General features: G+C 42.7%; 5 protein-coding genes and 1 long non-coding RNA gene across 12 annotated transcripts in view; 1 reads left to right on the top strand and 5 right to left on the bottom strand.

The window, feature by feature from the left end:
- Positions 1-44,518: 44,518 nt before the first annotated feature.
- On the bottom strand, positions 44,519-67,851 carry LOC121688499. The gene is made up of 2 exons (XR_006024609.1): positions 67,457-67,851; positions 44,519-45,088 (listed from the first exon to the last, which is right to left on the bottom strand). It is a non-coding gene; the product is annotated as an uncharacterized LOC121688499 (long non-coding RNA).
- Positions 67,852-68,738: 887 nt separating this feature from the next.
- On the bottom strand, positions 68,739-71,790 carry myca (MYC proto-oncogene, bHLH transcription factor a). Its single transcript, XM_042068123.1, has 3 exons — positions 71,586-71,790; positions 70,394-71,024; positions 68,739-69,746 (listed from the first exon to the last, which is right to left on the bottom strand). The coding sequence occupies exons 2-3, from the start codon at positions 71,013-71,015 to the stop codon at positions 69,139-69,141; spliced, it is 1,230 nt and encodes a 409-aa protein (XP_041924057.1). The 5' UTR covers positions 71,016-71,024; positions 71,586-71,790; the 3' UTR covers positions 68,739-69,138.
- A 9,564-nt stretch (positions 71,791-81,354) lies between these two features.
- ankha (ANKH inorganic pyrophosphate transport regulator a) lies at positions 81,355-103,079 on the top strand. The gene is made up of 12 exons (XM_042068335.1): positions 81,355-81,875; positions 88,262-88,478; positions 89,082-89,200; positions 89,427-89,510; positions 89,631-89,801; positions 90,061-90,195; positions 90,316-90,408; positions 91,000-91,092; positions 95,294-95,423; positions 95,577-95,700; positions 101,039-101,138; positions 101,390-103,079. The coding sequence occupies exons 1-12, from the start codon at positions 81,780-81,782 to the stop codon at positions 101,510-101,512; spliced, it is 1,485 nt and encodes a 494-aa protein (XP_041924269.1). The 5' UTR covers positions 81,355-81,779; the 3' UTR covers positions 101,513-103,079.
- On the bottom strand, positions 103,017-113,034 carry LOC121688618 (flocculation protein FLO11). Of its 6 annotated transcripts, none has more exons than XM_042068324.1 (11): positions 112,549-113,034; positions 111,303-111,545; positions 109,734-111,116; positions 109,357-109,488; positions 108,264-108,503; positions 107,697-107,770; positions 107,492-107,598; positions 107,078-107,221; positions 106,574-106,705; positions 105,683-105,952; positions 103,017-104,267 (listed from the first exon to the last, which is right to left on the bottom strand). In XM_042068324.1, exons 2-11 carry the CDS (start codon positions 111,452-111,454, stop codon positions 104,052-104,054), a joined length of 2,850 nt encoding a protein of 949 aa, XP_041924258.1. In that variant the 5' UTR covers positions 111,455-111,545; positions 112,549-113,034; the 3' UTR covers positions 103,017-104,051. The 6 variants fall into 6 exon arrangements, with proteins under 6 accessions (XP_041924258.1, XP_041924264.1, XP_041924259.1 ...); XM_042068330.1 differs by having other exon boundaries at positions 106,574-106,702; XM_042068325.1 differs by having other exon boundaries at positions 111,303-111,540.
- Positions 113,035-113,139: 105 nt separating this feature from the next.
- Positions 113,140-114,976, bottom strand: otulina (OTU deubiquitinase with linear linkage specificity a). The gene is made up of 3 exons (XM_042068337.1): positions 114,698-114,976; positions 114,430-114,551; positions 113,140-113,995 (listed from the first exon to the last, which is right to left on the bottom strand). The coding sequence occupies exons 1-3, from the start codon at positions 114,809-114,811 to the stop codon at positions 113,587-113,589; spliced, it is 645 nt and encodes a 214-aa protein (XP_041924271.1). The 5' UTR covers positions 114,812-114,976; the 3' UTR covers positions 113,140-113,586.
- A 10,337-nt stretch (positions 114,977-125,313) lies between these two features.
- Positions 125,314-144,179, bottom strand: part of pou6f2 (POU class 6 homeobox 2) — a 105,118-nt gene continuing 86,252 nt past the window's right edge. Inside the window, exons 9-12 of one of the 2 annotated variants that reach the window (XM_042068332.1) lie at positions 138,182-138,391; positions 134,929-135,082; positions 132,131-132,299; positions 125,314-125,936 (exon numbers count right to left, since the gene is read on the bottom strand). In XM_042068332.1, the coding sequence (XP_041924266.1) occupies positions 125,429-125,936; positions 132,131-132,299; positions 134,929-135,082; positions 138,182-138,391 (1,041 nt within the window). In that variant the 3' untranslated portion in view covers positions 125,314-125,428. Of the gene's footprint in view, positions 126,036-132,130; positions 132,300-134,928; positions 135,083-138,181; positions 138,392-144,179 lie in introns of both variants that reach the window. The other variant, XM_042068333.1, reaches the window with a different exon arrangement.

Here is a 144,179-nt window from a genome sequence, read left to right as displayed (position 1 = left end):
AGCTTTCCCAAGATAACACAATGCTTCTACGGATTTATTTTGAAATAAACACAAATCAGTCCCTCACTCAAACAGAGAGAGGAGAGAAAGAGAGAGAGAGGGAGAGAGAGAGAGAAAGAGAGAGAGGAAGAAAGAGAGATTCCCACACACACAGCCGTAGGCATACACACACAGGCCCACACATTTACTCTCACTGTGCATAATCACCAAACGATGGCACTTGACCAAATATTTGTTGCTCCGTGACCCTGGCAGAGCGTGGCATTGGTTGTTTGCTCTGGGCTGGCCTCGACTGGCGTCAGAGGAGGCCGCCTGCACGTGTGGCCCTGGCTGCCCAGGGCCGGTGATTGGCCAATATCAAGACAGGGGCCTTGTGGGATAAGAGACGAGGGTGAAGGATGGAACAAACAGCCGCTGCACTCTCACACACACACACACACACACACACTCTCTCTCTCTCTCTCTCACACACACACACACTCACACATACACTCACACACACACTCTCTCTCTTACTCTCTCTCTTTCTCTCTCTATCACACACATACACACACACACACACACACACACACACAAACACGCACTGGTATTTATACATGCAGTAACTCATACTCACACAACATTACACTCACATAATAATACTTTAGACAAACACACAGAAACAGAAGCATACTTGAACACACACACACACAAAGCCACACACATCTGAACACCACTGACCTATTTCTCACATTTTGCCCTGTAGTAAGAAATAACATTCTGTCAGGGTGGTCCTATCTACGTATTTGCAACATTTTACACTTAAGCACCATTTACGTTTCGCTTTTATTTTCTGTGATCTCTGGTGTCTAGGAAATACACTACTTTGTAACTACATCATAAGAAATGAATGAAACATAATTCATGGATGCTCCCTGGCAAGAGAACATGGATCTCGATTCCATACATTTACATATAAACACATATAAATCCTGAGATGTGTCTCATGATCCAGCAAACCAGTGAAGCTAGTGGGATAACAGATTCATAAAGATGTAAAATAAAAATGATCATTTCTGCTTGTATTGGTTTATGTTTGTGGTCATGTTTGTTTATGTTGTTTGAGAGCAAGAGAGTGTGTTAGCATGTGTCAGTATGCAAACACTTGCCGGCTCTGGCTCAAGGTCTCGCCAGGGCTTTTACCGGACAGGCGCAAGTGGTTGTGAGGAGTCGACTGGTCAGTGTGTGGATTAGGGGCTGGGAGACCAACCGGACTTCACTGGCTGCCTGGTGCGCCAGGAACCACACGGGGCACTCCTCTCCTCTTCTCCTTTCCTCTCCTTCTCTTCTCTTCCCCTCTTCTCTCCTTTCCTCACTCTTCTCCTTTCCTCCTCTTCTCTTCTCTCAGACCTCCTCTTCCTCTCTCCTCTTCTCTCTTTTCCTTTTCTTTCTGCACTTCTCCCCTCTCCTCCTCTCCTATTCTTCATTTCTCTGAACGCCGCTCGGGTGTTTGTGAAATGTGCCATGGCGGCCTTGAAATCGCCGCTGTGAGAAAGCAAGCAGCTGCAGCGGAGCCCTGACCTTCTCCCCCAGCCGGCCGGCCTCAAGCACGCACAATCTCCCCATTCTATAAGAGAGAGAGAGAGAGAGAGAGAGAGAGAGAGAGAGAGGGACAGAGAGAGAGTGGAGAGACAAGGCGAGAGATTGAGAGAGAGGAGAGAGATTGAGAGAGATTTGATCTAAGATGGAGAGGGAGGGAGACACAAAGATGGAGATCAAAAGTGTGAGAGAGTAACGAAGAAAGAGAGAGAGAGAGAGAGAGAGAGAGACAGAGAGAGACAGAGAGAGAGGAGGGAGATGAGGCGGTGGGGGACTTGTTCGAAAGGGTGCTAAAGCATCTTATGGATTGTGAGGCCGCAAGGAAGCACTGTAATGTGATGTGTCATCCCTCTTGCTGGTCACCCATAATCCTTTGGGAAAGGGTGCAAGCTGCTCTCTCTGACACGGTGCACTCGCATTTTCGCATGTGCGGCAGAACAGGCATGGAGGGGGTTTAGGGGAATTGGTGTGTGTGAGTGTGTAAGAGTGTGAGTGTATGAAGGACAGAGGGAGAGAGAGAGAGAGGGAGGATGTTTGGGCCACATGTCTGGCATGTTTGTTACTACTGTATGTTGACATGCTACCATATGTTACTGTAGCCTCGCTATCCCGATTCACTGGATCTTGGTTCAGCTCTTTTCATTGACGTCATCTGATCTACAATTTCATTAATTCAGCAATTCATTTAATTATAAATAAAATATTGAAAGAATTTCTATATTGTTATTGTGTGCCTTGTACACAATCAATGGTCAAGTGATGCAGAAATGTCTTTGTTCTCTCTGACACTGATTTGAGACCTCTTAGAATGATGTAACACCACCACGTCAGAATCTTTGTCTGAGATATCACGTTAGCTGTCTGGTGGCACATATGGCTGCTCTGACACCGGGCTCCCTGCACAGACGAATAATGTAATACAAATTGCTTTACATGGCACTTCTAATATCACTGAGCACAACAGAGACTCGTAAAACACACGGCCATAAACAGCACATATCTCGTGTCAAGAATGAAACTACAAAAGGGACCCCCCACCCCACCCCCCCACAATACCTATTTCCTCAGAGACAAGCGTGGCACATATGGCCAGTGCTGCACGTCCTGTAATAATTCATGTTCGATATGGCATTTTTCTTCTTCTCCTGTCCACCCTGCCGAGGTGATCATAAAAGTGACAGCTGTTGCCGCCCGTTAAACAGGAGTTGTAAAAACTGAACAAAGCATAGTGCTGGCCTGCTGACTGTCCCACTGCCCGCCCCCGGTCTTCCACTTTCATGCTGGGGTGGTGTGTGTGTGTGTGTGTGTATGTGTGTGTGTGTGTGTGTGTGTGTGGGAGGGGGGACACACACCAAAGAGCTTGTCTCCTTGTGCCCAACACATCCGGTGTGAATAAAAAAGGGGGGGTCCAGCGAGCGGGTGAGTGTGCAGTGGCAGTGTGGAGGGAAGTCAGGGGAGTGCTGGGGCAGCTAGCCCGTGCCTAAGAGGATTACAATAGATCCTCTGATGTCACCGTCTGACCATCAAGGCTTCACCTGGCCGTGACCCCCCCCCCCCCCCCCCTTCCTCACCCTCTCCCCCATCCTCCATGTGTGTGTGTGAGTGACAATGACAGAGTGGGCTTGTGTGTTTGTGGACGCTGTGGCTGCATTAAGCAGGGGCCGAGGGTACAGGGTGTACTCCAGCCCCGTGGCAGGCCTCAGGGGGGATTACAGAGGAAGCCAGTCCCCTGCCCTTGTCCTGAGGTGCCTATACTACCACAGCCAAAATGGCCCTCCAACACCTCATCATTTCAGCCAAAGTCACTGTCACCAATTTTATTTTGCACTACACTTAATAGTAATACATGAAACTATATCTGCCGTATCTGGCCAGACATGGTCATTTACTGCAAAGCTAAAACGTCATCTGACTGCTATTGTGTTTGTAGTTGTCATATAAAACCTTCTCTTCCTTCCTTTGCCCCATTCTGCCATGGCCCCAGCACCCAGGAGAAGAATAGGGCGCCATATGGAATGGGCTAAGGTGGCACGTGAGGCAGTGACGCCATTTGTTCACCAAGGGGGGAGAGTGGCAGATGGCACACGCTCTCCGCTCCTCTGCGCTCCTCTCCTCTCCTCTCCTGGCTGTAAAGTGAGGGCATCTTGAATGGCTTTCACGCCCTCCACACAAGCCATTGTCACGATCAGCTGCTCAGCGGGGGCAGCAGGGGCTTGGGTAAGCTGCACCGCGGCGGTGAGTTATGGTCCCCAAACTTGGCGAACTCGGGGTCCAGGTTTAGCTGACATCATCGACCTTCAGCTCCCAGCTGGTGAATTGTACTTGCGCTCGTTATCAAGTTTTTTTGGTCTGGAAGCAAAATGACAAATATGTGAAATATGTCTGACCTTGAGATACGCTGTTTTTCAAAATGAGAGCTGAATGTAAAATGCCTCTCTAATTAAAAGTCACGTGTCCTTAAGTATGCACATATATTGTAGATTATTTCAACATGAAGATGGTCATGTGAAATGACCTTTTCCAACACAACACAACACAACACAGCAACACAACACAGCAACAAAACAACACAACAACATAGTTTATTTACTGCAAGACTAATCAAACCAGGAGAGACACATTAACACAGTGCCGCACGCTCTGCATGCACAGCACGCTCCAGAGCTACAGAGGCTCATAAAAGCAGCAGCGGCACATTCCTACAGACGTCCATTTCATGGACTAATGCCCACGGGGAGCTCCAGGAACAAAGGAAGTGGAATTTTCCCAGCGATGGGTCGCCGCGGCCTGCGCACGCACGCACACACCCGTGCCGCAAATGGCTTTTTGAATCAGGCTAATTGAAGGTTGCCTCTCGCCGGTCGCGGTTCTATGTCCGCCCCTCTCACCTGGGATTAACCCCCATTAGTTAATAACCTCACGTTAAACCCGAATGTAAGCCCCCCCTGCACACCCACAAAAGAAGAACATCCACAGGGGCAATCAAGTGTTGTTGTGGCTGGTGGCGGGTACAGCGCCTGGTTTGGGCGAATCCCATTTGGTTATTGCCACGAGTGTGTGCCCCCAGCATCTGCTGTACTCAAATCTGGGAGTCAGGATTAAGTGTTTACAGATGGCTTTCATTCTACACACATAAACTCAACATATTGCCCATTGTTAGAGGGGGAGGGGGGGTGGAGGTCTTTGCTCTTCGCTGAATCACCTCAGCATTTTGTCACCGCGCCAGCCCTTTTTAAAGTCCCCAAAACAGCTTGATCACAGAGGTTAAAGAGTGTACTTCCGAGAGACAAGCTTAAGTATATTGCAAAAACAAACACAGGACTCAATGTTTTTTTTAGAAGGGGGGGGGGGGGGGGTGAAAAAACTTGGCTCGAGATAACCAGGCAACCTGCACACTAAGCACCCACCCCGTCTCCCAATCTCTGTGCGTGGCGCTGGGTCACCCTGACCACTATGAGTCTACAGAGTTCAAAGGAGAAGGTAAAGAGGGTGGGGGTTGTTGACCCTGCACTGCTGCAGCTGATGTGGACAATGTAGAGGAGGAGAATGGCGGCAGCAGCGATAGGGCAGGGACCCTTTTTTCCTAAAATGAACTGATCGATAGCCATGTGTCTAAAGTCACTCATCAATCATTCCTAGAAACATGTTAGGATAACATGGCACAAACTCAAGGGCACAGACCATTGGGAACAAGCTGTAGCAAAACAACAATTCCCATCCATTATAGGTGTGTGAAAAGGTAGCCCCTCCTTTTCCCCAATCCGCCTGACCCTTTCCGCAGTCATGTAAACTGACTACTTCTCCTACATACAAACACACACAATTTCACTCCCTGCAATTGGGTAATTATACTCTCTGATTGGGACAGGAGAATGTGTGTGATTGTGCAGGGGTGCTTTTCATTACCGTTTTAAATAATTGTTTGTATTATAGTTCTTATGTTATTATTTAATTAGGAATATATGTTATGTAATTAGTAGGGACCGGTCTGTTACATTTTATGTTCCAATGTCTGTCTGCAATTGTCAAAGTATGTACTGTCCATGCTCCCCCCTCCCCCAGTCTTAATGGTATGCCCCAATTCAGTTAATTGGTTGGCTTTTATACATTTTTGAATCAATCAATCTATCAATAAATGCATTCATATTAATTTGTTTGTTTATTAATTGTATAAGTACATAAAACAATGCTCCATTCAAAGGGTTGCATCACTGTAGCATTGCCTTTCATTTTACCGCATGATAATATGACCCAACGGTAGAATTTTACCATCACCCCATAACAGAGGGAAGCCTCTCCAACTGATTCATTTCCTCCCCCTTATTTTCATGTCATGGGCACATCCTTCCCTTCCACAGCTTGTTTTATTAATTCCTGTGGTCCGACATACCAGCGGAACAGTTTTAAAACAACATGTAAAATGATTATTATGACAGGTTCTGTGTAAGCATCTTTTAATGGGATTAACTTGTGATTGTTTGAATTGTTCTGTGATGTCTTGGAATTGTTTGGGGGAGTTTTCATGGAGATTATTTTACCACTTGAAGTGCATGTGACATCTTCATCTTCTTTTCAGACAAACAGCTGCTTCATTTTTAACTGACATGCGGGTCCTCCAAACTGACATAAATTTCCACTAAGCATACATACTGGTTGTGAGGGTTGTGTAATTCTATAGCTGACATCAGGTGCGGCGACTTGTTTTGGGTTGCCTTGAAATGTCACAGGCAACCTGAGACCAAAGAAGGCATAATGCAGAGCTGCAAGAGGTGTTAAAGAAATGTAATATTACATTACATTACATTTGGCTGACGCATTTTTAGCCAAAGCGACTTACATCAATATGATACATGATGGAAAAATGGAAATTTGTGATCAATCCTTTTGATCATTGTTTTATCTGAAAAAGTAGATGCCGACCATAACTCTGACAGAGTGAGAAAAGTGAAAAAAAGCAAGCGACAGAATGACCGGGGAAGAGAGAGAGAGAAAGAGAGAGAGAGATTTGCTAACTGTTCTCAGTGGAACCATTCATAGCCTTAAACCCCTGGAAATGACTGTGTGGAATTCTTGGAATGTGCCATCTCTCTTTTTTTCTTTCTTTCTCTCTCTCTCTCTCTGTCTGTCTGTCTTCCTTCATGCATTTATCTCACCCCCCCCCCTCTCACACACTCTCTGTGCAGATCAAAAGGGTTGAACATTAACTTGGCTGAACTCGCAGACCCAGAGGCCTCGCTCTCAGAGGCTGATTTTCAAGTTCAAGAGTCCTTGTGAACGCAGCGTGTCAACAAAAAGGGCTCTCATGGAGCAGGTACATGTGAAGGCAAGGGTCGTAGGTCACCAAAGACGCCATACGTCTCCCAAATGGTCTCCCAAATGGACGGAAGGGTGGTCACAGGAACACACCAGCGTGTAAATTCGAGGCATTAATGCTAATTAACGTCAATCAACTTGTAAGTGAGTTTCAGCTGCCAGCCTGTCATCTTTTCTACGGATGTCAGTTTTGGTGAACCAGCATACCTGGAAGGAACATATCTTACCTATCCAAAAGGTTATCACAATTGGAGTGACACCAAGTGCAGCAAGAGTTATTGTTTGCAATAGTCGTTGCAAAAGTTAACATTTCACAACAGGTGGCCTCGTCGAAGACGCAATTTTCTGGATTTCACCACATCTCAGAGTGGCTGAGCGAGATAACGTAGCAGAGCATAAATCAGCACGACCTAGAACACTCTGCTCCGAATTAAAATGACTCCTCAGCCTGGAGATGATATATGTGTCAATTTAATTAAACCAGGCCAGCTCATCCCCATCTCGCAGTAATACAATGCACATCCAGACAACCTCCACTGCGTTATCTACATTCACACCATTCGGGATCCCAATTGCATGATTAACACTGATAGTGGCACTACATCAGGACATGCTCAAATGTTTTTTTTTGTTGTTTTTTTTCCGACTGGTACACTGGGAAAAGAAAAGATGGTTGTCATTCCTCAGTTGCTTTATAGTGGGACAGTCTTGAACTTTATAAACTCGTCATGCTCTGTTGGATCAGTGGACCCATTCACACTCCTGTCCGCATTCGTCCTCCACGCGTCATTCCTCTGGACGGCGAGTTTCAATCGGTTTCTCACGGTGTGGCCGGTGCTAAGTCCAGCCAGTAACGCTGAGACAGTGCCCTCAGTATCGCACGGGAGCAAAATAGGCTTTTCTCGGCGCCCATAAAACGCAGATAAACAATGGGCCCCGCTTAGCTCCTCCGCGTGTCGAGCGCGTCGTAAAAGAAAACTTTGCACTGCCGAGCCAGTGCAGACCTTTTGATCTGTCGCCGCCTCAGCCAGCGCCTCAATCACACAAAACTCAGGGCCAAGCCTCGTGCATGTTGCTCACAGGCAGGCAGGCAGGCAGCACCCCACTGTCCCACAGCCGTACACACAGACACCCAGCCACATAAAAATCTGGCCGGCATCCATCAAATATGATTAGTCTGGCACCATCTCAGGAAATGAGTGATTTCCGATTCTCGTCCTCACAGCACCAGGGAAGTGGATTATAGATCGATTAAAGGAGTGGTTCTGGGTGAAGCCTTGGAAGAAATAAAGTTAAATGGAAGGGAGGCTTGTGCATAAATGATCTCCTGAAGACACATGTCAGATTGATCAACTCATGTGAATGATATTTCAGTAGGAATAGTATATTATATAGTATACTATACGCGCTCACTGTAGACACACTGCAACACTTAAAACTATACCGTATGTTCCAAGTAGTTTCAATCATCTAAAGAGGCAACATCCATGAATACATGCTCTTTACTTAAAGGGACACCAGGCAACGTTTTCGTGTTAATTACTCATCTTTGTAAGTCGGTATATGGTTAAATGACTCATTACAGGGCGAATGAAGACTCTCTCGCCCGCCCCTACTGCCTGTAGGAAGAATATCCCGCTTGCAAGTTCAGTGTATCGTACCCGCCGAGTGAAGCAGGATCAGTTTACATCCTGCATCCACAGCACAGAGGCAGGCTAAAGAAACGCTAGCGATTGTTGCAAACGTGTGTATAATGGCAGAGCCGGCGAAGAAGCAGCGAAAACCCTTGATGGAAGATGCAAAGAAAAGGAAAAGAGCTTCAGACCGAGCGAGGGGGAGTTTCGTAGAGAAAAAGCATCAGGCTTGCCTGGTGTCCCTTTAATATGGCAAGCTCTTGGTCATATCATCGTTATCTAAGCAAACACATCACCACCAACTTGGATCAGATGTGCTGTGATTACCACTCTTCTTTCACACAAACACACGGGCATTTGTGGGCGTTTGAGGGCGTTTTTGGGAGGTAACCAGGTACGCCATGCTTTTGGAGGTGCAAACAAACTCTACATTGCCATTGAGATCACGTAGTAAAGGGCCAAAAATCTGATTGTTAGCACCTCCAAATGGGCGGTGACGTACGTATATGGCGCGAGTTTGAGTGAAAGAATATGACCATAAACATGCCAAACGCTCTGCACCCACAGCAGACTGCACCTCATGCCTTCTCTGTGGGGTAGCAGGTTTTGGGGAGTGATGATGCAGTCAGCGTTGAACAGGGAACCGGTGTGGGGTGCTCAGCACTGATGATGGAGGTGGTGGGGATGGTGGGTGGTGTTGGGTGGTGGGGGAGCGCGGATGAGTCGCTGAGCGTTGAATAAAGAGGCTACTGAGCCTGGCAGGAGACTGGCGGTTGTCCAGGCGCGGACACTGAGCGATGGGGACCACCGTGCAGCAGCTGTGGCCCTCCGTCACAGGCGCTTTCTCGGGCCGAGGCAGGGGTGGGAGCCAGCTTCCTGCAGGGGAGCGCGACAGATTTACTACACCGCCGTGGCAGGATGTCCTGAAGAGCCGGAAGCCTGTGTTAAGTGTGTGTGTGTGTGTGTGTGTGTGTATGTGTGTATGGGTATTGTGTGTGATGTGTGTCAGTGGATGTCATCAACCTACTGCTACCCACACAAGGATGTATAGTGTGTCTCTACTTGCCTGTGTGTGTGTGTGTGTGTGTATGTGGATGTTTCCAACCAACTGCAGCCCACAAAGAGATGTATAGTGTGTGTTTGCATATGTGTGTGTGTGTGTGTGTGTACTTGTGCTACTTCTTGCCCTGCTGCCTCCTCCACAATGATGTCATTACAAGACTGCCTCTGTTTCCTTAATGGGGGACTCTAAGGAGGGGAAACAAGAGAGGGCTTCAGACCGCTCACTGACATCAGTGCTCACAGATGAAAGCTCTGCGCACAGGCCGATTTCCTCCCCGGCACAATGGACAATCGCACTGTCACACTCACTGCCAATTCTCACCCTGCCCCCCCGCGCCCCACACTTCTTTTCTCCTCTTCAAGTTTTTAAAGCCTTATATGAAGACTGGCCTTCGTTACTGTTTCCATTCGTGACTCACACGCTAAACTGTCTGCGCTAGGGAGATGTGGCACCAAAAAGGAGACCTGACAACCACTCTTTACCACCATAACTGTCGCCTTCGATTTAAAAAAAAAAAAAAAACGGACGGGAGTTAACAGCACTTCGAAAGGCCACAGCAACGCTTAAATATCACGTCAGTAACAACGGGCTGATTCTTCCTCTGCCCAGCCAGACCACAAATCTGACAGGTCTCTCTCTTGTGACATTTGGATGTGATGTCAGCTGTGGCATACACCGAACTCGGGGGTTGTTGAGGGACTGGGGGTTAGCGTTAGCGTCAAGGCGGTTGCGCAACGTTTCCACATAGCGTGGGCCTCTGACGAAGCAGGGGCCCAGTGTCGACGTTGGCCTCAATGACAGCATCCACCCATCAGTCTGTCTGAGAGGAGCGTGGGCCCGCTGCAGGCTACTGTTCTCCCCGCAGCCCCTGGAGGGAAGCTATTTAAGGCCGGACCTGGAGGGGAGCTATTTAAAGGCTGGACTGGAGTGGTGAAGGCGGGAGATGGGAGAGGGTGGAGGAGGAGGTGGAGGAGGAGTGGGAGGAGGGTGCAGACGCCTGGCGGCTCAGCTGAGCGACGCCACCGCACAGAGGAACCCCTCTTGTGGACGAGCTCCTGTCCTCCCCGACTCTCTCCTCTGTCACTCCTCCTCGAGTTCTTTTCCCCTCTCCTCTCTTCACAGAGCAGAGCATTCACGGCTAAGAGAGCTGCTCCATTGACTCGGCTGGTGTGGGGAGTGGGGCATCTGTGTGTGTGGGTGTGTTTGTGTGGGTGGACGATGTGGTTTGCGCGTGATGTGTGTGCCCGCCACACTACTTAATAGCAAACTCGTGGCACAGCCAAAACGCACGTTCACCCTCGGCAGTCCGGCACACAAAAGAAGAACACAATCAGTCTGTGTATCTGTTTTGTTATTCACAACCCCCCCCCCCCACACACACACACACACATACATACACACAACCCCCCCCCCCCCCCCCCATTCCCTTGCGCAGATTGAATTGTGACTGAGTTGTTTCATACACACGCGCGGAGAAGAGTGACTCATTCAGTCGTTGCTCGTCAAGACAGGATGTGACTGCGTAGCTGTACGCTGCAGATTGCTACTGAAGGTTTCACGTTATGATAAAGAGAGCTTTAAAAGGAGGGGGAGGGGAGGAGAGGAGTGCTTCAGAGGAGGATGCCAGCTAATTCACCAGTCCCCTGGTGACCATTTAACAGAGAACAACAAGTGAGCGGGCTAGTGTGTGTGTGTGTGTGTTGAGAGAAGTGGCAGCGTAGACAACAGAGCGAGAGCTCAGATGCACATCCTGTGAAACGCGCCGCAGAAGTGTGAATGCACTCACTGACCCCAGCCAGACATTTGAGTGACGTATACACGTGTGTGTACATGTGGTGTGTGCGTATGACGTGTGTGTGTGTGCACGTGGGCACGAGTGTCTGTGTATGTGTGTGGGTGCACATTATAGTCGTGGTAAGTGCACATGTGGTGAGATTGTGTGTATCCGTATCTGTGTGTGTGTGTGTGTGTGTGTTTATATTCATATTCTTTTTATAAACCGACTATCATTCATAGTGTTACAGACTTTGGACTCTCTGTCGGGCCTTGTCATCCCAAAAGCCAGCACTCTGGAGCAGACGGGGAGGGGAAAAAATGGCTGCACCACACCAACGCTTGACAAAATTATAGGGCTTTGAAGCACTGAGGCTTCACTCTATCTTTCAGGGGAGAGGGAAAACATGAGGCTGCAGCACGAGCGTCAGCAGACCTCCCCCTGGATGACAGCTCCACCACAGCTATGCAGCCCGGCCACAAGGAGAAGTGAGGGCCTGCACGCTGAATACACACACACACACACACACAGATATATACACACACATGCTGGCTCCAATATGTCGAGGATTCATGAAAAAATTGTCCTCCTAATGTGTATAAATGTGTGTGTGTGTGTGTGTGTGTGTGTGTGTGTGTGTGTGTGTGTGTGTGTGTGATAAAGGGACATGCAACATTTGTGTCATTTATGTATCAAGCACCAGCTGAGCAACCTCATTACTGTAAGTAGTAGACATTGAGTACACAAAGACAGACAAACACACACACACACACACACACACACACGCACACACGCACACAAGGCTACATCCCCACCTATTACTCCAGTATTAATGGAATTTAGCGGTACCTCAAATCAATTCAGGAAAGCAACCACAGCAACTAGCCAAAGCAGAGCACAAATGGTCGTCAAATTGAAAAGGGATATCATGACTCTTAATTCAATTGGATCATTGGGACCAATGGGACCTGCAGGGTCATCACATCAGTTAAGGTGGTTAGTGGACCACTAATGCATCATTACGGACTTCATGACATCACATGGTTCTCAGCGCTCAGCACAAAAAAACAGTCCTTCAGCAGTATTGATTGGATAACAGACAGAGAGAGAGAGAGCGAGAGAGAGCGCTGCCAGATTACGCTGTCAATGAGACTATGGGCTGAAGAAAGCTACGCTTTCAATTACAGAAGCTGTAGTAGCAAATGCTCTTCCACAGCAGCACGGCTTATTGCTGTCGCCTCGAAGAAGGACATCTGAGCCAAGCTGACAGCTCTTTAATTGCTGTTCGACACTGGACCACGTGGTAGAATCGACCCAGAGAGAGGCTTCTTTTGAAGTGAGTGAATGAACACAGACACACAGACACACACACACATACAGACACACACACGTACACACACACACACACACACACAGACATGAATACATACAGAGAGGAGAGGGAGAGAGAGAGAGAGAGATACACACATCAGATCTTCATGACAAGGAGAATACCCACTAATCCGCATCCACTCCATCCCCCTGTGGTCCAAAGCCTTTTGGAGGACTCAGCGGACCTCAAACGGTTTGGACATTAGCCATTCTGATTGGGATGTCTTGGCGCGCCGCATTTACAATTAAAATGAGGAGAGAGGTGCAAACAGAAGCAGCGAGCAGCAGGAGAAAAGGAAGGGTTCCCACCCACCATCTCCTCCCACACATGCACACACACACACACACACACACACACACACACACACACAGATAAACACACACACACACATACACATTCACACACACACACACACACACACAGATAAACACACACATACACATTCACACACACACACACACACACACACATACACAGATACACACTAACACACACACACACACACACACACACACACATCACTCCCTCCCACCATGTTCTCTCACACTCACCAAACGCCCCCAGTCCTCCTTCCCAAAATCCACCCTGATCATTTCCAAATCGCTGAAACTCCCCAGCAGCATCCCCACATGGGCTCCTAACACAGCCAAAAGCACAGGGAGACGGGAGGGGGGGGGGGGGGGGTACTGTATCTGACATATATCTGTGAAAGACAGACAAGAGAAAGAGAGATGTTCTGCGCATCTGTTATCTATCTGTAAATGCAAGAGAGAGAGAAAAAGAAGAGACAGTGTTTTGTATGTTTGTGATGTATGTAAGAAGAGACAGAGAGGGGAGGGAGGGGTGTCAGAGTTGAAAGTTGGAAGAGGGGGTTGTGGGAGCAGACAAGAAATGTGGTCATAAATGTGAAAAATTATTTCCACAGAAAATCCTCACTACAACCACCTCTCCTGATCTGATGTCAACACACTCAACACACTGAACACTCATCACCTTAGTATTGGTCTCTTGCAATCACTTTGACTTCCTGCGAGAGATGCAAGTTCACACATTCTACCAATCATTTGGTACTTGCTTGTGCTACTGCATCCTCCCAAACACAGAGAGATAAGTAAGAAGTTCAGCTGAAGTGAGAAGTGCAACCGAAGTCACAAAAAAATTGCTTGACATATGACAACTTGACATTACCAAAAAATCACATAGCTGGACAAGCTCTGCATTTCACTGAAGACAATATTTGTAAATACTTTGTTAAAATTTGGAAATACTGCGAAAGCATCTCATGGAGGAAGTGTAGGGGTGGAAACAAGTATATTTAGCTCAGTTGAACCATGCGGAAAGCCTGGCCAAAAAAAAAATGGCATTACAGCAAAATGGTCCTTGTGCCATATTTCAAAGGAATTCCTCTTCATGAATGCTATAAGTTGTGTTCCTCTTCTTTTGTTTGTGTCATGTCAAACATGTCAAACTGAGATTTTCCTGCTGGCGCTCAATGTTTTTCACACTCAGACAAAAATTTCCCCCATGTGCCTACAGTGACTCACCCTCCCACTACACACACACACTTACCTCAGACGGTATATTCACTTAGATGTTTATAGATGCAAATAAAAGGACACTTGCAAATTATTCTTCACAGGGACAGTCCCTTCACCCACACTGTCAAGAATCTTTGCAAGGAAATTTTGGACCAAAGAATTCAGATCACTGTAGGAAGCTTGTAGTTCTTTTAAACCCGATGTTCGGTAGAGTCGGCACAATTACAGTCTTGATTATGGTGAAACTGAATTCTATGATGTAGGTGTGGCTATTATAATAATAAAAAATGAGTACATGAGTTAAATGAGTACAAAAGTGTTCTTGGATTGAATTACCATCAGCCTCATGATCTAATAGCCACACCTCTTATGTTGATAATACAAGACAGAGACAGTGAATGTTAACTGTTGTTGTCTGCAATTCTTTGGTCATTGCTCATTATGAGCAATATAAGCATATAGGTTTATATCATTACATGTGTATTAATAAGTTTATGGGTCATACCTGTAGTTCTACAATGCAAGACAAGCCTGAACAACCATAATGTGTATATACACAGACACATCAAATTAAATCAGTTTTAATGTTATATGTAGCCATAAAACAACATACTGCATAATACTACTTGACATGTTGTTATGATACATTCTATTACACTGTATACAGACGTATACAGATTTAAAAAAATATATATGTTAAAAAAGTACATCCTCTCAGAGCTGATATGATTTAATGTTTCAGGTTTATCAGTCATAGAATATAGTTTATGGTCCGCTTTACTATGTCTTGGTATAATGGCTGGTAATGTAGCCTTTTGAAGCCAAAGACCTGTTGTCAAAATCCCACTGCATCATTTCAAAGCTTAAAGTAGTACTCGCTTTAGATTAGAGGAGGCTGCAAAACAACTTTAACAACTTAGGTGAAATAAATATGTTAGTTGATCAGCAATATGTCAATTATCCTTCTAAATAATGAACTTTATGTTTATAAGTTTACATGGGGATTTTGTAAGTGACATGTAAGTTGTGCACAAATTAAACATTGTATATAATATGTTTGTGTTATCTAATGGGTAATAAATACATAACTAACCATTTAAAAGGTATTATAAAACTATGCAAACATTATGGGATACATTATGACGGATTACTCATAGTTCCTAAAATCTATTTCAGTCCAACATCAAAACTGTTATACTGACTTATATATGTCTCATATGAACACTAATATGAGAGATATCCTCTTCCTGCCCTGCTTAATTTAACCATTAGCATCCCACTGCAAACACATCTAATACAAATACTAAAATAAGAAAAAGCATCGGCTTCTATGGCTGCCTCATACAAAAAATGGTGATGGGCTTGGTGATTAGTTGATTAGTGACAGATCAGTTGAAGCGATGAAGATCACAACAAATTGTACAGAGAGGTGAAGAAGAATCCATCTTAAGCTGGGCATACATTGTGTAGCGATGTTTTAATGTTATATGTAGCCATTAAACAACATACTACATAATACTACTTGATATGTTGTTATGATACATTCTATTACACTGTATACAGACATATACAGATTTTTTTTTAATATGTTAAAAAAGTACATCCTTTCAGAGCTGATATGATACATTTAATGTTTCAGGTTTATCAGTCATAGAATATAAAGTTTATGGTCCGCATTACTATATCTTGGTATAATGGGCTAGTAATGTAGCCTTTTGAAGCCTCAAAATCGCTCAGTGTATGCCCAGCTTAAAATACAACAAACGTGTGTTCCATCTATAGTTAGGATCAAAAAAGAGTTTTTCTATGGTATCAGCTGTGGTTTACCTAGATTATGGTTTGCACTTCAGTTTTACTATCAAACTTCACTTCTATTAGCTCAAGTGTATGTGTGTGTGTGTGTGTGTGTGTGTGCGTGTGTGTGTGTGTGTGTGTGGCCGCCTTTAAGATATGCACATCTATAACAGGTAAGAACAAGGAGTTAAAAAGCATTCTGAGGAAATTGCGGCTCTATTTTAAGAGCTGCTAGCAGCGCGAGAACGATTCTTAGAAATGCCTCTGTGGCAAGAGAGCTGTAAAGAGACCAATGGGGCTCAGCAAAGGCAAACGTACTAGGCTCCAGCGGCAGCAGTGGTGGCTACAACCTCTGCCTGCGTCAGAACCACACACTGAGACGGGGAGGAAGAGACGTGACGAGACGAGACTAGACGTGGCCCCTCACAGTGCTGAGCTGAGCAGCAGTCAGACACAATGGCACGGCCTCCTCGGGCTTTGTCATCTCCCCATCTCCCATCTTTTCTCATCTGTCTGGTCTGGAGAGCCTCTGCACAGCCTCTGCAACCTTCTGTCAAGTGAGCTGAAGCCACTGTGGTTCTGTGTGACAGACGAGGCAGCCAGTGATGAAAGACTTCTCTTTCTTTCTTTTTTCTCTCTCTGTCTTGTCAGGCCTCTGTTTCTCTCTTTCATTTTGGTTGGCTTCATTGAAATCAAGGTCAGGAAAGGAGGTACTAAATTTAGCCTCAGCATTGCTGTCAAAGTATCCGTAACAATAATAGTATGGCTTACACTGACATTATAATAACGTCTATCCACAACAATTTAACAATTCTAGACATGTATTTTTAAGTAACAACAAACACCTGTTGTTTACAATTTCAACAATGGCTACGTAAATTCCAGTGTGGGTGATTTTGACACCATAACCCACTTGACACTTCGACGGACTGAGTTGTCACCTCTCCATGCTACTTTGTGATTCACCCAAGGCAACCTGAACCTCACACTGGAGACACAGCATTTTACGCCAGATAACCATGCCTCTCTCAGTGGACTTCACCATTTAATGGCAACACATGAGTGAAGCAACAGTTTGTCATGAAAATCACTTAGCTGTATCACTGACACATTCCTTTAACAACAAATCTGGATTAAAACCTCCAGAAAAGTCTGAAGACAATGACAATGAAAACAATGAACACAATAATTAAAAATGGCACAGAACAACAAGACACAAGCTTTCAATGTGTGTGTGTGTGTGTGTGTGTGTGTTTTAACATTAGATGTAAAGAATTTCTGATTGTCAAGCTCAGAGGCACTTTAGCAGTTATTCCCTCCACCATTTGCAAAAGAATTCAGCCTGAATGCCTCTTCCAGTTTATATGTTCCAGGCCAATGAGTACAGTAAGAGGAGTGATATGTTTGTGTGTTTGTGTTTATGTTTGTGTTGGTGTGTTTGTGATTTACTTAAGCCTGGTTCACACAGGTGACAGTCACGCTCCTTCTGTTGATACTAGTGAGAGGCTGCATGGACACAATGTCATCAACAAGCGACAAAAGTTTGCAGACGAGATTAACAGCCGCCTGAACACACTTGAAGTGTGTTCAAGTCTTCTTTGGGGGGAAAGAAGACTTGAACACACTTCAAGTGTGTTCAGGCGGCTGTTAATCTCGTCTGCAAACTTTTGTCGCTTGTTGATGACATTGTGTCCATGCAGCCTCCCCCCCAAAAACAAGCACACATACTCACATACACACACACATATAGGCCCCACACACACACACACACACACACACACACACACACACACACACATACATACACACACACACACACACACACACATACACACACACACACATACACACACACAACAACATACATTCACATGAAATGACATGCGCTGTGTCAAACATATCTCTGTGTGTGGTGTTTGTTTATCTTCCCACCTCATCTGCCCTTCTTTCTCTTTCCTCCCTCTCTCTCTCTCTCCCCCTCTCTCTCCTTTGCCTCCCCTCTTCTGTGTGCATGACGGCATCTGTGTCAACAGTCAGGTAGTCAGACTATAAACATCCGCTCTGTCATGCTCCTTTTCCCATCTACACACACAGACATACACAAACACACACACACACACACACACACAAACATGCACCCCCTGCATCCAGCAGACAGTGGGGGGTTGAGTCTCTGGGTGCAAGAGGTTGAGGTTAGCGGAGCAGTGATGCCTGCCTTAAGCAAAAGCCTTCATTTCATATCATTGTGTTGATTTGAGGGCGGGGGTTGCCATTCATAGACGAATAGTTGTGAAAACAGAACCGTAAGCACCTGTTTTGTGTCTTCCTTCTTTTCTTTACAAAGAAGTGAAAAACAGCGGCCCTTCATTAGCTAGAACCTAAAGAACCTGTGTGGAGTTATCCGTTTATTCTAATCTGCTGAAGTATGCTAAACGATATGTGGGCGCTTCTGAGCCACCCTCATTGACATTCATGGGTTCTTCTTAAATTGTAAAAAAAAATGAGTCATAATATCGCTGAATACAGAAATGGCCCAGCGGCTGATTTCATACTGAGCAGAGGATTGCGAAGCACCACAGGTGGTGGCACCAGGGAAATCCACAATAAAGAAAAAGACAGAAAATGGGGGAGAAAGGACAAGGTTTTCTGTGTTTTTGTTCTTTTACCATTGTGTCATTCTTTGAATCATCTCTTCTATTATCATATCATAGGAATGCCCCAGCACTTCTTAGTCTTACGGTGGCGTTGACACAGAAAAGTCCCCTGGTTGGTGGTTGAGAACAAGCGTGGTATTTTTAAATGTATATCATTCAGAGAGAGTAAGATTTCAGGTGTACAAATGTTTTTCTTAGCAATCTGTCACAACAATCTTCCCTTCATCATCTTGCCAACAGGATGGACATATTTAAAGATCAAAAGACTACGGTAATCAGAAAACACAACAGGAGAGAGGTTTGCGTCTGTAGACATAGGTAAGCTAGCTAAAGCTGCATGATCTGTTTTCATCTGATAGCATTGTGCTTCACAATCAGGTTATAAAAGGTTATAATCTCACACAGATTTAGAAGGACATGCTGTTTGATTAGCATGAACAAGTCAACACATTACGTTTTAGAGTTGTTCTTTTAAGTCCTTTGAAGTTAGTTTGTCTATTCAGAACCAAAGGAAAAGGGCTTTTAAAATTGTATAATAAAGTCTTGTTTGCATTTAATACTACTCCACTGTATATTGTGTGGGGATTATCCACCACCATCTCACCCGTGTATTTTCTTACTTTCTATCATGGTCTGTATCTCCTTCCTATTTTGTTGGAACTTGTTCTGTTCCTGTGAAACCATTTAAACTAATACCAAACGGCCTTCATTTGTAAGAGTTTCATTGAGAGTCTCTAGTAATTTTCTTTCTAAGGGAAGCTGGATATGTCTGCGCAAGCATGTTATGTAATACTCATGGCAAAAAAAGGGGACAAAACAACCTACTCAGCATTCTGTGCAGGAATGAACAACACAGCTGATTGTGTGTATGAGGAAAAGTCAGGCAGGAAACCTTTTCCTTTAATAGTGCTAAAGCGTTTATAAAGCAGTTCATGTCGCCATTATTTAGTAAGTCCATTTGCACAAAGCCTTTATGGCATAGGGCCCTAATATAGAGATGATGGATATGGTTTGACACAGAGGGAGGGGGGGGGGGGGGGGGCGGCTAGCGGAGCGTGGATAAAAGGCAGGAGTGTTTCCCCCCGCATGAGGATCAGCGGAAGACGGGAGCAGGTAGTGGCTTGTGCGCAGGACGCCCTGGGAGTCAACCAGGAGTCGAGAATCTCTCGGAGCACGGCTCCTGCCAAAAAACGCCGGAATCTTGGCGACCGCACACAACAGCTGTCGCTCACACAAGACCTGAGTTCACCAGGGTCAAACCTGACGTGGGGGAGGAGGGGGGGGGGGGTAATCGCCACTGACAAAAATGCCATCAGCTCACAGTAGCAGCTCATAGAAGTTAAAGGCTATATGTTATCTGTGTGCTAAAACACACACAAACGTACACCTACAGTACATAAAACACGGAAGTAAATAATGCAGGCACACACAAATGCATAGTCTACCACTCAAAGCCTAACAAGGTGGCTAGGATGTAGCCCAACAGATAATGAGATTAAATGAGTGATAGTCTCCCTTGACATTTATAATTGACGATTAGCTGATTAAGATATATTACGGCTTAATGGGGCCAGGGCTATTTATATCTCACTACTACTGCTGGGTTTGGGCCATGTGGAGCCTTAATGCACCTCGTGAACCCTTCTCTTGTTTGCATTGCACTGTTCAACGAGCGTCCAAACTCTGGTGATGAGTGTTGTGACAGATGGGTGGCAAACTCAAAGTCCCAGCGCTTCAAATTATCATTTCAAAAAAGAGAAAAAGACACATTGTGTCAACATGGAATTCACTCACCACTTCTGAACGGAAAAGCATAATATTAAAGGTGCTCTAAGTGATGCTGGGTAACGTCACTTCTGTTGACTTTCAAACAAAACAGAGAGCTAGCTCGCTACTTCCTCCCCCTCTCTCCTGTGCTGCTCCCATGCAATTGAAACTCTCCTAAACGCGCATCTCGTCTGTGATTTGCTGGAACAGTTTGTTATGTGTTTATGGGCTAGGTTTGCCCAGGTTGTTTTTGCCGTTTTTGGAGCCTGGGCTGTCCACAGAGATCGTGTTTTTTTACAGTGTATTCAGGCGACAGACAGCTAGCGGTCGGTTAGGAGATGTTTGCAGTAAGTGACATAAAATGTTTTAGCCTAAAAAACGTGTGGCATCGCTTAGAGCACCTTTAAATATACCAAGGTCAGAAGCATCTACAATGGCTGTCAAGCATTTCAAATTTGTATCAGATGTATTTGGAGAAACACATGCTATACTGTACCTAGAGTTTTGTTGATTTATATGTTAAAATACAGTTTATTTATATATAAAATGACCGTGTATTTTATATATTTTATATTATAAAATGCAGTTATATGAACCATGAAATGTACAGGGGTTGTGATCCACTGGAAAATGAATGATATTAGGCATCATCAAAGTGGCCTGATTAAAAGGGAGCTTGTGCTGAAGTCTGTGAGCACTATGTATGGAAAGGCCCCAAGCTACAGGATCCCTGGTGCCTTTCGCCCTACATTTTGATAGCTGAAGTCATGACTTGATTTAGGTTGAGCGGCTAACACTGGGACCAGTTACTCAACCTTGGCCCCAAACTAGGTCTACAAGCTCGTTGGCTGGGGGATTAGAGGATACTATTTTTGGTGTTCAGGGGCATTTCAGGTCGCAGCCATCGAAAGATATGCATCCTTGTCCACAAGCGGAAATTGTCCAAGATGTGTTTTGTGCTTTGGTGCGGCAAAAGCAGTTAGCAGTATACCATAAGCTTCGTATTCAATACACGAGACTCAAGTGTGGTGTTGAAGTGTTGAAAAAAACAAACTTCTCGGTAGGTTTTCCCTAAACTCTCATCGTCACATTTTGAGTCACATGAGGCCTCAGTAACCACTTGTCAAACCGATACTACTGTTATGAGTGTACGCCGCGTCGCTGTGCTCTAGATGCGTGCACACTGTCCATTCAGAACGTGAACTCTTGAATGCCTCATCCCCATATAGCCTTTACCACACTAACAGACAGCAGACAGTCATTAAGAAAGTAGGGACCTTGAGGGGAAAAGAGTGATTTTTTTCCACAAACTTCATAATCCATAAGGAACCAGTCTGCATGGAGTCTAATCCTTATTATGACTTCATAAAATGTATAGCCCCACTTTGCTGCACAGACTACACTCTGTTCCATAAACAGACGGCAACTCACCCCACCCCACCCCACCCCACCCCCAGCCCAGCCTCACTCTTGCTGGGCAGACAGGGCTAGTGTCATCACAAAGGCCTCTTTATGATGATAAATTATGATTAGTCACAAGTCCAGAAAGACTAACCAGAGGGTCTTGGCAAGAGGCGCAGCAGCCAAGCAGCCTCTGTATAGCAGTCCGGCTCCTCTCCCCGAGAGCAATTTGTGAATGAAGTTCTCTTCCTTTTATGGCATGTGTGAGGTTTAATTTGTCTCACTGTAAGGAGGAACAGCAGTAGCCTACTTCTTCAATGTGTGTGAGGGAGTTTCAGTGCAAAGTTGTCTTGAGCTGTTTTAAAAGAAAACGTGGTGAAAGTTTCTTTTAGCTTCTCCTGGGGTAGTTCATGTTTCTTTGACTGGAGTTTGGTTTATTATGCTCACTGCAGGATCCGTTTCATCAGCTTTCATTACTGCATATTACAGAAAATAGTCTCATATAAATACTTTCATTATTATTATAAGTCTAGTTCATTTAACCTGCATAACAACATTGTGATGAATTCAGAATAACCTGATACTGAGGTTGAAATAGCATAAAACTGTTTAAAAACGCGGGTTAGTTCCCTCTCTGACACACGCCACATCATTTCTTCCCTTGTGGTGCAGTTTAATAAAGAAAGGCTCATGCATGCATGAAATAGTTTTCTGCTGCAGATATGGGGAACTGACAAGAGAGCATCAGGGGTCGTTAAATGACATGTAAGCAAGCTGCAGACTCTTCTACAGGAAAACTCTTTTATTGTCACCCTTTTGTCTTCATGTTGTGTTCCGGTCAAAAATGGCCACTTAGTTTTTCAAGTCAGCCTTTAAAAATCTTTTCTGTCATCATGAGGATTCGATATCTTTTCCTCTACCTACTTGAATGGATAAAATAAATGATAGTAAGATTCACAAACTTTTTTTAAAATAATTTAACATTCTTAAATGTGTGTCTCCAGTCATGAATAGCCAGCCTTTAAAATGAAAGTCTACGACAATAGTAATGTGAGAATAAGTGTTAAAGTCACACTTAATGCAGTCATTTGGCATTTGAGGTTGGTGTGCCTTTGTCACACTCCAGTATAGCAGTATCTTGTTAGTTCTTAAATACATTGTTAAATACACAGACTAATGATCTTGAGATTTAGATATACACAAGTTGCATTTGACAGCCTATTTTTGTGAATGTCCCTTATTATGAATAAAAATGAATGGTAGGCTACAAAAATGGTTAAAAATGAGGCTTCAAACCAGAAGTAATGATTTATTACCAAATATGGTAAAAAGATTATTTGTGGACAAATTAAGACATACCACATTCATTAAAAATCAGTCAGTGACAATATAGCTTTAACAGTGTCTTTAGGGAATACTTTTTGAGCTATTTCTTTGCTGTTAGCATTACAAACATCAACAATGTTAAAAGTGATTCCACTAATTATTTGTCTTGTATTATAGGGGTCACAATTGGAAAATAAATGTCATACTAAAATAATGGTTGACTTATCTTTTTTTTAATTATTCCATTTAATATTTTCTGCAAATGGTACAATGCTTATCTCCTTAATTATTGTGCAAGACTGATACTGTTTATTGTTGTTTTTGTATTGTATTTGAACCACCTTGATGTATGAAGAAGACTAAATAATATTATTGAGGGTAGCACTCCAATCACTCAGTTCTTGCTTTGCCCTTTCAATAGAAAACGCTTCAACTTTGAGCTGAAATTTGGCTCAAGTTTTGTTTAAAACTTTTTCCTACAAATCCATCTTTATGGCCAATTTTTGAGTTTCAATTTGGACTTGACTGACTTTAATATAATGTTTTATACAGTTCAATTAATACATTTGTTCAGAATTTTTCATTTAGAATGTGTGCTGACCTTTCAATAATGATTCCCACTCTCTAGACCTTAGACCTATATTAATTTTCACAAAAATGTCACTTGCTTGATATATTCAAATGTTTTTCCCATTTCAACTTTAAGACAAGATAGATAGATAGATAGATAGATAGATACTTTATTGATCCCCAAGAGGAAATTCAAGGAATACTTGCCATGTTCATTGTAATTTTTGTAATTTTTTGGAATCATATTTCAGGTTTAAATAGGACATTTTATTTTGCTAACACTTTATAATAACTACGCACAATTAATTATTTATTAAGCCTATGTTACTTATTAGTTAATGGTTTGTTCATCATTAGTAATTTATTGTTCATAGATCATTTATCATCAGTAAAGCATATGTTCACACAGTTTTGAATGGTTTGTTCATAGTAAATAAGCCTATATCTGAAATATGTTCATACATTATTATTAATACTTAATAAATGATGCAATAATATGTTTTTGATGAAGTAATAGTTCCATTATTTAAAGCGATGGTTCGGAGTAATTTCACCCTAGGGTCCTTTGCACCTTTTTTCCCTTGGTCGAACCCTGGTCGAGTAGCGCTGTCAGAAACGAATGACGTTCTGCAGTCGTGATGGAACCAACTTCTATCTCGTAAATTACCCCATTAATAATGCCCTGAATGGTACGAAACTTCTGCAGTAGTACAACTATGACCTTTAGTCCAATAACGAGGCATTAGAAAATTTGTAAGTGCACCAGGAGTTTATTTAAATAAGACTTGCCTGATTATCTGCTACTATACCACTGCGTCGACATTTCTTCCGTGATTTGGGAAAAGCCCGTAAAAGTCCTGGCAGGAACCAGGGTTCGACCAAGGGAAAAAAGGTTCTGGGAGGGTGTTTGGCTCGAGGTCATGGTGCAAAGGACCCTAGGGTGAAATTACTCCGAACCATCGCTTTAACCGTTGTTACATACACATGCACTAATGATTAGTTAGGGTGAGGAAACATATTTTATAAACCACTTCCTAATACTTTAATTCATGATTAACTCAGGAGTTACAGTACAAGTGGTTAGTTAATGATATTTTGTGAGCTCATCTAAAGTGAGGACGTTTTATGCCTTGCAACAAATGAGTTATAAAGTTTACATTTGCATTATAAGTGATTATTTATTAAGTATAAATCATGTACTTACAAACATATTTTTTGGATAGGCTTATATACTATGAACAAACCATTTATAACTGTGTTAACAAATGCTTTACTGATGATAAATTATGTATGAACAAGAAAGTACTAATGATGAACAAACCATTAACTAATAAGTAACAAAGGCTTAATAAATGATGAATTGTGTGTAGTTATTATAAAGTGTTACCTTAATTTTTAATACATTCTATTCATTCTATTTTGCTTAAAATGATTCTATCAATGATAATAAATCGAAACAGTGTATCACTCATTAGCCTACGTAATTTCTAAAGGCCTTACAGTTTCTAATGCTGCAGTGACTCAGACAGACATGCACCGCTTCCCAAGTCTGACACCATGGAGTGGATATTTAGTTAGGTACAAAGAGCTCAGAAAGGGAGAGAAAGTGAGCAGAAAGCAGAAATTCCAAACAATCAAGATTGTCACCCTTCTCTATTGTATACATACATCACACTTGTGACTTGTGTCAATAAAACTGCTTTCATGACAAGCAGTTTTGAGAGTTTGCCCTATACGACAGGCAGTAGGTCATTTTAGCTTTGATAGCATGATAAATGTTTGTATTCATAGTGACTGTTGTTCAAAGACTTGAAAGCTACCTTCATTGATTTTGGAGAAACCTTTAACTCTCTAAATATTTAAGTTTCAATTAACATGCTGCCATGTTGTCTGGGGTCATTATCAGCTCCTGAGAGTGCAGCCCCAGCCCTTTCCAAACCAAACGACACTGACTCATGGCAGATAAGGAAAACTCTTTTGTCACTTTGTCCATTATGTCTACTTTTATAAATTCCTTTCAGACTTGCACTTCCAATGCATTGACACTGGCATGGTGGATTTTTGTAAAATGGTAATGTTAAAAAAAAAAACATTACCATATCACATTACTGTTCACAATTACTCTGTTCGGTTGTTAATTCAACCCAGCATCCACTGAAATATCCTATAGCCTTGCTGCAATACAGAATTTCCCCCTGACACATTGAAAGTCATCATTTAACTTCTATACACACCAAAAGATGTTATTCTTGCAAAACCATACCCGAACACAAACCTCATTCACATACCTCCTCAGCTCAGACTGCTTGGAGTTTATATTAAGTTCTTCTTATGCCACCAGGGGAGTTGGGCACAGACATGATGAATGAGCCTGCTTAGACCAAACGATCCAGCCTTTCTGTGGGAAGGCCCACACGGTCACACTGTATCAAAAGCTATAGGGATCGGTAATAAGAATTATGCACCCTCGTCCTACAGGATCAAAGTGTGCAGGTGATAGACTGCCAGGGGATATCCCTCTGGTTGTTTTAGATATACTTCAGCCCTTAAGCAAATACTTCTCAGGCCCCACGCTAAATCAAAGCTTTGTTCGGGCCGATATTTGACTTGGTGATAACACTAGACCAGTTGAGAAGTCGTCGGGGGCGAAGTCCTGTGCTATGGCTGCATGTTTCATGTAGCCAGACGGTTTGTGTGGCCCTGACTCCCAGTAAAACGTTAAGCTTGTTGCAATCCTCATCGCACCTCCCGCCCCCTCCATCCCCAACCTCCAAGGCCACGCATGGGAATGAGGCCAGGAGGCCCAGTCCACTGACCACACCCTCCCAGCACCATCCTGATGCGGCCTCTCCTAACTAATCCTTATGCTATCAGAGAACAGGAAGGAGGGATATGGAGGGAGAAGGAGAGAGAGAGAGAGAGAGGGAGGGTGGGTGGGAGAGAGGGATAATGAGAGAAAAACAAAGAGAGAGGTGAGGAAAAGCTTGAGGAGAAGAAAGAGAGAGATGGAAGATATAAGTGAGAGAGAAACTGAGGAGGAGGAGGAGGAGGAGGAGGGAAAATGACAAAGAAAAATGAGAAAGGGGAGGCAGAGGTAACGCAAGAAAGCGTGAAAAAGAGAGGGGGAGAGAGAGAGAGAGAGAGAGAGAGAGACAGAGAGAGACAGAGAGAGACAGAGAGAGAGGTTGCTCTGTGTGGATAAACAGACATGAGGTGATGGTATGAGGGGGAGAGACTGGAGAGGGAGTGGGGGTGTTGTGCAGCCAGACAGGTGGAGGGGAGGGAGTGAGAGAGGGCTGCCGGACGCTGACACCTGTTTCATGTCACCGCACCGCCCGCGCCTGCTCTTGGAAGGGAAGTGGAAATGAAGGAGGATTTTCAATTTCCTGTGACCTGGGCGATTTCCTGTGACCTGGGGCCTCTGTGGCGGATGTGAGAGAGAGCGAGGGTGTGGAGTGGTGGAACATCCTCCGTCACACACGTCCAGGCCTCAGTCGGTCATCCTCCATCAATGCTTCGCTCTTCCCTCCCTTTTCTCTCCTCCCTCTCTCCTTTTCTCTCCTCCCTCTCTCCTTTTCTCTCCACTATTTGACTGTCTGTCTGCCACATCATGACAAATGAGGCCTCAATGCCATAAACACCAGTACCCACCTGGCTGTGGTTTTTTAAAGGGGCACGTTTATGCACACACATTACGCCTAGGGGCACGTCACACATTACGCCTTTAAGCACTGCTGTTAAAGTTCTGAGAGCCTGCTGACAACAGGTGGCTAATTTGAAGTGTGGGTGAGCTTTGCTGAATCTCCTCGTGATTTTGGTGTCCATGCGTGTGTCTGTGTGCGCATGTCTGTGTGTGCGAGAGAGAGACAGTGAGCATGCATCTGTTCAATCACACATGTACTCCATGACCCTAACTTTGAACCTAGCAGTACTCGGTCCAGTTGATAGCTGACCACCTGTAACTGGCAGGAGAGGCCATGTTGGCTTACCAGACAGGCCATTTCCTCTGTTTTTCCACTCTGATGGCTTTATAAGGGGAAACGAGAGATACAAGGAGGAGCTGTGTTGACAGAGCAGGGGAGCTGTATCACATCCGCTGTGGATTGTGTGCTTGCATTTGTGGTTTCTGTACAGGTAATGATGTTGCTTCTCATGAAAGGTCTTCAAAGAATAATGGGTGTGAACTCCTGTGTATTTCTAAGGTGTGAACAGAAAGAGAGAGAGAGAGAGAGAGAGAGAGAGAGAAAGAGAGAGAGAGCAAATTGATAACTTCTTTATAGGTTAATGAAGAACAGCAACCAAGCTGCTCCAGCATAAATAAAAAAAGACATTTTTGTACAACTGATCTATCTTGGAACTAGATGTACCGCATAGCGGTACAAAATATGACCGCCGCTCAGTCCTGTACATCCGTTCCGCGGAAATAAATCACACTTCAATTTGTCTCCATATTTTACTCCATCCCCCACTCTTGAAACTTTTGTGTATGCTTGTTTGGCATGCCTGAGTGTGTGTGTGCGGCTGCACAGAAAGTAGCCTACTGGTGCTGAAAAGGTGAATAGATTGTAGAATAGCCAAAGAAGATGTAGCATTGTTATAATACCTTTAAAATCTCTAAACAATCACAAGTAGGGCAGTTCATCACAGTTCATCCATTGCAACTGGATTGATGAAAGGTCATTTACACCTGTAGGCTACATTGTATTTGGGAAAAGCAAAAGGTATCAGCATAATGTTATTTATTTTTTTTAATTTTTTTTATGTATTTATAAACAAAAACATCTCTGTCAGTTCCATGCCGTTTTCAACAGCTATCAAAAACAAAGGTCATTTTTGGATGGATGGATTTTTTGTGAATGTTTCTTCTTCTACATAAGATTTTAGTCATCTTTAGTTCATGTAATACTTATTTGTCAATGCACAAATTAAGTAACAGTAGTCTGAAACGTTATTGTTAATGCACAAATTAAGTAACAGTAGTCTGAAACGAAATGCTGTTTTACATCTAACCAGTGGTGCAAATAACTGACATGTCCAAATGGGCCTTGATGAAATGCGTCGCTAGACTGTTCATACACATTTTAACGGGCCAAAGTTGAAGAGCTTTTGTCCATTATTGTTCGTGCAAATATAGGCTGATTCATGTTCCCTTGCATTGTGTAACTGATGTCCATGGCTAGTCTGGCTTTCATCAGACCAAGCTCAATCTTTTAAGAAATCAAAAAATAAATAGTGGGCAGATCAGGCTGGGTTCACCCAGCCTAGTCCATAGGCACCCGATATTGTTTAATTTTCCGATTGAGATATATACACGCTCTGGCTATTCTAAATGCAAAAATGCATCAGGGAGTTATGACAAAACGGTAACTAACAAACTAGATCCTAATAGAAAGCTACAGGTAAACTAGATCCTACTTCCCTAAGCTACAGGTAGGATTATAAGGTAGGCCTATTTACAACATAAATTGTCAATAGGCTATGCTGGCGACACAAATAAAATCTCCTTTGGAAACCAATGGCTTACGCCTTACAGTATCAAGCGGACTTAAACTGCCATATCGTGGCGAAAAGTTGTAATAACATTCACGCAGCTCCATGAGTCAAGGAAAGCGCGAATGAAGTAGCCACTACTAAATGGGACCCACTACACAGTAGCTTAAGGTGTGTTGCTAAAGCAGCCATAATGAAATGAAGGTGTCATTGTTTGGATACTTCACACACACGTGCTTTTTAATTTCACAGACTACAACTACCAAGCTGGAATCAAAGCACATCGATTCCCCTCTCACACCCTGCACGCACTTAAAACAAAATAAACAGGCGTCTCAGTCTCACGCATGTATAGCAAAACTGTATCAGACCGGTGTAACGTTGGTAAATCTTCCATTGCACAGAATGATTTTGTAGCACGTGCAATAAATGACAGTCGAAAGATACAAACAGTGCTGCTATCAATTTGCTTGGTATAACCGCATTTATAGTTTTCTACAAATGCAATCAATCAAATGGGCCTCCATCACTCAACCAATGCTAACGGTAACATTACCTAGGTCCTTATTGATATTACAAGATTAACGTACCTGCAGTAAAAACCAAGCATGTCCGATAAACATCCTCAGATTTATTTCGGCTTCAAGAAGAAATGGGAATTACACTTCATGTGAACATCGTCCTATCCTTATTAGATGTTCGCTGCGGTAAATTACAGTCCTTGTAGGAAGCGTCCATCGTTTTTCCAACCCACTTTTAACTTCCAACAAAATTACGTCTCACTGCAACGATAAGCCATCTAGTGGACAAACGACTACTTATCGCCAATACTGAAAATGCAGCCATGATGATGATGATGATGATGAATATTTATTTTGGCTTTCTTTTAATCCTACTGAATTTGAAATTATGTATCGGCCGTTCTAATACCGATAGTATGTGGGTGCCTGTGTGTGTGCATGTGTATATGTGTTCACCGCCATTTACAGGCCAATGAGTGTACAGTCACTAAATGTACACATAACCTAATGTTTTTAGACCACCCCTATGGATGAAATTCTATGAAACGTGGCATACCCCCAGAGAATGCCAGGTCAATCATACACATAAAAATTGGTGCAGTTCTGAACATCTTAACTGAAGATAGGGGCGATTAAAGCAGAATAATATTGCATTTTCATTTTTTACCGGGGGGGTGGGGGTGCAAATCACAAATGAGTGATTATGAGCCAGGTTGATATGGGCCCTTGAGACCAACATACCATAAAAGATTCTTCATCCTCAGTGCCACGGTTCAGGTAGTTATTTAGGAAAAACTGTTTTTTTTGCGGTTCGGGGGGCCCAGCACGGGGGGGGGGGGGGTTGGTTGAAATGAAATTTTTCCGTAAAAGTCTAGTGGGGCTACATACCCACCAAATTTCATGTACCCCGGTGGTTCGGTGTCCCGGGTATCAATGACCAAAAATTCAGGAAGTAGATGACGGGAAAAATTCTTGAATTGTGTGCATGTGTGCGTGTACAAGTTTATGTTTATGTGTGTGGGTGTGTGTGTGTGTGTATGTGCGTGCTTGTGTGTTTGCCTGCGTATGTGTGTTTGTGCATGTGCATGCATGCGTACATATGTCTACTGTGTGAGTATGTGTCATACTTATGATTACTGTAAATGTATGTGTGTGCGTGTGTATCTGTTTATGCACATGTGTGCACATTGAATGGGTTAACATGACCCCTGGAGGCAAACATACGGAAAAAAAAATGTCATCCTTGGCCCTACAGTTCTCAAGATATTCACAGAGAACTGTGTCTGCCCTACCCTCCTTTCAGGGGGTCCAGTCCAGCAGGGGGGCTACAGATCAAAACGAAAAACGATGGTTCCATGCTATCCATGTGGGGTTACATGCCCACCAAGTTTCGTGTACCCCGGTCTTTCAGTGTCCCGGGAATCCTTGTTGGTGTACATCACTAAATGTACACATAAATTATTTTATTGTAAGGCCCCCCATGAACGAAAGTACACAAAACTTGACATGCATTCGGAGGGTGTCATAATGATCCTACACTTTTAATTTCGTGCAGTTTTGACCTTGTCAGCCAGAGATATTGTGATGAAAACACCTAATATTTGGCTTTTTAATTTTTAACTAGGTGGCGCTATACATGAAATAAGTGGTAATGGGATGGGTTGACATGCCCCCTTAAGACCAACATACATAAAAAGGTGGACCTCCTAGGCCCTACGGTTCTCGAGATATTCACAGAAAACTGTCTCCGGCCACCTACAGGCCAGTTGGTGTATAGTAACATAAATTAATTTATTGTGTGGCTCCCCATGAACGGAATTCCACAAAACTTGGCGTGCATACAGAGGGTGTCATAATGATCCTACACTTCCAATTTCGTGCAGTTTTGACTATGTTAGGTCACAGATACCTTCAATTACAACACCTATTTTTTACTTTTTTGTGTTTAACTAGGTGGGGCTATACATGAAATGAGTGGTTATGGAATGGGTTGACATGGCCCCTTGAGATCAACATGCAAAAAAAAAATGGTCCTCCTAAACCCTACGGTTTTCGAGATATTCACAGAAAACTGTGTCTGCCCTACCCTCCTTTCGGGGGGTCCAGTCCAGCGGGGGGGCTACAGATCAAAACGAAAAACAATGGTTCCATGCTATCCATGTGGGGTTACATGCCCACCAAGTTTCGTGTACCCCGGTCTTTCAGTGTCCCGGGAATCATTGACGGAAATTTGGGTATGCGAAAAAGAAAAAAAAAAAAGAAAAGAAAAAAAAATCTGACTAAACCTATATGACCGCCGCTTCACTGCGCGGCGGTCATAATAATTCTGAAACCCTGTTAATAAAGTTCTGGTGTATGTTAGGTGCTAACATAGCGCTCCATGAATTTGATGGGAATTCCAAAGACAAACCATTTAATAAGACTTTCCTTATGGATGCTCTCTTGCCTCATTCTTGTCAGTTGCTGGCATGGTACAGCATGTTCCACCAAAACGAGTTTGACAAGTGGGGCATGACTCAACCCAAACATGGGCCTCCGAACTCAAACTGTCAACCAGACAGGAAACCCAAGTGAGATAAACCTCTCTGCATCATAGCCAGTTTAGTGTTTTGTTAACACCATCAGCTGCACCTTACCCATCCATACACACAAACACATATAAAGGCGCACAGACATACACACACACAGGCACACACACACACACACATAGGCAAACACATACACACACACACATACTGTAGGCACACACACACACACACCTTACCCTCCCACACACACACGCACACTTCGATCTCTATCAGATGTTCTCAAGGAAGTAAATAGACACCCACACATCTGGCCTTATCTCCTTGTTCGTTTGTTTACATAACTCCAGCCATTCTTTGTGCCCTGCTCCGCATATCAGAAGGTGATCATCTGCTCATCACTCCTTTTCGTCAAGGGGAGGATTTTCAGGACAGCTCTGTGAGAAACAGGAAACGGCCAATTTTTGTGCCAATCAATATAGAGCCTGTGCTGGAAAACCGCTGGCATGTCTAATGATTGAGACTTAAGGAAAGTCTGTAGCGTCACGTCATGACTGGAAAAATATGTGAGAAGGCTTACAGTAAGTCTGAAACCCCCCCTTCTAGTACCCCACCCAAAAAAAGCAAAAGCGAAAAAAGGAAAAAAAAAACCTAATGACAATCATATACGTCTAGTTTCACTTTCATCAGTGTTCTAACTGTTGGGGACAACCCCGCTCTCTGACCAGAAGTGCTCCGCCTGGTCAGAGCTTTCAATTAATTTGAATACTCAGTGATGGTATAGAGGAAGAGCTGAAGGGAGGATCCCCGTGACTAAAAGCTGCCTGTTATGCACAGTTGAACCTCAGAACAAGAGTAAGCTGTGGGTTTAACAGACATCTTATCTGGACTATGTGATTAAAAGAACAAGAATGTGCTTGTGCCTTGAGAGTACATCTCCAAGGCTGTGCTTATGTATACTGTCTACAAGTGGTGTGTGTGTACTGAAACCACTGATGATATACAGTATGTATGTAAAAATGTGTGTGTGTTTGTCTTTTGGTAAGTGTGTGTTCATGTATGTGCATGTCCGTGAGTGTGTGTGTGTAACTGTATACTTTAAAGCAGATGCCACGTTAGTGTGTCATACATATTTGAAACACTCCTTCCTGCACACGACCACACACCGCCCTCACCATGCAGGCACTTAAGGAGGACGTGGAGTCTCAACACCTCCAGTTGACCAGAGCAGCGGAGGTACTGTATGCGCGGCAGCGGCCGGCCTCTGTAGGGAAAGCCCGTCACCCACTTTTCCCAGTATGAGTATCAGGTGGCGGGCCCTCCGATGCCCACGCGGCCCCAGGGAGGATGGGTGTAGGATGGGTGTCGCTCATTGAGAAAATCACTCAGCACCCTCCGGGGCCCCCGCCTCCCCTCCAGCACCGCCGGCCGCCTCGCACAGGGTGTGGGAACGTCAGCAGGGAATTCCTGAGCACTCCAGGAGGGAGCGGAGGAGGAGAAGCTGTTGTTACAAGACCTGCCCGTTGTTTATTTAAGTGTTAATGGGCCCAGTAGATGAGGGCGGCAGAGAGACAGAGAAAGAGAGAGATAGAGAGAAACAGAGAGATAGAGAAAGAGAAAGAGAGCGAGCAAAGGACAGAATTAAGGTATGTGTGTGGCTGTGTGTGTTTGTGTTTGCTTGTGTGTGCATGTGAAAACTGAAGAGAGAAGGCAGGCTGATGGAGAGATAGAGTGACGGTATAGATCAGCACAGATAACAACAGCGACGCTGAGGAAAAAGTTAATAAGACAAGACAAAAAAAATCTGATGTATCGGGTTGAGTAAGCGAACACGGCCCTGGTGAGCACAAGCTGAAAGTGAAAACCGTGTGTGGTTAGTGGCATGATTCACTCATAACCATACTGATGGATAGCCTCCGTGCTGCTAGCACAGGCTCCTGCCACCGCTGTAGAAATGCATGTGTAACAAGCCCTCTTGAGAATGCGGTGATGGTGTGTGTATACTATACTCATGTGTGTGATGTGAGTGAAAGTGAACACGAGTTAAAATTCACTTGTCAAAGTCCAAAAATCCTTATTCACTAATAAAATGTGAGCATCAACATGCATTTGTTTTTGTGCACCAGTAAATAATTGCAAGTAGACCTCCATTCATATGCACCCATTTTTGGGTAAGTAGCTTATTTGTGTGTGTGTGTGTGTGTGTGTGTGTGTGTGTGTGTGTGTGCGTACATTAATGTGTTTCTTTGTGTCACTGTGTGTGAATGAGGGTGTGCATGCTTGCCTGCCAGCATGTGTGTGTGTGATGTCCTGTTCTGCCTGGCAGCTAGTGAGAGTAGAAGAGTGGTAATGAATAAGCTCAGACTGCCCGCAGCAGCAGCAGCAGTAAGAAGCACGCAAGTAAATGATAAGCGTGACAGAGGATTTACTTGAGTGCTCTGTGTGAGAGTATGCATGCATGCATGTGACATGGAGAGAGAGGGGGGGGGGCATTTACCCAGACTCCAAGTGTGTGTATGTTTGAAGATGTGAGACAGACAGATCAAGTGGGTAGACTGATATGTGTCGGGGATGCATACGTGAATGACAGATGAAGTTTTGTGTGTGAGTGTGTTCCACAATGTACTGACAGTCATGGCTATCTGCATTTCATGTGCAGCACAAGGGCACGTGCTGACAGATGAGTTCGGACAGCCACTGAGACAGACACAGGAATGCATGGCGTCCCAGACATTTCCATGAGAAAAAGGAGAATGTCAAGGGCAGAAGCTTTATCTTTTTTTTTGTGAGACCGCACACTGATCTATTCACATATGTATGAATGTGAACACAAACATTTACATATGTGTGTACGCATACTGTATGGGCATGTATATCTAAATAAAAACAAACACACAAAAAATCTGAAAGGTCATCATTTGTTCTCATTTGTTGCTTCACAATACATCCCCTTTTTACATCCTGAAAATGCGTTTTCCTGAAAGCTCTAGTTACTCTTTACTGGAAGATTCCGCTTTGCTTCTAGCAAACTTGGACAATATCACGCAATACTGCCTGATCTAAACAATAAACATTGCCATTGCGCAATCTTAGCCTAGCAAAATGCATTAGACTGCATGGAAATGCATATATCACATACGGTATGTCAGCAAACTGAATATATATATATATATATATATATATATATATATATATATATATATATATATAGAGAGAGAGAGAGAGAGAGTATAGTATTCCTGGTAAGCAATCTAAATGTGGTGATAAAAAAACACATTGTGGTCACACAAGAGGTTATTATCATGTTCCATGGAAGAAGCAAGAACTCTAACAGCAAAGATAAATGATTATCACATTACCATGACAGATTCTCATAGTGATTACAGATCTATGTGATGGCTTTAGCTGTTACTTAACTACACATTATTAGTCATAGCTTTCGCACGGCCATTATGAATGACAGGTAACAAATCTCACTGTCACTACATCCACATTGAGGCCTGGGGGCCACAATTAAGATACTGAAGACAGGCATGGCGGTTATATGTTTGAAGACATGTAAGTGTGTGGCGGATTAATTCAATGCAAATGTCAGCCTCCCTGTGACTTATATGCAAAACAGTCTCCTAAACTGCTCACGTTTAAACAGAAAAGAAAAAATAACATGGGAAAGAGGGACAGTAGCTCCTTTCCCACCATCATAGGTTGTTATGCAGAGGATGGTAAGGACCTGTGGCTTCTTGTCTACATGGCCTCTGTGGGTACAGAGTGTCTCTGCTCTTGGCTGCCGTTATTTGGGTTCTACCAAGCGGTCCAGACAACACAAGCAGTCAGTGAGTCAGACTTCCTTTCCACATCTCTTCCCTTTATTCAGATACACAATGTTTTGTAGTTTCATTGCCAAAGGAATTTAAACAACATTCTCTTGGGGCTTCTAGTAAGCCACATTGACACCACACAAAAATTAAACAACACATTTAAAACATATTAACACACTGTCAAAATGTTCTCAGTGGTATGATTTAGTTAACCACCTCAGAAGCACTCAGAAGCAAAAAAGTAATATATAATCGATTCAGTGCATTTGTAAGTTAGCACATATGAATTCCTGAATGTGTCACAGTAAGTTTAATCATACTCAGAGTTTTACTCAGAGTTTCATGTCTTGTGACCACTCGGCAGAAGCCAATGTGGATGAATACCTCAGTAGAAATGTTACTATTCTGATGACCTCCAGTTGAATTGCACCAAAAAAGTCTGAAAAAATGCAGGAGACCACAATATCAATGTTGCACAGGGCCAACTTTCTGAAACCATAATTGTTCAGCCTAACTGACGTCTTTTCATTCTGAATCACAGCTGAGGACATTTTCTTTGGCCGCACGCTCCAAGGAACGTTATGACGAGCGTGGCAGGAAGTGGGAATGTATCATCCCCAGAACCAGTGTTTCTACCATCTGTTTTCACTGCCTCTGCAGGACATCTGAAAGACCGCTTGGATACTAACTTATATAATTCCAGATCCCGATTTGGTTTCTCAGCGGAAGAATGTACACTTTGGATAAATACTACTACGGAGCCCTTGAGGGGGGAGGCCAGAAGTTCTTTCGAATAGGTCTCGGAACCAGCGAGTACATTTCAGTTCTGACATATGATGAAGATGGGAGGCCATGATGGAGTGTTTCCATAAGCCCTGTCTGCCTGTGCTCACCATTAGCATTCCCTAGCTGTGACGCGCTCTACTTAAAGAGGTGTCCTTACAGCCTGCTGCTGCTCAGGAGCTCTCCCTTTCACTTCATACCATTATCTTCCGTTTGACCAGATGGCCCTGTGACAGACACACCACATCGCCTACTGCTATGTCCTTTCGCCTGAACAGCTGCTCAGCTGAGTGTTGTGGATATGATTGTAGCATTTTAAAACCACAGCAAAAAAAAAATAAAAAATAGGTTCATAGTGTACGGTACAGATGGGGCCCTCCTGTCCGGGGTGGGTCTAAGCATCAACCACAGGATTGAAAAAGAAAGGAGGAACTAGACAGAGTGTGAAACTAGAGCTCTGAAAAAAAAAAAAAAAAAACAGTTGTCGCTCACTAAAAACAAGTACTGCCAGGCCAAGAGGAGACTACACCAGCCTGCTCATTAACTCATTAGCAGCCTGTGTTCCTCTGCTGCTATGTTCCACTCTACCTGCAGACACACTCAATGTAGATTTGGTGGGATCAACAGTTTGTGGTCCATTACTTAGTCATTATAAAATAGCGGCACACCAACGTCTAGACTTAATCTAAGCCAAGTCAGTATTATGTTGACAGAGTAAAGTGTGGGGCGGTGGTAGGTTGGTGGCTATCACTGCAAACTTTTCAAGACAGGATTTCCTGTCAAAGAAAACATCAACAGATAAAATTTGCAGTAAATCCGTGTTGTGTATCATATATCCTTTATGGAGGAAATCACTCTGCAGAAAAGTGTGATAATCACTTTCACTTTTGATTTCACCCCCAGGTTTTCTAGCATCTGTCTGACCAAGTCAACTCGAATATTTAGATTAAGAATATTTCATTAAGAAACAAATTTAGGAAAAGGATTTCTCTCACTCTAATGCACCATCTTTACTTTTATTGATGTTACGAATGCACAGCCTTTACTTTTGTTGATGTTATTTTTGTAAATCAAAATAAAGAATGTGCTCCTGAGCTTACTTTGCCACATGATTGACAATGTAGAGCTCAACCTGCCCACTTTCTGGTATGAAATATTCTGTGGTATGAATACAATCTGCTCTTTTTGTCAGAGCAGCTAATTGTGTTTTAAAAAGGATGGGTTCCCATGGTATGCCACAAGCTCACTTAATTGCTACCTAGGGTGGCCTTGTCACCTGTCAAGAAGGGAACAAGTGTTTGTTAATGAAAGCTCTGGATAATTGTGTTTTATGTGCGTTGTATACACACACGCTGCACACAATAACATCATTCTCCCTTTGGTCATAGTGGCTGAGACTGAGTCCAGTTTGGTTTGTCCTTTCCTGTCCTTGCATGGTCTTCAATTGGCACTCTCCTGTCTGTCAAAACTCAGCAGGAGGTGCTCAGGTGCTCAGCGATCCACCTGAAACAAATCACAGAAGAGGACCGAAACATAAGCAAGCATACGAGCGTAGCAGTGCAATAAAAACACATCCAAAGCCGACATTACTGGGGTTTTTCATTTGAAATGAGTTCAGAAGAGGACAGAGAGCGCGTAGGAGATGCTTTATGATGCGTCACGCCTCACCCTTTCTTCTTTAATTGAGCACTAAAATGTCTCACGGGGGCTGAGGCAGAACCGAGCGTGTCATGTCACGATAGAGCGATACAGAACTGCTTCAACGGGTTCTAAAGAGAACAAGATTATCAAACAGTTGAGTTTGTAACTTTCTCTCTATGCTCAAATAATACAGCACAGAAAGGGAAGAAGGAGCTAAATAGGAAAGGAATTAAATGTGAATCCCAACATTGCATCCTTTTGTAGCAAAACTATCCCTGGGTTTTGTTGGACTGCAGCCAATGCCTCAGAGGCCGGAATCTTTCTCAAACATTCCCGTGAGGTGAGCTCATTCTCCCACCAAGTTCCGATCATCGTGAGCCTTTAAGGACTAAATGCCAGAAGCACATTTCTGTTCTGTGACTGAGACACGTCTCTGAAGATTTGGTAATGATAAAAGAATGAAAACGTGGACAAAGTCTCCAAATCAATGAAGATGTTTGAATTACAAACGCAAATCATGTTTCTAAAAAAGACCAGCAATATGGAAGTCTAAATGAAGGACTACAGCAAAAAGGTCATGACCTTTCAGCACCTGGAGTCCTTTAATGAATAAATGCACATGATTCATAAATGCCGAATTACTCTCTTCTTTGGAATTCATTACCAATGTACATTTTGGAGCTTGCATCGTTTACCATTTTCGAAAACAAATTGGCCATTGTTATAAATTGCTTCACATTCTTTTTCCTTTCCCTCTTGTGTGGGAGGTATTCAAAGGCGATTGAAGCTCACTCATTGAAAAGAGTATTTTCTCACCTCCTACACGCTGAACGGATTCAGCAGGCTAATCAGTGAAAAGCGAGGGTGAAAGAAATTTTGTGTGAATGTCCGTGCCCTTACAAAAATCACTCTTGCATTCTGCATTCCGCATCAACCAAAGACCCGGCCTCTTTTCTCAGTCAGCTGAAACTGTTGTAAGCCTTTGGGGCTGGCATAAATACTCTTAATGTGAATGCCACTCAGACTTGACTCCGCGACTCCCACTACTCCGTAAAACCTTCTTTTCAACAGGCCGGGGTCAGATAGCTTCTATCGGAGGCTTAAGACCGCATTATTCCAGTGAATACCGTACACTCTGTTCGGTTCACACCCTGGATGTAAGAGAGGCTGTTCAGTTGCAAATGCTCCCGAAGAAAAGGACTACGCTCTCTCATGGTTTTGCTGGGGTCTCAACTACGCACTGCATGCTCTGACTACATGCATTACTTTCACAACACTGCATGTAGTACTCAACACTAAGAGGAACACATCCTGTTTTTTTACAGGTTCCATACTGTTTGACAGGATTGGTCTATTATTCTGCAAAAATGGGAAAGAGAATGGAACTTAACCAGTGGGGGAACTACACATTGGTGGGCTAAGCCTACTGTACCACATTCCTGCTGACGTATTACTGGACGTGGACTAGAGCCACACCACACGTGTTGGGCCCTGGGGCCCTGGGGCCGACTGCCACAGTCACAAACGCGCCTGCGGGGCTATTCGGGTGGATGACAGGGTTTAGCACTAAGTGTGAGAAGGGGAGAGGCAACGGTTTTTTAAAAAAGGAGAAAGGACTCAAGGCTCTATTTCTGGGCGTGGGTCGGCATTTGAACGTCGTGCACAAGTTCACACAGCTGCCTCCATGTGTGTGTGACACTCATGTCAAGATTCTATGGCTTTTATCTTTTTTTCTTTGAGGAAACTAGGGGGTGTTTCTTGAGCGCTAAAAATATATACCTGACACAAAAGGGGATATTTAATCTATTCAGACGAAAAGTAGCACTTGTATTGTTCAAGAGGGTTTCGCCCCAAAAATGTGTTTTCCATCCCCAACCCTTTGGTCTTTAATGAGTGACACAGTCTTCACGGTTGATTGAGAATGGGGAATCCCGCAGTGTATGATGTTGTTTCACAGTATGTGGGCCTACGCTCCCTGGGGAGTAAAAATACTGAGATTGAAATAAAAATATGACAGTGTACTGACGGAGACAAGAGTGCAGACAGCACAGCAGACAGCATGATACAAAGCACGTAACTCAGGACACTTCCTTCCATGAGAGATGATTTCAGACACCAGTTTAAGCCACAGGTTTGTTTTGACCAATTTACTATGCAACGAATCAAAATAAACTCTCCCATTTTAGTGTCTGACATAAGCCTCGGTTTGACAATCATGAGCATGCAGTTTAATTACACGTCTGCTTTCACACATGATTTGGCTTAAGATTTGTTTGTATCCAATATGTTTATGCCTAGCCTTTTTCCCCTAGCTTAACAACTCCTCAATAGGTTTCAAATCCTTGCCACTCTGGGCAGTTTATTTTCCCGTTTCATGTTTCATATTTCTCTGGGCTGAAAACCTGGGCTTTCAAAGAACATATGATTGCCAGAGTGGTGAACAGTAGTGTATGGGGTTGAATTCTGTTTCGATAATGACATATATGACAGTTTAAGTCCGCAATTACACCTGGATATTTGAATTGTAATTTTTCAACCTGTTACAATATCCTTGACCTTGAAAGTTTACCTTGCATAACCTTGCATTACCTTGCATATTTTGTTTAGGTTGCATAAAATACAGGTCACTTGCTAGACCACATGCTAGAACCACATTGGTCAAGTCCAACCCATATGTGGCTATTCCAAGCCTGCCCTTACGAGGGCAGTCCAGTCCAGTCAGGTCCAAGTTAGCTTGGTTGGGGGTGGGGGTCTAGTGGGTAGTGGGTTCATAACTCTCTGGGATGTTCCAGAAGGGGTAGGAAGTCTCACTGATCTGGTTGCAGCCCGTTTGCTGAGAGCCGTGTCAGCTCCCCGTGACGTGTTGTTACTAAACCCATTGAACGCCTGGTGCCTCCGCACAGAAACGTGATACGGGAGGAATGTCCCCGCCTCTCCGCTCCAATGGAGGGCTGAACGGCTGTAACGGAGCACCATCAATGATCTGCAGACTCTCATTCATTGACAACTGACATGACGGGGCTGTTTAACAACCCCAAGCTCAGGCCATTAGGGAAACGATAATCCCATCACAGGTCATGCCACACAGGAGATTTCACAAATTTGCAAACCCTTTTACACAAGCCAAAATCATCAATTTAGGTGACACAAAGTGACAAGCTCCAATATGAATGAAATGTATGCCAACTACAGCATTCACAGCTCAAAAATATAAAACCATAAATTTGACATCTGATCTGACTGATCTGTCATTAGTCCACACACAAAGTCCATATGAGTCCAGGGTAAAATATGGGTCATAAGCCAGGTGAGGGAGATATTCTAGTGGAGAGTTTAGTTTATTTTTAAATAGAGTCTGCCTTTCTCCCAGTAACTGGGACACTGGGTTAGCAGACCTGGCAGATACTCAAAGCAGTCCATCCTTCTGCGGAGGTCTGACGAGATCTCGGCCACACACACACACACACACACACACACTTACTCTCACACACTCACACATCCTAGTCAACCTACCCACCCACCCACCTTAAAACTGTTGCTCCTGCCTCGGGGTCACAGCCTGACCCTATTTCACTCAGAGGCAACAGGGCGATGCCATCACTTCACACTGAAGCAGAGCTGGCCTTTGAAGCCAGTGGCCTGGGCCGTCTCCAGGGGACAGCTCTTTCCTGGAGAGGCCAGCGATCATTAGCGGCGCTGGCTCACTGACAAGCTGCCGGCAGCTGCTGCAGGAGCCGTGTTGAGTGCCATAGGGGCCAGAGGGGAGCATGATGATGGAGGACTCCTGAAAGCCAGTCAGAGGACCTCCACCCTGCCACCCTGAAGCAACCTCACTAAAGCACAGCTCAGTGGCTTACAGCTGTTCTCTGGGACTTACAGCATGGAATGAGAGAGCAGATCTGGCCCTAGGTTACAATAACTGTAAAAAGACAGCGGAGCATCACAGACTCAAATACAAAAAAAAAAAAATATCTGCAAAATTACAGACAAAGCATGTCAGATCAGATCAGATTCGTGCATCTGGCATTTTGTTAATGTAATTTGTGAGGACAGATCTGACATGAGGCAATGTTAGTCAAAAGTGGTAAAAGAGAGGTCTGCCTCCATAAGTTCATGACTGCTGGTTTGGCCCTCTTGACACTTCCTTTGCTGGTCACTGAGAGGTAGGTGGTCAGGGCAACCTATTATTTTGATAATTGTGCTATGTCAGACAATGGTGAGTATAAATAATTTGGAGAATGGTTATTAGAGGGTAAAAGACAATTGAGTAGGTTGTCCTTGCAAAAAAAAAAAGCATTAGAAGGCAACACAGTGTAGCTGGAGGTAGCTGGTCTGAGTGTGAGGAGCTACACAGTGAGGAGCTACACAGCTACTCTGCCATTTACCTTCTGCTTCCAGAACATCTGCAATGAGAACGCACACTCAGCAAATGTCCTCTGTGCTCCTGGCCCCATGCTCTGGCATGGTGACTTTTTTTACCATCACACTGCCATTTACACACGATGGCATTACTGACCAGGAACCCTTGGGTTTACTGCTCCTACAAGGGTCGACCTGGTTTAGCCATTAGCATACTGCGACTAAACCTTTCACTGCTGCTGATACTTTCTGTGAGCCACACTGGTTGGACTGTCACTGGCCAGACCAGGACTGCACAGCTGCTACGGCTGCAGCACGGTTCACGCATGCAGCTGCAGCTAATAAATCAGTGACGTGGAGCTTTGACGGACAGCCGCTGAGCTCCACAGGTGCTGGGTTTGAATGGTGATGGAAGGGGGAGGGTGCCTGGTCTTGGCTTACGAATGAGGAAAAAGGGAAAGATGTGATGTGGTTGCATGGTCACTTTGCGTTTTAAATGGTAAGAAATTAGAGGAACGAATTACTACGGCTGGTATGATGTGTGTGTGTGTGTGTGTGTATGTATACATGTGTGTATGCGTCACGTGTGTGTGATAACATACAAACATGATAACATACACTCTTATCACTAGTGGTTGATACTCCATAAGGGGTGTTTAGCTCTGTGTTAGTGACATACAAATGAGTGAATTGTAACTTGGATAAACTGTAACATGTAGTAGTAATAAGCCCCTGATTACCCAAGGCCACTAATGGCATATGAGTGTATAAAGCTTTTTGGTATATTCTGTGTGCAAAAGCACATTTGAAATGCAGAGTAGGATGCTGAACCATGTATCTGCTAAATAGTTTGTAATAATAATAATACAAATAAATAATTTGCAAGAGTATTGTATTGTCTTTTAGGCTTCAGAACATTGTTGTTGCTTATTCAGTCTTAATTGTAATTATTGCATTGTAAATGCAATTTGTAATTTCTTAAACTGGCGTGTAGGCCTAACCTTCATGCACCTGTTCGATGTATTTTAAACGTTTTTTAATAAAAAAATGCAGTGTGTTTATGACTGAAAGAAGGAACAAACGACTGAGTACATCAGTCTCAATGTGCTTCAAAACTGGCAGGTATAGCCAAGAAACGCCTTGCTGTCCTTAAATGAGTCAACTTCCACTACAGTTTCTCTATATTCAAATGTGAAAGGGGATTTACAAAAAATGAAGAAGAAAAAAAAACCTGACAGCACATCACAACCAATAATCAGTGGGCTATGTGTAATACAACTATGAGTGACTTAATTACATTGAAATTCCACTAAAACACAAACGGCCTTCTCAAACGGTTTCCTGTAACTAAAACGACTCAGGCTCATCAAATTGAATCAGTATATGACTGGAAAAGAACAAATCCTTATTGTTGCAGTTCCCGCAATTCTGCAGGTTTTAATCACAATATCTAATAGCCCTTGGGAGTCTTGTAAATAACAGGTAAGTTTGAAAATTGGTCCTGGCAGCCAGTAACATATTCAATTCAATATATAGTTTGATTACTGCCTATTCAAGATACCAAACCAAAACAATGACAAAACCAAATATGACTGAATTCAGTCAGGTGTATAAGTCTTTAATGGGTGGGTTTGATCACATATTATGGCTTATGACAGATATGCATGGACTAAGGGTGTTAAAGCAAACAGCAACTTAATCTGTTGAACTGGATTTAATTAAACAAGCCCTTTGGATGTCATGCCCATTTTTAAGGGATATCGTAAAACGTTCAAATAGAATAATGCATAAAACATCTGAGCAGAGAATCTGAACTGACAAGACAAACTCTTTCATTCATCTGACTGAACCCACACTCTACTCCAGCCTCTGTGGATCCTGGCTGCACTAACAGACACTGAGCGGTCCAGGCTACCACATCCCCCTCAGTGGTATGAATGAGGAAGTGATCACGCAGATCTCATGATGTCGCCCCGGAGGGAGATGATCTCACAGGCCCACGCTGTCCACCGCTCACAAATACTTGTCCAGTGATTCAGGAGCCAAAGGCAACACTGAGGCCACTCGTGCACTCCCCCGTAGCCGACCCTCTCCATGAGGGAGGCCTCTCTCTCTCTCGCTCGCTCTGTCTCATCTCATCCTCATGTCCGGCCATTAAGTGCATGTCCTGCGTAGATGCAATAAACACATGACATTGCTTTGCGTCGGCATGTGGCCTCTGGTATTCATTCCGCTGAAGGCCACCATTGTTGCTTCAACAGATTAGGAGACAGAAAAAATGTACTTTTCCAATTTTGCACTTCGAACTGGACTGGAAATATACTGCAATTACCCTTTGGGGGGTTAATAAAGTTATCCATCTATCTACAGTAGCTGTCTGTGTACTCTATATATCTATCTTTATCTTTCTATCTGCAAGAGGAAGAGATGTTCATATCCACCAGTGGTAAATGACTTCAGTACTATTCATGCTTCATCCAATTCAGTGTGGAATTCACAAATAATGAGAGCACATCAGGAGCATATTACTGACAAAAATCTAAGAAACGTTCAACCCCCTGCCATAGGCGAAACATTATGCCATATGATAAAGTCACACTTCACATAATATATCTGCTCTCTCATATCGCCATGTGTAATACATAACTGAATGGCTTGCCTTATGCTATCTCTCAAAGTGTTTCATATATTCGTTATTGCAGTCCAACAGAACAGCATGTGATTCAATAATGATGAAGGGGAAAAAACACTGAACAGTTTTCCCATAAAGATACTGTACATGCTGAACTGGGTGTTAGGCAATCTATGCATGTCTTTCCAGAATGTTTCTTGGCACAGTGAGATGTGGTTTATCAAACAATGCAGATCAGCCTGAGGGTTCCTATGAGCCGATATGACTTTCCAGAGAACTGCTCTTCTGACAGACAGTATGGTTGGTCAATAAACCATCTGCCACTCCAGATAATATGAGCATCTTTCAGTATTCGCCTCACTTTGGCGGTTTCCTTGAAGTCTCCCAAAGCTTTCTGATGGCCTGTTTCAAACCACCAGCGAGAGCAGAATAATATAAACAATGAAAATGCTCATGTCTGTTCTTGTGAATACATCTGCTGCATATTTCTCTGTTCATTCATTTCTGCAAAGAAACCTGAGGAGAGCATTCCAGAAATGACTCAGCAGAGCAACTGGTTCAAAACCTATGCATATCATCTGCCCTCTCAAAAGACACGGCTATGGAAAAGAAACTATGAACAATGGCCCACACATACATTTGTAAATATCCGCATGAATGGAATTAACAGTCTAGTTCTATATAGCGTTCAAGCTGTCAGGGGGGCAGTAGGAGTATAAATACCCAAAGCCCCCGCAAGGTTCCACAGGAACGTCTACAGGTGGTCTTCCATGTGAAGTGGCATAGCAAGCATCTTAATAAACAACCTCCCACACTAGAAAAGGGTGGCAGACCACAGGTGAAGTTATTTTCCTATCTGCTCTCTCTGTGTAGGTGTGTCTGTGGACGTGAACAAAAAGTGGACAAATGACCATATAGATAGATAGATAGATAGATACTTTATTGATCCTCCAGGGGAAATTCAAGATTACATATAACTTAGGAAATTATATTACATATAACTTACATAAAACTAGGGGTGTAAGAATCGATGCACTTGAGTACTGCAATATTTCACTTGCAAAACATTTTGGATTTTGGTCTTTTTGTTTGCACCCACACCTCTTTCTTAAGAGCAAGGACTTTCTTAAGAGCAAGGACTGATGACTGTTCAGAATGGTGTTTAAGGTCTGAGGGTCAGAATATCAAAGCCGGTGCTCAGCGCAGTCTGGCCGCCCACATTCTTCTCTGTGACCTTCAGTAGACGATACAGAGCTCCGGTCATCCCACAAACATCTGAAGTCAAAGTGGTTTATGTTATGAGACACTTTTACACTTCACACTTTTCTGGCCCACAGGCGAAGGGCTCATTTTCCCTCCCTGTGACCTGGACGTCCGGGTGAAAGTCCAGCTGTGTTAAATGGTCTGCCCTCTCTCCTCCCCCCCGGTCCCCACGCTGAGGCGTTTCACTCAGGCTGCTCAGGGAGATGTCTCCATGTGGGAAGTTTGTTTGCTGTGAGCTCAGCGCAGCCTCCACTGAAGCCTCATGCCGTCCATTGTTTGAGGGATTTCAGGAGTTGACAGAGACACACTGGCTGACTGAAATCATGTCATTCATCCGTAATGGCAGGGTTCAACCTTTTTCTTGACACAACCTGTTCTTTCACTGGGGCGGCTCTGCTTGAGTTATCCCATGAGGCGGTGGCTATTACTTGAAAGAGAGAGTTAAAGAGAGAGAAAGAGAGAGTTAAAGAGAGAGAAAGGGAGGAATAAAAAAGTACGAGCGAGAGCACAAGGTTCGCCGCAGTGCAGTGCACAGCTTTGTTTATATCAAGGGCTGTGGGAAATGTATTTAGTCCCCACAGCGGGCCTTCTCGCTCCGAGGTCATTTATCTCCACCCATCCTTTGGGTTTGAGCGCTCGCCTGAAGCCGCCTCTACTCAGAGGTGACCCGGCCTATGCGGGTCCCCTCATTCATTTTCCGCAGACGCCTTTGAACGCTCCAAAGCCGAGCGCCAAATATTTACACGGGGTGCTGGTGTTTGTTTAAAAAGTGGGATGAGCACGGGGCTGTGGCGCGGACGCCGGGTGCGCTGAGTGAACGTCTGAGACAAAACACCTCCCCCGAGGCGCTGTGACGACTGCCAGACCACCGCGTCTCACGCCTTCGCTCCTCTCCACCACTTCAACCTTCCTTTTCAGGACAAAGGGAGCTGGGAGCTGTCTGGCTTGGGGGCATTAGCCAAAGACTCTGGATCATAAAATGCTCATGAGGCCCTAGCATACACAGCACCCTGTGCGGGCATTAAAAAGCGAAGATCAGTGCCTTCAAAGTGACGGGCTGATATCAATCTGATTGAAGATAGTTGTTGCAGTAGTGACATGAATTATGTAATTAATTTTCTAATTAAGAACCTCTGGGATAAAACAAGCAAGCTTGCTCAAACACTGAAGCTGACTGATATGATAACAAAAGATTTGGTTGTTTGGAGTTTATTGTGGCTGTTGCCAGAGAGAGAGATAGATAAAAAGAGGAAAAGGAGGGAGTGAGAAAGCCATGAAATGGCATGGCTACAGAGAGAGCCTGTTAGTAAAGACTGCTGCCACAGTGACTTGCTGTAAATCCTTAATCAGTTTAAACACACTTATAGCGCTGGCTTATTCCCCCCTGTGCAATCCTGTCTCTCATTCAACATGAATGGGGATCAGGCCTCTTGTGTGTGTGAGTGTGTGTGGGTATGTGTATGTGTTTCAGCCTGTGCATATTAGCAGTAAGACAAACGCTTTAACAATTTTTCATCAGCTTTCCATGATCCGCTCAATCATACACAATAAAGTTCAGATTGAGAAGTCACATGCTACAAAGCAAACTTAGGAAATACTTTAACACTCCTCACCCCTTACTCCCTCTCAATCTCTCAACCCCTGTATGACACAGAGGTCACGTTTCCTGTCCATGTGTCCGTTGTGCTAACCAGTGATTATCGGCCATCCCTTGTGTTACTGTCTTTTACAGTTAGGCCAGACTGAGACCACCATAACATCACCGCACCAACCATACAAACTGTAATCTGACAACAGCAGCACAGAGACTGCTTGGAGTGACTCAGCATTAACTGAATGCTGATCCTTTGCTGGTCTTCCTGATATAGAAGTAAAACGGCCAAAAAAACAGTAAAAGGAATGAGAGGTTCTCTAGTAAAAACCTGTCCAAGCTTGACAAGATTTTGACAATCGACAATACCATTGCTTAGTACAGTTAATGAGACATCTCAGTATTGAATCTGTACTGGTGTGTTCACCATAGCATCTGATAAATATAACTTATTATAATAAAAATAACTAAAAGGATGAACATTATAGGTTGAATTCAAGAGAATAGTTTGAATTGATGCTTCTCTGAAATAGAGCCTAACAAGCGCACACACATGGGAGGCTGACACGTCTCACACACAATAGAAAATTGCATGATGGACCAAAACCTCATGGTAGCTAACACAAAATAATAAAGGGCTATCTACCCTCTAGCATGCAAGCAAAGAGAGCCTGTTCTACTTGGTCATCACTTGATTAGACTAGACTAGATTAGATTAAGAAAGGGCAATTTCTAAAGAATTCCTGCAAATAATACCCTAGTGTGCCAGGATGATACAGTAATTTAACAGCATAATCATTCCTATGTGACTCATCCATCTTGAACAGTTATGTCAAAGAACCTTCAGGGCAAATTGACTGAGCTCCAAGCCTCTCCAGCCACTCGTTGACAGAACAATAGACCCCGACAGGTCTCAACAAGGCCCAAGAACCACGTTGTGGCAAGCTGTCAAGTTATTGTGCCATAGCATTTGTAAAAATACCAGCACCTACTTCTGTTGGAAAAGACATGACACATGACTCTCTTGATCTCACTCTCTGTTCCTTCACTTTTCCCATCGTTCGTTTTTGAGTTTACCCCCTGCAGTTCTTTTTTCATCCATGCTGACACCTCTCTCTGAGAAGACCTTCTGAGACTGAAGCCCATCCCTCAGATCCTGACCCTGGGATTCGCCCCTGCTGAGTAACCTTTAAGCTTTGACTTGTGGCTTTCTATCATCTGAGGTAAAAAAAAAAAGACTTTAAGGGGCAGGGTCATTTTATTCTCAAATAAGGGAAACATTATGTATCATTTTGATTAAAAATAGCCACCACATAAGACACTTGAAACCAGCTTCACCCAAATGGATTCTAGAGCTCAAAGCCAAAAGCAAACGAATAAAAGCAATTAGTCTTGGTCAGTTTTAGCAGCTCTGAAAGCTGAAAAGTGATGAGCCTGATTTGGATGACTTATGTCAGCAGATGGAAAGGTTAAGACAGTACAAATGAGGAGTGATGGAGGGTCACCACAGAGAGAAGATTTCAAGTGAGATGTCCTGAGGGTGAGTCCAGCAGACATTCCAATAAATCTTCTCCAAACACTCTACCTCACCTGAGGGGAATACCTGGTCAGCCCCTACCCTGGTGCACTGAATTAGGGTCAGCTTACAAAGACCTGAAGATCTTACCTTGAGGACCAGTGAAGCCCATGTAGACAAAGCTGAATCTAGCCCTAGTGGCGTCAAGAGTCGTTAAAGGTTGTTAAAATGCTAATTCAGCCTGACCCCTTTTACAGCAGATGGTGGGGGTAGGGGTTTTGCTGTGTAGCTGTAAGTGCCTGCCCTTGTAGTTCTGTTATTCCAGTTATGCTCCTTTTGACTGTTTTCACAACTGTCGTCTACACAAGTTGTGCTGAGAGGATTTACGAAGGCAGAAGAGAGAAAGAAGGTGATTTACACTGTGATCTAGCCCTCAGGGTCAATATTTGCTTGAGGTTTGGCAATTGAAGGTTAGGCCCATGAGTTTGCTGAGCAGAGTAAACATGTTGGCAGTGGTCAAAATATTTTGAGCAATTTTTCATGAAGGCTAGAATCTGGTGGAGTGATTTTTCCCACCATGATCAGAGCCACCCACAGCCTCAATTAACTAGTATAATGAAAAGTATGACCTGTTTATACTCGTAATCCTTCTTTTAAAGAGACACAGATCATTTAACTCAAGTGAGTTGCGTTGCAAATTGGGCAAGATTTAGTAAGTGACAACAAGTTCAATTTGGTTGCAACACAGCCACATCCATGAAGGGAAATTTGCTGCAATCGAAACGAGGTGTTGGGGTGGGGATGCAGGAAAATATGTGAGTAAGTAGACATCAATCATGCTCAACCTCTCAAACAGTTGCAGAAAGTGGAGCTAAAAAGATTTCAGTGCCAGCTATGATGAGTTTAGTGGAAAAGGTGGGTATCCACCATGGAAGTACAGGATTCACAAGCGGATAGACAGACACCTCATTTCAACAGAGAAAAAAGACAGAAAGTTAGCTGGAGAAAAAGAGAGACACATGGGGGGTGGGGGGTGAACTGGAGCCATATGAATCAGCAGAGGTCCTATCGGTTTTTCCAGATGGCAGGCAATCTCCGATTGCTTTACACTGGGGGCCATCAAACTGAGCTGAATGTGAGTGAGAGGAACAGAGAGGGGGGGTTAGATCACAGCATCACCCTTCAAAGCCGACAGGACACTAATGCACTAAGTCCATTTCGCCCCCACAAAAGTGTTAGTCCCAAAGGAGATGGCAGGCATCCTGTTCCCTTTTGCTTCCAGCTTACCCACGGGCGTCTGCTGAGTGCGAGAGACTTGAGGGAACTGGCTGAACTGGCCTCAAGTCTTGCTGGTTTTTAAGCCACACTTTGGTATCTACAGTGGTATCTACAGCTACTTTCTTGAGATCCTATGGTGTGTGGGGGCTGAGGATCTCTGACTCCTAATCCACTTTGTCCCTTTTTTATCTGGGTGTGCGGAGTAGTGCTTTGCCATATGTAAGTGTTTACCCAATAAATCATCCTATGGACATTTGCGCTCTCATGATAGATGATCCCACTGCACTGTGTTTGAAGAGAGATATTACTCTGCCCACTTCTGAACTATAGCCCTGTTGTGTGACTTAAAGACATAATAGTTGTAATATTACTCATCCTCATTTACTAATGATGCCAAAACATCCCGTTCCATTTCGCAATTCATTCAAGCTCAATATAAACCGGTGGCATAAAAAAACGGCATTGCTCTTGGTGTTTGGAGTAGCTGCTGATGGATTCTACACTCTGGGCCCTCTTCTGAAGATGCGCACTGGGGCACACAGGGTGGTGAACAGACAGAAATCAAGCCTCACCTCTACCGACAAGCACAGCTGGAAGGGGGTTGTGAGATGGATGGGGGGTGTTGGTGAGCTGTGGGCCAAGGCTCCGGCATGGCCCACAGTTGGCAAGAGTGGCCAGGTTCAGGTGTGAAAGGCTGTCAACGAGGTGGCTCCCCCGACACTTGCCTGGTGTCCTGTCTGACACCATTTGACAGTGGAACAGCCTCTAATGCCAATTGCTGTCACACTTGGTCCAAAGCCCTTTAAAATAGGCCTCAATGTATCCACACCAGATGGAAACGAAGAGAGAACGGGGAGGGTGGGATAGTGAAAGTGTGCACAGGGATCTCAGTGGAAGAGAGAAGCAAAAGCTGAATGAGAGAAAGAAGACGAGATAGAGAGAGAGAGAGCGCCTGTCACCTCTCAGCTGTGGCAATGCCAAAAACTGGGCTGGGTTCCCATCTTTATCTGCTTTTAGACTCCCTGTCCAGTTTCAGGTAAAAGTGACTTCTCTCTCCACTCACTCTGTCACAACCATGCAATTTAAAGAAAGAAAGAAAGAAAGAAAGAAAGAAAACCTTTCAAAACCTCTTTAAAGTGCGAGTTGAGGAGGTATGTAATTGAATGAATCCAGAACAAAGGAGGTTTTATTATGACCGCCGCAAAGCGGTCATATAGGGATTGCAAAATGAAAATGCAATATCATTCTGCTTTAATCGCCCCTCTCTTCAGTTAAGATGTTCAGAACTGCACCAACTTTTATGTGTATGATTAACCTGACATTCTCTGGGGGTATGCCAAGTTTCGTAGAATTTTATCCATGGGGGGGTCTAAAAAAATTAAGTTATGTATACCTTTAGTGACTGTACACTCATTGGCCTGTAGATGGTGGTGCACACATATACACACGCACACACAGGCACGCACATACCATCAGTATCGGCAATTACAACGGCCGATACATAATTACAAATTCAGTAGGATTAAAGGAAAACCAAATATTCATCATAATAATTTGGCTGCATTTCCAGTATTGGAGTCACGTAGTCGTTTGTCCACCAGATGGCGCATCGTTGCAGTGAGACGTAATTTTGTTGGAAGTTAATCTAAAGTGGGTTGGAAAGACACTACTCTTCCTACAAGGACAAGACTGTAGTTTACCGCAGGGAACGTCTAATAAGGGTAGGATGATTTCTGCATGACATGTAATTCCCATTTCTTCTTGAAGCCGAAACAAATCTGAGAATGTTTGTCGGACATGCTTGGTTTTTACTGCAGGTAGGCTACGTTAATCTTAAATTATATCAATAGCCTAGAGTAGGTAAAATAATGTTACCGTTAGCATTGGTTGAGTGATGGAGGCCAATTTGATTATTGATGTATTTGTAGAAAACCATAAATGCGGTTATAGGCTACCAAGACAATTGATAACACCACAAATTGCATCTTTCGACTGTCATCTCATTTGCTTATGACCATAACCTAGGCTACTAACAGGAGCTAAGTGAGTTAGCCACAACACGTTCGCTATGTGATGGTTTTCTAATGTATAGGCTACCTGAAAGATAACCTGTCTATGATGCATCCTAAACACCGGGCTGGGACATTTATCTCAAAGTCTCAAAAAGCATCTGAGTCAACGTTCATTCCCAAACACCCATATAGGCTACTTCAATCCTCTATTTTCAAAGGTGATTCAAGTAAAGAAGAGCATGGCTCAAAGTAAAGTAACTAGGACTGAAACTACATAAATTCGTCAAAGTGAATAATTTGTGTCAACTCGCTGCAATGTAGATTTATTAACGCATCCGTGATCTACATCTCCATTTAAACCAAATGTTTTAGAGCACACATTGAGAGATGTATCCAGGGCAGGGCTGTACCTACACATATTTGTTCCACGTGCTACAAAAATCATTCTTTGCGATGGATGATTTAGTACCAACATTACACCGGTCCAATACAGTTTTGCCTATGGCTATACTGTGAGACTGAGACGTTTTTTGTTTGTTCGAAGTGCGAGTTTAGGGTGTGAGAGGGGAGTCGATGTGCTTTGATTCCAGCTTGGTAGTAGTTGTCTATGCGATTAAAAAACATGTGTGTGTGAAGTATCCAAACAATGATAAAGCTTTCATTATAGTTATGGTTTTTTATTTTACCTTGTCTACATTATACTTTACTGTCCTATTTGTCCATATTATTTATGCTGGTCTCTAGACCTTACTCTTGCACTGTTGCACTGTTGGACTAATGTTGGACTACTTTTTGCACCTTCACCATGACACTCACTCTCTTGAGCACCTTGCCATGCACACATAACTAAAGGACTATGGTTGGACTACTTTTGCACCTTCACCATGACACTCACTCCCTTTAGCACCTTACCAGTCCCTGCCCTGTCACTACAAGCAACTACCGCAGCTACCATCACCCTCAAGCACATTGGACTTTCTTAATTTAATTTATATAGTGTATTTAGTATTTAGTTTTGTTAGTTTTCTTATCTTTCTTATCTTCTACTGTCTTTATTGTACAGTGGAGTTTAGTTATATGTTTATACTTATACTTATGTTTACATTTCTGCTGTAAGTGCATGTTGTGTGTGATGTCTGTATGCTACTGAGACCCTTGAATTTCCCCATTGGGATCAATAAAGTATCTATCTATCTATCTATCTATCTATCTAATGGCTGCTTTAGCCACAGACCTTGAGCTACTGTACAGTGGGTTGGGTTCCATTTAGAAGTGTCGCTTTCCGTGATTCACACAGCTGCGTGAAATGTATTACTACTTATATTAACTTTTCGCCAAGAGGTGACAGCTTAAGTCCGCTTGATACTGTAAGCCATTGGTTCCCAAAGGAGATTTTATTTGGGTCGCCAGCATAGCCTAGTGACAATTTATGTTGTGTAGTAGGCCTAGCATAGGGCCTACCTTATATAGCTTATAGTTTTTTAACAGTCACGGTTTTGTCATAACTCCCTCTATGCATTTTTGCATTTAGAATAGCTCTGAAACCGGGGGCGAACACGTCGCAGGGGGGGCGCCAGTGCGTGGAAAATTAAACAATATTTATATCGGGCGCCTACCATGGACAAGGCTGGGTGAACTCAGTCTGAATTGCCGGCGATTCCTTTTCGATTTCTTAAACGATTGAGCTTGGTCTGACGAAACCTCATTGTTGCAAAATGCAAAGGAACATGAATCAGCATATTATTTTCACAAACAATAACGGACAGTAGTTCTTCAACTTGGCCCGTTAAAATGTGTATGAACAGTCTAGTTCATACACATTTCTAATGGACTGTGATGAACTGCCCTACTTGTGATTGTTTAGATATTTTTTTAGGTTTTAGCATTGTAAGGTTTTATAACAATGCTACAATTTTTTTGGCAAGTGCTACAAATCTATTCACCTTTGCAGCGCCAGTAGGCTACTTTGTGTGCGGCCCGCAAACACACATTCCAAACAAGCATACACAAAAGTTTCAAGAATGGGGGATGGAGTAGAAGATGGAGACAAATTCATTAATATGATTTATTTTCGCGGAATGGATGTACAGGACTGAGCGGCGGTCATATTTTGTACCACTATGCGGTACATCTAGTTTTACAAGACGCCTCCACATTTGAATACCTCTAAGATCCAACCCACCTATTAGGGCATGGGCACAGCAAGACAGCTACTCTAAAGGCTTCTACATACCTGACGCACCCGACCGGTAGCGCGACAATGTGACATCAAAATGACGTAGATCTCTCTGGCGCGCCAGGGTTTTGGCCGGGTAGCACACGGTAGAGCACCACTCATTTTTTTTCAGACGAGCGCGACAAGGCGGAAACAGGAAGATGGACTAGATAGACTGGTTCAAGGGCAAGCGAGAGTTGCAGTGTTTTGTTACAGTCGTGAATTTTTAATAGTTTGCTGGATAAGTTAACAAAGTTACCAGTGAGAGTTGCAACACATGGAATTAAGAGGAAAGAATAGAAACGATTTATTTTCAAACAAAGGATATCTATTTCTATTTCTAACGATATCTAATCTCTTTCCACTTCAGGAAATTACACAAACTCAGCCAGCTGCTAGCTAGCTAGCCAGCTAACTAAACTGTTTAAATTATTAAAATTTCCCTTGGGATGACTAAAGTATCTATCTATATATCCATCTATCTATCTATCTATCTATCTATCTATCTATCTATCTACCTGTGCACACACCTTGGAAACTAGATGATAATGATGATGGTAGTTGTGAATAGTAGCAACCAAAGTCTGAAGTACCATCACAGAGGCTAGCTACTAGCAGAGCCCGTCTACGGAGAGCCTCCCCACTCTCTATTAATCCCATACAAACCGAATTTGGCTGCAGTTCACCAGAGTTAACCTAGATGGCGATCACGGGCGAGTCCAAAATACATGGGGTCCTATGGAGCTACATGGCTACATTTATTGTTTTCACCTATTTAACAACTGAAACCCTCAGATTTTAAAATGGATATGGATTATCAATCAAAAGTGAAATAATCCGGGAGTCATGTCCTTTCGTTTTCTTACAGGTTGGGTCGTTGCTGCCCATAACACGCTAGCATTGATGCTATGCTATGCTATGATCATGCTAATGAATGACGTCATTGACACGTTTGAAAGGCTTTTTAGAACAATTAAGTGACTTTAAAAAATATAATACTCAACCAAGTGTATTGTCTTTACCTCCCCTTTCGAATACAATATTCAAATTACTTGAAAAAAAATTATATCCAGAGAAAAGTGGATTTTGAGGGGTACAGCTCGATAGACCTCCATTCATTCTGGACTCGCCCGCGAGCGCCCCTAGATGCAGTACCACACCGGAAGAGTTCCGAGAGTGAAGGTTCTCCCCTTATTAGGCATTCTCTGCTACTAGTGTTTCTTACTGCAGCTTCTTCTGCTGTGTAACGTAGTTAGCGTTAGTCTTTTCACAACAGCGACACCTCTGTTCAGGAGAATATTGCAACTAGTGTCGCGACCACCACGCGCGAGTATAAATGGTTACGGCGCTTCTGTGACGTCACATTGTCGCGCTACTGGTCGGGTGCGTTGAGTATGTGGGACGTTTAAGACTACGGCCACAGCGACATCTACTTGCCTGGCATATGCACTACAGCATTTTTGCCCGTTTTCACCTCTTCGCGAGGACGCAATAACTTTTTCAAAGGGGTTGTGAAAGGTGTGAAGACGGTAAGAAACAATAACGCTGTATTGAAACAATAACACAACAACGGCAGCGTTATGGCAGCGTTATTGTTTCTTACCGTCTTCACACCTTTCACAACCCCTTTGAAAAAGTTCTTGCGTCCTCGCGAAGAGGTGAAAACGGGCAAAAATGCTGTAGTGCATATGCCAGGCAAGTAGATGTCGCTGTGGCGGTGCATATGTTTCACGATTCACTATTTTATAGAATATAGAATTCTCTAAGTTATTTCAGTCTATGCATTCTCCAAAGCAGTCGCGTGAATAAAGCATTTCTGAGCACAATTCAGTTTTCGACTGTAAAACTAATAAAGTTCATGTTTACGGTTTGTAAAGGGTGCAGTCCAGTCTATTGGTGAACGCAGACAAATAATATAATTTGCTTCCTTTGGTCCGCGATTCACATTGTTGTCACTGCAAGTACATAGGCTAGGCTACTAAATGCTAGTAGGCATACCCAAGTTCTAAGCTATTCCGTCGCCACATTTGTAATATTGCTATAATGCCATTTAGCCTGCCTTCGTTACTAACAGTCGATACTTTTTGCCTGCATCAAATTGCGCATTCGCAACTTCACTTTCTGACTTCACTAGACTATGTATGCATTTATTTATGTTGTAAGACGTGAAAGAAATTAATGACGCCGGCACTACGCACAAATTCATTTAAACTTCCATAATAACATCTGACTCGCATCAATCACTGATAGTAGCATGTATCGAGAAAACACATAGGGAAAAAACTGTTCACCAAGTCATGATAAGCTATTGGCTCTGCGCAGCACCCGTCTGTAATGTTTACTGTGTAATCGTAGGTAATGTCAGGCATGAAAACTAGTATTGCTAGACAATGCTATAATGACTGTCAAGTCGAGTGTGGCAGCTGGGTTTAAGTGTCAAATGTTGTGTGGGCCTATGTCGTCACTAAAACGCCGTTTTGGGGTGGTCACAAGGCACGACGAAAAGAGGGTTTTCAAATCCCACCTTGGAACCAGTTTTCAAAAGTTACCGATTTTGGTCAACTAAAACACCGTCGTCGTGTGGAAGCAAGGCCAAAACTGTAACAAAAGTCACAGTTTTTACGAAAACCGTCATTGTGTTAACTTGGCTAGATTGTGAAGTACAAAATGCAAATAAAAAACAGAATGTGATAATATACAAGTCCCGTAAACCCATATTCAGCAGGAAAAAAGGACATAAACAACATATCAAATGTCATAGATGTTGGGTTTCGAACTGAGCACTAAAACAAGTTGGATAGGTTGGATACTTAGATAGGCCCTCTCTTCTTTCGCCCAGATGAGTCCATGATTTCCAAAAAGAATGGCAAATTTTGATTGGTCTAACCACAGGACTTTTTCCCATGATACCTCAGTGAATTTTAAACAAGCTCAGGCCCAGATAAGATGGTGGTATTTTCTGTATCATGTCTCAATACATTTTTGGGTGTTATAATAAGTTATAATCAAACTGTGCACATAGACAATGGTTATCAGAGGTTTTCCTAAGCCCATCCAATGACAGATCTGGAAACAGGTCTGGTTTTGATGCAGTGCCATCGGAGGTCCAAAAGACCACGACCATCCAATGTTGTTTTTCAGCTCTATCCCTTGTTTGCAAAAAATCTCCCCAAATACTTTACAATTCCCGTTAAAAAGCATTACAATTAGATGGTTTCATAATTTGTGCACACAGGTTTACACAGAGTGATGAATACCCCTACATCTTTACTTCTAAGACACCCTGCCTCTCTGGAATGCCAATCGTGCGACCAGTTACCCTTATTAGTTGTGAAACATTCCTTCTTGTCTTCTTTTCCAGCATCTTGTTACCCCCGTCCCAACTTTTTTTGAAACATGGTGCTTGTATCAAATTCAAAATTAACATGTTCCATGAAATAGTCAAATTTGTCATTTTCAACATTTGATATGTTGTCTGTGTCCTTGCAACTAATTTTTTTGATTATTACCAGATTAAATTAGCAGATTATGACCTTCTTTTTTTAATTCACATTTTATACAACGTACCAACTTTTTCTGATTTGGGGTTGTAGTAATTTCCCTAGTTGTAGTGATTACCCCTTAATAATCATGTGGCAGCATGGCCCATTGAAACTCATTGAAGTGCAGCTTCAAATTTATTTTTTTCAGTGCAGAAAAGCTAAACTTGCTTGCTTTAAATGCTTTACAAACCTAATTTCCATAGAAGCTCAGAGTCTCTGGTGAGGTATTTATTGTAAATAATTGTAAAGTGTGTGTGTATTTAAGATGTTTTAGATGTCAAGCGGGGGAATCTAGCAAGCTAGCTTTCAAGCTGTGTAAAGTGGCAACTAGACAATGAGAATGTTGTTTAGCCTATCTGATTTTTAAGTAATTTGATGGTTTTCCTTACAAAAGACTTTGAATAAAACAACAAGGCAGATCAATGCCAAGGCCAGATTCAGTTCAAGTTTAAAAGTCACAGAGAAATTACCCAGACAATTAGGCAATCAAATAACCGTTCTTTTCAACTTCCCTGTTGAGCAGGCTGACTGGAAGTGCTGTGATTATGTAGCTGACTGTTGGCCATGTCTGTAGGTTTAAACTGGGTTTGGGAGATCTGGGTAACATTAGCCCACATGGTAGCCTAATAATACTAATGAATAATTAACTGATTTTATGACAGCTTCCCCTATTTCAAAGAGCAACATCCGCCACTGCATTGAGTTACTGAAGCTGGCTGTTAATCAGCCCAATTAACCCAGGGTTAGAGAGAGGGGGAGGGAGAGAGAGAGAGAGAGCAAGGGACAGGGAGGTAACCTCCGACATCTAATCCAAAAGTGAAGGAGAAAGCGGTTGCCCCCCTTGCTCGTATTACTCTAAAGGAGGAATGTTAATATTTCATTGTTGTGATGGATCATTCTCTCCAGGAGAAAACAAACAAATGAATGCCCTGTGTGTCATTACCTGAGGATGAATGAATTGCATGCTGACACGGTGGGAAGTTTAATTTCCCATGGTGTTTTTTTTAAGCAAAGGATAATTAATAACAAAAATAATTAACAGAATCAGTATCAGCGATAACTACAGGGGCCTGAAAGAAGGTCGCGGGCAGGAGAGAAAGTCAAGCGTGTCTTATGTTGTCATCTTTTACTTATAATCTTTTCACTAATGAACCACACAGATTACCAAAACAGTTATTTTCCCTGTCACAATCTGCATTTGCCAGAGAGGCCTCAAGCAAATCTTAAATTACTCCTCAGTTGGTTGACTCCACATGAGAGACTGCTTATGTGTGTGTGTGTGTGTGTGTGTTTGTAAAAAGTCACTTATTCACAAACTTGTTGATCTTTCAATTAAACAATCCGGCCCTTGTCATTCTTCCAAAACATTCAACGGCAGCTTTGTTTGTGGTTTGAAAAGTGGCTCAGTCCTGGGGCACCTTGTGCACAGTCATCGGTCATACTACGCTCAAAGGTCATCTGTGCTGCCTCTAATCTCAGTCATGGGACCCAAGGGATTGTTTCCTTTTAAACATCTCCCTGCCCCTTGTTTATTTCTGCTCTCAGTGGCATTACATGTATGTGGGTCAGTTGTACAGCTCTCATGGCATGAATCAGCCAGTGAGTCTTTTTTTTTTTTTCCTGGCAGGAGGTGAACTGGCTGGAAAACAAACACGCTGTTTGTAGTAGCAATGACTCACTCACAAGCCAAACCTGGAAAATGGGGCAGCGGGAGAGCCATCCCATTCAGGTCGCTAAGTCCTTTTCTTCTCAACGCCTTCTCCTTCTCACCTCATCTCTCGTCTTTTCTTTCTTTTATTTTAAAGAGCCTGGCAGCTGCCGACTCTCTCCTCTTGTTGCAATGACTCCGCAGTGAGTCATTCAGTGGCTGGCCCACCGTCCCTTTCTCTGTATGGGAGAGTGACACCGCAGAGCAAGAGGTTCAGCTGTCCCGACGCATGTTTGAAGGCCCATTCACCCTCCTTGACTTGCTCTGTCATATCTGTTTCCCCGACTGCTGGCAGTGCGCTTCAAGCCTTCTTGGGTCACCCCAACCCCAGCCCTATCTCTCTCCACAAGCCCCTCCCACCACCACCACACACATATTTAATTCTCTCCATGACCCAGTGAACATCAACAACAATCAAAAAAGCAGCTTCTCGGTCTTGAATGTGAGTGAAGCTTTAGAGCTAAGCCAGTGAACACAGCACGCTAGCGCAGGGATCAGTGATGCCAGCACGCAACCATGCCTTCGCCTGCCTGGCATGCTTTCAGACCCCTCCTGTGCCCTTAGCAACACAGACACCCAGCACGCTCAGACAACCACATGCCACCCCTCTCCATCATAACTCCCCACACACCCCCTTCCCTTACCCACAGTCAAGCCTCTAGAGATAAAAATGTTTGATCCCTTTAGACTTTTATTGGGTGTTACGAGGAAGTGTGTGGATTTGAGTTGCTTATAGCCCTATGAGCCTGTTGTGTTGTTAGAAAAAAGGTCTCTTCCATCTGATTCTAAATACCATGTTTCCATACAACCCCACCGGTGAAGATGAAGGGAAAAAAGACTGAGCCTGAAGAATGCACGTACAGCCACAGCCAGGAGATCTAAGGCACTGTTGGAGCCTCTATTTCTATTAACAAGTCCAATGAAAAAAAGAAAAACATTAAATCAGCCTGGACAGTCAATTTACTGTGTCTGAATTACATAAGGCATTGCTGTTACTGCACCATTTGTCAGGGGTCTGTCAGGGCGTATCAGCTGTTTGGTCCACCCATGCTATCCCCTTATTTTCACAAGCCTAACACCCATGCCCCTCTGATGCATTTGCTGTCAGAGGACGGAATCTCTGCAGCAGCTGCACGCTAAATCCATTGACAGTGACAGTCACCTGATTTACTCATTTACAAAAACGTAGAAGCCATTTAAGTGGCCCTGTAATTTACAGGATCACAGAGAGCAGAAATCAGACATTCTAACTCATCTAACCAAAGGGAAACAATTAATGGATTGTGTGTTTGGATTGAATTCTGACAGTATTTTGCTGATATCCATCCTCTTATCATTGAAGAGATAGATTTTTCACACAAGTGATAACTATTTGAATCAGTTTAACCTTTGATGTAGAAGGTTAAGACACGACACAGGTCGTCACAGAAGGGTATGTCTGACCCTGAGATGCACTGACATCCACTGACTGACTCAGTTTTATAGGTTGTCATCCACCATACTCTGACACAGAAACCTTCAAAAATATTTTTATTCATGTTTTGGTAAATTTAGCAATTTAAAATCAATCATTTATCATGCCCACTAACACGTTTGTGTTAGCAAACATGGTCCAATAAAATATATGCATTATGAGAAAAAGCTTGGGAGTGCTTTTTTCACGTTATTTTGATAGTCCTGTTTACAGCCTAGACCAGAGGAGAAAACAGAAACTTAAAAAACACACGTAGGGAAATTGATTGGTGATTAGATACTCAATTACTTTGTACACATCTCCAGGCTTCAATGCTGTGGCAGCTGAAGCAGCAAGAGACAGTCAGGAAGAGATAACTGTAGAGAAGAAGAGTACCTATTATTGGGGTGTTGTGAAAACCTTTGGGTGCACCTAAATGAAAAAAATAGGGCACACCAGCGCAACCAATGTAGAAAGTAAATCTGGAGCCCTGGGTAACTTCAGATCGATCAGAGCGCCCCCCTCCTTTGATGCCACTACTTGTTCTCACTCTCCCCCCATCCCTTCGCAAGTCACTAGCGTCAACCTTTTCACTGACAACAAAAACAGAACCTCTTAGGTTTCACTTTCTGGCATATCCCTCACTTCACTTTTTGTAAAGACTGAGCAGCCTCTCCTCCCATCTGAAAGTGCAGAGCAATGTGCCTTTGGCCAGACTTGGCAGTAATTAGGGGGGGTGGGGGTGGGTGGTAGTGAGCTGTTACATAATACCCCCGACGTGCCTGTGACCGCCCGGCACGGCAGTCTGCATTTATCAGTCATCCTGAGATCTCCCCATCCCCCTACACCTCACAACACCCTCTCATTTGGGGCTGAGGGAGCATTAAAAACTCTAACTAATAACAGGCCCTGATACAACAGTGTAAACAGGGAAAGCCTGGAAACTACCCACCCACCCGACACACACACTCTCTCGTCTAAAGACTGGTGTTTTTGTTTAAATCCTTCCACCACATTCCAGACTTGCTCGGAATTCGAGTTGGGGAGTGTGTGGACCTCGAGTGCATGGAGGAGATAAAATATCTTCCGACTCTCAGAATCCTCATTCCTTTGAAAGCATTGTTAGAGCGGCGGAGTTGAAGACCTGCTGGTGTAATTTGTTGGTGGACATGCTTTATGAGCTCGAATGCTCGTCTGTTGAGTCTCTCTGAGGGGCGAGACACAACAAAATGGCCTTGCCTTTTTTGGTTACAACTGAGACATGACACATAGCATTGGATTTCAATATGAAGAAGCGGACCAAAAATTGAATTACAAATAAAGTCTCCTACTATAACAAAAATACAATAAAAGAGGTAAACAACATTTAAGCTATAGTGAAGCATGTTACAAAGTATTATAAAAAAAAAACCTCTGTAAATGAATTGTAAATGATAACTGAAAACATATATACGTTTTTCTGACAGCTCATTTGACTCCAAACATAACCCACCCTTCCGTGTTAAGATTTGATTGACACACTCCTGGCCTGTACTCTCACTTCCTGTATTTTCTTCAGACCTTGGCAAATAACTTCCAATGCCAACCCTTTCTCTACACATTTGAACAAATCTTTTCGCCTTATTTATCAAACATTTGAGGGCCAAGTGTCCTGTATAGCAATGTATTGCATGCTCATATTCTACTACTACTTCACTAAAACAATTACATTAGTAAATATACATTTTATGTTTACTTTTGTTTGGGAATAACCTCCTGTATTTTATTATTTAGATTTCCTGTATATGATGACAATAAGATTCAAATTCATTGCCCATTTTTTGGTAATTGTTATTTCTACATTAGAAACACTGCTTTATGGAGTAGTCTATTTTTATCCATAGTACTTGGAATTGCCAAGTACACACATTACAGGGTCTGGATAATGTGGCAATAGTGCAATAGTCCTGTAGTTTGCTGAAACTACATGTCAGTATCTGGAGACAATGACATAACTCTGAAATTCTGAATTAGAACCACTGATTTTACTGAACGCTCTTCATGAATAATGCAACAAAACATATTGAAACAATACAAAGGACAATGCGGAGGGGGGGGAGGGTGGAGTGGTATTATGATATATGATATATGAGAGTATTCTGTGTGGCAGCAGTATTTTCCAAACACTGATTTATTGGGTTTTGTAAATAAAACTTTAGCCAACAGTTTAGGTTCTCTCAGCTGTGTTTTAATAGCACAGCGGGGAACTGATGGGATCACATTTGTGGGCTATTCCAAAGAAATTATGTAAGAGAAACAGCCATGATGCTACGGGTGGACGTTAAAAAAAGCAGAACTTTTTGTTTTGCTTCTCTCTGGCTCACTGAACATCATCCTTCCTTCTAAGTGCGAGTGTAAAAAAAACAGCAAGTTATTTGCTGAACAGCTGTTCAAGAGTGTGTGCTTGTGTGTGTGTGTGTGTGTTTAGGAGCCTTTGACGACACAGCAGCACAAGCTGAAGGAGGCTCAGATTTCTCCGCCTGTGACCATGAGGCCATCCAGGGGGAGCGCTTGGCCACTGATCCACTGAAAGTTTGACTCTTTAAGTGCTTAAATCAGGGCAGCCTCTTGGCTTTTTCCACAACTCTATTTTCCTAAGCGCTGACTGCGCCTCTCTGGCTCCAGCTCACAGACCAAGCTACATTGTGCAGGAGAGCACTTGGCAGCCGGACACCGTCGGCCAACGCAGGCCAAAGAAAACACAGACGCAGTCTGATGGAAAGCGAAGGATTGAGGGAGTGCGGGGAATGCGAAAGAGTGAGAAAAAAGAGAAAAAAGCACATTGGGGATAAAAAAAAGAAAAGAAATGAAAAGGGGGATTCCAAATGCGAAGGAATGACAGCAAGCCAAAAGGTGGAGAAAATGTATTGTGTAGATGTCATGTCAGAAAACAAAGAAAATTAGAAATAAATTTGCAGACTCTGAAAACAACATGTGAAAAGCAGGGCAAAAATAAAAGTGACAGTTGTGGCTACACATAACTTGCAGGTAGGAGCATGATGTCAGCAGGAAATGAGGTGAAGACTGGAGGTAAAATCAGGCCAGCAGGGTGTTGCATGTTTGTGTGTGCCTGTGTGTGTGTGTATGCATGTGTGTGTGTGCCTGTGTGTGTGTGCCTGTGTGTGTATATGCCTGTGTGTGTATATGCCTGTGTGTGTGTATGTCTGTGTGTGTGTATGCCTGTGTGTGTGTGTGTGTGTGCAAATGCATGTGTGCAGAGAGAGGGAGGCACCAGACAGGGCTCTGTCATGTCTATGTGGATACATCTGCCACTAGGTTTTGCTCAGCATGAATCTCCGCTCCAAAAACAGGCAGATTACGTAACCTGCATAGCGCCATCCAAAGAACAAGAAACAGCCGGGCTGTTGTTCACATGTGTCTGAGCAGATCGAAATGGGCCATGTGTGCACAGTATATGTGTGTGCACCGTGTAGGTGTGTATATGTGTGTGTGTGTGTGTATGTGCCTGTGCCGTGACTTGGCATGGCACTAGGCTAACAGCTCTGATTTATTTAGGTTTCAGCTGGAGACTGAGAGGCTGAAACTGGGAGACTGAGAAGCACTGTGTAGTTGCATTTACTGTGCCATGAATGTCCTTTCAACCACCTACGCTACAGTCTGCTGGCCACCGTTCTCTACCAACCAACTTTGCTTGTCTCAGAGACTGGGTTTTACAAAGACGGACATTATGAAAAGTGCCGAGTTCTGAAGACAGTTTGCTTGGATTTGGAAAGTCAAATGCCAAAAAGTTAAAGGAGGAGCATGGATATTTAAATCTGTTTCCTCATAGATGTAAAACTGAGATCAGCAATCTCATCAGATTCATTTTGGTTTGTTTGGTTTGCACCCTGAAAATTTTGAGGTGGCAATTGACAAACATGTCTGATTGCCGTGTTGATGTGACTCCCTCCTGATGGTCAGACCTGAAATATGACCCTAACATCTAACCTTTTTTTTTGGGGGGGGGGGGGGGGGGGGGGGGGTGCAGACGCAGAGACATATCCTACACATAGATGGGGAAGAGGCATTAACTCTCTGCTCTCCAGAAATCTGCTCACTGTTTGAGGACCTATCACATCAGAATGGACATTAGTGTTTGATGGCAAAACATGTTATCCAGCTGTTACGGAGGATAAATAATCGTGGGAGTTCTATACTCGGATCAGTCGACGAGTCTTAGATATGTGTTTACGTACAGCGATAAGAGCTTTATTATTGTGACATGGTCAGACAAACAAGAGGCTGTTCACAACAGAACAAGGACCTCACAAGCTGCAAAAAAATCAATGTTGCATGATCCTTTATGTTGCATTAAATAGTCACAACAAAAGTAAGATATAATCTCATCGTAATAAAAATACAGATTGAGGAGGGTATTAGGTGAACAGTCCAATCTATACTCCTGCACAGACTCAAACTCAGCACTGATGTAGCTCGAATGAAGCGCTGCACATTATATTATATAATAATGGGCTACTATAAGATCAATATAATAGTTTGTACATACAAACATATCATGACAAGCACAAAAACCTGTCAGCTTTCCAAAACAGAGCACAGACTGCTTTAAGGGCAGAGAGCACATGGTCAAATGTTAACAATATGAATGTTCCAAACCTCTTTGTTAGACCTGTTTTGTAACATAAGGAGTGTAGGGAAATCTATTCTAAGACAGCTATTTTGCATTAGGCCTATATAAAAAATCAATTTAGGCTATGAGATGGGAGAGGTCAGCAATGAGGGGCATAACTATAAATTTAACTTATGTAATGTGCATTGCCATTTGAATACAAATGGTTTGACTAGCAAGATACTGGTACTGCCTCATGGAATCAATATGTTTATAAAAGATGCACAAGCTCAAGATCTCAATATCATATCACTTGCTCAAATGTCTAGATTAGAACTTAAAATCAATTGATCAAAAGTCATAAAAATACACATGTTGGATGTCTTTGTTCAATTGATAAATATGAAGGAGGATAAAGGATGTTCTGCAAGTAGGCTACATCAAGATATCATTTCAGCAATGTAGCTTGTTAGCTTAGCTAATAAACAATTGTTTTTTTTTTTTTATTGCATCCAATCACTTGACATTAAAACGCATTAACAACGCGGATAACACATTCAAAGCCTCTTTGGACAATCAAACGTATGACCTTTATTACCATCAATGTATTCTACCTGGGTAACAGAGTATTTCCATAAGCTAATGTGTAGGCTATGACATCAAACAGCATGAATAGATAAGGCATAATTGGACAGGGAAATAAATAAAGTCCTTACCCATTTTTCTTTGTTTGCGTGGTGGTAAAATTATATTCCTTTGAGGTGTACAGGTATTGCTTTCTGGTTGCACTTCACATAGTCGCTAAATCTCGACCCCCTTTTCCATGTGCTCAGAGCACGCGCTCGCCGGAACATTCTGCATACAGTCAGATACAGTTGTGACGTCACGGGTTTGCAGCGCTTCCACTGCGAGGTTGCTGGAGAAAACAGTGCCACAGAAATGGATACATACGCGTACAAAATTAAAATGTAAGGTCAAGAGTATGGGTATTTACGTTTGAGCATAGAATACCCGTACAACGGCTGTAATAGTGACTAGTTTGGTGGTTTGCCGAATGTGCTGTTCCTTTGATGAAAATCTAGGATCGACATTGCAAAGGGGAGGTGGTTGCACTAGCAGTGATTTACCACGGCAGTGTGGTTGAAAATGAAATCGGTGCATTCTTCACGTTGTTCTTCCACCTTCATACTATAATAAGATAAACGGGCGTTTTTATAAAATATTAGGTGGGCAGAAACCCGTCAGAAACACCATTACAGACTAATTGAGTAATATATGGTGTCGCGTGTCTACAGTGTAGGTAAGTGCGGAGGGTGTGGTTGGCAGATGTAGTCCACGCACAGACATGGTAATTCATCTTCCATTAACAAGATGAGGATATGCGTAGCAGGGGGCATAATGTGAATAAAACTGCACCAGACTTTAGGAGAGATTAGATAGACCAGGGCACCGGTTGGTTCACTTTCAAAGCAGGGTAGGGTATATGAGTGGCACAGCCGAGCTTTATCTCATCTGCCAAATGCTTTCTAACTCATCCTAATTAGAGATAGAGAGGAGGTGTTAAGAATGTACTTCACAGGGACCATTGACTGTGCATATAGTCAGTGACTGAGACTAGACACTTAATGCTACTCTTGAGACATACCACTAGCTGTCTGGTAGTTGACATCTTGGAATTGTACAGCATCTAAAGTTCATTTGCATCAGACCTTATTAATTAGAAAGTGACCTGCAGTGTACAGAGGGGGCCTATGTTGAATTCTACGTGGCCTGATGTACTATCAAAAGTAAGACTGCATAATGACAAGGTTTTTATTTTACTGCGCTCATTTCTGGTATGCAGCAGCCAGTATAACTGGTGTCAGAGTGCATCTTCAAGCGCTGTGTTCCTTTGTAGACCCTATGTATTTGGGTTTCAGATCATCCAAGGTCACTATATTTTCTTAGAGTTGTTTGGTTGTAACTCATTGGAAGTAATACAAGAATCAAGCAACAGGATTAAGTTGAAAGAGAAATGTATTTGATTCTGGAACATGGAAATAACATAGTGAAACAAAGTTTGAACACTCACACCATCAAGACCAAAAAAAATACACTTCTTATGAAATATTAAATTCGTTATATACAAAAAAAAAAATACAAAACTGAGTATTTATTTTCAAGGTCTACACAATTAGCAGCCTTATTTTTTATATTTTATTAATAAAAATAAATGACTTAAATACAAATTATTAAATTTTGCCACTTTTAAAACTTTGTGGCAGTTGAACATGTAAATCAGACAAGATTAAAAAAAAATTGCATTTGCATGCAACGTCAACTATACAGAGCAACAGTCTTGCATAAAAAAGCCGAACATTTAAATGTCTCTTGTTTTGATATTTCCTCAGGTCAGACTTCATACATGAGAGTTCCGTAGCTGTTCCAGCCTTAGTCTCAACTGTTCACTTTTCCTCCTCAGCTGTTCTTTAAGTGACAGGAGCCTCTGCTCATCTGACTGCATGCTAAAGATGCATTCTGTGGCCTTCTTAAGGATCACCACCTTGGCAGCCTTCTCGTTGTTGGCGACCTCAGGGATCTCGTCCCGCAGAGCGAAAAAGCTCATCTTGAGTTCGTTGCGCCGCTGGCGCTCCAGCACGTTGTGAGTCCTGCGCTTGTCATTGTCCTCAGAGTCTGATGTCCGTGGACTCGAGCACTTGCGGCTGCCACCCGATTGCCTCCCGGGACGGCTGCTGTTGCTGGCAGTGACCGGCTCCAGGCGCAAGCGCTTGACAGCGGGCTGCTCGTGACGGGTGGAGGGCGGGGCGGCGTAGTTGTGCTGATGGGTGGAGACATGGCACCGCTTGAGCACCAGGGGGCTGTGCTGGCGCAAGTTTGAGGGGTCAGAGTCGCTCCGCCTCACAGCTTGCCTCCTCTCCACGGTCACTACATCAATCTCCTCCTCTTCTTCATCATCTTCGTCATCCTCATCATCTTCCTCCTCTTCCTCATCCTCGTCCTCATCCTCTGCAAGGACAAAAACAAATAAATATAAGTTTTCAATACTGTGAATAGAATCAACAAAAAAAAAAATAAATAAAAAAAAAAAGCAAAGCAAAAGCAAAAAAAAAAAAAAGAAACTGGAAAAGGAACTGGAAGAGTTAAACTGAGTGCCTCTTTACACTTCTGTTAGAAAAAAAAAAAAAAATCTCTGCATTCCAGTCCCCGCCCCCTTTCTTCGTCAGCTGATGTTTGAACACCGCAGTGTTACAGTCTAGCCTACAGTTCATGCCTGTCTAGAGGCTGGAATATAGCAGTGGATCGGGATGGGGAGGGGGCCGAAGGGGCGGGGGAGTTGCTTATGCAACTACCACTGGTAGGCTACGGATCATCTAGTGCAAATTTTCACGCTTTCCACCCTTGACATCAAGGGCACCCGTGACCGATATCATCCCAGTTTCTCAATGGAGAGATTATCTTGCACAGTGCATAGATTCTAATGTCAATTGGAAACCATTTTTGAAACCCCCAAAAGAGGGACCTTCAATTTAGGTATGCACGGCCAATCTGAATTATTTTGATAACCACTTTGATACCATTTAAGGGAAACATGCTTTCAGCAAGAATATAATAAAATCAAAAATATAAGCAAATTCAAAATAACAGAAACGCACCTGAATCACTACCGCTGCTACTACCGCTGTTGGGAGGAGTTTCCATTGACATAATTGTCAACTGTGTCACCTTGCTGGGTTTGGGATTTTCGGCCAGGGGATAAGGAAAGACCACCGAAGGATCGATGCATTCCGAAGCAGAGGTGTTCAGGTCTTGCAAATAGTTCGCATTCAACCGGCTGCTATCCGTGCTGTCGCTTGATGAAGATTCTCTCCTAGCAGCCTGGAGCGATGCAAGTCTTTCAGAAACCACTTTCTCCAACTTGGCTGCAGCAGAAAAGCCGCTCCACATGCAGTCCTGTATAATGATAGACTTGGAGCTGTCTGCGTCGCAGATAAAACTCTGGTTGACAACGTCGTCCCCTAGAAACTCTGACACCATCTCTAGCTGGTCTGCTGTTGAGGGGTAGAAACTGGAGAGCGAGGGTCGTCGGCTTGGTGACAGAGGCGGAGTGGGCAGCAGTTCGAATTTCTTCCAAATGTCCTCACTTGGAGCGGGCGGTTGAAGCTGTCCTTGTTGCTGGTGATAGAAATCCTCATCGTTTTCAAAATAGAAGTACGGCTGAACCATGTCATAATCGTAGTCGTAGTTTTTACTCGCCAAACTTGAATTTAGCGGCATTTTGGCGACCTAGGAGATACAAAAAATTCCACATTAAATTGACGTCGGCCAGTTGCAACAGCATCACATATTTACATAGCAGCTAAAAGTAACGTTAAGTTGAGGTTACCCCATGTCTACAATATGCAGTTTGTGAGGAAACCCTACGCAATGTTTCCAGTTTTTCTCCAGGCTTTCACTGTTGGTTCATGACCGTGGAGATCGATAACCATCAAAATCTTTATTTAAGTATCACATACAATGGAAGTTTAAGTCGTCTATTGCTAGAGTAGTCGTCCACAAAACAGACTTGCAAGCAGGAGAGCAGCTGACAGCAAAAGCAAACGAACTACAGCTACAACAGCCGGTATCTCTGTGTTGCTAATGGACATTTAAACGAAGCATGTTAGGGGAAATGCATGCAATGGGACGAATGAAAATAGGATCTTTAACAAGCTTAACATCAACGTATTTTATAAACCTTAACATTTCACGAGGATGCTAATTCTCTGTAAAAAAAATGCATGCTTATTTGTGTTGGATTTCGTTGCGCTACTGATGGACGAAAGCGTATCAAACCAAAATCCTTACCGTGTGTTCAACGGAGGCAATAAGGGAAAATGTTCCGTTTGCGTTGAAAATGTTAATGCTGCCAAAAACACGCACTCTGAGTAAGTAATATCCAGAGAGAAATAGTTCCTGCCAGCCTAGGTGGCAATACAAATCTCTGCGACTTTTTCGAAGCAAGGAGCAGCTGAGTCCACAGAATGTTCGCACCCCGGGCTTGCTACTCGAAATGAAGTGTAGACTGTCATTTGGCGCATGAATAAGTCCAGTGTGTTGTTGTATTACTCCGCCCCTGTATTTTCCCGCCAAAGCGTGCTGGCCGTGTGTGTCAGTAGGCTATGACGGGACTATTTCCTATGGAATATAGCGGATGCACATACGACCAAGACCATTTTCAGGAGGAGGGGTTGTAGAATTTTTACTCACGACACGACGTGTTTATCAGTTAAAAGAGGGGTGCCATTCGGTGGGCATGCGTTTACCGTGTGATCAGCGCAAACCGGTATGCACACATCTACAATGTTATGCAGAAGCTTTCATATCAGTCCTTTCAAAAGCTCTCCGATTAATGCCTTTTTTGCAACACAATAATTATTTATCATTGCATTGGAACGTATTACTTAAATATCAACAAGCTTTATTTGATAGAATAATTTATGCAAATGTGGCTAATCATTCCCTAGCCTACTCAAAGTTCAATACATGCGTTCCATCTTGTCTACATCTGATTTGTGTACTTGGATTAATGACCTCCAGTAGTGAATCGAACGAAACCTGTAGTCTGTCTATAGATATAGTTATGGTAGTGAACATATTCAAACTCTATAGTCATAGTTTTGTCTGAATATGGGAGAACCACGTATGCAACCCTGCTCCCTGTGCCCCTGTTTGCTGCGGACTATACCGTGGGAACCCATTTGCAAGACCAATCGAATGTAACAATCTGTATCAGTAACACATAATCAGCAGCACTATTGAGTGGGTGGTATTTTCCCATGCTCCCGTTTGATGCTGTAATGTATGTCTTGCACATCTGGTATCAAATTTACTGTGGTGGTGGGTGTGAAAGGTAGAAGGCTGCAGTAGCCTATACACTCTTGCAAGTAGCCTACGTGGGTGGAACACTTGTAGAAGACACGATGCCTCATCTTTCATCAAATTAATCATCGGGCAGCGGTCCAGTTTAAGAAAAAGTGAGGAACTGTTGGAACTTTTAGATGATATTCTTCATGATAATTGGTGATGTAGCCTAGAGAACATAAGTTCCGCTTAACATCATAACTCGATGTTTGTAAAATTATTGCAGGCACAAATAATGCAAATTCCCGATGCACACTAGATACATACTTGTTTTATTCACAATCAATGCACGATGCTCGTCTTGACAAAAATGCATAGACTCATACACAGTGAGCATTTCCGGCCAATAAAAAACAAATTAAAATCAGTATTAGACCAGACACACGTATTCACTCGTTCATTCATTCATTCATTTGAAACCCCAGGTCAATGACTAGAATAGCCACCTGTTAAAGTATTCTAACGCTGGACGCAGTCATCATGCCTCAAGCAGTCGCCTAGCATTTCACCTCCACGGTCAGACAAAATAGCAAGTTAATAGTAGGGATATTGCGCCATCTACTGTTTGGTCCAGGCCATAGCGTGGTGTCGCCGACCTTGAATGTGTTCGAGGTTATTTTAAGGTCAATATTTGTTTGAGAGGATGAAAAGCAACACGCTGTTTTCCACAACTTGTCTTAGATTCATTAAACTATAAAATATCTGAAGAATTTGGTTCCAAATCGCTATAATCTCCATTTTAAGGAATTTTCATAAATCATTTTTTTACATTTTGTTAGAACTGTAATTCAGTTCTAAGTAATTTCAGTAGAACTGTAATTGGGTAGGCCTACTGTTATTTTATTGATTTTCACTTAACAAAACAACACAACAGCAATTTCATTGATATTACCTGAAATATACAATTAAATAACATGACTTATTAATGTTTTTTTAAAAATGGAGATGTAGCATTTTGGAACCAAACTCTTAATTTTTTTTTTGTTTTGTTGTTGTTGTCTTGTGTTGATGTTGTGTTATATGAAATATGAGTTCATGTTAAGGCTTGTATTTAGAGACATTGTTGACCTGGTTGATGCACCTAAGGACGTAAGCCTGCTTCACATATAACAATTTTCCCTTTCACGTTTGATCAAAATGAATAAGTTAAAGTTCAAACATTAAGCTGGCCATGAGACTGCTGAAAAAAGGCAAATATCTATTTGGCCAAAGATCAGGTGGTAGACAGGTCATTGAGACATTACATATATTTTAGAGGGGAGTTAGGGCAAGTACAGAGTCAATAGCCAACTAAACACTTGACGGATCCGAGCTAAGGCAGAGTAAGACTGACTTTACACATGTTTGTGAGTCTGAAATGGCCATTATGTTGGTAATACATTTATCATTGCAGGCAAGATTAATTTGTCTGTATCCACTGCCAATGTCTCCAACATGAAAATGTCCTAAAGAAATACCTGTACGTAATGTCAACACTGTCTAGGCCTACTCATATTGTGTCCTTGATTATGGTGTAAGGTTAGTTGATATTTTGGTTCTTATTGGTCTAAAATGCATGGTCTGAAGTGTATGGTTTAAGCACATTTAGGGCATGTTCAGTCCATTTTTGCTATCTTAACGGTGAATATGTCATCAGACGCCAGGCGCAAAAGGGTTTGTTCAAAAGGGTTAAACTCATAGTAAGGACAAAACAAAGTCTTACACTTAGTTATTTCACTATTGACTGACAAGGGGTTACAATCCTGAAAAAAGCAACACCACAATATTATTGGAATGACTGCATAAAAATCCTAAGGACATTCATCCAAGCAGACGGGTCGTTACTTGAGTTGTTACCACTTGTTGCTAAGGGCTCACTTACATTTCATGACAGGGCGCCTTATTGTACTTTACATGCACTGTTCACTTTAGACCAGGTTTTTCTTGGTCAGTGACCATGCCTCCATCCCACACCTATCTTTTTCATTGACATAACCGTGGGTGCACAATCTTCATTTGACAACTTGTGAACTCGAGCGCTTGGCAAAAAAATCATCACTGCGTTGGGTGTAAGATAGTGAACAAGAATTATGTCGCACTTGGCGCCATGATGTGCAGGTAGCAATGTGTCAAGTGGCCTGAATACAGTATGGGTCAGTCTGAGCCACGTTGTTTCCCATATATTGTCCATCCCAAGACTGCACACAAGCTGCAGAGCTTTTTTGAGCTTACACAACACATATGTGTTGACAAGCAAAGCATCTAAGGCATGTCCCCAATATGGAGTCTAGGCTCTTGGAGTAAGAGAGGCTTCTGACACTGTGTTTCTCAGTTTGTGACTGCTGGCTACCTTCAGCTTCCTTGTCCTGCTCTTCTTGTACTACAGAGAGTCTGAGAGAGGTCAAAGCTAAACATTCCTGACTTCAGATCATGCAGTGTCTGCTGTTTGGTTGTGAAGGAGGACTTTTACAGATTTTACAGATCACATAATGCATCCTGTTGTGTAATTTTAGTTGGCAGCGCATGTTGTGCCATGATTGAGTGCTTTTATGGATCCCGGGTACAACATGCAATTGTCTCAAGCCAATATTGCATTGCCTTTGGATCTAGTGTCATGCTGTGTCGTGTGAAGTGGGCTTGGTTTGGGTGGCATTGGCATTGATTAGGGATGAATAAATTACAACCATAACTATAATAAATATATAAAAATAAGTCCAAATATTGGGGCACAGTTTAGCAAGTTTTATGTAAAAACATAGGCCCTTTTGGGTATGTGTAGCCAGATTACCATGGTTCAGTGTGATTGTGTAATCAGTATTAAAGCCAAAAACAACTGCTATGCTATGACTCTTTTTAACTGGATAAGTTCTTATTTCCTCTTTGCTCCTAATTTCCTCACTCAACCTGCCAATCAGATTTTGTATTGTTTTTTCTCAGAAATGCCAGTGTATGTGTGTGTGTGTGTGTGTGTGTATGTAGCCATTTAAGCAGTAGTTCTTGGTCAGAAAAACATTTGTTTTACCAGAATTTTTACAACCTTGCATGGGCCCATACTCAAAATGCTTTGTATGTTGCTGTACTCCTAGTCTTAAAGTTTTTAATGAAACGTTTTCTCTTAAAAGCTTTTACAAAATTAGCCAAAAGTCAGGTTATTGACAAATCATGAAAAAATACTGGGTTGAGTTCAAGCCAGGCAAAAAAGTTGCAAAGTGTGTAGCCTAATTTAAATAAACAGTGGTGTATTGAACGCTCCGTTGATTGCGCAAGTGCACCTGAGAAGGCCATTGACATAACACAAATTTGATGAGATCAAGAATTAGTAGGCCTAATATGTTTCCTTTTGTTTTCAAATTTTCATTTAATCTTTCATCTGTAAATAAGTGAGCTGTGCACACTTTCTCTTCAATACGGCAGTTTTAGTATACACATTATTATGTCCGCCGCGCAGCGAAGCGGCGGTCATATAGGTTTAGTCAGATTTTTTTTTTTTTTTTCTTTTTCGCATGCCCAAATTTCCGTCAATGATTCCCGGGACACTGAAAGACCGGGGTACACGAAACTTGGTGGGCATGTAACCCCACATGGATAGCATGGAACCATCGTTTTTCGTTTTGATCTGTAGCCCCCCCGCTGGACTGGACCCCCCGAAAGGAGGGTAGGGCAGACACAGTTTTCTGTGAATATCTCGAAAGCCGTAGGGTTTAGGAGGACCTTTTTTTTTTTGTATGTTGATCTCAAGGGGCCATGTCAACCCATTCCATAACCACTCATTTCATGTATAGCGCCACCTAGTTAAACACAAAAAAGTAAAAAATAGGTGTTGTAATTGAAGGTATCTGTGACCTAACATAGTCAAAACTGCACGAAATTGGAAGTGTAGGATCATTATGACACCCTCTGTATGCACGCCAAGTTTTGTGGAATTCCGTTCATGGGGGGCCACACAATAAATTAATTTATGTTACTATACACCAACTGGCCTGTAGGTGGCCGGAGACAGTTTTCTGTGAATATCTCGAGAACCGTAGGGCCTAGGAGGTCCACCTTTTTTATGTATGTTGGTCTTAAGGGGGCATGTCAACCCATCCCATTACCACTTATTTCATGTATAGCGCCACCTAGATAAAAATTAAAAAGCAAAAAATTAGGTGTTTTCATCACAATATCTCTGGCTGACAAGGTCAAAACTGCACGAAATTAAAAGTGTAGGATCATTATGACACCCTCCGAATGCATGCCAAGTTTTGTGTACTTTCGTTCATGGGGGGCCTTACAATAAAATAATTTATGTGTACATTTAGTGACGTACACCAACAAGGATTCCCGGGACACTGAAAGACCGGGGTACACAAAACTTGGTGGGCATGTACCCCCACATGGATAGCATGGAACCGTCATTCTTCGTTTTGATCTGTAGCCCCCCCCCCCCCCCTGCTGGACTGGACCCCCCGAAAGGAGGGTAGGGCAGACACAGTTCTCTGTGAATATCTTGAGAACTGTAGGGCCTAGGATGACCAATTTTTTCTGTATGTTTGCCTCCAGGGGTCATGTTAACCCATTCCATGTGCACACATGTGCATAAACAGATACACACGCACACACATACATTTACAGTAATCATACGTATGACACATACTCACACAGTAGACATATGTACGCATGCATGCACATGCACAAACACACATACGCAGGCAAACACACAAGCACGCACATACACACACACACACACACACCCACACACATAAACATAAATTTGTACACGCACACATGCACACAATTCAAGAATTTTTCCCGTCATCTACTCCCTGAATTTTTGGTCATTGATACCCGGGACACCGAACCACCGGGGTACATGAAATTTGGTGGGTATGTAGCCCCACTAGACTTTTACGGAAAAATTTCATTTCGTCCCCGGGGACCACCACCAACCTCCCCGTGCTGGGCCCCCTGAACCGACAGTTTTTCCTAAATAACTACCTGAACCGTGGCACTGAGGATGAAGAATCTTTTATGGTATGTTGGTCTCAAGGGCCCACATCAACCTGGCTCATAATCACTCATTTGTGATTTGCACCCCCACCCCCCGGTAAAAAATGAAAATGCAATATTATTCTGCTTTAATCGCCCCTATCTTCAGTTAAGATGTTCAGAACTGCACCAGATTTTATGTGTATGATTGACCTGGCATTCTCCGGGGGTATGCCAAGTTTCGTAGAATTTCATCCATGGGGGGGGGGTCTAAAAAAATTAGGTTATGTGTACATTTAGTGACTGTACACTCATTGGCCTGTAAATGGCGGTGCACACATATACACATGCACACACACAGGCACCCACATACTATCGGTATTAGAACGGCCGATACATAATTACAAATTCAGTAGGATTAAAAGAAAGCCAAAATAAATATTCATCATCATCATCATGGCTGCATTTTCAGTATTAGCGATAAGTAGTTGTTTGTCCACTAGATGGCGCATCGTTGCAGTGAGACGTAATTTTGTTGGAAGTTAAAAGTGGGTTGGAAAAAACAATGGACGCTTCCTACAAGGACTGTAATTTACCGCAGCGAACATCTGATAAGGATAGGACGATGTTCACATGAAGTGTAATTCCCATTTCTTCTTGAAGCCGAAATAAATCTGAGGATGTTTATCGGACATGCTTGGTTTTTACTGCAGGTACGTTAATCTTGTAATATCAATAAGGACCTAGGTAATGTTACCGTTAGCGTTGGTTGAGTGATGGATGCATTTGATTTATTGCATTTGTAGAAAACTATAAATGCGGTTATACCAAGCAAATGTATAGCAGCACTGTTTGTATCTTTCGACTGTCATTTATTGCACGTGCTACAAAATCATTCTGTGCAATGGAAGATTTAACAACGTTACACCGGTCTGATACAGTTTTGCCTATACATGCGTGAGACTGAGACGCCTGTTTATTTTGTTTTAAGTGCGTGCAGGGTGTGAGAGGGGAATCGATGTGCTTTGATTACAGCTTGGTAGTTGTAGTCTGTGAAATTAAAAAGCACGTGTGTGTGAAGTATCCAAACAATGACACCTTCATTTCATTATGGCTGCTTTAGCAAAACACCTTAAAGGAGAATTCCGGTGTGATATTGACCTAAAGTGTATCGAAACATGATACCGAGTGTGAACGTATGTCTCATAGCCCATCTCGGCTTGTCCCCTGCACTCCAAAATCTGGCGCTAGTTAGCCGATGCTACCAACATCTTTTTCAATAGTGGTGCTTCGGCATCGGGCTAGCCATGCAAATAAATCACTGTTTTACACCCATTTACGAGGCTCAATGTATCTCCACACTTCATTGGTAGACTTCCGAGGGCCCTGACATTTAAAACGAGACATTGAGAACTTTGAAAAAGCACTGGTAGTTTACTTACAAGACGATTTATACAGACAGTATCTTCACGAAGTTTAGCGTTTGCAGCCATCTTGAATTTAGTCACGATAAGTCGAGCAACGAGTAAGAATATATGCATTGGAATCCATGCATTTCCACTGAATTATTTTTGGAATCTGATCCCTTATCATACCTGTTCATTCTTACTCGTTGCTCGACTTATCGTGACTAAATTCAAGATGGCTGCAAACGTTAAACTTCGTGAAGATACTGTCTGTATAAATCGTCTTGTAAGTAAACTACCAGTGCTTTTTCAAAGTTCTCAATGTCTCGTTTTAAATGTCAGGGCCCTAGGAAGTCTACCAATGAAGTGTGGAGATACATTGAGCCTCGTAAATGGGTGTAAAACAGTGATTTATTTGCATGGCTAGCCCGATGCCGAAGCACCACTACTGAAAAAGTTGTTGGTAGCATCGGCTAACTAGCGCCAGATTTTGGAGTGCAGGGGACAAGTCGAGATGGGCTATGAGACATACGTTCACACTCGGTATCATGTTTCAATACACTTTAGGTCAATATCACACCGGAATTCTCCTTTAAGCTACTGTGTAGTGGGTCCCATTTAGAAGTGTCTACTTCATTCGCGCTTTCCTTGACTCATGGAGCTGCGTGAATGTTATTACAACTTTTCGCCACGATATGACAGTTTAAGTCCGCTTGATACTGTAAGGCGTAAGCCATTGGTTTCCAAAGGAGATTTTATTTGTGTCGCCAGCATAGCCTATTGACAATTTATGTTGTAAATAGGCCTACCTTATAATCCTACCTGTAGCTTAGGGAAGCTAACAGCTTTCTATTAGGATCTAGTTTGTTAGTTACCGTTTTGTCATAACTCCCTGATGCATTTTTGCATTTAGAATAGCCAGAGCGTGTATATCTCAATCGGAAAATTAAACAATATCGGGTGCCTATGGACTAGGCTGGGTGAACCCAGCCTGATCTGCCCGCTATTTATTTTTTGATTTCTTAAAAGATTGAGCTTGGTCTGATGAAAGCCAGACTAGCCATGGACCTCAGTTAAACAATGCAAGGGAACATGAATCAGCCTATATTTGCACTAACAATAACGGACAAAAGCTCTTCAACTTTGGCCCGTTAAAATGTGTATGAACAGTCTAGCGACGCATTTCATCAAGGCCCATTTGGACATGTCAGTTATTTGCACCACTGGTTAGATGTAAAACAGCATTTCGTTTCAGACTAGGCTACTGTTACTTAATTTGTGCATTAACAATAACGTTTCAGACTACTGTTACTTAATTTGTGCATTGACAATAAAGTATTACATGAACTAAAGATGACTAAAATCTTATGTAGAAGAAGAAACATTCACAAAAAATCCATCCATCCAAAAATGACCTTTGTTTTTGATAGCTGTTGAAAACGGCATGGAACTGACAGAGATGTTTTTGTTTAAAAATACATAAAAAAATAAATAAATAAATAAATAACATTATGCTGATACCTTTTGCTTTTCCCAAATACAATGTAGCCTACAGGTGTAAGTGACCTTTCATCAATCCAGTTGCAATGGATGAACTGTGATGAACTGCCCTACTTGTGATTGTTTAGAGATTTTAAAGGTTTTATAACAATTCTACATCTTCTTTGGCTATTCTACAATCTATTCACCTTTTCAGCACCAGTAGGGTACTTTCTGTGCAGCCGCACACACACACTCAGGCATGCCAAACAAGCATACACAAAAGTTTCAAGAGTGGGGGATGGAGTAAAATATGGAGACAAATTGAAGTGTGATTTATTTTCGCGGAACGGATGTACAGGACTGAGCAGCGGTCATATTTTGTACCGCTATGCGGTACATCTAGTTGCTGATAGGATAGCTCCTCTGAGATACCCACCAAATGAGAGAAAACTACTCTAAAAGTCTGATGCCCATCATTGCACACCATTGTAACCAAATGGCGTTCAATCAGGAAACCTTAGCAGAACTGTGCAAAACGTTTTGACTCTGAACTTGCCCCTGATGGCAAGCTTCTGAATGACCTGATAAGGACCACTAGATGGCACCAAACACTGAAGCAAATGTTGCTTAGTAAATAAAGTAAAAAAAGTTGCTTAGTAAATAAATACTTGGTGTGATGTTGTTATACTACTTACTTATATTATAATAATATAAAAATTATATATTTTTTAGATCTTTGTAGGCTACACCGCATATGTATGAATGGCATGAAGTAGGCTAAAACTTCAAACTCGAAGTTCAAGGCCCTTTAATTGTCAGCACGAGGACAGTAGGCTATGACGTACGTGAGGGTTGGTGTAGTGCAGCCCCACGTGTGCTTGAGGAGGGATAAATGTCATCGGACACATGAAACATTTAGATGCTGTGAAAGCTGTCCTGAGAACAGTCCTTGGCGTTTCGCAGTGTCCTTCATGTTGGTTTCTGCTCATAGCATTTAACGTCTCGGTAATTGAAAAGCAATGGCAGAGCTCTCTGCAGGAACTTTAGGGAAACTGTCTTCTACAATCGGGTGTTGATTCGAGTAATGTGATTCCATGCGTTGTTTACTAGAAAAGTGAACTAGCTACTTAACTTATCAATGTGAGGTAGTTGTTTCGTCCCGTCAAAGTCGGTAAGAATATCTCCTACCATTGGCCTTTAGTAGCCTAATTCTAACAGTGAAGACCAAAATCGGCACTTAAAACCATTCGGCACACCGACAAGCTTAAGCCGATGCATTGCAAACCATCTCTCAGGTGAGATAATGGTAGACTCCCAATCTCTCAAGTCCTACTGGCCTCTCATCCGTTTTCTGGTGCCATTGGCTATCACCAACATAGCCATCGACCTTGGGGAACAGGTAAGTTGACACTTTGTAAATTCTACCGTTATCTTTGTTGACTGTGCATCTGTTTAGAAAATGCACAGCTGATGTATGCTGTCTTGAGTGGCCAGGATCAAATCAAAACACCATGAACTAATCTATCATCATTAAATGAACTGTTCGTCCTACAGGAAATGTTAGCCTATCTTTCCTTCATTGATACCACTGCAGTTAAAATGTAACGTGTTCCACCTTTTAGCCTTATAACGATTATACAGTTGACATCCTTTATTAAAAACAAGCTTTGGAAAGCTTGCCTACAAAACTTAGGGTGGTGTTGAGCTATGGTCACACGCAGACACGATTATCAAAACAAACCTTACAAAAAATAGATAGGCTTACTTGAAAGGTCTTGTTTTCACGTGCTAAAATAAGACTAACGGAAAAGTAAGCTACCTTTCGTGGTTATGAAAAATCCTAAAATATGAATTAGACTAGGCTACTTCTGCACTGTATTTCACAACCCTGTCACATCATCAGACTTCTATTGTCACCCTGTCCATAGGTAATCTCATAGCATCTTATGACTACTTTAGCTTAAATGGTTCAATAGGCTTTTTTTGTCCCTAATCACCCATCGGCTGCTGTATAATCATGGATCCAAACCAACTTGTGTGTATATATACTGCTCAAAAAAATGAAGGGAACACTTACAGTTTCCCACAATTGTTAAAACACATTTTTTCCCTTTCACCCTTTTCTCCATTCTCAAACTATATTCACAGAATGCCTGACAGTTCTTGCAAAATAAAACACTCACCTCAAAAGTTTTACTTGTGCTCAGAACCAAACAGTTTCAGAATACCGTTCCAGTGTATGATTGAAGTGTTCCCTTAATTTTTTTGAGCAGTGTGTGTGTATATTAGGGGTGTAACGGTTCATGTATTCGTATTGAACCGAAACGGTACGGGCGTCACGGTTCGGTGCATGAATTTACACGGAGAATACACAATATAAAAATACATAAAACTCGTGTGCGGATTAATTAATGTCATGCGCAATTACTGTTAAGTAGCCTACCGTACGAGAGTTACGGGAGTTCTTTAGCGACACTTAACGCTAATCTGTAGCCTTGCCTTAGCTCTGAAGCTCTGATTGGCGCCTATGGTTTTTTTTTTTTTTGTCAGGTAGTCGGTTGAGTCAGTCAGTCAGAGATGGCAGCACTAAGGTGCGACCCACAAGAGTTAGAGGATCCGCTGGTCTCTTTAAGATCGCAAGTTTGAGAACTCCAGTTACAGTTACAGGCTAGCGAGAGAGTGGTGGATAAGATGAAACTGTGTGTCGGCGTTGTTCAGCATCTTACACACTTCAGGCTGTATATATATATATTAGGGGTGTAACGGTACACAGAAGTCACGGTTCGGTGAGTATATATTATATATATATATATATACACACTAGGGGTGTAACGGTACACAGAAGTCACCGTGACTTCTGTGTACCGTTACACCCCTAATATATATATATATATATATACACACACTAGGGGTGTAACGGTACACAGAAGTCACGGTTCGGTTCATACCTCGGTTCGGACATCACGGTTCGGTACGAGTTCGGTACAATGGAGGGAAAAGCAAAACAAAGATGCAGAATGCATTTTTTTTATTATTGTGCATGTGTCAGGCTGTACCACCTAGTGTCATACAGTCTCTTCCCTGAGCTATCTGCAACAGCCTGAAGTGTGTAAGATGTAGGCTAAACAGTACAATAAGTACCCAGACTCGTGTAACTTGTAAACAAAATAAGACAATCAGCTATAAAACTGAAAATAGGCCTACAGCATCTCTTATTTCTGAAAGTGCAAATTAGATAGAATAGAATAATAATTTTTAAAAATCCACTTAAGCAAGACCTTCAACATTAATAATCTAGCCTACTAACTGTGAAAATCACACTATTTTGCCTTCTTTTAAAAAACGAAATTGCTCCTTTCATTTCATAAACAGACTACAGCTAGAAGTCACGTGACTTTGCCCTTCGACGTTAACTCACCGTAGCATGGTTTGTTTATTAGCCTGGTTAGCGTTGACACTTTCTGTTACTGTCCATGCACTTAACACTACCAGCTCCTCATGTGAGAAGTTACAAGTTACCCCAACATAAAGGTAATTACCAAGCGATTTACATAGCTTTCTGTCATTACGAAATCGTTTAATTTAATTTTTTTTTCTCGTTTCAGTGATAGGCTACCAATCATCTCTGGGTGTTGGCTTTGAATATGTGTAGCAGATAGCATGTTATATTTCCACTCACATACCCAACAACTGCTGAACAACGCCGACACACAGTTTCATCTTATCCACCACTCTCTCGCTCGCCTGTAACTGTAACTGAAGTTCTCAAACTTGCGATCTTAAAGAGACCAGCGGATCCTCTAACTCTTGTGGGTCGCACCTTAGTGCTGCCATCTCTGACTGACTGACTCAACCGACTACCTGACAAAAAAACAAAAACATAGGCGCCAATCAGAGCTTCAGAGCTAAGGCAAGGCTACAGATTTGCGTTAAGTGTCGCTAAAGAACTCCCGTAACTCTCGTACGGTAGGCTACTTAACAGTAATTGCGCATGACATTAATTAATCCGCACACGAGTTTTATGTATTTTTATATCGTGTATTCTCCGTGTAAATTCATGCACCGAACCGTGACGCCCGTACCGTTTCGGTTCAATACGAATACATGAACCGTTACACCCCTATATATATATATATATATATATATATATATATATATGATTTATTTCAGTAATTCCATTCAATATGACCAGCACCTTTACAGCGGGGAAAATAAGTATTGAACACATCAACATTTTTTTCAGTATACTACAGTATACTTCTAGAGAGGCTATTCGCATGAAATTTTCACCGGACATTAGTATTAACTTAGGTAATCCACACATATATAAAAATCCAAACATTAATGTCTAAAAGTAGAGTTATGAGTAAAAAAGTGGAATGGCACAGGGAAAAAGTATTGAACACGCTAAGAAAAATCAGTACACAAAGGCCAGGAATTGCAAGGAACAAACTGGAATCTATAAGTATTTAAGAGAAATTATCCCTCCTGTGCAAATTGATATAAACTGGGTTAGTACATACTGGTGGGCTATAAAAAGTTTTTTTGTTACCAAGGTGTCACACAAGAAACATTTTATAATGGGTAAAAGCAAAGAGCCCTCCCAAGACCTTTGCCTTATTATTGCAAAACATATCAATGGAACTGGTTATAGATGCACTTCAAAACTTCTGAATCACCCAGCAAGCAGTATTGGAGCCATTATCTGCAAGTGGAAGGAACATCACTGCATCAACAACTGGCCATGCACAGGATCTCCTTGCAAGATTTCTGACCAGTAAGTCAGAAGGATAGTCAGAATAGTAGCCCAAGATCCAAGGACCACTCCAGCTCCAGAAAGACTTGGAGGCAGCAGGTACAATTGTTACAGAGAAAATCATAGGTAATGCACTCCACCGCCATGGCCTCTATGCACGCTCATCCCGCATAACTCTATTGCTGAAGAAAAACATGTCAAACCTTGTTGAAAGTTTGCTACACAACATTTGGACAATCCTATGAAATACTGAGAGAATGTATTCTGGTCTGGTGAGAGCAAAATTGAACTTTTCGGATGTCATACTACACAGCATATTTGGAGGAGAAATGGCACTGTGCATCACCCTAAAAATACCATACCAAAATGAGGTTTGGAGGTGGTGGCATCATGGTGTGGGCTATTTGTCATCTCATGGTACTAGCATACTTTATACAGTTGAAGGAATGATGAATGGAGTCATTTTGTTCCAGGAGAATCTTTACATCCACCAGGATGATGAGGATGAGACGTGACTAGACCTTCCAGCAATGATCCAAACCATTCAGCAAAGGAAACTTTCTCAATTGGTTTCAGAGAAAGGAAATCAAGGCCCTGACTTCAATCCAAGTGAACAGTTTTAGAAGTTAACTAAAGATCAGGATTCACAAGAGGGACCCCTGGAATCTTCAATATTAAAGGACTATCTGTTTAAAAGAATGGGCCAAAATCACACCAGAATACTGTGACTGATTAGTTTTCGTCATACAGGAAATTCCTTGAAGCTGTCATTACGAATAAAGGCTTTTCCACAAAGTTTTAAAAAAAATTTCAGCAGGCGTGTTCAATACTTTTTTCCTGTGTCATTCCACTTTATTACACATAACTCTACATATGGACTTTAATGTTTGGATTTTCTTTATATGGGTGGATTATCTTATAAGTTAATTGTAATATCTGGTGGAAATTTCATGCAAATAGCCTCATTGGAAGTATACTTACTGAGAAAAATGTTGACTTGTTCAATACTTATTTTCCCGCTGTATATGTATGTCTCGAGGCACATTTTGCTGCTTGGCGTTAAATGCTTATCATTCTGGTAAGCAGGTGGATTAAGATGTAGCTGAGCTTAATTTTTCAGGTGTAGGCCTAGTTATTCATCATGTTTAGCACTACTACTACTAAGGAAATGAGTCATAGATTTTGACTGGCTGATACGTTTTACATATTGTCTTTTAATGTTAACCATGGTACGTTCTTGTTTACTTTAGTTTAGGGGACGTTGTGTATCCTGGTACTCTGACTGAGGTACAGCAACACGGCTCCAGTGCTAATTTTTCCCTGGGCTCTGGCACAGACAGCACTATAAATAACAGCTCTTAACTCAATGACGGCACATTTAAATTTAGGCAGGAGAATAAGGGGAGACTTTTATTTAGGCATTTTGTGGGGTTTCCTTAGTCATTTTAGAGCGACAGTACCCTGATACACTTACAACTGTTGCCTTATTTGTACATCCTCACAGCTCCATACTCCACCCTTCTAAGTCATTGTTTTTGTTGGTGAGTTTTGCATGAAAGAAGGGGAGAAGGGCCCTTGGTGAATGTGGCATGTTTTTGAACCATACTTATCCATTCAAGTGAGGGAAAATATACACCAATCAGTGACAGTTCATTCATAGGTTTAGTTTTTCTTGGGGTTCTGTTGTTTGTCTGATGTCCTTAACCACCAATTTCACTTGAGTGGGACTTGAGTCCTGCCAGCTGAACTTTGGCATTTCCCCTTGTTATGAGCAAACAATCACAACAGTGTTCTGTAGTGTCTGCCTAAAGTGACATCTGATGAGTTTCCCTTTCATTAGCTTTTACTTAAAGAAATGAAAGTCATGTCCCACCTGGGCTGAAGTGACTTTATTAGGCAGAGAGGAAACTTGAGCAGCACTGACTGTAGTGTATAGCAGTGCTCACTGACCTCTGGGCCAGCCTGACATTCATTGTCTTCTGCTGGTAGTCTGCCGGTCCAGTGAAGGGTAAGAGGTCCAATTAAACGGCAGTGCGAGGTGTAGAGAGACCAAGGATTAAGCTTGCATAACAGCCAGTTGAGGGTTTAAAAATAGGCCTCCCCTTGCTCATTGTGCTCCTGTAGCTGTGTTTGGTTGTAAAGTAAATCTTATGGGAAATGGAAATAATATTCTCGCAGTCACCCATGGCAAGAGCAGGAAGTGAGGTTGTGCATTCATCATTCTGGTGACTCGATGCAAAAAAATGTGCCAGCAAGTGACTGTCGCTTTATCTTAAACCGTGTCGTGTTGAACATCACATTAGTTTTGGCTAAGGTGTGTTTTGAACAATTGTACTGGTCACTCATTGTTTGTTCCTTGAGTGTTAGAATTCTACATTGGACTCATTCCCATGGACTCCCAGATGACCTCACATCTGTCCCACTGTGATATTTTTCGTTTGCATGCCACATGAGGTGACACCAGTGGCATGATGATGCCATTCAAGTTGATTGTAATATCAAACGGATGCAATATTAGCAGAGACTTGATGGAAGAAGACCAGTTTTTAGAGTTGGCAGCATTTTATTTCATAGAACTGAATGAATTATTGCTGGGATGAAACCGAAATCCAGTTCCTGTGATAAACATTTGCATCAATCCAACAGCATTGATCTGAGAACCTGTGTTCAGATACAGACAGTTTACCTGCTGTATGTTAAGGGTTTCTTGAAGCAGACAGGCAGGAAGAACTTTACGAAGCTTAGAGGAAAGAAAATGATGAGATTCTTAGTGAGATCATTCTTCCAAGGTCAACTAACTCAACCTCAAATTCAGATTCTGTAGATGCTTAGAATCCCATATAGTCTTCATGGTGGTAATCTACCATTAATTATTACATTAAACTGAGTTTATACTTATATGGACAAGCAAGAGTTATTGAAGATAAAAAAGACTGATCTTGAAGCACATAATCTGATACTAGCTACAGGAAGTATTTTCTCTTTGATTAGCTTCCTCACTCCAGTGGCATCTGTGCTTGTCCCCGCAGGCTCTGAACAGGGGCATTGCCACAGTAAAGGAGGATCGAGTGGAGATGCTGGCCAGCTATGGGCTGGCATACTCTCTCATGAAGTTCTTCACCGGGCCAATGAGTGACTTCAAGAATGTGGGGTTGGTGTTGACGAACAGCAGACGGGACCGGCTCAAGGCTTTGCTCTGCATGGGCGTTGCGGGCACCATCGCTTTTCTTTTGCACATCCTCATTGGTAGGTGTGTGAGTGAGCGTAATGACCTGTTTGAGGTTTTTCTTTTTCCCCCAATAGTATGTGTGGGTGTTTTTAAAAACGGAAATAGTAACACCAGAGAGAGGGCTCTAACTAGTAAGAAATAGACCAGGAGACAGGAAGAAGTGAGTGTGTAGGAGAGATTTATTCATCACGCTTCACAGAGTGGGAGCCCTGGTCCAGACACTGTGTATCTGACTTTTCTTTACTTGAAAGGCAGCAAGTCAAACTGATCTTATGTCAGCAAACCTACGCAAAGACGCTACCTAAATGCACTGCCTGGGCTCAGAGTCCCAATTGCCCTTTGGAACAGAGCAAGTAGTGTGAACCATAAACAACAAGACAATTCTCTGTGAATGTCTGCTTTATGAGTAATGTAAACCAGATGTTAACCCATTTGACTGTGGTTCTGGTGGACATTGTGGTGGAAATGTTTACTGACTTGTGACTAATTTTAAATAAGTCTGAGTTGTTTTTAGGTCCTTTCTGTTTCCTGAGGAAGAACCCAATTTTACTGTACACATTTTAACTGTATTTAACGGTTTTACTGTATTTTAATTTTTTCCTTGACTACTCTCAATCTAGCTTATACAGACCTTGGGTACTACATAATTAATAAGCTACACCATGTGGATGAATCCGTGGGCAACAAGACGAGGCGGGCTTTCCTCTTTTTGTCACTGTTCCCAGTTCTGGATGCCATGGTGAGTTACCTGGGTCCTGCTTTAGCCTTAAAGTATAGCTCCATATGTCAAAACCTGTGCAAGAGTTTGAAATTCTGCCAGCATAATTGATCATAACTATACTATGATTACGGTCGTGATTGAAAGTATACTATTTTAAATTGGGTGGATGGAATCCTTGTTATTAGGTATTTTATGGACTAAATCCTGGGTTATTGTGTGTGTGAAACTGTTCTCTATTTTAAAGGCGTGGATCCATGCTGGTATTCTCCTCAAGCACAAACACAGCCTTCTTGTTGGCTCAGCCTCCATATCAGATGTTGTTACACAGGTAAACTTTGTCTTTGTAAATGATATAATTTGTGTTGTCCAACTCAACCTCTCCACCAACACATTTGGTTGATTGTGTTTATGTTGGTGGCGGTGCAACTAACTGATGTCTTCTGGTTAGATTGTATTTGTCGCCATCCTGCTCCACAGTAACTTTGAGTGTGTAGAGCCTCTCCTCATCCCCATCCTGTCGCTCTACATGGGTGGACTGGTACGATTCACCATCGTGGGAATGGGCTACTACTGCAACGTCCATGAAAACATTCCTGACTCCAGTAGCATCGAAATTGGGGTACAATACCAAAATCTACTGCTTTGAAGAACTATGACTAGTTTTTGTGTAGACTGGTGATCGTTTTTGTCTTCTTGGTTCGGGCTTCTTGGTCTTTTATCTGCTGGTGTACGAAGTCGCAAATTTGCCAGACTGTCTTTTGCTTTCCCTTAGATTACAGAGCTTTTGTAAGGTCTATTGTTATGTTTTGTTGCACAGAGGACAAGAATGAACCTGAATGGTAATTGAGTTTGTATCTTTGCCTGCTGGCTCTCTCCAGGGGGATGCTACCATTAGGAAGATGCTGAATTTCTGGTGGCCGCTGGCCCTCATCTTGGCCACACAGAGGATCAGCAGGCCAGTTGTTAACCTCTTTGTGTCTCGTGACCTCAACGGAAGTGAGGAGTCTACTCAGGTCTGTTATTGCTTCACTTTCTGAGAGGGAGCCTCACAATGGCTGGTCAATGGCTGGTGTTCATTGATGTGTGTGTGTGTGTGTGTGTGTGTGTGTGTGTGTGTGTGTGTGTGTGTGTAGGCTGTTGCTGTCCTCACCGCCACGTACCCAGTGGGCCACATGCCTTACGGATGGCTAACTGAACTTCGGGCTCTCTACCCCGCTTTTGACAAGGTGAACCGCCATGTCCTTCATCTGTCGTTGGAATGTAATGAAGTTTCAGATAAGCCTTATTATCCTATTGGCATTGCTCCTGAGTTCCGAGGCATTCGAAATCAACCTTCGCCATAAAAAAATAAAATCGATGCTTGTGATCAAATCGTTAATTGCAGGATTAAACACTTATGTGACTGTGAGTGGCACCTGTGACTCAATGAGTGGCTACCTATAAGTCATTTTCAGCTCAAACTCAAGACAGGAAAATATGATAACCATCTTGGTAAATTTCCACTGCATGGTGGTTCCTACCACAGGACTCTGCTTGTCATCAGTTCACATTAAGCATCTAATTAAGCCGTGGAGGTGAAGTTGGGATTTTCTTAGCCACATTTCCTCCTAGGCACCTCAGCGCCCCAGGAGATGACCAGATATTTTGTCATTGTGCAATTCTCTTCAAAACCACCACGATGTTACTGAAAGAAAAAACATTTTTGTGTGTGTGTGTGTGTGTGTGTGTGTTTAGGTAGTGACTATTTAGTTATATTTCTCTTAATCAAGTTTTTCTCTACCAAAAACACAGAATGGCTGTTTATTTCTTTCCGACAGAACAATCCCACCAACAAGCGGACTGGTGACGTCTCAGTCACCAGATCTCACATAAACAGATTCATCCTCTGCTGTTTCCTGATTTCAGTCACGGTAAGCTCTGTTCCACAGTAGTTAGTATGGCCCACTGTCACTTCAGCTGGATCCTCTCCTTGTACAGTAACTGTGGTCTCTTAAATAAACAAAAACATCTACTCTACTTACCATATAACTGTTGCTAAGAGCAGAGCTACCATACTTCATACATACACCATACTATAGGCAGCTCTGTAAGGGGAAGTTGGAATTTGCTTGCTACAATGTATATGCACAGGTCAGATCTCATGTACAAAAGGCCTCTTTAGGTGGGTTGTACCTGGAAAGTTCCACAGCAGAGATCCAGGAGATCTGAGGCATATGCTGGCACTCTGCGCCATGCCTGCCAAAGGGGAACATGCTTGACGTGCCAGCCGGTGACTCATTATGTCACAAGTGTTTTTTTTTTTTTTGTTTTTTTTTTTTTTGTGCGAAGCGCAGGGGAACCTGAGTACTGGCTGTCATTGGAGCAGAATGCTTGTCTGCAGTTTAGTTTGTTCTGATTTGATGAACCAGGCAAACCAACTCTCTCTCTCTCTCTCTCTCTCTCTCTCTCTCTCTCTCTCTCTCTCTCTCTCTCTCTCTCTCTCTCTCTCTCTCACCACAGTTCTCTGAATGTGAAGTACCTCATGTACACATAGCATTCCTGCTGTGTATTTGAATCTGAACTCCTAGAACAGGAATTGTTCGGCACGTCAGCCCTTATCGTTTCGATTGGCCACAATTACTGCACTGTAAGCATTCTTGGATGAAGGCCTTTGCAGATATACAAGAAAACAATTCAATTCAATTCAGTTCAAATGTATTGGTCACATACAATTCTGGGATCTCTTTCTTTACTCTGGACTTCGCTCTCCTGATGTGCAGTACATGTTCTCCAGGTTGGGTGGTGGACTCCTGGTGGTACATTCAGCTGTCCCCTACTCTCTTTAGGGCTCTACAGTCTTGCTGAGTGCTGTTTCCATACCTAGCTGTTATATTCCCAGTAATAATACTTTCAATGGTGGCTCTGTAAAAGTTCTTTGCTGATGTAGCCTAAAGTACTTCACGCGTCTGAGGCCTATTTTTTACAGTCTAAGGTGAAAAAGATGCTGGCATGCCTTTCTCACCAGTGAATCACCAAGTCTCCAAGTCAGATCTTCGGAAATATGAACACCAAGATATTTAAAACTCTCTACCCTTTCCACCTGACAGTCGTTGATCTGGAGTGGTTGGTAAACTTTCTGCTGATCACACCTGAAATCTTGTTGGTGAGCATGGCATGGTCGGTTATGTCTGCTTATAGCCGTGCAGAATGACTTCAGCCTGGATGTTGTGTTCTACTGGTGTCTGACTCAAGCCTTGCCCATAGTGGAGTGGAACAGCAGTCTCTGAAACCCACGAGCAGTGGTGGAGCAGCAGCCCTAGCAGTAGGGATGGAGAGGGCGTTGGTTGAGTTGGTCCTGAGGCTTCTATAACTTGCCAGAGCAGTTTTGTTTCCCCTGTTTCCTAAAGGTATTAGCCTACATGTTGCTGCATATTTGACGCCCTTCAACTGGGTCAGGACATGCCTCTGGATTGTCCCATCATGGGGTGGCACACACAGTGTAGGTTTGGACAGGTACTGGCAGAGATGGGTGCAGCTGGTAAAATAGCTGGGAATAAATGTGGCAGAGAATACACTTGTCCCTCAGACTTGAAGTTTAAGATCACTGTGGGTCAGGTTATATTGTATGTTAAAGATTTTACTTGTGCATATAGAGGCTTGTGTGAGATTATTATGATGTGCCAATTCAATACACAGAGGTGCAGTCTTGCATCTCTACTAACTGGAGATGAAATCTTTTACACTTCAAAACAAGAACTTGCTGAACGGTGTTTTTTGGAGCTTGCAGAGCAGACCGCATGACAGGTCTGTTTTGTGTATTTAAAAGAATGCAGGTCACATTTCTGCTGCATGGTTAGGGTTGACGGGAGAAAAACAAGAAGGTGTAATGTTTTTGAAAGCATCTCTGCTCCAGCACAATTCATAATGCACAGTGTGGGATTGTCACCATAGCTATACTTATGCCAAACGTACCAAGTGGTTGTCACTTGAGGGCATATATTGCGTAAAATTGTTCCCTTCTCCTCTTTCCATGAGCTGTTTCAGAGTTTTCCTCATAAAACAGGAATTCACAAGGAAAAGCGGTTGTGTGTGTGTACATGACTCAAAACCATGTGTCAACAGGTAAATTGTAATTGTGTTTTGGTCCCTCAGTCTTTTATGCGTGAGTGCACTTGTGGTTGCATTATGCAGAATATTGGCAAAACCAGCCTGACTGTCTTCCCACATGAAATGAAGATGAGTCTGTGTAACCCCTGATGGATTTATTAACTAAAAACCACCAGTCCACCCAGTTCCCTGCATTCTTTTGAGCTCTGTGCTTGTTTATGACCTCCGATGAAATGAGAGAAAGAGGTAGAAGATAGAAACCAAATGGCAGCGACGACAACAACAACAACAACGGCAACCTTGAGTGCATTCTGGGGCTCCGAAGAGCACTGCTGCTGTAATTGTGTTTGTCGAAACAGTTTTTCACGCTTCAAAAACAGGATGTTGGTGGCTGGGGCCTGGGGCAGTGGGTGGGGATCGAGAAACCCAGGTTGCCAGATGTGGCTGCACGGCATGGTAAACAAGAGGGCAGGGCCTGTTGCCAATCATAGTCCTCCATGGCTGCTCAGAGCATGCTCAGTCCAGCCACACAGAGAGACAGCCCAAGAGAGAGAGAGAGAAGCGAGTGAGAGGTTGGGTCCAGTCCTAGATGGTTGAAACATTGTTTGGCTTTGTTGTAACATGTCCCTAACACACCTGTAAAAACACACACTTTAGCCTGGGAAAGGCAAGCTCAAGTGTGCCCGCAGGTACGCAAACATACAAAGTTGCCCTAGAGCAGATGAAACAAGATTGCATCCAGTAATACACACTCACACTCATACTCATACACGCAAAGGCTCTGTTTTAGACAGTGGAATGCAGAGACAATTGTTCGGTGATTTTGTGGTGATGTGAAGTGATGGGTTGTGAAATGAGACCTTTGTATTTTTGTGGGAAGCAATGAACAGTTTGAATTTGGACCACATTTGTTGGCTCTAGCTTATGCCTTTTTTTTTTTTGTTTTTTTTTTGTACTCAACATTTTCCCCACAGCAACAGTCATTTTTGAGACATCAGACAAAACATGATTCAGAATTGAAACGAAAAAACATTATGCTATGACTAATTAGACTGTATGTATATATTTTACATGTGCGAATCTATAGAGGTATGTATGGATACAACCTCCTATCTAATTATGGTGTTGACGGTCAACATGATCTGATCGTGTTAACAACATTGTTTTCACTAAACAAATTTGTTTACCTAGTAATTGGTCTGTGGTCTTATGTCTATGCCAGCTGCTAACAATCTGTCAAATTAATGAATCCAAAATTTCCAGTAGTTGTGAAACGTTCACAGAAAAACTTCAGTGAAATCAGCACATCAGAGGATTGCTTAAGGTAAAATTACCAATGCAATTACAATGGTTTAATTGCGTTACTCATCATGGTTGAATTCTTGCATGAGAAATACTACCCAAAACGGCAGCAATTATATGGGGGCAGACTTTGGCCATTGCGTTGCAAAGTTTTCCTCATGAACCCATCATACACTGGTAGGCAAATTGGGAAAATATTTACATGCTTTTTCTTTTTTTATTTGAATGTTCGAGAACACACCAGCTTTTGATTATGGTAAGTAGCATCAACTACTGATCTGGATATCTTTCCAAAAGAGAAAGAATGATTAGGCTACTGTCACTTTTGAGCAGGTTGAATCTGACTAAATACAATGCTCAGTGCTATACAGTGGATTATCCGGTCTCTATGGTCTTTTTTTATGGACGGTTGCAGGAATCCATTTTGTTATATTAAATATTGTTATCTACAGCCAATCAACGTTATCTGTGCAGCTCGAGTGGTTTCTGTTTCTCTCGCACAGACGCGGACAGACTTTGAATAAGTGTACCACTACCTCCTAATATTAGTTACGGTGGGAGTGGTGTGTTTGAGAAACACTGACCTAGACTAAACAGATCCAGATATGCTGTCATTACATCCCCATTTCTTGCATGGTAAAAACAGGTGGGGTTGTAATTGAACAAGGCTCAATCAGTGGAACACAATTGCATGATGGGTGAATCTTGCTCTGCATTATCCAGATGTGTTTCATATTGTTCTGGAGTCCTGGAGTATCGGAGAGCATCTTGGTGAACATTATTGGAGTCGATGCGTCATTTGCCCGACTCTGCGTCACCCCTCTGAGGATCTTCTCCTTTTTCCCCCTGCCAGGTAAGGCGGTATTGACAAATATATTTTAGACTGGATGTTATGATAGTTGGGAAGCATGCATGTAGTATTTGGAAGGATGAAAGGGTTTATTTAATGCTCTCTCTGTGTGTGTGTGTGTGTGTGTGTGTGTGTGTGTGTGTGTGTGCGCCACAGTGTGTGTCCGTGCTTGCTTGACAGGCTGGCTCATGACGCTGAAGAAAACATTTGTCCTGACACCCAGCTCTGTGCTTCGCATTGGAGTCCTGATCATCGGCCTTGTGGTACTTCCTTATATGGGGTGAGTGTGCGTTTGCGCGTTTCTTGCTGGGAGTCCCTTTCTCATAGGATAGGCTTACAGTAGCTGAAACAGAGGAAGTGAATCAGTGGATGGAACTTTGACCCATGAAGTGACTAAGTCACAAAATGCATGACTGCTGCATTTTCGGAAATCTTTTAAATATAGCACAGTACCGTCAGTGAGGCAATATTGAGATCGGCTATGATTCACTCACATGTCTGAAGTAGGGTAGATGATAGATACTTTATTGATCCCCAGGGGAAATTCAAGGTCACAGTAGCATACAGACAACACACACACATTCACTAACAGCAGAAAGTAATTAAAAGTATATAATATAAAAACACAACTAAGCAATAAGGACAGTAGAAGATAAATATGTACTAAATATACGAAAATACAAATTATACTAAATAACACAATTCTAAAAAAACAGTATCCACATAGTGGGTGATTAATCAAACAAGATGTGCTTGCAATGACTGAGGCAGGGACTGAGCCTGTGATTCTCTGTGCATAAGGTAAGGTAAGGTGCTCTATGTGAATGAGTGTCATGGTGATGGTGCAAATGAGTAAGTCAAACAGTGCAAGAATACTATCCCATCCTATCCTATCCTATCCTATCTATCTATCTATCTATGGCAGAAGACAGTCGTAAAAAGTGGCTAGTGGACAGACGGTTCAAGACATGGAGGTGGTGAAGAGGCAGACAGACTATGCGGAGAAGTCTATTTCTCCTCTTCCCTTAAGTGAAGCATTGAACAGTTCAATGGCCCTGGGGACGAATGACTTCCTCAGTCTGTCTGTTGTGCAAGGCAGTGAGTGAAGTCTCCAGTTGATCAGGCTCTTCTGCTTAACAATAGTGTTGTGGAGTGGATGACACTCATTGTCCAAGATGGGGCTGGGCGGTAAAACGATAGCGATATGTATCGCAATAGACATGTAATCGATATCAATAAAAAATGCGTTCGATAGAACATTCGATAATTAAAAGCAACACACACCTCCCACCTTACATTGTCCATAAATAAATAGGCTAAATATATCTTGCATTGTAGCTAGTATGTGCAACTCTACCAGAGTAGACGATAGGCCTACCTCAACACAGACTCTCAATGAGTCCTTACCCTGTGCGCGCTCTCTCTCTCTTTCTCTCGCTAGGTGCATCCCTCCTCAGCATGCGCATGTAATCCAAACATTCACAATCGTGCAAGATGACTGAATTGCTATTAAATCCGGTTAGCATCATTAGCACGCTGCATGAATTTGTTCAAAACTGTTGCATTCAAATTGACTGCTAAATAATCAACTCAATCCCGATGCAAATGGAAAAGTATTTTCCAAGACTCAAACGGGCCTGTCCCAAGGAGAAAAAGTATTTATTTGAAACTTAAACACACGTGGGGAAACTGAACAGTCTAACCAGTAGACTTACTATGATAAACTAGCAAATTACTTTGTTTACAATATTTCCAGGCTTTAACCAGTGCTGCTCATTCAGACTTATGTGCACAATTATTTATTTGAGTGTTTTTCATGATTGTGTTGCTATTTCTTTTCTCTGTTTGCTTTGATTGATAACTGAGGTGATTCAAATCAGGTTAAGTTTAAAATAAAAGTGTTTAAAAGTGTTTAAATTGAACTTTTTTCCCTTCTGGTCCTTATCTGAAATATGAAATGCCATATCGCCCAGCCCTAGTCGAAGATGTTGATCAGTTTGTTCAGGGTCCTTTTGTCAGATATTGAAGTGATGCACTCCAGTTCAGCTCCCACTACAGAGCCAGCTTTCCTTACCAGCCTGTCCAGTCGCCCCCGCATCCTTCTTCTTTGTGCTTCCTCCCCAACACACCACTGCATAGAAGAGGACGCTGTCAACAACAGACTGGTAGAACATCCTGAGGAGCTTGCTGCACACATTGAAGGAGCGCAGCCTCCTCAGGAAGTACAGCCTGCTCTGCCCTTTCTTGTAGAGTGCGTCAGTGTTGGCTGACCAGTCCAGTTTATTGTCAAGGTGGAGACCCAGGTACTTGTAGGTGCTTACCACCTCGACATTGACCCCATCAATGGAGACTGGTAGCAGAGTGGGCTTAGACCTGCGGAAATCCACCACCATCTCCTTGGTCTTTGAAGTGTTGAGTTGGAGATGATTGAGTTTGCCCCATTGCACAAAGTCCTCCACCAGGCTCCTGTACTCCTCCTCCTGCCCGTTCCTGATAGACCCCACAATTGCAGTATCGTCAGAAAACTTCTGCTACGACACTGAGTCATGCCACATGCAGAAGTCAGATGTGTACAGGGTGAACAGGGAGGGGCTGGAGAGGGCACAGTTCCCTGTGGCACTCCGGTGCTGCTGATCAGTGTCAGAGAGACAGTTCTTCAGTCTGATGAACTGTGGTCGCTCAGTCAGGTAATCTGTAATCCAGGTTACCAGGTGTACCAGAGCGTCCACCCCATCTGCAAGAGCTTGTCTTCCAAGTCTGAGGGGGTGGATGGTGTTTAAAGCACTTGAGTAATCAAAGAACATGATTCTCACAGCACTTTTCCCCTTGTCTAGGTGAGAATGTGTCCTGTGTAGAAGATAAGTGATGGCATCGTCCACGCCCACTTTCTCCTGGTATGCAAACTGTAACGGGTCTAGTGCATGGCGTACCTGGGGTCTGAGCATACCTAAAACCAATCACTCCATTGTCTTCGTCACATGTGATGTTAGAGCGACAGGTCTGTAGTCATTAAGCTCACTAGGATGTGGCTTTTTAGGGACGGGTGAGACATGATGTCTTCCACAGTGTTGGAACTTGTCCAAGGTGTAGACTCAGATTGAAGATGTGCTTCAGTGGCTCCCCCAGTTCAGCAGCACAGGCCTTGAGTAGCCTTGGACACAGTCTGTCAGGCCCCGCTGCCTTATTCGTGTGCAGTTTCTTTAGCTTCTTTAGCTCTTACTTGATTTGCTGTGATGATGGGGGTGTAAGGGGAGGGGAAGGGGAGGGGTGCATCTGGGATCTGTGTGTCTGATGGCTGTTGACTGAGGTCGTTGTCGCCTCATTGTTCGTGATCGCCATGTGGGGGAGGGGTGCAATATCCAGTGATGGTGGGGGTACGATAGCCTGTGATGGTGGAGGTGAGTGTTGCACTGTTATTGAGGGAGTGTGGTGGTGGTGGGGGCTGGGGCTGAGGGATGACCACCTCCTTGATGTCCCTGTCAAGGCTGCCAGAGTCGTGGACGCCTCAACAGGCACAGGCAAGGAGGCGTCAGGCGGGGGCAGGGCGTGAGGTGATGGTGGCTTAGGTCGTCGGGTGTCACCAGGATGCAGAGCCGGAGAGACTGGGAGGGTGGGAGGTGGGGGTAGGGCAGGCACGCAAACGAGAGCAGTGCCTGAGTCAGCCGGGGGTGGTGGACAGACCACTGCCATTGGAGCTGGAGCAGGGCAGTCAAACCTGTTGTAGAAGTGGTTCAACTAGTTCGCCCTGTCCAGGTCCCCCTCCACAGAGCTGCTGCTCTTCAGGCCAGTTATAATTTTCATGCTGTCCCATGCCTCCTTCATGTTGTTCTCCTGCAACTTCTGTTCCACCTTCCTTCTGTAGTCCTCCTCCGGGTAGGAGGAACTTTATCCAAATGCAAGAGTATAGGTCAAACATGACCGCACAGTGTGGTTAGCACCAAAAGGACTTTGTTTACGTTCTTGAGTTCTCTCTTAAAGCAATGTTAAATAGCTGCTGCAGGGAGCAGAAGTAATGTACACGGTATATATTTATGCACACACAAACCACCGCAATATGCACTGCTGTGTTTGGTCTTGTAATGTTGAAACCTCCAGCATCTTTACATTACTTGACATCTTTAGGGTAGACTAACATTATGGTTTCTGTGCCCACAGGAATATGTATGTTGTTATGCACATAACCATACCATAAAGTGGGTATCTATGCCAATCCGTTAACATTAAAACTCTAAAGGGCTGAAGGCCCGGAGGCCTGGAGCTTTCAAAATGCAATATGCTGCTAATGGACTTTCAACCACTGCTATAATCATCTAACCAAATACACACCATGATGAACATGATGACTGATACAGATTCCCTTCACTCAGCGCTGTGTGATTTTTAAAAAGAAAATTACTTCACAATATTCCTTCTGGGCTCAATTCAAATAAGCTTAAACGTAAATGTAGGTGATTTCCCTGAGATGAAATGAAGACCATTCTGATTATGGTTTTGACACAATGATGTACTCTTAAAGGGGTGGTGTGATGGGATTTCATTCATGTTCTGGGAAAGGTTGTTTATGGGGAAGCTTATTCAGGTAACAATGTGATGACCTGAGGGGTATTTCACACTCAAAGTGAACAACCACTTTTGATATAGACAATGAAGTAAACGTTTTCTTTTTTGAATGGGGAACGGCTATTTCTATAAAACAGCAAGAGTAGGCGTGGTGGACCAACTGAATGCAAATTTACGTTTGCGCCCACGTGTGAGGGCTCCTCATTTAGACACGCTACATCATTAAGAAAAGCCCTTGCCACTGTACAGATACGCATACAGTATGACCAACTACTTTATATTATATTGTCTTTATAATAGAATTAATTGAAAACACCTTTGACAAATTGCTCTCCATTTCCAATCAGCTAGGCTACTACAGTAGACTATTCATCAAATGTAGGCTATATCAACAAAAGAAGCAAACAATGACTATATGTTAATATATATATATATATATATATATAACGACTATTAGAATGTCGAAAAATACAATTAAAATGATAACCCTATGGTATTAGGCAGACAATCTGTGAGCAAATACATTTAGCCAATAGTATATTAAGCTCTTAAACAAATCACATGGAGGTCTGATTTGAATGACCGCTGGCTGAACCAATAAGACAACATATTTATCATTAGAATGAACTAATCCTGGCTGTCAACCTGAGGGGTATTTCACAAAATCTAGATAAGGGATTAGGCTGGGATTATTTTGAATAAATCCCCATGGCAATTTATGTGCCATCTCTTTTGTGAAACCAAGTCAAGGCTAAATTCATCCAGGATAACCAAAAATCCCAGCTTAATTCATTTAAAAAAATAGGTTTTGTGAAATACCCCTCAGCTCCTTTACCAGAATCAACAAAATCCCCATAGCATGGGCCCACAATCATAGAGCAAGTATAGCAGTAGTGTTGTGGGTATGTCGAGAACTGGATAGAGAGAGAATATTTACATTTTGGCAGGATTGTTTCTAATGTTTCTAATGCCACCTTGATGAGCACCTCAAATGATACAGGAAACGGTTATCCTCAGCCTCCAGGTAAGATGTTTATCAGTGCCGTGTTGTTTTGCAGAGTCCATGGGGCCACACTGGGCGTAGCGGCACTGCTGGCTGGATTTGTGGGAGAGGCGTCCATGGTTGCTATCGCCACCTGTTACGTCTACAGAAAACAGGTTTGGAAAAGCTCTCTTTCTTTTATTCTTTCAGATGTAGTTTGTCTGTTCTGGAGGGTGAAGAGACATCATTTGTGAGGTAATGGAGAATCTACATAAAAGGTTTAGTCTCTTTTTTTCTAAGAGAACAGAACCCTCAGAAGTCAAATGATGCAACTAGTTTAAGGAGGTAGCGGAAATTCTTTCAAGCTGTAGCTCATGTTTTGTTTTTGTTTTGTTTCTCTTGCCTTCCCGATAAACGCTGAACGCAGGAGAGTAACAACAAAAACAAGGAGCTGGTTGCTGAGGGGGAAAACTCCTCCCCCATGAGGGAGGTTAACCCCACAACCCAATTAGACAACATTCTGGAGCTGGGAGAAGGCGAGGACCAATGAGAAGACAAAAACAATGTTTGGGAAAGCAGAGACAACAAATATGCCTTGAAGTCTTTGCTCTGATGTGATTGAGCCACAGGTTGCACTTTTCTTGGGAGGGGACTCTGAGGTCGCAAAAAGGACTCAGAAAGCTTGTGTTGAGATTGTGTTGGGTTGAGGGGGGGGGTGTGCGCACAATATCCTATTTGGGGGTAGCTATTAGTGAGAACCCACACAGCTACAGGGGATCAACCAATCAGACATGGTGGAGACTACATCCACCCATCACCATGTTTCACACCAACAGCTGTAAGCTAATGGCCACTAAGCACCTATGCAGGTATTAATCAACAGAAACAGTGTTCCAAACTAACTAGACTTTGGCAGTATGCATATTGCAATGTGCCAGTATGTAGAAATGTAACATGACCTGTGTCCTTTCTTCGTATTTCTCTCTTTTGGGTTGGCTTTCCTTTGCTACTCGTCACAGACTAACTGAAATGAGCTGCAAGAAGGCCAAGGGAGAGGGCAGAGGTTGTATCCCTTGGAATGCAACGAGACATGTTGGAAACAGGAGAACACTGGAAGTATGGTCTTTGGCTGTGACTCAGCTGTTTGTTGACCTTTGAGCAGAGCAGGGTGTTTTTCTGTGAAGAGAACAATAGCCATGATGGAATACTTCATTTTATTGAAGTGTATTATCTAGTCAAAAGACTCATCTTAAAGCGTTGGGAATTGGGGTTTCAGTTTTACTTCTTAAATTGACTTTTCTTGAAATGCCAGGTTTTTTTTTTATCATTGTAGAACACTGAATTTTTAAGTTTTCCATGTCTGTTTTAAATAGATGTAAAAATTATATATGCATTAAACTTGAGTATGCCCCAGGACAGGGGTATTGACATGTCTGGGTACAACCTAAACACAAAAACAAAGTTTCTGTTGCAGCCGACTGCATAATATAAACCAAATTGTTGCACCTGGGCAGCCTGTACTGAACAGAAATACCGACTTCAACCAAAGGGATCATCATCCTCACTTTCCCATCCTAAATCTTCAGATGTTGAACATTGGAGATCTGAGAAAGGGTGTTAATGATCTTATCCATTTATACTATGGCAGATGCAATATCAAATATAGTGATATTTTTTTATTTTTTTTTTTGTCCTTTTATGCCTTTAATTGACAGGACAGTAGAGAATGACAGGAAGTGAGTGGGAGAGTGTCGGGGTGGGATCCGGAAAGGACCACGGGGCGGGAATCAAACCCGGGTCGTCGGCGTACGGTGCAGGTGCCCCAGCCAGTTGCGGCACGGCTGGGGCCATATAGTGATATTTTTTATATAAATAATAATTTTATGTTAACATATGGCAGTCAGTATTGCCAGCTTTGACCTTATCAGCGCATGATCGTATGTGAAAAGTATTTTTTAACCAGACTTATCTATATGTTATCATGTACCATGCATCGTGTATTAGAATTTTGTTTCTTTAAAACAGGGGGTCCATCACACACATGGTCCATCATGATTGACAAAACGTGTCTTTTATTACATACTCTGGAGATATTAAAATTGCACCTGTTTCAGACATTTTCTCTCCAACTCTTTTTTTTTTTTTTTTTTTTTTTAATTCCCTCTTTGTTGTTAAGCACCAGTGTTAGTTTAACCAGCTAAAGATTCACTGACAATTATTTTATCCTAAAACTCAACTGAGTCACGTATAAAAATACAGCATCTGTTGTTAGTCTATTACAATCAGTAGTACAAGAAAATATTACTGTACATGAGCGCCCTAAATGACTTGTGAACCCTTGCAATACATCAGGTAAAAAACACAAATCAAAAGCTTGGGCTGATAATTCCACTTGCAGAAATATTGGCACATTTTTTGAATTAAATACCTGTTTTTTAAGATTTTAAATTCTACTTCATAAGTAGACATGCCTTCAGACAGTAAACAATCCGTTTGCTCTGAGTGAGAAAAAAAAGAATCAGGCATAGTTGAGGAATGCACAAATTGTGACCACAAACCATGATAAAGTGTGTTGGCCAGGCTGAGTTGGTCATTTTCTTCATGGGTTAGGATCATTATACTGTTTGTCTGTAAGGGCAATACACCAAGATGAGAGCCACTTAATTTGAGTTTTTGGTTGGTCAGGACGGCCCAGTGTCCCAACATCTCCTTTCCTGACCCGTATAAATTACAACCTTTGAAAAAATATAGTGTATACAACTCATAAGTTACAGTTCTTCAAGCATCCTTCCCTTATTGTGCTTAGGAGTGCTTTTCTTTGCAGCTGTTGTCTTTTTTTCACCAAGTCCATCTGCATGAGGTATAAAGCTACTGTAGACAGCCAACAAAGGCCTTTGTAGCTTCCAAAGGAAGACTTCCAGGGAAAGATTCCACAATACAGTAGCAAATGTGATGCAGAGGAAAATAGTATATTGTAAAATATAGTAAAAATAGTAAGCTGAAAGCAGTATCCTGAGTTGGCCATGCTCGAACCCTGATCTCTTGGGTCAACAATCAAAGTAGCAGAAAAAGAAGAGCTGAATAGCCAATCACTGCGGTCCTCCAGAGAGATTGTCCTGAGGACAGATAGGCTCGCCAACTGCCACGTTGTAATGACGGTCATCCTCAGTTACCAGGCAAAGACAGGGCCAGTCTTGAACATGGTCATCAGGGTAATGTGTGATGAACTCTTCTGTCTCAGCCATGTACAGGCGGTAGGCCTTGATGGTGTGGCGTAGAGCATAACCCAAGAGAAACATCTCCACCTATAACACAGAGGATAAAACAAGAGTTGGTAGGTTATATCAACACAACTTTCCCATCTGGCAGTTAAAGGGTGCATTGTTGAAGGCAACGCAAGATGCCAGTAATGTCATCCAACTTGTTTTCTTCCAATCTGCATTTAAATCACCAATCACAAACATACAGTATGGGTGGGTACACCAACGAGAATCAGTTTAAACCACATAGCATCATTCCATTACAGTAACTGTAAGTCAAGTATGGTCTAGTTTAGTGGTTTTAAAGCACAGGCTAAAAAATCATACGAATAAGGGAGAGTTTACAACAGTGGTCCCCAAACTTTTTTTTCCAAAGGCCAGCTCACTATGCCTGGCTCTGAGAGAGGGCTAGAGACTCAGAGTATATCCAGTAATAGCTTAGTGCTGTGAACAACAGCAGTCTACCTTAGTGGAATATTCCATTACATTTAATCATAGGCTACTGCAATTTAATACCATTATTAGCTGTGTATATATTGCAATCATGCCATATCAGTGTAAAATGTAGCTCAAATGAAATAATACTAATAAAAAAATAGCATTCCCAAAAGTATTAGCAGGGAGTCCCAAAAGTGTATTTTATTCAAAATGTGTGAACTCTGAACTCTGTGTCTTTACATACACAGCTCAAGTTGTGAACATGCAATATCCTACAAATAATTTGAAGTTCTCAAACTATGAGAGTTTTATGAAGTGCTGGCAAAAACATCTGAAATGTCTGATTATGAGACTCCTAATCTAAATCGTTTATTGGATTAGGACTCTGAAGAAGACGCATGGGCATCGAAACGTTAGTCGGTTTGCACTAGGCTAATAAAAATCACTTAAATCGTTGTGTTCTCCGGTCCTGCTCCTTGGTTCTAGTTAGACCTTGGGTCTCCTCATTTGACATCTGCGTCCTGTTCCGTGAGCACCAACCAGGCTGAAGCGCAAGTGACCTCCTTCGACTAAATCATTTATTGTTGAGTAGTAGTGCAAACTGGTTTGCTATGCACTGGGCTGCTGGGCATGGGGTGAGGTAAGTGAGTGTGGTAAGGGAGTGGGTTAACCTCCTTCATCACTTCAGGGAGTGATTGATGCTTACACAATCATTCTGGCATTGTGTACTTTGTTAGTAGATTCATTAGATTGATAAAGCAGAATTAATCTAGACAGACAGATATGATGGGTGAATGTAGCAATGAATCACCCTAATAAAACAAAGAGAAAAAGAGTGTGTGTGTGCGGAGGTGGTCAGACTGGTTCTAAAGACTGATGTTCTTGATATGGGTTTAAAATGACCGTAATCTGTGTAGTATGTTTGCACATACCGGTATTAAGGATAATTTAGTACAGTCAGACACAGGACTTCTAAGAAGTGGCATACATATCAACTGAAACAACAAGAGAAACACTCTCACCTGCTCCAAACCTCCACTGAAGCCCACCTGGCTCAGGTGGTTGGCCAGGAACGTGCGCGGGCACGAGGAGGTGTCGCGGGCAAATAGCAGCCAGCAGAAGATGGGCACATCATCGCCCTTCTGCATGGCGGCGTGCAATTCCACGGCGCGGGCTAACATCAGCAGCTTGAGCGCCTCCATGAGGCCAAACTCGTCCTCTCCGCCCTGGAAGAGCTCATCACACACACGCCTGCGCTCCTCGAGCCCAGAGGAGTCTGCCACCGCATGCCACTGGAGACACACACGCACACACACACGCACACGCACACACATATAAATACATATAACAGGGTTCCCACTCTAAATCAAATGTACAATTCCATGACTTTCACCTGACTTTCCCTGACAAAAAACCTGAATTTCCATGACTTACTATATAATGAATAATACAATAACAACCAATGATTTCAGAGCAGCCGCGTAGCGTTCAAGAATCTTTTACTTTTGTAGAGCAGGAGATGAATAAAGGGGCATTGAATAACCAAAGCTGGGCTACTCAAGCAAGCAGTAAGCCTCCTAATAACTAATAATAACCAGGCATACACTAATTTTGCGTGGAAATATATTTGTATTAATATATTTTGGCAAGTAAGCTTTAAACTGCTGCAACAAAATTCCCTAATATTCCATGACTGCACAAAAAATGATAAAATTCCCTGACTTTCCATGTCTGGAATAGATTTTCCAAAATTTCATGATATTCCAGAAATTCCATGACCCATGGGAACCCTGATATAAACACTCAGAAACTCAGCATCCCCAATGCATGACATGCTATATTGACTGATATGGAAAAAAATAACATGTCAACAACTCAAGAGCCAATCCACAATTAACAAATGAGAGTTGTACCCATTTCTGAAGAAGGCTCAGGTAATGTTTCATCAGATCCACATCATTTTCAATCCCATTCATCGGCTTACATACGTCAGGAAACACCCATCCGTTAATCAGACCATATTGAGACTGAAGCTCTTCCGCCTTCTGGGAAAAAGGCAAAATTAAAACAAAAATCTCATTATAATCATTGTTCAGACCTGAGGTCAAAAACAGATATCATGTGAATGGTATGGCTTATTAAGATTCCTAACCAAAACCCCAAAACAATATGATGTAGTGTCAACTTACAACTTAAAACATACCCAAGCATGGTCAACAGTAAAAAACATTTTCTCAACACAGTATTTTGCATTTGGCTAACATCTTCAATTACACAGAATGAAACAACCTTTTCAAAAATAAAACATATTTGAATTTCTTGGGAGACATGCTGTCCATTCAAAATAGGTCTGTGGTAACACACCCAACTATATATAGTCAGTGCAGTACCCCCAGAGGTGGAAGAGATGGCCATACCAATAAGAAGCTCTCCTGCTGCAGCCAGTCAGGAAGCTGGGTGGTGCTCATCAGTGCCTGGTACAGGGAGGCTCGCAGGGCACAGTAGTTGTCTCCTCGGACCCGCCGGAGGCATCGGAAGCTCTCGGAGAGCGCAGCGTAGCCCTGGAATATGGCATGTAGAGTGAAGGTGGCAGACAAGGAGCTCACAGGCATCAAAACACTGCAATTAGTTCTGTTATAGGAGTACATGCTGCATCCACTCAAGTTATATACTAGATTCACCGCAGTCTAATAGGCAAGTCTTCTGATAGGGTTCAAACTAAAGCCTGGCATTACGTATACTGATATAATGCTTGAGGCAGGCAAATTCTTAGGGGTCTTTTCTTAGACACACTGTAAAATGTTAAATGTGATATAAAGATGCAAATGAACCTTTCTGATGACAGCACTTTTAGTGGTTTGCCCTTTCCACTCCCTCTCACTGTACATCAAAATGGCCATGGGCGGCTCAAGACTGCATCGGTCATCTGGTCCTGGAACTGTATTGAAAGGATGATCAACAGGAGGCAGGAGAGTTACAGTACAATATTAATGGAAAGACTAAATATAATCCAAGTAGTCATTTAAGGTTACTTACTGGTAATTTCCAGCGTTTTTTTCTTGTCCAGTTCTTCCTCAATCTCCTCCTCACCACGATAGAGATCTTCTTCACTGTAGGGGGGAAGGTGGGGGTGAAATTAAATACAGGCTGGCATTCACCATTGTTACGACCCAGGCTTGCGTGGGCCGCAAACATGCAAGGGAGACCAACATCAAATTAAATTTTACATTTATTTATATCAGAAAACAAAATGCCTAGGGGATGAGGGATCTGGCTGAGAATGGAATGAATGAATGGAGTGCCGGCAAGAAGACAGAGTGAGAGTGGAGAATGACTGATGTGCAGTGAGGGAAGTGTATGAGAAAGTGTGTGTGCATGCATGTCGTCAGCAAGAACATGTGTGTGGGGGCCAGTAAAAGTTTGTCTGGTTCTAGGTGTGGCTAATTGTCAATTAAGCACCCTGGCGTCTCATGCCAGCCAATGCGCGGTGCGAACACACCGACGGGGAAACACAGAGGGTGGTCACACCATATACTCCATAATTAATGTTTAGATTAAACGGACTTCATCTTATTCACGTCAATGGTTGTGCAGTTGACATACCAGTTAAGATCATTGCCGTCCGACACCGGACTCAATCTGCCAGCACTTCCAGGTCTCTCATCTGGACACCCGACCAGCTCCCCATCTGCGATTCCAGCAGCAACTCTCTTTGCCACTTCTAGCTTATCCTGCTTGGACATCATGGATGTCACTGCCTCTTGTTCCTCCAACAGATCGTCCAGTGAAGACACAGTGGCCAGGCCAACCACATCTTGGGCATCAGAGTCTGCAGCAGGGTCTCTGTACACAAATACAGGTACACACAAAAATGATGATAAAGAGTGAATAAAAGCAGAGACTTTCTAATGAGGAGACACAGCACTCAAAAAATCCTCCATAGAAATGCATGGGGCTAGTTTGTTACACCAATATGGCCGTTACTACACATATCACACCCCTTCCTCAGCAAAACGTCGACATGTGAATACATTGAGCCAATCATGTGGTGTGATGTGAATACATTGAGCCAATCATATGGTGTGTTGTGAAGACATCGTGCCAATCATGTGTTGTGATCTCGCCGCTTGAGCAAGATTGGTGTCGTGAAGCCTTGCGCACGCGCATTTCTGCCGAAATGGATGCCCGACGAGTGCCCAAAAAGAGTTGCCATATGGCCGCCGAGTGGAGGGACTTGCTTAAAAGGACTTTGATAAAAGTGATAAAGAGATGTTTTTTATTAAAACTTTTTGCTTTGATTATTGTGCATATAACTTATGGAAAACAACTGAGACAGGTGGGAATGTATGTAGGTCAGATCATAAAATCCCCTTATGGGTTACTATAATATAAAGCCTCATCTGCATGTCTGAAAGCCTGTTACTTGGAAATGTAGACACCAGGGGCAGATACTAAAAACATTATTTACTCATACAATTCTGTTTTCATACTACAAAAATACATATTTACATACAAATCGGAAAATAGATTTACCAACCTAAGCCATTTGTTCTGATAAGTACCTCTTGAATGGAATTTTACACAGATGGTGTGAAACTGGCAAACAAAGTGTGTCTGTGCATGTCTCAGATAGAAAACACATGGCAAAATTCTACCTGTCTTTTGGTGCCATCTGTTGGTGGCAGCAGGCACTAACCTAATCTCAGTGTGTACATCTTTTTCAGGTGTAACTGAGGAAAGGGGGTTGTCCAAGTCTTCACCATTGCAGGGCTCCTCTGTGATGTTCGAATCCTTGTCAGTCCTCTTTTTGTCCTCGCCATCTTGCACACTGTCGGTTACAGGACCAGAAGTGGCAAAAAAAATCTCAATCACTGACTTACATAATATCAGACGGACAAACCATTAATTTTATCTGGAAAATGTTGATCCTACAGCTCACACAACAATTCTTTGTGTGGCCATCTATCATTGGTCTACAACAATTGCTGCCTGTCTGAACTAAACTCCATTCATTACACGTAACAGAAGTCCTATTATGGGACCTAGCCAATCAAACTGCACTAACGGACTTACCTTTCAGAAGTGTCAGTGGTAGCAGAGTTGAGTTCAAGACCTCTCTCAGAGCACGATTCCTCCATACTGATCGCATGAACAACATCACTGCTGTGCTGTGGGATTGACTCAGCAAGCTTAGCATCTATGTTAAGCACGGCAGGGGTGAGTGGCTGTTCATCCTCACTACTGTGCAGGGGCATATCTTGTTCACAATCCCGGGCTACAGAGTTTCTATACTGGGCATGAGTGTCAGTGGAAGGAGACAACCCTTTGGGAGCCTCAGTCAAATCCTCCTCAGCTGAGGAATTGGGCATCAACAGGTTTACTTTCTTTACATCTACCTTACTGGTGGAAAGGTGCTCTTCAGGTAGAATGACATCATCGACAATGTCCTTGACAGACACACGCTCTGCAAGGGAACCATTGAAGTGCACAACTGTATCCTGTTCAAGTTCAGCAAGTACTTCTTTCTTCTCTGGACTTTTCGGTGGTGTAGTGTCAATCTTTGTTAAATCATCCTGAACCTCTACTTTAACAGAGCAGTCTGGGGTCTCAGGCACAATAATAGGAGAAACAGTCTGGTTATCAGTAATGGTGGAAGTGGCCTGGCTATCGATCACGATAGCAGAAGTATGGCTCTCCAGGTCCTCTGTGGCAACAGCCTGGGTGTCGATGGCGGTGGCAGCGACTTGGCTCTCGATCACAGGAGCAACAGCATGGTCCTCGATCACGGTGGCAGTTTCCTGGCTCTCCTGCTTCTCAATGGAAACAGCCTGGGGCGTGATCAGTGTGGAATCAGCCTGGCTTTCAATTCCGATGAGAGCAGCCTGGTTATCACTCACAGTGGAAACGTCCTTGTTCTCTGGCTTCTCTGCGGAAACAGCCTGGTTCTTGATCAGTGTGGAATCAGCCTGGCTATCGCTCACAGTTGAAGCGTCCTCCTCACTCTCCAACTTCTCTACAGAAACAGAGGGGCTCTTGGTCATGGTGAAAGGCACCTCCAGCTTCTCTGTGGACACAGCCTGGCTCTCCACCTTCTCAGGGAAAGCATCCTGGGTTTCAACCCTTCCAGTGGATACATCCTGGGTTTGTGGTGCAGTGGAAGTTGGGACATCCTCCTCTCCAGACACTTTGACAATCTTAGTGGCATCTGCCAACACTTGTGACACCACTCCAGCAGCTACCTCCTGCTGGTCTGACAGTATGCTCCTGTCCACAGCAAACACTGTATTCCCATGTACATTAGCAGCATCACCTGATGCTTCAGGCTTCACCTGAAGGTCTGCCTTCACCTGCACATTTGCCTCACCTGAGACCACCTCAGGTTGAGCGGCATCCAGTGGCGTGCCTGCTTTCAACTGGTCGGCCACCTGGTCATCTGTAGGTGAAGGTGTCTCAGAGCTGCGAAGAAGATTAGAGTGAGATAAACAGAGTGATTTAAATAAGTTCTGGTGTGAAATCTAACTCTTCTGTTTTATATGTATGGGTAGTAGTTTTATCTGTATGGGAAGTAGAAGGTTTTTTTGGTTTTTTTCCCAAACTGACAAATTTAGAAAAGTGAACCCAGAGAAGTGTCCTCTGTCTTACCTTTCTGCAGTGGTACAGTCTGTACTCACTGGAGCCCCGTCCAAAACTTTACTGGAGGTCTGAGGGCTCTGGACGGTATCTAGCAGCCGCTGTACCTCATCCTGCCGTTCACAGGGGTTTTCAGGACAACAGCAACTACATGCATTCCCCATGTTGTTTACACGGACCTGGCTGAGGTTTCAGTCCAGGTCCTCAGGCAAGGGTTGGAGCCCTTACTGGCATCCACAACGTGGACCGTCTGTTCTGTGTAAATACAGAAAATACAAAAATGGGTTCATGATTTGCAGAATACTAAATTTGTTAACTGAAATTCACATGTTAACATCTTTATTCTGTCCCTCATGAAAGAATGGATGGAATTGATAATAAGTGTAATGTCAATTTTCAGTATGTTTACAGAGTTTACAATATATAATAGTGTAAATAAGAAAGAAAATTGTAATTTTGCATTAGGCCTAACACACAGAAAGCTCATGATAAAGTTACTTTGCCTACTGTCGTCAGAAGGGAGGGGCAGGTTCCTCCAGAATGACCCAGATTGTAACAAGAGGTGTCTTGTACATTCTATAATATAGTCGCTTGTGTTGAGATTTATCTGTATTACATGAAATGACAGCATAATAACGCAACGTAGGCCTACTGCAGGTTTGTTTCTCTACACAAATGCAAACTAGCCAGCGCCGAGCAGACAAACAAAACGGACAGAAACAAGTTAAGTTCATTACTTGGTCTACTATTACTTCTCACCTATCAGAATTCGTGTGGAAAACATAGGCCTACACTAGCCCTAACGCATTTCAAATGCATAGTCGAATGAGTTGTGACCAGGAACAGACCAAAATATCAAACCAGCCAGGCGTGCTAGTAGTACCAGGCATGCAGTCGAACGGACGTGAGCGGAATGAAATCATACGTTTACGTACAGTAGCCTGTTATGTAGACTACTACTATGAAAATCGTAGAAATGCCTTTTGCTATATACGATACATGAAATCTTGATACTCCATAAGGTGGGCAATTAAACCATCATAAATCCATAAAATAAAATATAGCCAAATGCGAGTGTTATTATCACTGCAGCATTGTGAGGCTAAACAATCGCCTCGTGAGAGTGGGCGTCAGTCGAGTTAGGGTGTGTTAGATAGATTCAAGAGTAGGCTATCGTAGCCTAATCCAGTTTCTAACACATTTAAGCACATCAATGCAAAAAAAAAAATAGTCAGATGGGTTTCGTTTCATTCCCTACCCGCTCCTGAAGCTCCCCTGGTTCTTCTCTGATATATGACGAACCGCGTTTACCACCAGGAAGTTTCGTAGATTTCAAGTCACAGCAGTTTCACTTTCCGACGACTAGAGGTTGAACAGCGCTTGACACTATGTTGCTGCAGGGTCATTAACTCGCAGTCACACTATAGAAACGTTATTACCATCAAACGCTACCTGGGTAATATATATATATCCTCAGGGTTGGAGGTAAGCCTAAATGGTACATCATACTGCTACAACAGATTGTTGGTTCCTACCATAACTTGAATGATTTAGGTAGACCAAGTGCAACTGCATCGCCTGCAGGCGGTCTCTTACAGAACTAGATAGATAGATACTTTATTGATCCCCAAGGGTAACTATGTTTTCTTTTCATGCTTTGTCCAACAACCAACAGATTGCAGATCCATTTTCAGAAGCTTAGATAACAGTCAAGTCTGAACATCACTGAGTTATGACATTTAAAGTTGTCTTGGAGTAGGCCTACTGTACCATTCAGCTTTTGCTATGTTGAACTGCAATGTTTCTGCAACTTTCTGTGTCTGTGTGATAGTGACACATACAACAAACACCAAAGCCAATGTTTTATTTCAAACAGGTGTAATATTAGTCTTTTTTGTTTCATTTACTAGTATATCAGCAAGGCTGATATTTACGACCTAATTGGTCTCATTCATGGCGAATCAGCACAAAAACTATGATTGTCACATGTCAGAATGTCACATTGAACTCACATAAATGAGTTCCACACTCACTTTAAATGCCACAGATCTGAGTATTTTTCATGTACAAAGTTACAAAAGATAACAATGCTGGCCATTTTATTTTTGAGGTCAAAGTCTACTCCTTACAGTCAAATCATTTCAATTCCACATCATCCATATTAGTGCTTTTTAGGTTTCAATTTGAGGCAATGAAATGATGTCAGACAAAGGATCAGTCCAAAAGACAAACAGAACAATTCAATACAATTCAAATAGTACACATAAAAAAAAAAGTAGTAATCTTTATCGTTGAGTCAGAGCCCATATGTCTTCAGCTGTTGTATGTGACCTACAAATTCCTCGGACAGTTCCAGCTCTGTTGCCAGCTTCGCACACCTTGTGACCAACTCCTCCAAGCTCACCGTGGCAGTGGAGGAGCATGCAGACTGCTCCCTACAGCAGTGTGATTCTTTCTTGCAGCAGTCTCCCTTGCCACAGTTCACTGTCTGGGCCTGGGCCTGTGGCGGCTCCTGATCCACTGCCATCTCAAGGTCCTCCACGGCCTCTGAAACCTCCCCAACACTGGGAATGGGCCTCTCCTGAGCCCTCTTCATGGCCTCCAGGACAGCCTCCTCGTGTTGCACTACATCCTGCATCAGGCTGGATATGGAGGCCGAGGCAGAGCTTTTTACAGCTTGCCGTTCACTCCAACACTGCAGAGCACTGAGTGTGTGAGGCAGGGACAAACAATGGGTGTGCAGTCAGGAACAAAAGGGAGGAAGGGAGGGAGGGAGACATGAGTTATGGCTAGCTAGCAAAGACTTGTTCACCATGCCCAGTGCCACAGACACATGAATCAGATGCCACTGAGCTCAGCTTTTACTGTGAGGAAGAAAACAACCAGCCACTGACAGAGAGCAACAAACCGGCCGGTTTCAGGTTGGTGGTAAATAAGTAGATAAGAGAATTGATCTCATGACAGCCTAATTGACGTCCTATATTTCTCCCCCAAAAAACACATTTTCAAAAAGATAGCAGGAATGTGTTCCTGAAACCAAAAATGTCCACATACCCAGGCTTTAAAGCTTAAAGTAAACTGGGTGGCTTGCCATGGCCTACAACACAGGGGGAATATAAAATTAGCCATTCAACATTACCTTACAATTCCTTTGAGTTGCCCAATGGCCTTCATTCGGATCGCTCCTTCCCTGTATCCATCGTTAAAACCAAGCTGAAGGGATGCTTCTTTCCCTGCGTCAACACCATCTCGGTAGCCATCCTACAAAAATACCATTGTTATACCACAACAGCCAGTTTTGGTACCTACAGCCATGAAATTACGGGCATAACTTGAAAATCCTCCGCTAGCTAACATACCACGGCTGGCTAGCCTACTTCTTTGACATGGCAACCACGGCTAATCACCTTGGCTCGCTTTTCCATGTTTTGTTTCCATTCCTTATTCTGTAGGCTAATATCATCTGTATCTTCATCGAAAATGTCTTCATTTCCAGAGGCCAAAGATTTGACCCACGACATTGTTGAGAATAGCCTCTGCCATGCAATACTGCAAATGTTCACATTACGCTTAACACAGGGGGAAGAATTCTGTGGTAGTAGGCACAACCAGCAAGAGACCGTAGCAGGTAGGTGAGCTATTCATCATGCTGCTCACACAGAGGCACCTCGTCATCAAAATACGACATATATTTTTTTCGTGAGTTACAGGCCATTATTTAGGTTGAGAAGTAATATAGGCCTACGTACTGCCACCTTCTGTTTTGGAGTGTTTGCATGTAAACCATTAAATGTGTTTGAAACCACCAGCAGATGTCACCATTGACCAGCTCTAACAGTTAAACAATCTACAAACAAACACATGGCCTAATCATAAGCATACAGTTTCTTCGACATCATCCGCCTCACCTAGACGTAGGTGTCGTTTGACCTGTTTCTCCTCTGACCCAACAAGCTTGTCTGTAGCATGTAGAATATAGCCTGCCCTATGATGAGATTAGATATTGTTCTGGACTCTATTCAGTTTGTTATTTCAATATGTTTAGGCCTATAGCCTACAATAAGAATTATTTACCAGCAAATGTTTTTAATTCTTTAGATTCAACTCATAGTTCTGTGAAACTGATGGAAGAACAACGCCTTGTCTAACCATGTCTAATTATTTTGTCTGGATAGACATTGCCATTCTCATAGATCTAACATGCATCACATCTAGACTTCTTAATTTGATTTATTTAATTTACACTTTTTAATGTAGGCCTAATAAATAGGAATAATTGCTTTCTTTCTCCAGTTACTATTACGTTCAATCATCTCATTGTGAGACACTTTATCAAACAATAAACTTTAACCCCAATTTTCTGAATTTTCATATGATTCAGAGATTACCTAGAGGAATATTATTAAGGTTCTGTTGAATTTAGCTTGTCTTATACGATCATAAGACTGTATCAGATGTCCAGATAAAACTGTCTTAAGACAGATGCATTTTGGCATGATCGTCTTTTAAAAGAAAGGATAGCATTTGCTGTCTGTGGTGATGTGATGTTACTTGCAGGCATGCTAGGTCTGTTGTATTGCTGCTATCACAATGATTTGCTTACAGTTCATTGCTGTGCATCTCACTTCAGCCAGATTTGTTGAGACTCTCAAAGGTCAGCAGTCTATTTACAAGACCTATCCATAATAAAAAAGGTTTTAGCACAACTTTGACTTGAAGGCACATTGTTGTTTAATGACAAGTGGAGCCCCTCGGTCACTAGCCTATCTGCTTTCCCCCGTCCTTTTAAATGAAAATGTGTTATTTGTGATGACAAACATATTACTCTGTTCATTAATATTGCATCTCTCCTTCTCCTTTATCTTCACTGTGGAGACGAGCAGAAAAGGCCCTTGCTCTGTTTTTAAGATGTTCCATTCTTCGCCTTGCGCTTTAAGGTGAAACACAAGAGAGCCTAGAAAGGTCTGCTGGACAAATGCATTTCACCTAGGCAGAATGCATTTGCAGTAGCCGGACAACAATAGCCCTGAGAATACCCTGAAGGCCACATGGAAATGGAGTCAGTCCGTGGGCCTTGTCTCTCCTTTTGCTCTTCTCTCCCTGCCTCCCCTCTCTTCTTCTCTGACTACCCTCTGTCTCCTCTCTCTCTCTCTCTCTCTCTCTCTCTCTCTCTCTCTCTCTCTGCCACACCTCTCCTTCCTTCAGTCCTTTTCCTTGTGCACTGAGAGCAAAACAACTAGCCGGGGCAATCACCTGACACATTTCCATCCAATTTCCACTGCCGAATGTGTTCATTTTCGGCCCTAATGGCATGTCATTTCGCCGGAGCCTTTGGTCAAGAATTAATCCTAGAATCAAAACAGATTTTCCGGGGAGCAATCTTCCATCAAGTATTGATTTTTTTACACTCACGGAGCCTGTAGTCCCTAATTTAACCTGACAGCCCGCAGCACAATGGACTAGGGAGCACCTTGGCGACTCACAGAAGGAGCTCTCTCACTCATCTCTCTCTTTCTCTCTGTCTCTCTCTCTCTCTCTCTCTCTCTCTCTCTCTCTTTCACTCTCTTCCCTTCTTCTCCCTCCCCCTTAAGACGAGCAAGAGTGGATGAGGGTGGAGGGAGTGTTAGGGTCTTGAGGGAGAAACACATAAAACAAAGAGCTTTGGTTACTGTGAAAAGGGGGTGGTGTGTGTATTCACGTGTGTGTGGGTGTGTGTCTGCATGTGTCCATACTGTGTGTGTGTGTGTGTGTGTTGAGCTGGGGTGGGAGTGGGGTTGAGAAACAAGAGCGAGCGAGGTGGAGAAAGAGCGAGAGAGCTTCATGTCCACTTTTTACCTCTAATTATGTTTTCAAGTGTAGTGCAACTCGGGCAGGTTAGTCTGAGAGGGGAAAGGCAACGGAGAGAGTGGAAGAGGGAGAGGAGAGCACAAGAGTGGAGAGTGTGTTCCGGGCACCCATCAGGTATCATTATGGGCCTATTGACATTTTCCCAGTCTCGGAGTGATCCCCATCTTGCCCTCTCCCTCTCCTGTCTTTTCTCTCCTCTTTTCTGAGTCACTCTCGCTTTCTCTCTGTTTTCCCCATCCCCTTCTCTCTTCCATCCCCAATCCCTCCCCTTCAACCCTTTTCTCCACCTGTGATGTGTGCAGCTGGGCTCATCACACAGGCCAGAGAGGAAGACATGAGTGTCCATGCGGCAGTTGGCCACTAATAGGCGGCGAAGATACATCTGAACCTCGCTCTCCATCTCACCTGGGCCATCTTTACTTCCTGCACTGTCCATCTCTGTCTCCATCTCTTACTCTCTTGTAGACGTCAAATCTTGGCTATCTTTTTTCTCTCTCTGCCATATATTACATGTGTTTACTTAATTTACATCGATTTAGCTAAATAAACAAATCAACTTGCATGAGTATGTATAGTTCAGAAAAGTGCCATGGTATGGTTCTGTCTCTAGATGAGCCTAATTCTGGTTAGACTGGTTAGGAATATCCTCCTTTAAACATGTCAACAACAACAAACCTCTATTTTAGCCATATGTAAACCCCCTGTGGTTGCTCTGTTCTCCCAGCATGGTGATATTGTGCCAGGAAGGTGGACTTTTGTCCCTGGGCCATAATTTAGATAGATAGATAGATAGATAGATAGATAGATAGATAGATAGATAGATAGATAGATAGACTTTATTGATCCCTAGGGGAAATTCAAGAATTTAAATAGCAGATAAAGTGCAAAGTCTATCAACAAATAAAGTTCTCGTGCATGAACTGAAGCTATTGTGTGGCATAAGCATTACTGTAAGCACACTCATCCATATTTTTTGTTAAGGTCTTTCCCATGGTTTTTAATTAGCAAAATGTTGCCTATGTGTTAAATTAGCTGTAGTTAGACTTAAGACTTTGCACTTCGCCCATCATTTCAATGAGGCCCCTATGTATCAAAGCAACAATTGTCTGCAGGAAATACTGTAATTGTTTTCATCCAAAAAACAGATCCAACAATGTTGGGATTTTTAATGGCAGTTAAATTTTGTTGGTTGGACAAAATTGGCTTACACAGAGGTTAATCAGATGTCTTTGGACGAATTACTTCAGTAGTATGAGTGGCTGAGTTTGGACGGGTTCTGGCAGGCCTGTCCTGGTCATCTGGAGTGCTAGTCATCTTACAGAGAGACAGGGAGCTGTTAGAATTGGGTGGACAGGAAGCTAAATGGACTGGGAACAATCCGATCTCCTGTGCAGTCCACTACAGCAGCATATCATCAAAAGCAAGTGTTGTTTTCCTTCCTTCTCCAAAGGCATGAAGGCTAATAATGGGGACAAATACAAACACAGAGACGGAAGGAAGGAATGAGAGAGAGAGAATGAGAGAGGGAGAGAGAGAAAATGGGTTGGGGATGGTATGCACAGACACTGAGCTATGTGAGAATTGGTAATAGCCTATTTGAAGGCATGAAGGTGTGCAGAGTTGCAAAGGCAGGTGATGCTTGAAGTGGCTGAAGGCCTTTTGATGTAAGTGCGTTTGTGTGTCTGTGTGTGTGTGTGTGTGTGTGTGTGTGTGCGTGTGCGCGTGTGTTTATGTGTGTATATTTGATCCGCAAACAGTTTCTATATGTATTGTGAGAATGATTGTGTATATTTGAGAAAGTGTGTGTGTGTGTGTGTGTGTGAGAGAGAGAGAGAGAGCGGAAAAGAAAGAAAGAGAGAGAGAGAGAGAGAGAGAGAGTGAGGAAAAAAACATCTCAACCTTGAGGGGCATGAGTAGGAGAGATGGTGGGTGAGAGATGTGGCGACATTTCATTTTGCGAGAACATCAGCCCTGCACGCGTCCATTGCCAGGGAGATAAGGCGGGGGAAGGCTTCATGCCTGATAGAAAAACAAAGAGAGCAAATTTAAAACCATCTGCATCCAACACACTCACACACTTTCACTCACTTTCTGCTCACACACACACTCACACACACACAGTGTCCTGACTGATATTGAAACATAATCCATTGGACTGTTGACATGTTATTATGTTCTCTCTCTTTCTCTTTCTCTCTCTCTATCTCTCTCCCTCTCTCTCTCTCTTTCCTCCTGTCTTCCACTCTTAGTGTATCTTATAGACGTTTAAATGAAATGTTTAAATGAAAGAAGCCATTGTGCTTCCTCTGTTTGCAGAAATATTGTATGGTGATAATTATGGTTATAAATCAAGGAAAGCAGAAGAGATCTATCAAATTGTCAGTATTTTGACTTGCATCTTTAGTCAATGATCCATCGAACCTCCACATATTACTGACTTTGATGAGAAAGATGCAGCAGTACATTTATTTTTAGGTTATCTTTTATGTGTTGATCACTTAATTTTGGCTCAGCAGGTCCACAGGTGAACACTAGGTGTCCTTCAGTTACAATGTATTGCAAGATGTGTGGATTAATTTGTGAAATTTGTAAATTGTGAACACTTACCCTTGAAATTAAAGCCAAAAGTGTGAGTGTGTGAGACGGGTCCAAGTACTGTGTCAAGAATCAAAGAAACTCCAAGGCACTCTGCATTGAAAAAGTTAAAAGTCAAGTCAAGTCAAGTTTATTTATACTGTATACTGTAGCGCATTTCATACACAGAGGTCATTTAATGTGCTTTACATAAACAAAACCAAACAATAATAATAAATAAAAGCATAGAAGGGCAATATAGTCAAAGAATAGTTCAAAAGGTAAAGATCAATAAAAAGCCTTTATTATTATGGCTTAGTCAAGTAAACCTTCTAAAAAACTCCAACGCGTTTCGGCTACATGCCTTCTTCTGGGAGCAAAGAGCACCTCTAACTTAACCAAACTTTTGAGTCCAGGAAGCACTCCTCTACCCCTCTTTTTTGTTAAGTGCTGTGTCAGTCGTGGTGAGTGACCGATGTCCAGGGATATTCTAACTCATGGAACGTCCCTCGGCCAATCAGAAACAAATAAATAGTTCCATAGAACCCAATTGTTGTATAAAGTGTTAACAAAGATCCTTGATTACTCCACTTTAACCCTCTCTGGTGTTAATGTACCTCCATCAGGGGAAGCATCCCTTTTAAATGAAACTGATAAGCACCAGTGCAGCACATCAGCAAATAGCCTAGCCTCCTCTCACACCTGCAGACAAAGACCAGAAAATAAACAGAGGGCCTAGTGGGCCGTAACAGACACAAATATATGTTTGAGCTGTTATAAAATATTTGTTGTCAATGCTTTTATAGCATTACTGATTGGAGAGAGAGAGAGAGACTAACCCCAACATGATAGTGCTGTGTTATGTGGACAGATTTTTATTAGTTACACTTTTACAACAATTCAGCAGTTTCCAAACCTAAAATATAGAAGTCAGAATAGCAAGCCTTGGCACAATTATTCAACTAATAGAATGAAATATGATGAAATTGAGGTGGGAGACAAAACAAAAGAATGTCAAATAACCCCTTGCACTACCTCACCACTTGAAAAATACATCTGCTCCGCTAAAGTGATGAGAAAAGCCCCCTAAAAAAGAATGAAAGAAAAAAAAAGACTCAAACATCTTCAACATCAGCTCTCTCAGCCTAATGTTAATAATTTATGTTGTGTGGGCTTTTTCTATGATTATTTTTTATTTATTTACTACTCATTCGCCAGCCAGTCAGTTTTTCAAAGGCTTTGTGGACAAGAAAGCTGCCTCAAACTTTTGGAGTTTAGTTTCAAAAGGCTTCTCAGCCAAGAGAATGCGTCGCCCACCCCCCCTCCCCCCCCCTCCCCCCCCGTTGTCTTCTTCTTTCTTCTCCCTCTCGTTTTGACTTGTCTCATTATTGTTATGTTATGGTGAAGAAAAAAAAAGACATGAAATATTTATAGGAAACAACCCAAACTGAGATTTCTCACAGCTGACCCTGTGGACCTTAGACTGAATCACTCGCTGACCCCTCAGAGAATTGAAGGATGTTAGTGCGCTTTTAAGCATGACCTCTGCGTTTAAAGACTGTTGCAGACAGACGGAGGCCTTTGTAGAATTTCTTTTCACTCACAGTTACTGCCAGCGTTACTGCCAGCGTTAAATACATTGATGGAATAAAAAGGAAAATTGAGAGTATTACTGTTAAGGAAAAATGAAGCAGGTGACGGGGGAAATTGAGGTGCAGAGGTGGCATGACAAAAACGCATTTAGGGAGACAGAGTGTTAAAAAGATGGTCATGTTTCTTCAAAGGTGTTTATGTACTGCTGTGCCGTCATAGAGAGAGAAGAAATGCTGTGACACCATGTCATATTGGAAACAATGTTTGTGTAATGCATTTGGTAATGGGCTGTACTGTGAAATCCCTTTTAAAAGTTGTTTACTTTTGTATGTAAAAAAACAAATGGAAAAGCAAGCAAACATTTTTTAAAAGTACTGCATTGCATATTAAATGAAGAAAGTTTTTATTGTACCTAAGGTTATTTGCTAGTTTTGCTAGTTTCAGAAGATATTGTAACATTGTTGAGGCTGCATGCAATAACACACTCAGTCTGTCTCTGTCTCTCTCTCTCTCTCTCTCTCTCACACACACACACACACACACACACACACACACACACACACACACACACACACACACACACACACACGCACACATCCACAAAAATGTCCTCAGACCCACATTCTTGCGTGTGGTCATCTTAACATATCATCACCTTTAATCCGCATGTTCACATGCAAAAAGGTACATTATCTTAATATCTTAATGACACATACAATTACGATTACATTTTAATGATCCATACAAATGTTGTTGAGACATCTCTAAGACTCTCGATTAACATTCTAGCATTTTTTTTAATTAACAGGAAGATGTTAATTCTGGTCACATTTGCATTGCAAAAATAAGGAGTAAATAGTAAGAAATCCCATAAGCAAATCATTTCATGTCAAACAACTGTTTATTATTAATTATGGTACAAATAAATGTGACAGACTTGAAGCTGTTTAGAAATACACAAAGTGCAGCTCAACTGACCAAACAGATATTGCTCTATAGATTACATACAGTTTTCAGTCTATAAAATTTAAAGCAACCTTTACAGGTTCATCAGCTTTGGTTTCGAGGTTTTGAGTAGTAACAATGTTTACTTTTCTAACTGGTTCATGTGTGAATCTGTGAGAATTTCTTAAGAAATAAAACATTTTTTTCATCTTTTAATTCTTTTTAATTCTTTTTTTCTTCAATCATTTCCCTTTAATAATAGTATCAGGTCGCAAATCTATTGTGGTTTCCAAAAGGGTGATCCTAATTGACAAAAACAGTGTGATTCACAAACAGTAGTCAAAAGAAAATAAAACAATAATAGACTAAATAAAACACATGGAACAACAATGTCTTAAACATCTTGAACATGTGACCCTGGTAACAACATCCTCAGAGGAAAACTGTGGCAAAGATGTTTTTTATAGAGAAAACAAAAAACCCAAGTGACAAGTGAAGACTACTTACAAACATATACAGGAGTGTACTGTAGCTTTTAGTTTTCTTCTTTTCTAGTTTATCCAAAAAGGGGTGTTCCCACAGCGATTCTGGCTGTATTTGGACAGTGCTGAGGTAATGCTTTCATGACATACCTTTCAAACATTTTCTTCAACAGTTTCATAATTCAAGATTGTCAGCAACAATTGCCATTTCTCTGTACAATGTGCATATAACTATTGAACTTTGGTCCAGCATTAAAACATGAGCAAAGTCAGAACTAAAGTCTTTGTTTTTTTTTTTTCTTTTACTTTCTTTTTTTGGTTCAAGCTTATCATGCTAAGCCTTTGTACCTGCCCATACAAATGTGAGTCAGTATTCTGCATTACTCAGTGGTTTTGTATGAAGGTTGTAAAATAGGTGAAAAAAATGAGAGGAGATATTTTACGTAATACTGGGGTGAGCAGACATTTTTTGTTGTTGTTGAGGAAATGCATGAAGGAACAATGATGTGAAAGAAAGGGTTTTGTATGTATGCCAGTACATTAGGTAGTGTTATCAAAGCCACATGAGCTACACGGTTAGTGAGACTAACCTCTTTGCTAATTCCTGAAACTGTGATCCCTTTTTGAACACTGACTTCTACCAGTGAGAAATAAAATGCACATTTGTTTATCCACAGTCAGTGATCTTTACAAAATTTTAAATAAATAACACAAAAAAACTGTAATTATATGGGGGTCCATACAGTGGATGGCAAATGTGTTGCACTATTGTAGAACTATCTATAACCTTTGTTCCAGCCTTTTCATTATACTTCTCAGATAAATTACTATAGCAGAATCACCACAAAGTAAATGATTACCTCTTTATTTCATGCGCTTGCACATCAGCAACTAAATAAGGGGCAAAGGGACAGACTGTCCTGGACTCAGAGATGGGATGACAGCAAAATCTGTCTATACAGTGAGATCAATAGACCTTGTGTGGATCTTTCACACGTTTCCCACAAAAAAAAGTGTTTCAGTAATGTTTCAAATGAGCTCAAAATCTTACATACCCTGTTCTTGACCATACATTGAAGTATAACAAACAAAATAAGTTAACACAAAAATAAATAAACAAATAAATAAATAACAAAATAAATACATTTACAGTAAAGTTGACTGTGTTTCAACCAAAACAGGGACATATAATACAACACACCTTTTGTAAAATAGCTTGAAAACTCATGATGGAGTGACCAACACGATTTATTTGGTGTTATACTTTGTCAAAAGGCAATATTGACAATATAGGTATGGCAGTATAGGATGGAATACTACAGTTAAGCTATGATTTTTTTTACACTTAAGATCTTCTGTCTATGACTTAAAATTATTACAAAAATGCCACTACAATCCTGTAGATGTTGTTCAAGCAATTATCAGATGGTCCAAGTAGTTATTGTCTGATTGAATTTGCTCTCTCTTAACGCTAATATTCTTTTGGAGATTGTGCCATGCCCAATATTTTTTTTGTAAACTATGATGATCATTTTCTTATCTCAAGTGCACCTCCTTCTACTTTGAAAGAAAGTCTACTGGGGAAAAATGACAGGAAATAAACTGTCATAAGGTGAGCAGTGAACTAGATTTGCTGTGAAGCTCAAAGTCTGTCTGTATTAATGAAAGCTAGGACCACACCAGCTCTTAAAAGAGCAGCGCATAAAATAAAAAAAAAAAGAAAGAGAAAAAAGGTCACCCTGATGATTTGGCCAAGGTAACACTCCTCAACATCCTTTTTCTTGGGCAGCAAAATAGTGTTCTTTGGCTATCAGGCTTTGGCAATAAAATGTCTGGTTTTTAAACAGCTGCAGTAAGTGGAGAGTTGAAGTGCCCCTCAGTATGTCTATTGGCAATATCTGTGCAGCGTGGACCACCTCAGGTCTGCAAATCATCACACATAACAACCAAACAGTAAATACCTGCAAAAATTGGCATGACAGTACAAGAGCTTCGGAGAAAACAAAGAGAACACGCTTATAATGTCAGAAAGCAGAAATTAATTTTCAAGACTAAAAAAGAATTCAAAGACAATTAAGTTTTTTTTTTTTTGTGATTTTGACTTGAAGACAGATTATCATAGATATTTACATATAAACCCAAGTGGTAAAGTGAGACAAAGATAAAATGTTTTACCCAACCCCACACATATATCTTAGATTTTTTTGACGGCATACAAAGGTAAAAATTTAGAACACATTTACACTAGAAAAAAATCTCTGTATCCAGATGCAACAGACTTTGGTAAGTAGTTAGTTTTGTTGTTGTTGTCCATGACTCCACGGTGACCTCAGCACTAAAGTCTCCCTCATATCTCAAATGTCATCAATCTCTTGCCCTCTCATGACCACTGAACATTGCTGCAGATACAAGATAGTTTTTTGGTTTTTCGCTAAGGTCCTTTTATATAACTGTAGTGACTACACTGACAATATGTACTTCTGCTCTGCCATCTTTGTTGACAGTCCATTCAGATGGTACCAAAAGTAGGCAAACATATGGGGAGGGGGGGGTGGGGTGGGGGAGGGGGGGTGGGGGGGCACTTGTCCTTTCTTTTAGTCCCCAGAGTTCAGCTGTTTATGGGGTGGGTTGTCCCTTTTGTGGTGAGCAGGTTTGGTGTTTAATGGCAATTGGCCCGTCCTGTTTTGGTGTGTTCAATTAGGGGTGCTCCTCCAAGGAATCTCCCAGGGGGTCCATGGGAGCATCCATGGGGCCCATCTCTGGCTGCTTCAGGCGCTTTATTGTATTCTTCAGCGCCTGCCGCTTGTTGCAGAACCAGACACGGACCACCTCGCGGTCATAGTTCAGTTTCTCAGCGATCTCAGTCATCTCCTGCCCGGACGGGTGTGTGTTTTTCTCGAAGTGGCTGTTGAGGATCTCCAGGGCCTGAGGGGTGAACGAGGTCCGCCGCTTGCGCTTTTTTGACGGCTCACTGCCGATAAACTCAGTCAGGTTCTGCATGCCGGACCGGTGCCGGGCCTCTGCCTCGGCCATCCAGCGCTCCAGAACGGGCTTAATCTTCTGGGCGCTTTTTGGAGTGATGTCCAACTTCTCAAACCTGGCAGGATATAAAAGGCCAGGGTTCAGTTTGCCTGTCAAACCGCTAGCTATAGAGTTCTCTTGGGCTTCCTGTGGTAGGTAAAAGTGGCCTCTCAGGATGGTGTGTCTAGGGGAGAATTGAGAGAGAAGAATCTTACTCCGGTGCCCTGCCTCAGCCATAGCCATCCTGCCCGTCTCTGTTACCTGGTGGGGCTTCCCGGTCCAGCTGTCAAAGGGGCAGAGAGTTTCACTTTTTAACAGAGAAAAGGCGAATGAGAATTCACAATCCAGTTCACATGCTGGGAGTGATCATGACTAAATGTTTTAATAGCTGTCTAAGCAATGATTAGTTCAACCCCATCTACTGGTATGCTTTTTTTGTTCAACTGACTGATTACAATGAATTTGTTTGTTCCAATGGTGAATTGGTCTCTCTGCCCCTTGTTTGCAGTCAAGGGCCAAGAACACCCCATCCTAAGCTAAGATATAATGGACCAAGAAAACAATCAAGTAGCTAACTAGTAATAATATATCTGACTGCTAGTAACACAGTAGATCAAAATGAAATCAAAATGCATACTTTATTTAGTTTTACTTATATAAATATGATGATGACATTACAATGTCATGGTCACATCCATCCTTGCCAACCATCCTTAGATATACACATTACAGAATAATTTCACCCCAAAGTCATTGTTTGTTGTTTACAAAACAGAATTTCAATTGTAGCTGTTTAATACAAATGTTTGTCATATTATTTAATAATTAATTGTGAAATTCACAAACTTTAGTTTGAATTAAGCAATTAAGCTTTCTTTCTTTCTTTCTTTCTTTCTTTCTTTCTTTCTTTCTTTCTTGAGACTTTGCATGATCTCAAATCAGTCTCTGGAAAGGTCCCATGATTTAATCAGTTTATTAAGCAAGAGAGGAAGCGCCAAGAGAATAATGTGATCAATGAACACAGCGGAGTGAATTTGCCTGATTAGAGAAGCAGCACCTCCTCAATATGAACTCCTGTGCATCTCAACCATGCAGCATTTTTTACTTTTGTACCTGCCTGCTACTGACTAAAGCATGATCACATACAGTCTAGACCAACTTTGCTTGCTTTTTGTGGTAACAAAAACTAGACGGTGGTTCTTAAGGAAAAGTAAACATTTTTTAGTTTTGAAACATTTGAGGTGAAATTGTCCTGTAATGCCAAATCAGTCCAGCATGCACTTAGAAGTATCAGACTATCATTTATTTACACATGCTTCCTTAATAATTCAGTGAAAGCACACACACACACACACACACATAAACACACATAAACACACACACACACACACACACACACACACACACACACACACACACACACACACACACACATAAACACACACTTAGTGAATGTTTAATGCGAATACATTTTCACCTAACTCTAAACCCTAAGTTTGAATATTCGTATAGTTGAAAGCTTGACAGAGGGCTCACAGGTTGTCTAATTCGCTTTGTGTACTTTTGAGAATTAGCCTATAGGCACAGAGTATGCTGTCAATGGTGACATTCTCAGTTAAAATCACAGATCTATTTAATTGTCAGTATTTTCAGTTAGCAAATTCAGCATTCTTTAGACATATGAATTAAAGATTTATAATAAAAGAACGCATTTATTTAGAAAGGAATGCATTTCTATGGTGGGGGACTTCAAATTTGCTATTTAACCACAGTATATATTTTTTCAATGTAAGTTAATCATTCACATACTGTTACATGCAGGGCTGCTTTGTGATGTTCTCTGATCTGGATTAGGCTAATCTAACTATGATCATTCATTACGGATCAATCCCAGCTTTGTGACAAGGCAGCATTTCATAAATATCCAAAATAACTTTGCACAGGTTTTGGGTAGAGCTAGTGGATAAAAAAACACAACGAAATAACCTCTGACTTTTAAGACTTACAAGACAAACTTTTCACCCTGGGAGGACTCGAGGTAGAGATACCTGACTGTCCACTCCTGGCTCTGACAGCATGTTGTTATGTGTAAAGTGCAGGTGAGAGACAAATAGGGGCCGAGTATCTTCAGTGGGATTCTCTCTCTAGCTCTACTGGTTCCAGTCTACTCCTTTGAGGTTCTCTCGTTCTCCCTCTCAAGTTCACCGGACCTGTCAAGCAGTCAGTGGTGAGAGCCTCAGAGAAGCTGGAGTTGAGGGGAGGGAGAGGACTTGATGGGCTTGGAGCACAAGAGCTGCTCCTGTCCGGTTCTCCACTCATCCAGTGTGGCCAAACCTACACTAACCAGAACAGGTCTAGACACCTATGATGGAATCTAACTGGCATCTGAAGAGAAGAGAGACCTTCGACCTGGGGGAAGTCTTTCTGTCGACATCCTCTCTCTCTCTCTTTCACTCTCTCTCTTTCACACACACACTCTCTCTCTATCACTCTCTAAAGACCTCAAAGGACACGAAAGACAGTCTACACTGATGGCTTGTTAAAAACAGAGTAGGGGGTGGCAGAGTGGGAGGCTACAAAGCAAATTCTGGCATCTGACGAGTAATCGTTATTTATTTATCTTTCTGCTGCTAGACAGGTGCCTCAGTCTTCTTCACTTGAGCTACTTCTGCTTGCACATGTCAGAGTGTTTCTCCTGGCCAGTGTGCTGATCTCCACGGCACTAAACATGTTCTGTACACTTTTAAAACCATTAAGAGAGCAAGAGAGTGAGTGTGTGTGTGAGACAGAGAGAGAGAGAGAGATAGAGAGAGAGAGAGTTCCTCAGGGGCATGCATTACTGCCATAAGAAGTGGGTAAAGAGACAGGATGTTTCATGGCTCAATGAGAACCAAATGCACTTACTAAACGACTCTCTGTCTCTCCCCTCTGCGTGCTGGCTCACAGGACTCAGAGTATTAGAACATGCCCAGGGGGAAAAATACATACATTTAGATTCTCTCTCTCTCTCTCTCTCTCTCTCTCTCTCACTCTCTCCTCTTCCGTTCCTCTCCAGTCTTCAGTTCTGAAGAGGAACCTCTTTTTAGCCCATGCATAAATATTTGCTAAGTGCAGCCTAAAATCATGGACAGCTCTGCACATTCAGGACTCCTGGAGGTTTCTATTAGGGGATTTTAGATACACATTCTTCCTTTGGTTAGGCTATTCTTTAATGAAACTAAAGAAGCATATTCTCATTATTGCATTAAGGTCACAAATGAATAGGACGAGAGAGGGAAAGAGAAAGCGGCATAGAACGAGTGAATAGAATGCATGAAGAAGGTTAAGGACAGAAATGAGGGGGCAGCCATGAGGCATTAATCGAGAATGCGGAGTTCGGTGCTTTGATGGCTGGGGAAAAAAAGCCTGATGTGATTAAATATATATACGAGGGATCTTAAGCAGTCACTTTCTGCTTAATTTGTTGTGCAAATTATACGCGGCAGTCTCCCGTCACAAGGCATGAATCATTAATGAGGGAGCCAGTGTTTTAGTGTGGATTAATTTTGTAAATTCACACAAGGATTAAACGCGACTAAACGACTTGCACCCCCCAAAATTACATGAGTGATGACAACTTCACAGGCACAGGGTGCACGACTCATGCATGCTAAGCAGGGACGGCTGAGAAATGAGTCCAGCCAAGCCTGCTCCACTGTTGTCAAACACGGAAAAGTACTCCACTCCATATGTCAACATGAATTCTTTCTTAGATAAAACCTACACCACTCTATTGCTGTATGGAGTAGGCTATTTGTTTGCCTGCACAATAAAATGTCAAATTTTGTAACTCCACTTGTAACATGTTATCACATATATTATACGCATATTCTTAATAGAGAAAAAGCTTCATGACTATTTGAAACATCTGACTTTCATGCGTGTGTTGCCTTATTTGAAGACGTGAACACACTGCATTAACTTTCAATGACCTTAAACACTAAACAAGTCTCTTGAGTTATGCCTGCGACTCTAATAGGGACCACTGACACAGCCCCGGCGGTCTATTAGCGTTCTAATTGCAGTCTTTGCTGTATACATTGTGCAACTGTTTTCCGGCCAAACAGACAACACAAAGTGACCCAACAGAACTCAACAGACAGTCGGCATCGCAGCATGTGCATTCACTTTAAGAGCCCTCTGTCTGATGGCTTTGACGACATCCCTTTGTGATTGCCAAGACGAGCCAATAAAGCTTTTACAAAGTGAGCAATGAGATCAGACAAGATGGAGACATCTGTCACTGTCGGTTTCACTGAGCAAAGACTACAACCCCCAGAGCTCTGCTGTTCGGAGGCAGCAGCGCACTCCTCTCTCTCCCCTAAACTTTCATGTCTATGTTGATGTTAACCCAAGGAAAGCATGTGAAGTCTGCCTTTAAAGTTCAAAAAGAGAAAGGACTAGAGAGGCAAACTGTCATGTTTAATGTCATACAAATGAACAAATGGAAAGAGGGCTCTCCTTTGTGGCACAGATAAAAAGCAAGGAGGGGGGGGGGGGGGTGTGAGCACATCACCTGTTTATTTTAGAAGCTAATGGCTTTTAATGTATGTTATAAATATTTGAATTATGCATGCCGGTAAATATTTGATGGCGGATTTTGAAGACTTTCAACATTAGCTTGAAGGGACCTGCCTCATAACGCATTCCTGGCCCCCTCCCCCCTCTCGGCTTCTGCGTGCGGGTTCAGGTTTTATCGGCGGTTTGATGTTGATGTGATGAAATTTTTAGTGTGGCGCCTGTGCATCACATAAACAGGGAAGGTCATCAGAGCAGCAGAGAGTTAGAGTTCTCTGGGACTCTCTCAGAGAGAGTGGCATTAGAATTAAAGCATTAGCTATCTGAGGGGAGAGAAGGCCTGTTATAGCCCTCTTGTATGTATCCAAGATGGGCTCATGATTTTTATTTATGTGTCTTTTTTTGTGTGTGTGTGTGTGTGGGGCGGGGGGTGTGGGGGGGGGTTGCAGCCTGGTAGACCTGGCCAGCTAGAGTATATCAGGCATGCCTGTCACTGAGAAATTTCATGATCATTTTCTTCAGGCATCTCAGTCATGGAGAAATTCTGTGACCTTAACCCCCCCCCCCCCCAATTCCCCTCATGCAAATGCTATCTGATGGAATAAATAGCCTAACCACATTTCAACTGAGTATTTTCTAAAACCATTTTTCTGCTGAATGTCCCTGTTAAGCATGAGGCCTTTCCCCACCTGATTTAGTAATGGTGACGTGAGTGATTCTGCACGCTTGAGGGGAGCTGAAAATGTGTCTAATGTATTGAGTGAAAGCTGGGGACGTTTGAGGTGAAAGCTGGCAGGGAAAAAACGAACAGTGTGTTTTTACATGCCAAAATGATGTACCTGAATATTTCATCTAATCCTGGTGCATTATGTGCCAGTTTACAACTAAATGCATGTCGTTACAGCATCGTGGAACACGACATTTTTATTAAAAGTCTACTCCTGTCAAGTTCCCTCCAGCTCAGTGCAGAGGGAACTGCAGTGGACCTAAGTAATTATTAAATGCTTTAAGTGCTTCTTGTAATACTCTGGCTAATGTATTTTGCATAAGTAACCGAATCGTCTTGAATAACGATGAGAAGATCGGCAGGGGATGACACTGTGATCCTATCTGTAACCAAATGTGATGTGTCTGAGCAGAAATATATTATTCATCACTCTTAAACACCTTAATTATCTATGTTGAAATATGAATGTCGTTTATGGATATGAGACATTCAAGAGCACTTATGAGAGAGGGGACATTGGCATGCTCGCTACTGTCTTCTCTCCTGCAGGGAGTACAATGAGGGAGTGAACTTTGGCCGGCAGCCTATAATTTCATCTCATTTTGCTACCATGGTTTTAATTCGTGTGACCAACATGAGCTGTGGGAGCAGGATAACATCTAATTATTTCTGAAAATAGTTTGATTGCGGCTTTCAAGGTGGTGATGAGACATTTAAAACCTATTTAAAGCAGCTCTATGAGTCACACAGCTCCACGCTTGTGTTATTTTCAAAATTTAGGGTAAGCTACACTCTTATAAAACTCCTACACTACAGTCTTGCCACTATAGCCATTTCTACTTGATTTTTACATTTAAAGGCTAATTGTATATTGTAGGCTAATTTTCTTGTCACCATCAGCTTTCAAATCATATGCCTACAAACCTGTTCTTACGACACAAATCTACTGCTGAGCCCTCTTCAAACTCACTTTCCATCATTAGTTCTCATTCTATCACTGCCCACCACACTCATCCATCCCTGTTTTTGTTATCTCCCCAGAAACCCAATTTCATTTGAGTTTCTCAGGCTGGGCTGCAGTTAGACCTCCGTACCTGCAGATGGCAGACTGACTGTAGGCAGGTCCCTCTGTGGCGCTGAGGGCCTGGCCCACCTGAGTTTGTGTCAGTCCCAGAGACAAGCGGCGGATCTTGAACGCTTTGGCAAATTCGCGGATCTCCTCCAGGTTGACGCCATCCACCTCACTTGGAGCAGTCTGGGGGTCTTGTGGAGAAAAAGAGATAACAGAGAAAAAAACAATAAGTCAACTTCTCTCCATCTGTCCTCCAAAACACCAGGACTCCATTAAGTATTGCAATGACCATATCACTATTCAAGAGACTAGATTTCAGATGAAATCTTCTACATTGTGGAATGTTCTGGATAGTGAAGGTTTGCACTTATATCAAATAATTTGCAAATCATTGTACCTGCAATTGATCAAGCTTTGTGTTTGCATCTTGTTCATTTGCTATTGCCATTGTTGTCATTAGTCATATGCATCTCTGATTTATATGAACACAGCCATAGAACAGGACTGTTTGTTGAACAGGGCAATCATTTCATCCGATCTCTGTCCAAACTATTTGCTACATCAATGTGATTTCCCTTCACATTATTGTGACTTAGAGCAAAGGCAACAAATTGAAAATTACAGCCAAAATTGCTTCTCACATAATAGAGATATAGAATCCTAACCGAGGGGGAAGAAAAGGTGTGTGAAGAAAGAATTTCTCAGAGGGCTTTAAGAAAGCCTCTTGCATCAAATATATATTAAACATTCCTGAGAGGACACAGATAAATGTTTGCCATCTGAGTCCTCTCTCTTTATGTCAGAAGAAAAAAAAGAGCGAAAGAGAGGAAGGTCAGAAAACATTTTTGTGCTACAAATGCAATTCACATCAATGGCCGTGCTTGTTTGGAAAGCCTCGCTTCAACTGCTAAACTGTTTCTCAACCTCCATCCTACTGAACTGCTTTTAAATAACCCCATTCGGAAGTCTCTGCCGGCTAATAAAATGTGATTTGCGCTGTACATCAATGTCAGGTGGCAAGGCAGCCTGCTTACTAAGGTAAAGTTTGGCGTTGGCGGCTTTGAATAATTCATGTGGGTCATTATCGATGAATTATTAAAGAAATCCTCCGGGCGTATTTAAGGTAAAATCTATTGAACCGGCATCTTGTCGCTCCCCATCAGCCATGCCGATCCTCAAGCGCAGAGTCCATGAGTCCTTGAACTAGAGTGATCCTGAGCTTTACATTTTCTATCGGTATCTTTTTTTCTCTCTTCTGGCAAGCTGTATTCAACACCTGAGCATATGCAAATGCTTGGGCTCATAAAGCTGTGGATGACGCATAGGTGCTGAAAACATATTGAAAAATATCAGTCCACGGTTCAGCTCCAGCTTTTCACATCTTTACATGCAGCCTTTAACCAAGGACACAATCCCATTGCTAACCAATAAACTGATCATTATAAATGCAGAACAGCAAAGGCACTATGTGGCTAGGGCTGAAAGACATAAACACACAAAGACACTCACACACACACACACACACACACACACACACACACACACACACACACACACACACACACACACACACAAAAAAAACACAACAACAATAGCAAAATGGTCCATTGGTTCTGTCCACAACAGGTTGATCAATGGCAGCCTCCCTTTTATTGAATTCAAAACTCCATCACAGATGCCTTTGAAATGAGTTCAGGGCGACTGCCTGTGACAAATGAGAATTTATCTAACTAAAACACTTTTAAAGGCAGTGGCAGTGCACGGACAGAGGGCCGCTGAATGATTTATACACGTTTGCTGGAACGGCTCGACCATTTCCCGTCACAAGTCTGATGTTTAGGGAGCGAGGCCAGGCCTAATAGTGTTTCTCCTCTATATACTGCAGCAGTGTATGAACAGGGTAGCGATGACGAGGGCATGACACATCAGACTAGTCAGGTGGATGAAAACTTTGGTCTGGGAGATGAAAACATATAGTTTTCAAAGTCCACCCACAAAATGAGAGCAAAGGGCAGCCAGACCAAGTCTATGGTGTGGGAGAGCACTGCTGGATATGCAGTTAGCACTCACAGCCATCTTTTAAACCAACATCATGTCTCATGTCTACTGAACCCATCCCACTATTCATTACACTATTTATTTATTGGCAGAGGTGTAAAAGTTCGGCTTCAGAAAGTAAAAGTCCTGCCACATATTTGCTCCAACCATTCACTAAACCAGCTGAAGCTAACTAGCACAACTCCTCAACCAGATAAGTGAAATCACTTGTGCTAAGTGTACAGGTAGCACCAATACATGATAGGACTACTTTCTGAGGTCAGACGTTTACACCTCTGTTTATTGGAGCCAAAATACTGTACACGTATTACAATCATTTTAAAGATACCCTGGTAGTCTAAATTATGGACTGAGAATCGGATAAGCTGCTCTTGGCTACAGATCAGTGTGCAAGTGTACAGTATGTTGTTTGTTTTTGAGCTCCACGCTGTGAGTTTGGACTCTCTCTGGGTGAGAGGGCTGACGCCAGGGGCTCCGTCCAGCGTGGCTCTGCCCTCACTGGGGTCCAGAGGCTCGAGCAAGTCTGGGACACCTGGGGGGAGAAGATGCCTCCGTGGAATCTCCCTGTGTTTGCGGTGCGCGCCTGCCTGCCTGCCTGCTTGCTGCTGATACACACGTGTGTGTAAGAGAATGTGCAGACATGTTTGTAGACGCCTGTGAAAAATGTGAGTGTGTTACGTGTGTATGTGTGTGTCTGTGTGTGTGTCTGTGTGTGTGTGCGTGTGTGTACTGTAGGTGTGGAGAGTTGCCATGGTTACTCACTGCTGACCAGCTGTCCCACGCTGAGGGCGGAGGAGGAGGAGGAGGTGGAGGAGGACGAGGAGGCCTGGCGGAGAGGGCTCTGGCTGTGGGGGAGACGCAGCAGGTTGGCCTGGCTGGATGGGGGTCCCGACGGAGCCGGCTGGGCCTGAGGCAGCTGGGATGGGGTACATTCACACAAACACACACACAAACACACACACCCACCCACCCACACACACACACACACACACACACACACACACACACACACACACACACACACACACACACACACACACACACAAACATCAAGATAGAGAAACACTACATTTCCAAAAGGGACTCCATTGTTACAGTGTGAAAAATCTAGGACAAGTAATGGAAACAATAACTGAATGATGCCAGTGCTGATAAATGGCAGCATTTTCAAAGACATTTGTGAGTCGAATGATCCTGGCATGTGTCTCTGCAGTTCTTAACCCCCCCCCCCCCCCCCCCCCACACACACACACACACACACACAGACACACAGATTGTGTGCTTGTGTGCAATCAACCAGTCGGATAAAAGAAAGGAACCAAAAACATAGTTGGCTCCTCTCCTCATCATAAAACCACAGCAGATTCTCAGCAGTGGCGTGGCCAAGCTATTAGAGTCCACACTTGGCAACCGTCTCGTTTTGCTCTTCAGTCATGTGCTTGAAAATGCCATACTTAAAAAAAAAAAAAAAAAAAAACATGTGACAGTGTAAAGAGGCAGAGAGACACCCTAGTAGTCATTATACTAGAAGAGCCAAAGCACCCCCCCCACTCCCCCCCTACGCCCCTCCTGTCTCCCCTCCAGTGCCAAAAAGACATCTGCAAAACAACTGCTCCTACAACATTATTCATCATTAAGTGCAATGGGGCCGAGGCGTTGCCATGTTTTATGCACCAATGACTTCGTCTTACAAGATCAAGTTGAGAGTGTTACGTCTAGGCTCTGCGAGTTGACGGCACCGTCTCTAAAAAAAAAAAAATGTAGGTAGGCTCTCTTCTCAGTTCAATTTGATATATATTATATCCCTTTCAGTGTGCAAAAACATGTTTGTTTGAGGGTGTGTGCATGTGTGTTTGTTTGTTTGGATATATGTATTCAGTGAGCACTAGTAAGACAGAGAGAGGAAGAGGGAGAGGGGAGTGTGTGCATGCATGTGTGTGTGCATATGTGTGTGTGCGTGTGTGTATGTTTGTGTGTGTGTGCGTGCTTATTTGGCAGCGTGCGTCAGAAGTGTTGCCAACTCCCTGTCAGAGCTGTCGGCAGGTCTCTGAGCATTATCTAGCTTCACTGGATCCCTTCAAGACGGCTGCGCCTGTACTGACAGCCCAAAATTACCGCCCAGGCAAAACACTCAGTCGTCCCGCCGAAGCGGCGCGAATGGCGTCTGAAACAAAATCATAAACATCACTCTGAGACATTAATTCGCTCACGTGTGCAATCAGGTGTTCCCTAAAGGCAGGCATTACGCTCCTGAAATGGAATCGTGTCCACCTCAAGCTGATTTTCCGTTGATGGTGGCGTGTGTTACAGTCCGCCACACACTTTCACATCTATTTATGTTAGTTCTGATTGAATGTCTCACTCTCTAAAGCAACCTACGACATAGAGGGGAGGGGGGGGGGCACTAGGCACGGGAAACACGGCAGAACATCAAATGAATTCCGTCAAAATAGTTATTATCTCTCATGTAACACACAAATGCGGGGGGTGAGAGGTGCAAGGGGGGGGGGGGGGTTCTGTGTTGCCTCTGGGGCAACAACCATGAAGTGCAAATCGAGGCAGAATTTTTCCAACATTCAATCACATCACTTGACACAATTTTTTGGTCAACTCTTAGACAATGTTCGGCATACAGGCTCACATAAAGCAGTTGAAGAGATCGAGATGTCGGTTTGTGTGTATTGGTCAGGGAGAAGAGAGGAGGAGGGCAGAGGGGAAAGGAGGGAGGGGAGGTGAAAGGATGAAATGAAAGAGATGGAGAGAGGATGAGAAGGGAGTGAAGAGAGATGAAATCAAGTGTGAGAGAATAGAGGGAGAGAGAGAGAGAGAGAAAAGAGTAAGGTGAAGACAGAGAGAAAGAAAGGGAGAGAGAGAGTGAAATAGAGAGAGAGCACTGAGCATTACATGGAGAAATGAGGAGCGTTGTTTTTGTTTTAGCTCTGCGGGGGCTCCACACTGCTTGGCTGTGAGCATGAGGGCTTTTCTGACAGGTGCCTCGTGATCACACACACACACACACTCTTTCTCTCTTTCTCTCTCTCGCTCTCTCTCACACACACACACTCTCCCTCTCTCTTTCTTTCACACACTCACACACACAGACATATATACATATATACATAGAGTATATACACTTAGAATTGGGAGAAAACACACACATTTCCACATGATCCACACAAGGGAGTGCACTAGGATAAACACACTTCTTCTATACACACACACACATTTTAAGCATGTGGACGTGTGTGCGCACACATACAGAACTAACGATGCACTGCTGCTTATTACCCAGTGCAGAGCAACGTGCTGTATCTTTGGATCGTGCTCTGTTGTCATCTCCGCAGCAGTGTCTACAGCTGTAGTCTTAACTGGCCATGTCAAGAGAGTAAATCTGAGAGGTTTTATTGAGAGCAGCCGCTGTGAAGGCCTGGAAGCGATGATATCTTACATTTGTGGCTTCTGTGTTTTTGAAAGTAAAAGACGGAGGGGGAAAAAAACCCTTTTCAAGTGGTTCACAGGCTCTAAAGATGAGAGGGAGTCAGAAACTTTGTTCGTGAAAATGCAGGCTTGACTACTTCAGCGGGAGTTAGTTTTCACCCGAATAAATGAGATGCCAAAAAGTTTGTGTACGTGTGTGTGTGTGTGTGTGTGTGTGTGTGTGTGTGTGTGTGTGCATGTGTGTGTGTGTGCGTGTGCATGTGTGTGTGTGTGCATGTGTGTATGTGTGTGTGTGTGTGTGTGTGTGTGTGTGTGTGTGTGTGTGTGTGTGTGTGTGTGTGTGTGTGTGTGTGTGTGTGTGTGCATGTGTGGGTGTTTGTGTATGTGTACATAAAGTGATTATGCCATGACATACAGCAAAGCACAGCAAAGACTCTTGTCTTTATCTGTTGTGGTATATTTGTGTTTGTTTTTGTGTGCATTTGGGTGTGTATGTGTATATGTTGTGCATGCATGTGTGTGTGTGTGTATGTGTCTGCGAGTGTGTATGCACCCTGTTGGTCTCAACACCACCCACCTGCTGTCCAGGCTTGATTGGCGACAGCGTGATTCCCTGGGTGTTGATGACTGGCAGGATCTGGTTGCCGATCACCGTGGCAATGATCTGGCCTTGGGCATTGGTCAGCAGCTGAGGCGTGATTGGCTGGACCTGCAGGGCAGGATTCCCTCCCCCTGATTGGCTCCCAGGTCCCGCCGAGTTAGGCATCAAAGGAATTGTTCCAATTATCTGCAGACAGAAAGAGGGCGAGAAACCAAAGAATAAGTCAGATTTGTGTTTGAGTTATTATTTCCAAACAAACAGGCAAGAGACACATAAATGGAGGTTGCTGGTAAAAGATGGTAAATGGTCAGAAAATCCCTTTATTGAATGTTTAACTGGTATGGGTAAAGCAAATAATTAAAGTAATGTGTTTCTCTATAGCGGACCATGGGTTTTCTTACAGAATATCTCAAAAAGTCTAAAAAATGTATGTACAAAAGAAAAAAATATTGAATGTTCTTATGGCAAGGCTTAAAGCAGGAAAATGTGCCTGAAGTTATCGGACATTGTCCATTGTCCATTTTCAAATATTAAACCGCCCAGCCCACACCTATTCCGGTACAGTGTCTGAGAACTTTAAGTTTGTTACAAGCATGCAGATTCCGTGCAAACAGAGCAGGAAAAGAGGAAATTCTACACAATACACATTGGAACATACATCTGAATGTGAATAAAAACGTAATGGCTCAGAGCACTACTAGGAGACTTATGTCAGTATTCACTTCAAACTGACTTCCCTTTTTTAAAAACATTTGTGTTTAAATCACTGTGGACAGTCGTTTGTATGCATGTATGTTTGTATTTTTGCACGTACCGCTACTGTTTATGTAATGTTTTTAATCTATTCGTTGAGTCTGTAAATAAAGTTTTACAAATATATATATAATATGGGTATATATATATACACACACGTATATGTACACACAATTCTCCTTTTACTTTTTCAATCTGAGTAGCAGTTAAGGCAGTTCTCTCAGACATCTGAAGACCAGCTGGAGATGGGGGGGGGGGTGAGGGGTAAAAGGGGGGTGAGTGGGGCAGAGAGCACACACGGAGAGAAGAGAAGCGCTGCCAGCACACACTAAAGGTCAACGCTGAGTACCTGTGTGTGTGTGCTGGTGCACACCACTGGCTGGGTTATCCATCACGAGGTCACAGGATATGTACTGTGTGTGTGTGTGTGTGTGTGTGTGTGTGTGTCTGTGTGTCTGTGTGTGTGTGTGTGTTTTAGAGAGAGAGAGAGAGAGAGCTACTGAGAGACTGAAATTTAAGGAGAGAGGATGTGAAATGTCTATTTGAATTTTGTGTACACATTTTGAAGCATGCTTTGTGACTGCTGTGAACGAGCCTTTGGTTAACCCATATGTATTATTGTTTATTCTACATCACACCTGTGTAGCTTTTGTGTTCAATGCATGTATGTGTGTTTGCACGCATGCAGGTGTGTGTTTAAGTACATGAGCTCCCTGATGTGCAAGAGTGATGTAATTGTGTGCTCAGGAAAGAGTGAAAAGGGTGGCGATAATCCACCGGTCAATCCCGGTCACACACACATACACACACACACACACACGCACACACAAAGACCCTCACCCTGTAATTCAGTTGCCTATGTCCCTGAGGACCTGAACCCTTTCACGCTTGTACACACACAAACACACAAACACACACACACACACACACACACACACACACACACACACACAAATAAACAAATACACTCAAACCGAGAAATTCCAAGTCTTCCAAAACCTTCTTTCCAAGCTCAGAAGCCTCTCCTCTCTTCCTCTTCTCTCTCTTCCCCCTCCTTTCTCTCTCTTTCTCCTTCTCTCTCTCTCTTTCTCTCTCTCCACTCTCTCCCCCTCTCCACTGCCATCAGCAGGGGGAGATCAAAGGGCGCAGCAGTGCGGTGTGTCACCGCTGTGTTTTTGGTTCTCCAGGCCGACGGAGAGCAGCAAAGAACAATGCTTCAGAGATCGGGGAGGGGGGTGTCGGCTGTGGGGGTTAGCACCTCTTCACAATGATGAAGGCTAATGTTACCCAGGGACTGCATCTCCCATCACCCCCTCCTCCTTCTCCACCCCCACCTCACCCCAATGTGCCCCCCCCCCCCCCCCCCATCAGCAGCCCTCTTTGATTTGGAGCTGCACCACCTCACACTCTCAAAGCCCTGCTTATAATGTCTGCTGGACTGGAGCGGAGACCTGACAAATGGAGGGCTTGCCATTCCCATGACAACGTTTTCTTTTCAATTACATCTCGGATATGCAGGTTGGGGGTTTTCATGTCAAAAGAGGTGATGGTTAAACAGAGAAATAAGAATGTTATTAATATGTTTGCATCCATACATCATTGAAAAGGTATATCCAATTTTCCTGTGCAGTGTTTGTTGGAGACATTTAAATTGTTTATGTGTGTGTATGTATGTAAACACATCCTAATATCCAAATCCTACATAATATATAATATCCAGAACACACTATACAGAACGTTTATAAGGATATTTTTAAATCGGACATCAAAATCACATCATTAATGTAGAAATATTTTTTTGACAGCAAAACTGCATTGTGACAAACATCCGAATGACCTTAAATAGACTAAGCTGGGTATTAAACTGCAGTCAATCATCACACTGAAATGGCAATATCTGTACATCTAATCATAATCAGTTATAATTCCCATCACCGGGTGCACATGCACATACAGTATGTGTGGACTGTATATGATCACTCTCTTCTCCAGCCAGGCCGTGAAGAGGAAATGCAGATCACTATAGTTTACAGCCACCAGCACTGCCATCCTCTTGGAGGGCACTACAGATCCTCTCTCTCTCTCTCTCTCTCTCTCTCTGCAAGCTCTCCTCCCTCTCTCCCACACATTCTTTGACATAATGAGGTGGGAGTCCTGCTGGAAAGGTAGTCCGCCGACGTGTAATTCATCCACACCATGCCTCATTTGCTTGCGTTGCTTCACATTAGGAGACAGATAATTTATCTCTCTCTCCCTCTATCCTTCTCTAGCTTGCTGCCTCTCTCTCTCTCTTTCTCTCTCCACTCCCTCCTCCCTCTCTCTCACTAACATCCCTCTCCCTCTTGCTGCCACTTAGCATATTTTATTGCAGACTCTGATGCTCATGTCATCTGACGCGGTGCGTTTGCATGCCTCCGTGTATCTGAAGACTTGTTCCGCTCAATTATTCATCCTCATTCGACTAAGTGGTTGTTCTACAAGCGTAATAAAATAGCTGGAGCCTGACAGCCACGCTCTTATCCCAGAACATACACACACACACACACACACACACACACACACACACTGTGTCTTACATTATGTGAATGAGAGTGTAATGTATTAAAATAACATAATAACATGTGCTGTGGTGGCATGTTGTATTCCAAAGAGCATGACAGCATATGCACAAACATGCTCTTTTCAGCTCTTCTGCAATGTCCCTTTGTCTCCTTCTGTCCAGGCCTCCAGCCTATTTATTTCTCCTCTAGAGGTGTGAAATGTCCAGTTCAGTGTTATGTCAAGGTGTGTCCTTCCTCTTCCTTCCTCATGTTATCTCTCTCTCTCTCTCTCTCTCTCTCACACACACACACACACACACACACACACACACACACACACACACACACACACACACACACACACACACACACTCGCTGTGATTCATCCTACTGTGTCTTTGTCTCTCTCTCTGTCCCTTTCTCCCCTGCAAGCAGAACTCATTAAGATTATGCTGCTCTTGTTTCCAGAGGTATGTCATCTCCTCTCTCCAGCCAGGCCAATCTATAGTATTAGCCATGGTCGCCAGGCAATATCTCTGCCCATTTTCTCCCCTACCAGCTCGGCCTCCACACAAACTGCCTCTTCATATTGGTCTGGGAAAGTTGGGATACACTTTTTGATGTGAAAGTGAAACAGAAACAAATGCAATGTTTCGTGTCCCTGAAAGCATTTCCCACACAGTCGAATTTGATTTTCCGATGCTCATTTCATTTGATAATACACTTTTTTCATTATTTGAGGGAATCCACTTCTTTCTGAATTCAAGACTTCTTTTGAAAAGAATTGAGCATTTCACTGATATATGAAAGAATGTGTATTGTCCCCACACCGAGAAGGACATCTCTTGAGAAAATCATGTTTTTAAAAAAAAATCCACTGAAAAAAATAAATAAAAAATCCACTGGAATACCTACGACTGCAGTTGTGTTTTTTGACCACTTTCTCTTGTATGTTATAAATATAAATACAAATAAACTTGACTAATTGAAGGTCAAGACTCAGACCACTTTGATGAAATCTTTCATAAATAAGTAATACCTTCTAGTGCACCTGAGACATTCTACAAAAGAATGCAATACATACTTATCAATGTGAGTTTGAAATAAAATAAAGAGTATTCTCTCTATCTCTCTCTCTCTCTCTCTCTCACTCACACTCTCTCTCTCACACACACACACACTATCTCTCTCTGTCTCTATCTCTATCTCTCTCTATGTGTGTGTGTGTGCATTTGAGTATGTGAGGAGCTTTGAGCTTCCTGTGGGGCTGAGATTTCCACCAGAGGCAGACACCCGCCTGAAAAGGATGGATGGGACCCAGTAGCCCAGGCACCAAGGGGCTTTCCAGGGAAAGCAAAGATGAAGAAACAGGGTTAAGAGATCTGGGATTTCTTCCCCTCACAACAGCCGTTTTGGGGGGATGGAGTGGGATGGGGTGGCTTGGCTACAGAGGTCACACTTGAAGGAATCCTTAATCTTCCTGTCCACGCAAAACTGCCCGGTGGAGAACCTCAGGGGCTGCTTATTGGCCCTAGTTGCTCGCAAGGAGCTAAAGAGAAGCTATTCACAGGGAATCTGTAGTCCAGGTGCTTTCATAGCACACAAATCACCCAGCAGCCAAAGCAGACTGCGGTTTTCACAATACCATTCCTTTGCCTATTGAGCATGCAGACAGAGCAGAAGTGAAGGATCTTTCCTTACAGACCTACTTGGGTGGGACAAAGCGCTGTTCCTCCGACCTCAGTTTAAAAAGACTAAAGACCCATTGAACTGCTGTTTGTGTGTGATAGATACGACACTAAAGATGCACTGAAATACTAAAGACTCATTTCTGACCTTTCTGGCTTTGAAACAGACAAGGAGAGTGAAATTGCAACCTTGACATTAGTGAACACTATATTGGAATCTATTAACAATTCTATTGCTGCAGCACTTACATGTATTATCAAAAATATTTTTGAAAGCAGCGAGCCAGGTAGTGTGGGGAGAGGAGATGTTGATTGAATGGTTGCCTGGAAAAAGAGGAGGTCACGCCGGCTTTATGGACCACATGGCCTGAGGGGGCAGGTGCAAGCCCAAAATGTCTCTTCTTCATGCGAACAGACAAATTACCCTAAGTGCCGAGTGTCCGAGACATTTATTTTGGAAAACAAATGTGAGAGAGAAAGAGAGAGAGAGAGAGAGAGAGAGAGAGAGAGAGAGAGAGAGAGAGAGAGAGAGAGAGAGAGAGAGAGAGAACACATTTCTGGGGTAATGGTGTGCTGCCGTGGCTACAAGTGAAGTCACATTTGGCATTAGCTGGAAGCTCTGCGTCTCCTCGGCTGGTGCTATATTTGAAGAAGACTGGCGTCGGGCATTCTTATGGGCCCCCAAACCAAAGTAAACAAACAAGCTAGTTTGGGCTCTCTTCCCAGATTAAACATGCTACTCTCTCTCTTTCTTTCTTTCTTTCTTTCTTTCTTTTTTTCTTTCTTTCTTTCTTCCTGTCTTCTTTCATGTGCGTGTAGGGTGGGTGGTGATTCTTTTCCTGGAGTGTGGCGCGTCTGCTTGTGTGCCTACTGGTCCTGGAGCCAGGTTGGGGGCATGTATTAGTATCTTTAATGTTAAAAGCGGGGGTGGGGACCGGCTGTGAGAGCGGTGGACATTTCAGGGCGCTCCAGCTGAATAATGTGGCCTGATAA

The sequence above is a fragment of the Alosa sapidissima genome, chromosome 17 (assembly GCF_018492685.1).
Source record: "Alosa sapidissima isolate fAloSap1 chromosome 17, fAloSap1.pri, whole genome shotgun sequence".
NCBI lineage: Eukaryota > Metazoa > Chordata > Actinopteri > Clupeiformes > Clupeidae > Alosa > Alosa sapidissima.
This window is presented reverse-complemented; position numbering and strand designations above follow the sequence as displayed.

Excerpts from the sequence above, each read along its gene's own strand:
- myca (XM_042068123.1), bottom strand. The coding sequence starts at position 71,015 with ATGCCGCTAAATTCAAGTTTGGCGAGTAAAAACTACGACTACGATTAT. Across the intron at positions 69,747-70,393 it reads TAGCAGCGGTAGTGATTCAG|AGGATGAGGACGAGGATGAG; the intron begins GTGCGTTTCTGT and ends TTGTCCTTGCAG.
- LOC121688618 (XM_042068324.1), bottom strand. The coding sequence starts at position 111,454 with ATGGGGAATGCATGTAGTTGCTGTTGTCCTGAAAACCCCTGTGAACGG. Across the intron at positions 108,504-109,356 it reads GATGTACACACTGAGATTAG|AGACCCTGCTGCAGACTCTG; the intron begins GTTAGTGCCTGC and ends ATTTGTGTACAG. Across the intron at positions 104,268-105,682 it reads TCAGTGGAGGTTTGGAGCAG|GTGGAGATGTTTCTCTTGGG; the intron begins GTGAGAGTGTTT and ends TCTGTGTTATAG.
- otulina (XM_042068337.1), bottom strand. The coding sequence starts at position 114,811 with ATGTCGTGGGTCAAATCTTTGGCCTCTGGAAATGAAGACATTTTCGAT. Across the intron at positions 114,552-114,697 it reads ACATGGAAAAGCGAGCCAAG|GATGGCTACCGAGATGGTGT; the intron begins GTGATTAGCCGT and ends GTATTTTTGTAG. Across the intron at positions 113,996-114,429 it reads CAACTCAAAGGAATTGTAAG|TGCTCTGCAGTGTTGGAGTG; the intron begins GTAATGTTGAAT and ends TCACACACTCAG.
- ankha (XM_042068335.1), top strand. The coding sequence starts at position 81,780 with ATGGTAGACTCCCAATCTCTCAAGTCCTACTGGCCTCTCATCCGTTTT. Across the intron at positions 90,409-90,999 it reads TCTACCCCGCTTTTGACAAG|AACAATCCCACCAACAAGCG; the intron begins GTGAACCGCCAT and ends TCTTTCCGACAG. Across the intron at positions 95,701-101,038 it reads GTGGTACTTCCTTATATGGG|AGTCCATGGGGCCACACTGG; the intron begins GTGAGTGTGCGT and ends GTTGTTTTGCAG.